At 27.9% G+C, this 103,755-nt stretch overlaps 2 protein-coding genes across 2 annotated transcripts; both read right to left on the bottom strand.

The window, feature by feature from the left end:
- Positions 1-305: 305 nt before the first annotated feature.
- On the bottom strand, positions 306-64,972 carry jus (EB domain-containing julius seizure protein). The gene is made up of 9 exons (XM_088197004.1): positions 64,952-64,972; positions 64,636-64,758; positions 64,378-64,594; positions 51,159-51,296; positions 29,753-29,902; positions 18,149-18,289; positions 12,629-12,743; positions 4,887-5,062; positions 306-826 (listed from the first exon to the last, which is right to left on the bottom strand). Exons 1-9 carry the CDS (start codon positions 64,970-64,972, stop codon positions 687-689), a joined length of 1,221 nt encoding a protein of 406 aa, XP_088053130.1. The 3' UTR covers positions 306-686.
- An 8,720-nt stretch (positions 64,973-73,692) lies between these two features.
- Positions 73,693-83,288, bottom strand: LOC148230139 (putative defense protein 3). The gene is made up of 3 exons (XM_088197398.1): positions 83,074-83,288; positions 76,970-77,183; positions 73,693-74,287 (listed from the first exon to the last, which is right to left on the bottom strand). Exons 1-3 carry the CDS (start codon positions 83,270-83,272, stop codon positions 74,203-74,205), a joined length of 498 nt encoding a protein of 165 aa, XP_088053524.1. The 5' UTR covers positions 83,273-83,288; the 3' UTR covers positions 73,693-74,202.
- Between the last annotated feature and the right edge of the window lie 20,467 nt (positions 83,289-103,755).

Here is a 103,755-nt window from a genome sequence, read left to right as displayed (position 1 = left end):
ATTTTATCAGATGTGCGTAAATATGTGTAAATTCAATCTTGACACAATCAAACCCAAGTCATTATTTAGCGTTAAACCTAATTTTAATATAGTTTATATTTTTAAATATATTTTTTCCCGTTATGTTACAAGCTATAAGAATAAATACTTAAGTATGATACAATATTTATATATGTATATATATATATCTATTGTAAATATAGCTGACGGTGCAGACACGGCTTAGTTATTTCGTAGACAAAGCAAGCGTAGATTGGTGGTCCCTAATTTATAAATATCCATCACAAAGTAAGAGTTACATAGTGTTTTTATTTTTTTATACGATATAGTAAACTCTGATTAACACTCTTCGTAGACCATTTTACAGTGCTTTTTTTATTAGACAGAATACAAGATTTATATACTGTAACTCTATACATAATTTCACACTGACGTGTTAAAAATAATCTAAACGCCTAACGTTAATGTGAAAAATCAAAGAACGCTAATAGTCAAATTCGCAGATCGTTTTCAATCAATGTTAAAGCGATTCATTCTGTATTCATATATTGATAATATCTATATAATATAATCAAAGACGAAAACCTGTTTTTTAATGTAATAATAATATCTATATATATGAAACGATAACAATTCAGCTATTCTAAAATCTCTAAACGATATCTTTGTGGTCACAATTGAATGGTTTAAGGCTTTGGCTCTTGAACTTCGATGGTGATGCTTTCCATCATCGGAGACGTATGATTGTGATTGCCGTGCGGCGTCGTCGGACTCTTCATGGACGTTGCCGATGCGTTGCTGCTGGCGCGGGAATGACGCCGTCCTCCTAGAAACATACCAGATTTTAGTAAGACAATTTAGAGTTAGAAAAGGATCGTCACAACACTCAGAAGACTGTGTTTTGAAAAACTAGGTGAATAAAAGCGATAACAGATATATGTTGCTACACCATAATTTCACCTTATAAACCTCTAATGAAAATTAAAGAGACCAAAAAGTAATAATATTTTATAGAAATTGATAAAAAACCATTTGCTTAAAAAATAATATGGAATTTACTATGTTGTCTTAAGTAGTATAATAAGCATAATTTTAGTATGGTTGATAATAATCTCGACAACAACAAACTAATTCCGCCCCTCAGGGCGACCGACCAGTCACCGGGTCATCATTTAGAAGCACTGAGCTTTTTTGTGTACTGACTTTTAAAAACAAATTTTAATTGGAATGTGATTTGAATTGTATTTACTTAATGGACAAATAATAGAGAAATAAAGACAAAGTAATTTTTAATTTAGATCATGATCAGAAACATTTAAAAATAAATTAATAAGAAAAAAGATTTAAATAGAGATATTGTGAGATAATTGAACGTGGCGCCGACATTCTTAGCAAGTACAATTTTTTTTTCTAAAAACGATTCTATAAGTATTTTTACATAAAAATATCTTTAGAATGCATAATTTCTAAAAAAATTTGACATAAGAAATGGACAGTTTTTTGACAATACATATTCATAATGAATCGTTATTGCTATTATTAAATAATAATAATATATAAATAAATATATATATTTTTTTGCAGATATAGTTTATGGTTAATATTTAAAAAATATAAATTAAAAATCAAGAGAAATTTGCTTAACCTTTTTTAATAAAAGATGTTAAAATCAAAAGTCAGTTTTCAAAAACTACTATTTTTTATTAGCAAACTTGAGCTACTTTTTAAAAATAGGTCAGCACACAAATGGTTGGAAATATTATATTAAATATAGGTAGTAGTTGAAAATATTAAAGAGAAGTCTTCTAAAAATATAGTTTATATAAAAAGAGAGAATAGATACAAAATTAAAATATGAATACTAATAAGTTGCTAATTTTTAAAAAGTCATTAGAGGATAACTATAGAATATTCATGTATAGAGATTGTTAGCATATGTCTACTTATGAGTAAAAAAGGGCTACCAGCTAAATTATTAAGAAGAAGAAGAACATAGAAGACATTTTTCAATGAAAAATGTAGTACTTATCATTTTTTAAAAATAACATAAAGTATTTAACATTTTTTCGAAAATAATTATATTGTAGTCTATTCATACTTAATTTAATAATATCTTATATTTTTTTCTGAGCCCAAAATAAATAATTTCTGTTTTTATAGTTGTAAATTATATTTATAGAGTTTTTCATTTCTACTGTATCTGGGAGATCAGAATTAGTAATTTTTGTATAATTATAATTTCGAATGATTATCCACAGATTCAATTTTCCTAGATTTTCCTAATATTACTGATAGTAATTAAAATAAGACCGAACTAGGTCGAGCATAGTGTCATTTATTGATTGAAATCTGTAATATAACAATTATTTATGATTAATGTAATAGTTGTCACAAATTTTGTTCTTTCACTAATTAGTGGTTGTTGATTGTGTTTACATCATTGTAATAATGCATTGGACTAATTTCTACAATATTACATCAAACAATTTTAAAGTAAATAAAATAAAATATAATAGTATCTTTTAGGTCTCCTTTATTTTATATATAAAAATATCATTCTTTATAGATCTCAAGAGTCTAGATTTAGAGTAAAATTATTTAGAATTTTGAAAAAATATTTCAATAACTTTCGAAAAGAAGAAAGGCTATGTCTAAAATATTAAAAATTTAAAACTATAATCTAATAGAATCTCACTTAGATAAAGATATACATCATCGTACTCAATTATTCATACCAAGTAATAAACATTCGTCTTATATATTCAATAAATATATGGAAAACAACTATTTTTCTTAAACAATAACACATTTCAATTTTCACAAACATTAAATGAAAGCATATACAGAGTTTGTGAACTTGTCTAATATATGAAATGAAAATGTAACTTGAGTTTCTTACGATTATGGCATTATTAATTTTCATTTCACTTATTATAACATATTATTATTTCATCACATTAATAATATATAGTTTTGTTAGCTTTGTATTTATATAGATAAAATATTAGTGTGTTAAAAAGTGTGACATGCTTCGCATATAAATATATATATATTTGTGTGTAAGGAAGACGAAGAAAGAGCATAGAAGTGTGCATCGTTACATATAATATGTCGTACGTTTTCAAGCGTTACCTCGTGACAAAAACAATCCGATCGGAGGTTGTCTCTCCATTGAATTACATTGTAAATTGTGGAAAGGGTTACATCGTCCTTACATCAGAAGTTAACAAGCAGTCATCAGCGCTGAAGGGGTAAAAAAAGTGAAATTTGACTTAAGATGGTTTGTGTATTTTTTGCGTAAACCTTATCATGCATGAATGGTGTATAGTGTGTATATAAATATATTTATATTGTTGTTATATATAACAATTTCATATAGATTCAATTGATGTAATACTTTTATATTAATATGTAGATACTAGCTATGTACATAAACGTTTATATTTACATCATATACGTATATTTATATAAGAGTATTCCAACGAATTGATATACGTGAAGTTTAACTTAATATAATACAAGTTTTACCATATTGATGTTGACCGTTATACATATTTAGTAGTAATTTATAATATTTTTAGTATTGACTAGTATTGTTTTAAATATTAGATCAGTACTATAGTATCAGTTCAAAAATTATCGGAGAGTACAACAAAATAGTATAATTAATAATAAGTTTTTCATTGAAATTTATTTATTTTATAATATTAATTGTAATAATGTATTTTATAATATTTAATTGTTGAAAATCAGCTGAGAAGTATAATGTATTTTATAAAATCATACAAGTGATATATTTAGCCAAGTTTTAAACCATTTACGGAATATTATTTCTCTAACACATTAATTCCAATGAACAAAATTATTATTTTTATGAACTTTAATTAAAACAATAATAAAATTTAGATATTAGTAACGCAATCCGCTTAATATATTATATTATTTTTTGTGATATACATAATTTTGGTGATCCAACTGAAAGAACTCATCTGATATTTCAGTTAGTTGCTTCAAATATTTAATTAGCTTCGCAATAAAGTAAGAAAAAGAAAAATATAAAATAAGACTTACATGGATTATGATTTAAGATAAAAATATATACATTAATATATGTATGTGGACATTTCGAATAAATGTCATGTATTTCTCGGCTCATTTTAATAAGGAAGATAATAACCAGTGGTAATTTTAAGTAACGCACAACAAAATTTAGAATAAGATTTTAAAATATACTTTTATATATAGATCCATTTGCTCTAATGTTTTGTATAAACAGTAAATAAAATTTAAAAAAATACATATTGATATTGATTCAAGGCGTCTCATATACACTTATTGTGCACAATATTTATAGATACAAAGTAAAATAATATAATTGATAAATTGAATTTTTATAAGCGAGTAGAGAAAAATATATACGGAGATAAATGAGTACTTTTAATATGACGTAAACAATCGCTTTGTTATGGGTCTTGTTTCTCCCATCCCACTACTATTTGATACGTGCCAACCAGGTCAGGGTTGTTCAGAATCGTTGGGATGTGTAATATTAAATTTATAATTGAAAAAAGTCGTGGGCATTGATGAATATTTTTTTTTAAAAAGTATTCTCCTTCTTTATTTTGGTTTTGATCCTAAAATGGCGCAAGATCCGTAGCAGAGCCACTCTCCATAAAACTGCTGTAAAGTGATATGATGTGCTAATTGCAACAATGTAACGTAGGAGGTAGAATAGCACGGGGTGTGTAGTTTAATCAACGAATAGACATTTGCCAAAGGTAGCAGCGAGCGTTGCGGGTCGAGCGATCGATACGAACGAATCCCAGGGCATCTAGCGAAGAGAAGCTAAAGAGAAATCCACACTTGATGATTGAATGGCGTAGTACCTTGGTTGGCCGCGGGCGAATGGGGGCGCAGCGAGGCGAGGCTGGGGGCCCTGGACGGGGCTCGACTGCCTCGTCTTTCCTGGCCGTGCAGCAGTTTGCTGTCTCTCAGCAGCGACACGTTCATCAGCCGGGGGTTGGGCGTGTTGAAGATGGTCCGGTTCTCGCGCCAGCGTGCTCTGAAAACGATTCAATCATTATTTTTCTATTTAAATATCGGCTGCTACAATATATTTATTGGGAGCTTCCTTCCTGCAACCAAATCGAAACTTAATTTGTAAACGATGATTAACTATGGGTTTTGCAACTTTAAGTGGTTATTGTGCAATACTGTGTGCTCTGCACGATATTTAATACGCATTAAAAACCGAACAACTATTGTTTGCAAGATCTGTTTTGCTATTTTTTGTTGTTGTTTTACTGACTTGCCAATGTCCCCCCCCCCCCTTCTCCGTATAAAGCAAAAATGATATTTAATATATATAAATATTTAAAGAGAGTAATATGGATAATGGTATATATTTATTTATAAAATCCATATTTTTAGATTTTTGTACTGGTATAGATCGAGCTGATTTTTAGATATCTGGATAAATTCATTTTGTAATCAAATAGTTAAGAAAATTTTCAATACACGGATCTAAATTTTTCATTTTTTAAAAATATTTAAATGAAAGCTAACTACAGTTAGAGTAGAAGTGAAGTAGAAGACTTACAAACGTTCCCGATGGAAGTGTATTCAGAAAGGAAGTGTCGTGAGTACGCTAGAGATTGTGGAGGTGCTTTTGCACTTTTTTATTGACCCAAGAGCCGAAGCGATGATTGGGGCGGAAGCAAACTATTTTGTTTGTTACTTTTTTACAATAATGACCTTATGCGTAACGACCAAAATTTAAACAGCTGGATATTTGGCAACAGTGTCACTGGGCACTCATATGGGTAATGCATTCCTTTTTTATATGTATAGCATTCCTAATAGGAGATCATCACAAGCACTTGTAAAACATCTGTGCGAAGAATAAAACTTATTCTGCAAATCACAAGTACAAGCAAAATATTAAAAAAAAATTTACTGGCCAATTAAAAAAAAAATGTTTTTTTTTAAAAAATACTGAAATGACGTCCCTGCTGATTAGTAAATGGATCAGAATACTCCACAATATTGAATTAATCAAACCTATTAACATAAGCTTGAAAGTGCATAAAACATTTATGAGGAATGTCGGGAATGAATATGTGAGTTAATTAATTTCATAATTAATGTTACAGTGGTTAAAATAGTTCTGCAATGTCGTGTTAATTCAACCAATTGACAATGTTTAACCAAACCACTTAAAATGTCACAAAGTCCCACACGGCTTAAATATTTATGTGGAAATGGAACGTCGCCATTGATTATGTGCATAATTAAAGTGAGCCGAAATTCACTCGACGTGCTTTTTCAACGTCGCAAAATAACGGTTTTGTTACAGCAGTGTGAAAAATGTCACGAAGTGAAGTGAACATGGCGTCGTCGTGAAAAATTCTCACGTTGGTTCATAAATGTAAAACCCTCCTATGAATAAGCGAACATTGTAGGATGTGTCTCTCGCTCGACAGATCGAAAATGTCTCACGAGATCGCTGGAATTTATACGACGCTTTTATTATTCAACACTAATTCGTCCATGTTAGGTGCATCTATTCAACGCGTATACAGAGTGTCTTAAAATATGGTTATATTCAGCAAAATAAATGGCTGGCACAATTTATATATGTGTACATAGGTATGTAGATATCTAATCCGAACCGTATGCGAAATTGCGAGTAGGGTACGACGTGCAACCTAAGGAGATGGCTCATTTTATAGATCTCGACCCTAGCCGGGTTGAAAAAATACAAATTTTCTTCTGATATTTTGCAATGCTTGCCATTTTATTAAAATTAAAGTACGTAGCTTTTTTATATGTAAAGAGATGAATACAAATCCACACTGAATTGATTTTGTAAACTATTTTAAATCACGTACATTTTGTTCTTTTAGTTTTGTCAGCGTCACGTAGCCTTAAGTCGTTTCAGAATATAGTGTTGAACTTCGTATTTCGTTGCTTCATTTGATGTGAAGTGAAAAGCAACCGCTTCTTTAGTCTTATTATGATCGTTTTAGTTAGAGATTGTAATATAAGTATTTTTTATGATAGGGATGGCTGGCGAAATGAAAATAAAAGCAGGTATATTTGACTGAAAAAATAATCAGAGTACCGCTCGCGTGATTCACCATGTTTATTGATCAAAAATTAGTGTGTTTCGAAATATTTAATATTTTAATTAAAACACTTTCATTAATTATAAAATAAAATATTTTTAAAAATACGGGCACCAAATCTTTCTTTTTTTGGAACAATAAATCTAGGACAACATCGTCTTTGATCGGCTGCTTCTGGATGTCTCCTGAATTTTTATATCAGAGGTCAAATCACCACTTGCCAATTTATTCTAATAAAATATGTTCTCAGTTATGACTATCCAAAAGAATGAGAAAGAAGTGCGTGGAAAATTGTAAGTATGTTTGTTCAAACTGTGACATATTCTTTAAGAACAAATTTATATTGTGATATTTATGTGATTCAGGTGTGATTTATTTATTTTAATTTTTGCACATATTTAACATTAATTCAATTTGACTTTATATAATAATTTAGAATAAAAATAGGTAAATACTGTATAACCATTTTAGACCCAGACAATGTGGCTTAAAATATGCGATTTTTACATATTTTTAATTTAATAATCTTTACATAAACATTTATAACTTAAAATTGAATTATTGCTACTTTTAACATGAGCTGAAAAAATAAGTATAAAAGAGATAAATCTTTCTAGAAAGGCATAACGAAGCCGTGCACCTTTATCTTTTTTTTTGTAAACTTTTCTGATGTGCATACTAAATACGTCACTCCCAAGTCATCAATGGAAATATTTATACTCAAAAAACATTGCTTAAATTAATAGATATGCTCAATTATTCTACTGATTATGTTAATCAGTTCTCGTATATATGTATAGTAGGTAAATATAAATTAATGGTTTATTTTTTATAAATTATATTCAATAAGTAATTGCACATAAAAACATTTTATTTATCATTATAATGTCTGTAGCTTGTATAAAAAACAGTTTAAGGCCCAATAGGTATTTTTAAAAGCGCTACATAAATCACTGTTCTAGGGATTGTTTGAAAGATTTGTTTTGCACCTTTCTACTTTTATATATTTTACTAAAGATCGGTGAAATAAATATACATATATGTATATATTACCAAAGGTATGAATGTACGTTTGTTTATCATTTTGTGAGACAATGAATTCTGTTTCATATAAAATTAAACCTAACCTTATTGACAATTTTATTTAATCATTTGCTTTTCCGTAAAATTGTAAGAAATTAAATATTGAAAATTAATGACTGGTTATAGTGCTCTCTGTGCTGGCTAAATTACTTAAATTAATTTTTCACAGATATATTTATGATCATTGTAAGCAAACCTTAGTGGACCATCAAAATGAGTTTCACCCTATTCGATCTACAGCCACAAACTTCTTATTTTTCTCGACGATGGTAACTAAATCGCTTGATAAGATAAGGAGAGCTTAAATGGATGATATTTTGCTGCGATTTTAAAATTATTAAAGGATAAGTGGACAATCTTTTTATACACAAAACTTTTCAGCTTTGAGATTTGGAACATCATCATATTTAATTCGATAAATTTAAATATATATTTAATGGGTATCGTTTAGTAAAAAGTTTTACATAAAAACAACTTTAATTCGAATTATAAATTTAATGTAGTCCTATTGATGTTTGAAATTATATATAGTTAATTTGTAATAAAATAAATATTCCTAAGTCCAATTGTAACCATAGAGAAGCTTATGATCGACCTTTTGCTGTTTTGATCCTATCGTTCCTCCTTTATTTGAATTTATAAATACATATTTAAATTTGTAACTTTAGAAATAAGCCATGAATTTTGAGCGTACAAAATAGCACAGATTAGTGCATAATAAACAGGGATTGCATAATTAAACAAAAATTCACATCTTGATGAGAAGGACACCCCTTTTGGGTAAACAGAATGAATATTATGCAAAGGTACTAGAAATTGCTTGATTAAACTTGACCGAAATTAAGCATTGTTATAATAAGTACCCTAAAAATCCAGTGTGTGATATCAGCAGTATGTTTCTTTGATATACCCACGAGTATTTTTATTTATATAAATAATATTTCTATTTATTACTACATACTTTTTTTTAATAAAAAATCAATGGTTTAATTTTAAAGATATAGAAATATTTTATACTCTAAAATATAGCATAGAACTACATAATAATTTGAATATTATATACTTTAACTGGATTTAAAAAATTAAAAAGAATAAAATAATGTTTATAATCTGTCGAAAGTGTGGGGGGGGGGAGAGGGGACAAATTCTCGGGGCCCGACTCTAAAAAAATCATAGCAAGATATATTATATTTTCACCAGTAGATACATATTTCTACTAGCAAAAATATATTTTAACCGATAGGCGCTAATATGCTGCTCTAAAATGTATATGAAACTCAATTTGACAGTTGCGAAACGTCCATTTGCTGTTCAAACTCAAACCTAACCTAATGAAAGTTCTAAAACTAATTGTAGTTTTACAACTATTTTTAGGTTAAGTCCAAAAAACTAAGTCAACTCATCTCTCAGGGGAAAATAAATGAAAGAGTAAGTACAGACAGACATCGCATCTCACATATTGCACCATAGTTTGTCTGCATTTCTATATTACAATTTGTTTTAAAAATATGATACTGATATTACTATGGACTTTTAACATAAGAGGGCTGATTAAAGTATAATCAAACCGAATTTTGGTCAATAGGAGAGCGCAAAAAAACAATTATCACTTCTCAGAAGTCAAAAATTCACGTCAAAAGCAATAAAATCGTGTCGGCGCCGTCGCAGTGGGAACGCTCGGTAACGAGCGTTCCCACTGCGACGGCGACGGCATGATTTTATTGCTTTTGACGTGGATTTTTGACTTCTGAGAAGTGATAATTGTTTTTTGCGCTCTCCTATTGGGCGAAATTCGGTTTAGATGTAATTTATTTGATTTTTACTCGTAATATTGTTATAATAAAAACGCTTGATAATCTAGCGTTTTTACCGCGAAGGAACGATTTTAATGCTTTTGATCTGGACTGAAAATTCACTATATGGCAACACTGAGCAGCAACGAAAATACGATCAAGTAAATATTGTGAGTAGATATTTTTAATAATTTTAATGCCATAATAAAATATTTCGCATAAAATATGATTTCAGAAAATACATATATCGCAACGGTGGCTGATTTTTATATTTATTACTCGTACCTATTATTATTTATTTAAAAAAATAAATTACGGTGATAATCAATATATAAAATGCTCCTATGTCCCAAGGCCTAGAATCATTGTTTTCCCAGGACCCAGGTTCGTTCTCGGCGGCCCTGTTTATAATCCAAAAATATAAGGGTCCGGTATTCGTATACTCGCTAGCTGCGGTAGCTCACGGTAGTGAGAGTGCAATACTTTTATCATTTACAACACAAACTATAATTATTAATCGTTTTTGTATTATATTTTATATGCGATTATTAATCCTGAGTTATTTGAGTATAGTTGGATTGTTAATAAGCTTTAGTAGCGTAAAGAAATGCTTAGCAATATACAACTTTTTGCGAGAACTCAGCGAATCGTATCCTAACGCTCCTAAAAAAAGGCGTTGGGATACAAGAACGGATAATAACCAAATATCCTCTCATAAAGGTGTCGTAAGAACCTTTTCGAATATTTTTTGCTTATTCAGGGATTTTAAAGTATAGATCCCGATTCAAGAACGCTGCGAATTAAAGTGTCATAGAGGATATGAATAACTGATGGATCATCAAAGATAAACGCGTTCCTTTTAATGTACGGATTGCGATAATACTGGTAATAGCAGGAGAAAAAAATAGTTAATATAAATATTACCTGTATTGACATTATAATTATTATTTTAATTAATTACTAATAAAAAACGAAAAAATAATCCGAGTACAGCTCGCATGTTTATTGATTAGCAAACATTCAGGTACTTCTATAAATACTTAATACGCTGATCTGAGTACCAATAAAAAGCAATAAGAGGACTATGTACGAGAACCTCTTTGTTTAAATGATTTTTTTACTGTCATCCATTCATTACATCGTCAAAAAAAATTATAAACGCGGACGGCAATTTTTTCATCTTTTGAAACAATAATATAGAATAACATCATCTTCAACAAAATATTGTCTTTCATCCAGTGGCGTAGCTAGGGTATGTGCCGCCCAGGGCGATCCTTAAAACTGCCGCCCCCATACAATTTTTGCAGGGTCATAAAAACAGCATTTCTTAAAATAATAAATTGGTTATTATTAAGCTCTTGTTATTCGTGAATTTATATATGTTTTAGGGCATTCAGGGTTAAGAACCACACTAGACAATCCCATCGCGAATATGCCGCCCCCAAGCAAGTGCCGCCCGGGGCGGCCCGCCCCCTCCGCCCCACCATAGCTACGCCACTGCTTTCATCGATCGCTTCTAGATGCTTCCAGGGGCCAAAGAAACATTAGCCAATTTATTGCAACAAAATATATTCCTATATTATTCATATTTTTTTCTAAAGAACCTTATTAGAAAGGAGTGCGTAGAAAATGGTAAATCCGTTTCTTAAAAATGCGGCATATTTTTTTCTAAAAACAGATTTATGTGCCGTTTTTTCTCCGATATCGCTACTACCGGTATTCAAAACCCTAGTTCCTTATAATAAAGCTGAGAATCTTAGAATATTTTTTGCAGACGTCATTTACGTGTAGAGAGAATCACCACGTTCTCTTAAAATTATTTTGAGATCTTGAGTGGCAGTTTCCATAACGTGGCGAATGCATCTAAACTATTTTAAATCATCAGCATTTAAAATATGGCATTATGTCATTAATATAAAACATAACTAGAAAAGCAGAAAGCCTTGGTTTGATCATTGAGAAAACATTATTTAGACAATCAGTCAGACGTCGCTTAAATAACTCAGTTAGATCATCTAAATAACCGAGTTCCGACATCTTTCTTACTAATAATCCATGACAAACTTTCTTGAAAGCTATTTTAAAATCAGTGTATGCAACTTTAACGTCTTCTTGTATTCCAGCATCACTGTTTTAATGAAAGTAGGGAGGTTAGTGTAGCGAAACGATTGAAACGAACAGCATGGTGTTGATCCAATAAAAATATTGGCAATCTATAGAAAATATAAAAAAGAGTTTGCGAGGCATAAATTTAACACAACACTAAAGCCCCCATATCTCCCTTTCAACTCATCCCCAAGCGCTTATCAATTATTCCAACCGAATCGCTTGTAAATTGTATCAACCTTCAAATCTCATCCACTCCCGTATTCAAACGCAAAACACAAACATAAAATTCGATCAAACACATCCCCGAAGAGTTAGATTCGTAGTAAACGCTTCACAGCAAAGTTTAATTGTGCAATCAATCCACTTTATACCCTTGGTGTAGCTTTGCGGGAGACCCGCAGGGAGCGTCGGTGGTAGACGCCCTGTCGAATCCTCCGCTTCGGTCTGATTTATTATCTTCCCTCGAGGGCGTTCGCTGTTGGCCTAGTTTCTAAATAAACGGGATAATTGACATACCTGCTGAACAGCCTGAGCACGACGCATATGATGACAAACATGAGCGCCATGCCTACGAGGACGCCTATCATGGCTGGGTCGATGTATTTCAGGGGGGTCGGTTCTTCGTTACGGCCTGGGGGGTGAAGCGAAAAAAATTCAATTAAACTCGAGCCAAAGTTTTGGCGACAGTGTACGCAATGCAGATGGACGAGTGTGTGGGTATGAGTTTGTGTAATGTTTTGATGGACTTGCCAAAACTTGAGCATTAGCAAGTATAAGACGTAAATTAATTATTGTCGTTAACTTTGAATACATCTGTTGAACAATTAAATTTAATGCCCTGATTATACATACACAAAATAATACATTTATGAATATATACTATTGTTAAAATAAAAATTTAACGATACAAGCCGATGTAATCTAGGGAATGTGGAATACATACGGTAAATGGAATTATCATTAGCAATATAAAATAAAATTTGTTGGTAAGTAACTAGTGTGTAATGTTATAATAACCATGCCGATCAATTTAATATGTAAATAAATATATATAAAAAATACATTTTAATTAATTAAGTTTAAAATTGCTTAGATATAATATGGAAAACTATCAAAAATTACCGTACCGAATTTCTGATTGTGATTTGTTACTTCAACGCAATGAAAACACTTGCGAAAAAACACACGTACAAATCTTTGTCGGTTTTTCAAAATGGCATATACTTCAGAATACGAACACTACATGTGTGACTATCCTAAAATTTGTGAGCATCGATTTTAAATGATAATTCGTTATGATGTGACATTTATATAAACCGATTTAGAATAATATATAAGGATATTCGAAAAGATTTTTTTAACAAAATCCGAATCACTAATTATTTTTTAATTATTTAATTTTGTATGGAAGGAATTAAAATAATGACATCTGTTAGAAGAATATACTATCTAAAATATAATTAGTCTCTTTTTCTGCCCAAAAATATTCAAAACTGTCAGTAAGAGTTTTGAGTTTTATATAAGCGTGTCCTCAGAAAGCGTGTTAATCGTATTTCGGCACTTTAAGTGTTAAGATAAAAAGTGAATCAAGTACAATAAAGATAATATATATATATATATATATATATATATATATATATATATATATATATATATATATATATATATATATATATATATATATATATATATATATATATATACAATATATCATAGTCAGATTGACGTAAACCAGTATATTCTATAGCAAAGGCTGAATTGCACACAAAAAAGGTAATGGAATTAGAAGAGTATCATGTTCAATGAGCTGCTGTCACCAAACATAACCACCGATTCCACTAAGTACTGCTCGCAAACAGATAGAAGCACTCAAGTGATAACATATTAGAGTTAGGTAATATCAGAGGCATTTTGTTCCACCATAACAATGTTAGATTACACATTGTCTGAGATGTTCTAGTGCATTTACTATATAATCTGGACCTTTCACATATAGACTGAATCATCTATCAGGAGCTTTTAAAATTTTATTTAATAATGTAAATGTATAAAATTTTAACTCTTGATAAAATAAGGTGAAGGATTTGGAAAATATCAAAGGAGGTTACTAAAAATAAAAAAAAAGCCTTCTCCATTTTTTTGTTTGAGGAGGATAAATTGACGCAAAAAAATTGTTCGATGGGCAGAAAGAAAGACAGCGGAAGTTTAAGAATTATAGTTCATTTTAGAAATTTAAAATTTTTTTTCAAAGGCTATTTCCGATTTTTTTTAAGGAAATCAAAGGTAGAGAAATTACTATAGGAGCTCAAAAAAGAAGTAATTTTGAAAATTTTTGTTCAAGTAGGACAAAGGAGGCCAAAAGGAAATAACATTTTTGAGGAGAAAAATCTTCTTCAAAAGAGGACATCTGGTCGCTTTGGATAAAAACACTTTTTAGCTAGTACGATGTTTTTAAAAATTCTGTCGAATTCGAGTATGAGTTCAAATTGAAGCACAATGCGGCGCAGGCCTCAAGAAATATCAATTTAGGATTTGACGAGGGTACTGCTAGTCAGAGAACTGTGAGACATAAGTTTGAGAAACTTCTTATTGGCGATATTAATCTTAAAAAATGAGTTTTGTAGATAAAAAAGGATTGAGAAACACCATTTAAACTAATTTGCAAACATAAGTTTGGACACTACCTATTATACAACATCGAATAATATAAGATGGAGGGAAAAAATAAAGAAATAAATAGCGCACAATCTGATTAAAAGAAAAAAAAAGTTTTTGAATCTACTATTCTTCAAGAGAAACATAAAAATAGATTATTTACGATAACTAGAAAAGAACAGGACAATAAATAAACAGCAAGGTATCTCCAAAACATGTTTTGAAACCAAGTTTCTACCTGAAAAATTATAGTAATATAAGAAAACTATTTATTGATCGCTTTTTAAACCAGGTGAGACTATTACAGCAGAATCGTAATGAAATTGAGCTATTTGTATAAAATAAAAAAAAATCAATATTATTTCATGATAGTGTGAGAATTTATACAATTAGGATAAAAAATTTCTTATTCAAAGCGAATCTAATAAGAACCGCTTGTTCTTCAATAAGATAAAAATATTTCAAAAATCACGCAACAAAAAATATGAATTTTCTTTGGTTATATCATTATTAATCCATTAAGGACAGAATAGCATAGTCCGTATCGTCTTAGATTAGTAACATCGAGGTTGCGGGTTCGAGCCCCAGCAGCGGCACTCAAATTTTTATTTATAAAAATGCTCTATTATTAAAAAAAAACCGGCAAGAGTGCATTCTATTGATTATAAAATGTATAGCTCATAACAATTTATAATTAATAATATTGATATAACCGATTCCCATACTTTCAGTCTAGTGGTTAATATTTACTTGTAAGTATTCATTATGTCTGATTGACTTGCACAGTTGGTACAGATTTTCCCGTTGTAACGCATTGGGCTTATTCAGGTTATAACGGAAGATTTAATAAAAATAAAATTACCGTCTTACAAAATATTGTTTTTTCGGGTCAGCCTAAACTGTAACATATATTTGCTTTTCTTGGCATTAGCGTGCCGCCACCTATTGTTACAATTAGTTAAGATCATTTGGATTACGTTATATGGGTAACAAATATATATCAATCCACATTAATATTGTTTTTATTTCTCTACATAAATAAGTTTATGCGACAAAAATAATCCAGCTTTTTTGTATATAAAAATAAACCAGTAATGTAGTTTAAACCTTTAAAAATAGTACATTTTTGCGGATATATTTAACACACGCAAAAATATATTTTAACTAGGGTTGTTAAAAATATCACATAATAATTGCATTTAACAGCGTTTCTCCCGCATGTGATAAGTGCAGGTGCAACAAACTAAAAATAACAAGATATAGAGCGAAACATTATTGGGCGTTTTGCTTGGTAGTGCTTTCAACAATAAGAAACATATTTTTTATTTATAATAAATTAAATATTTTATCATAAATTGTTAACTGTGAGCATTCGGCGATTTCGAATATTGCAAATATAAGAATCAATCATTTATCGGTAAGAGCATGACATTGGATGCGAAGTTGCGATGGAGCGAACACGCGAAACTCAGTGTTAATAACTTTATTTTTAAAATATACTTGAAATTGTCAATTTATTTATTAAATAATTAATTTATTAAATCAAATCAGTATGATTGCTTCTTAAGGGTAGAAATCAAAAATTATATTATAAAATAATAAAATGAACGTTTTGAATTGGATCAGTTTCTTAATAGATCAATGTACGATGACAGCATATTAAGAAGCTGGATAGCTACACTAAATTATCGAAAACGGAACACTTGTCAATATTATTCTTTCGTTATTTAAATATATATTTGGACATGTATAGCTTTTTACAATAGCACAGAAAATCATAGCTCAAAACTCAAAAGATATTAAAATACAAAAAAGGATAAAAACTGAACTTTCGTATATAGAGTTATCTTAATTAAAAGATAATAAATGCCATGTAGGGTTTCAAAATCGTGGCTTATGTTTCAAAAATCGCATGATGTAGCAAAAAAAAATGCGGGAAAAACTTCCTTAAAGTTACAACATTTCCGTGTGTATTTTTATGCTATAACACATCAATCATGTGCGAATAATATAAAAATCAATGTATGTAGAAAGAATAGAAGCTACATTTTTATGAAGTATATTAAAAAATAAAAATAGTTATTATTTCAATAGAAAAAAAATAAAAATACATAACTTTTATGAGGCGACAGTTAAATTTTTGCTTACGTGTTTTCACTTAGCTCATAAATATACATTTTTTATATCTTTAATAAATGTGTAAAAGTGTAAGTGTGTTGAGCTGATTTTCACTCAAAGTCTAACCTTACACTCATAATGGAAATTCGCAAAGTTGTGTGCTCAGTATAGCTTAAACATCCGATAGTAATTTGTTTCAATACAACGTAGCGTAACTTACACAAAGATTTTACTATTATAAACTTTAAATATGTATGTAACTTTCTAAGTTTATGTTTTAATTATACAAGGTTTATTTAAAGTTACTATCTAATATGTTGAGATTAAAGTTTAATAATAAATAATATGTTAATAATATGATATTATATTGTGCTTCCCTTAATTTAAGTTTAATTCATATTATTTTAAAAAATAGGATGTATATAAAATTCCATTGTTCAGCTAGGGCTGTTAAAACTTAATCCTACGTCTTCAGAGATGAAACAAAACAAAGGTACAGTTTTTCTTTGAAAGACGATGTAACTGGGTGCTATTGTTACTTTTGCTTTGAGTGAAAATGAAGATTATGAAAGGGAAAGAATCTTTGGTATGTTTTTGCCTCCGTTGCTATTTTTATTTTATATTGTTACAAATAAATGAAAATTTTATTCATAAAAAAATTATTACTCAACTTTTTCTTAGCTATTTATACAAAAAATGAAGAGCAACAATAATTATTACCCTCTAAAAAATAATACATTTTTATTAAATCTTCCATTGTAACCTAATAGGCGTAAGCCCAATGCGTTACAAAGGGCAAATCTGTACCAACTAAATAATGTCAATCAGACACAATGAATATTAGTTTTAACCATCAGACTGAAAGTCGGGGAATCGGTGATATATATATTATTAAATATAAATTATTATGTGCTATACAATTTATAATCAATAGATGTTACTGCATCATCTGGGGCCGGTTTTTTAATAATAGAGCATTTTTATAAATAAAATTTCGAGTACCGCTGCCGGGGCTCGAACCCGCAACATCTGAGACGTTACGGACTACGCTATTCCGTCCCTAAATATAAACATGTAGTGTTTATGTATACGTATTATAATTATATATTATGTAGAATATATACTATATCTATAAATAATACCATAGTTTTAAAATATTTTTCTGCACTAAGATTTTGAATTAAGGTTATTGTGTCAATTGTGTTATTTTTGTGGCCTGAACATAATACACAATAAATAAAAAAAGTTCTTAAAACTACTTACCAATACATTCAGCGGTTCCATCCTGCTTGAATATTGCAGTCATTTCAAATCGACATGTACAACGATTATCTCGACATTCAGTCTGGACATTGCTTGCTTCGCATTGTTCGTTGAAGAAGCATGTTTCGTTAACTGCGGAAACTGTAAAAAAAGAGATGATTTATATCATTAAAAGAGTCAAGAAAAACACAGCGAATTTTCATATTAATATATTCAATTATCATAATGTGTGATAAAAAATACGTTCTTAATTATGTTTGCACTATTCACACTTCACCACTAATTCGTGAATTTTTGGACAAAAGCGACATCGTCGTGATGCCGCAGAAACTGTTTTTACAAAATATTTTCTGTTCCTGTTTATAAAAAATATATTTAAATCAGTATATTTTGCGTGCATTTTAAAAATGTTTTATAGATATAGGTGTTTTAAATTGTACTATTTTTATTAACCAACTTTGTATGGAATACATTCACGTTAATTTTTAATTTATGTATATTTTAATGAAAGTTGATAAAAACATAGTTTAAATACAGAATCACGTATGCAACTGTCACGTCGCTACTTATTTGTGAGGAGTTCTTGCAACATACAGAGAGACACATGTATTTTTGTTTTATAGTATAGATATAAACTACTCTTAAGGCTACAATATCAACGTTAAAGATTAAATCTTATTGATAAAAATTAAAATAAAATTTATCATACCTCTATTTCTGTACTAAAAAAAAGACAAAGAAATCTAAAATGGGGTTTTACTCACACAATGTTGCTAGTGCGATTAAATCAGTTAAAAAACTTTCAAGTACCGCTTTAATAAATATTAACTAGATAATATACCCAAGTTTTTCTTAGAAAGTAAACGCGTGCTTCATAGCACATTATAATATACTTTTTCGACAGTTTTCCTCTGGCGTCGCGAATTTTCGCACGAAAGCCGTAAAGTTCTGCTTTCTTTGCGGAACATAATCAGATTTTATATTATACATCCATGTGTAATGCTAAACACGACTTTTGTGTATAATAATAATAACGACTAAAGCGTCGAACACGTCACATGAAAGGCATAATTACTTATAGATTAAAATCTCATAGAATATATGAAAAATATTACACAGACGCAAATATAAATATATAATATTATACAATAATAAATTAATCAATTCTCTAATTTAACGTAATATAGCTACATTTTCTCTAAAATTGCGTGAACATGAGATGCGACTTGATGACTTGCTTTAGTTTAAATTTTGTTCTTATCAGACATTGAAATTTTAAATTTGCTTATTTTCATGTTTTGCAGAACTTGAATTATTTTAAGTATATGCCTAAAGATAAAGAGTGCCGCCATAATAAAACTTAAATATAAATGGACCCCAACAAATGTTTTTAAAATATGATAGCTATTCATACCGATATTACTATTGATTTCTGATATAAAAGGGTTGATCAAAATATGTTCAAACCGAATTTTGGTCAATAGGAGGGCGCAAAAAGCAATTATCACTTCTCAGAAGTCAAAAATTCACGTCAAAAGCAATAAAATCGTGTCGGCGCCGTCGCAGTGGGAACGCTCGGTAACGAGCGTTCCCACTGCGACGGCGCCGACACGATTTTATTGCTTTTGACGTGGATTTTTGACTTCTGAGAAGTGATAATTGTTTTTTGCGCTCTCCTATTGGGCAAAATTTGGTTTAGATGTAACATTTTTAGCATTAGATGGCTGTGCTTGATTCTATGTCTTTATTCGAATTTTTAATATTTGATACCTGTGCTTAATTTATTTTTACAATTAATTTCTGTTTAAGCCTTTTAAGTACTGAATAAATTTTTATAAAAATAAATATAAATATTTAATTACAATTTTTTTATGTTTTTATTTATACTATGCTGCAACTACATATATTCATCTTCAGAATTAAATCTTAAATTTAATTATTTTGTATGAATATTAATTCAGCACCTTAAAAAAAACAATTGTTTATTATTGAACGTGAACTAAACCCGAATTCCGCTCTAATAATAATAATAAGGAAATATAATAATCAATTTTTATTTCCGGAGAACCACCTAACAATGACTTGAATTGATGCATTGATACATTTATAGCATGTTTAAAAAAATTCAACGAAATATTCTGAATGTATCAAAAGATACATATATTTAAATAAAAAAGGTAAAATTCGCAAAAATTTGCAAAAAACTGCCAGTATTTACCATAAGTCTGGTATTGAAACTGCCGGTCGATAAAGTGCTAAGAGCCATACACGGATTTATTCACACTTAGCACATAAAGGGTTAATAATAATATAATTCATATTTCTACATAATTTTACACATAAATTATTTATTTAATGCACACATTCTTTTAACCCTTACGTTGCTACAGACGTCAATTGACGTCAATATAATATATTCCACCGGTGCTATTGATGTCTACTGACGTCAACCATTTTTATGAGACTTGGGAGGGGGGGGGGTTATATTTTAAAAAATAATTGAAAAAAAATATACTGCCATCCCTAGAGAAACTTTTAAATATAAGATTAGGTTTTATTTTCGTCATGACGCTCGCATACAATCTTTGCGAATCAGTGTTGCCACACGAAAAAAAAACCGAACCTTTTATCACTTAACCTCAATATACAAGCTTATTTTTAATCACATACAATAAACTTTAAGTAATTTAATGAAAAAAATAATAGAATCAGCACGTATGCTTTTTTCCTTTGTCGTTATTTTTGTGTGAAGTGATTTGTACCAAAGTTATTTTAATTGTGTTAATTTATAATTATATATATATATTAGTAGTGGTGACTTTTAATATTATTGAAATTATTTTTTCTATAAATGGAAGGCAGTTTTGAAAATTGGACAGATTTATATTTATTTTTATTTTTTAGATTAAATTAAGACCATCGTGGCCTAACAGGTTACCCCAATGCGCCACGATGGTCGAAAACAAATTTTAAATTTATAAAACATAAAAAAACGCATATATACATAAATATAACAATACTTAAACATAACAAAAAATTATAAAATATTAAAATTAAATGATACAAACTGGATCAGATCCTCGTAGCTAACATAAGTCAATATGTAATGCCAGCGTATTAAGGAGCCGGATGGCCACAGCTATAGACGAGTTTGCAAGTGCGGATGTCCTAGCCCTAACGGTCATCAAAAGAGGTTTCGATCGTGATTCTCAAAAATGTTCCGGAACCCAAAACTGGAATTCCTCGAAAATAGCTGGATTGTCGACAGCACCTTTTAGTAATTTGAAAAAATGCTTAGCGTCATACAGCTTTCTGCGAGAATATCCCAACGCTCCTAAAAGAAAGGCGCTGGAATATAAGTACGGATAATAACCAAATGTCCTTTTGTAAAGGTATCTTAAATACCTTTTTTGAATGTTTTCCACTAAAAGGGAATATTTGGCTATTCGGGGATTCCAAATTATAGATCCCGATTCAAGAATGCTACGAACTAAGGTGTCATAAAGGAAGCGAATAACTGACGGATCGTCAAAGTGAAAGGCATTCCTCATAACAAAGCCGAGCATCTTGGAAGATTTATCACAGACGTCGTGTATGTGTAGAGAGAACCTCCATTTGCTCTCGAAAGTGATTCCGAGATCTTTAGTGGAAGTTTCTCTAGTCAAAATGTTACCACCGAGATATTAGAAATAAGCTGATGGCGAACGGGATCGAGAAAATGACACAGTATGGCACTTTTCCTACACTAAAGGGCAGATGGTTAATGGAAGCCCATCTCCACAGAGAGTCTTAATCACTTTGTAGAGAGAAGGAGTCCACAACAGATCGAATGCATTTATATAATTTTAAATCATCTGCGTACAGAAGAAAACTTGAATTTGTAATTGCTGTATTTATGTCATTAATAAATAACACAAAAAGCAGAGGTCCCAGATTGGATCCTTGGGGAACCCCCGTAGGGGTAAAATATTCTTTTGACAATCGTCCACCATAGGTTACAAACTGTCTACGATTGCTTAAATAACTCGAGAATAACCGAGTTAAATTATCTGAGCAACCGAGGTTCGACAATTTTTTTAATAATAACCTATGACAAACTTTGTCAAAGGCTTTCTCAAAATCTGTATACACGACGTCTACTTGAATTCCCGCATCGAGAGAAGTTGTCACCGTTTTGGTGAACGACAGAAGGTTAGTAACAGTGGATAAAGAGATAAGTTCTCTAAGAATGCACTTACAATATCACTTATTTTAAACTTAGAACGCCAAATATAGTGAGATGATTATTTTAAAACCAAATATTGCACAAAAGGATAACAACGCCTGTGAAATATATTTTTTTAAAATTATTTTTAATGTTTAAATTTAGTCGCCTACCATATATATTAAGTGATTATATTACGATTTTAAAAAATACATAAAATGCCATTTTTGTCATGAGGCCTGGAAGCAGTGGCGTAGCTATGGGGGGGGGGGGGGGGGGGGGCGGGCCGCCCCGGGCGGCATTTGCTTGGGTGCGGCATATTCGCGATGGGATCGTCTATTGTGGTTCTTAACCCTGAATGCACTAAAACATATAAATCCACGAATAACAAAAGCTTAATAATAACCAATTTATTATTTTAATAAATGCTGATTTTATGACCCTGCAAAAAATGTATGGAAAGGGTAGTAGCTATGCCACTGCCTGGAAGCATTATTCGCTCTCGGCGGCCCTGCTTATAAACCAGTAACATGTATAGTTTATATAATTAGTGTATTTGTAAATTATTTTGTTAAAAAAATAAACGTATTTCAGGAATATTTTAAGCATGTGGCTCATCATTCTGGGCACTTCTTAAGCAAATTAATGAATATATATTACACCGTTAACCTTTAATAAACTATTTAAATGCACTGTCTTCCTTATTTCCATAGCATTAACCCGCCAAGAAACGACCGACCCAAATTAACCCCATAGACCTCAAATGTGGATTCGCTTCGCCACACCTGAAACCGCAAAAAAACTCGCCATATTTTCACCTGCTGCTCTCTCACAGCTCACTTTCCATAAATATTTTATAAAGGCGCATTCTTGAATAATTTCCAGGCCCCGTGGGAAATATAAACGCGCGCGTTCGTTGATAAAATGACGTGAATTCGAGTCCCGCGCAGTGTGAACCCGCCCTAATCCCGCCTGCTGTGCACTGTGAAGCGGGCTTAATAAATAACGTCGAGCAACAGCAGCAACAGGCCGGCGATAAAATTATTAATTCAATCAAATTGGGACGTAGCGTAATGAAATTGGAGTAGTTTATCGGTCGGCCGTGCGCATGCGTGATAGTGTGAATTTTTAAGTGCGTGTACAATAGCGCAAGATTTGCATGGTTTAGGTTATAAATGATGATTGAATTGAACATTTAATCTCAAAATCAGTTACAAATGTAATGTATATTTTATAATACACTTATTCATGAGTTAATTATAAGCACGTTGTACAACTCAACAAAAAGTTTGTGTAACACAAAAGGTCAAAAGTCACCATATCATTTAAAAATTAGATAACTTTTTTATGGTTGTATATTTATTATTTTCTTGAAATTATAAATAATAAAGTTTTGGAAATATATGATTAAAAAGTTTACAAAGAAACAATGAAAAAATCTTACTTTAGATTGTTCTTACTATATAATCATAATTATTCCTATAGTACTTTTCCTTATCTCACGGTTTCAGATTTATTTGTGGGACTGTTTAAGTAAGAGAGTGCTTATCAATAAGTCACGCTCTCTTCTTGAGCTTATTAATAATATTTGCAGAGAAATCTAAGCGAAAAGTATTATATTTATAGCCTTCAGACTTTATGTAAAATAATATCATGTTATTTAGAATATTATGTAAAACATTAATGCAAATATTAATACAAATAGTTGCTAAATTTTTAAAAGTGACTTTTAGCTAATCCTGTATCCATTAATAAATAATCTTCTTTTCAGAACTTATTAAGTACATTTAGGATTAATGATAGAATGTCTTAGAATTATTCAGCAAACCAAAAACACTCCATGCGTCTTAAAAGCTTATCGACGTTACTTTCATATGTGCAATACGCTCTTTTAATATAATATTTACCGCTAAGTTACACATTTTTAATAGCAATAAACAGTATTCAGGTAAATATTGAGGATACAGACATTTCCAATTATACTACAAAACCTTTATTTGATAATAGTTTAATACTACAGAAATTATCTTTAAATGATTTGCAGCCACTGAATTTAGTTGCATTCAAAGCAGGTAGTAAAAATAGGAACAGAAATTTGTAATAAATATTAAATAATGTGATTATATGATTATTCATTTTTAAATAATAAATAATATGATAAAATAATAAATAATATAATAATATTAAAGTTTTATGATCGACTCTAGGAATGGAGATTAACCAATATTTCTTTTCAATTTTCTAAAAATATCATGCTATGAATAGTGTCCATTAATAAAACATTCATTAAATATTTAAGTATGAGTTATAATAATGGTACATTATTATACATATATATATTTTTAATATTGAGAAAATGGAAAAATGAGAAAAACTACTTGGTAATAATGTTTTAAAATAAACGGTATCTTAAAGAATCATTGAATATCTAAAAAAAATAATATTTGAGCCAAGATAGAACATGACAATCAGATATTCTGACCAGTGTCATGTAAAACGTACTACAAAAAGACTTTGTGGGACTTAAAAAGTGTATGGTAAGACCGAGTTCTTGTGAACAATTTTAGTTTTAAGTTTTTTGTGACTAGCTTTGACTAATAGTGAACGAGTTTATTTTGAACGCGTGTGTTTCAAAATAGGGTGAAAATCCATATATTTTAGTCTATATTCTGGTAGTTTAACAAAACTTATATGTTAATTAAAAGATTAAAAATTAAAGTGTATTTTAATAAGAATAATTATATGATTTGGACACCAAGGGGATTTAAACATAGACTACATTGTTTTAAAATAAGTTTTTATAGAGGATCTAGAAAATGTAGCTTATTTCATTTTTTAACAATCTGTGGCGATTTCTACTTCTGGGGGTTCTTATATTGCGTTTTATTTAATTATAAACATTTTAAGTAGAGAATGATTTATAACACGTCTTTTCAAAAAATCATATGAATAAAAACTTTTATTATTTTGAAAAAGTAAATCAGAAACAGAATAAAACTTTAGCGCTTATTTTAGTATTGTGATTTATTATGGACATTTTATTGTCATAAAATCATTAAAAATGTAAATGTATTAAAGTTTTAAGGACACTCTCTCTATTTTGACTATTTAGTAAAGTTATATAGTTAGTTTATCGGTTTTAACCAATTCAAAATCAGAAGCCATGATCTCTACATTTTTTTACGAAGTTCAAAGTCCGAACAAATACATTTATCTCGGTTTAAGTTCTATTGGAAAATAAATTAATAACGTAGTTTTATTTGTGGTATTCATACTACACTAGAGCTAGTAAGTTAAAATATAACATTTCTATGTTTTATATGCTTTTTGTGTTGCCAAAGTCAGAGATAATAAGATTGATTAGCCTCAGCCCCAGATGATGACCCCAACACTGCGAGTCGAAACGTCGAGGAAAGAAATGGGGAGAAAAAATACGATAAGTGATAAATCCCATCTTTCAAAGTTAAGTACTCGCAAAGAGCTTTTTATGTTAATACAAAAATATAGGGGAAAAGTTATTTTCCTATATAAATACAAGTAAAGTATGTATATCTATTTTTATAATTGTAAACTAAGGTTGAGTACCTTATACTATTAAAATGACTATCTATTGTAAAAACTATAAGTATTGTAATGCACTAGATTTTTGTAAATAGTAAATACAAACATTAATGACATTTCTTACTTATTTATATTAAAGCGAATTTTATTTTTTAAATTGTTGTTATTCTTTTTTGCAAAAGGAAGTAAAACAATAAGTTATTTAAAAAAAAAACATTAGCAAAAGTAATTATTATATAAAATATTAAATTATTGATATAAATAATTTATATTATTTAATAATAATTAGTTTCAGCTGCTTGTGTGTTGTATTAATCACACCTACCCTTATATTTCTGGTTGTTGTATATTTAGTATGAGTGCAAAATACATCAAAGAATAAAAAACTTCATATATTTTCTAGACGTTTTTACATTATTTTTGAGTAAATATTTAATATATACTAATATGGTACATAAAATTGCATACCTATGTTTCGCTTAAATATTATTTAATTTACATAAAAATTATAAATAATTATGTAGCTCCCGGCCACTTAATACGATAGCCTAGCTGGACTAAATCTGATGATCGAAGTGGAAAGGCTATTTAACTACAGAAATACAGGGTTGTCATATTACAAAATAAAATAATTTAGACATAATATGAAATATATATATATATAAAAAATATAAGTATATTGAATACAGATGTAAAAAAACAATTATAGCTATTAAAAATAATAATAATATTAAAATTTCGTAAGAAAAATATTTCCATATTTAAAAAATAGTAAAATATAAAATAACGTCAAATACATGCCAAGCGTGAGTTAAAACTTTAATTAATTACTCTCGTTAGTATTTTTTTTTATTATCTTGAAAGTACTATGTGTTAAAATATTTTACGTCACACAAAACACTTGTGCAAAGTGCACAATAAGTGCAAAGTGAAGTGCGTAAACGCGTTCATTTTGTATGGCTAGCCTCTTGCGCCCCGACATATAGAGCGCGTTAACACGCTTAAGGCACAGAAAGGGTTAATTATAAATTATTATGTGTAATATAATTTTTAATTATATGAAGCTCAAATCCGCCACTAGTCTAAAACGTGACAGACTGTGATATTTCGTTCTTGTGTGTATGTACAATATATAAATATATACACAGGTCAAAATTGTTTTTTTTTTCTAGAAAAATGGTTCAGGTGCAAATTTACATTATTTGCCAGTGGAAAAACGGTTTAATTCGCGGCGGTCATTTCTCAGGGGAGATAAATGCTAATGCCGAATGTACTTTGTCTGCGATAGGGCTTAGTGTGAATATACTATACTGAATTATGTACACAAATGTGTGTCGTAGTTATATTTCGTGTATAGTGCGAGCAACACAATAGCGCGTTTTCGGCATTGCGGTGTATAAAAATGTGATGCGGCTTTTGTATATTATTATTTTTCAGTGGGTAAAAACCAAATGTTTATCTTGGGTTAAGAAATGCGACCTTTTAGCATCAGTTTGCGCACATGTGACTTGGAGTTTTAAAATTAAAATTAAATTGTTCGGTGTAAGCGTTTTTGTAATTTTTTACTGCATAGTAATGAAAAAATAAGTTGATAACGAATTACTAGGAGAGATATGAGAAAATTATTTAACCTTACTTTAAATATGTTATATTTTTAGTATTATTTTATTTATATGTATAGATAGTGCTTGATGATAACGTTTATATACGAAACCATTGTGGTCAATTTTTGATGACGCCAAACATTTCTTAGAAGATAAACTATGATTGGTGCTTAGTGGTTATATAACTGCCAAGAGTTTTGATTATGGCTTTTGAAAGTGTCGCTGTCATAATTTACGTCTGGTTCTTGACAATTAAATGACTCAAATTAGGGCTTCTTAAAAAAATTCGCTCTTAGAAAAAAAATGATAGCTCGCTTGTAAAGAAGTCTTAAATTTCTCTATTGAAAATAACTCTTGCAGTTCATTTTTCAGAAGTTTAGATTAAAATTGAACATGTTACATATTGAAATGACGTTCAAAAGTATTGCAACAGAAATGCCACATATCAATCAGAAACATTTCTATTTAACAATGACGAAAAAATAGGCTAATTTCTATTCCGCATGAAAATTACACGGTTGTGAAAGGATGTGCGGTAGACCTTCATACTCTTCACATAATATTATTGTTATTTTACCATTTGGTTATCGATCGCTGTGTGTTCATGCCTTAAACGATGCAATTGGCTCACAAATATCCAGTATTATAATATATATATGTATGTATGACACTTTGTAACACAGAGAAGAGACTCTACTGAGTAACAGCAGCTCAAATCGGCGCGAGATACATCAGCGGATCGATCAGAGAGCATCACGAAAAACATCAGCTGCTCTGCCGACAATAATACAACTCGATACGCCAGCAAAAAACTCCTACTTTTAATTCATCGCCTGATTTATTGTAATTTATAATATATGTATAATTTTTGCGGCGTCTATTTTACTGCAAAGTCACAATCGACTGTGAATATGTCGATACATTGTGTCACGTTCAACCGGGTTATAGCCAGCGATCGATTGTTGGCCAGACCTGTTTTATACGACATCTCTCAAGTGTTTTTGTATAGCACATTTGTTCAATCAAAGCTTTTACTTGGCTATTATGTAAGATTCCCTACAATGAATTTGTATGAATTTACACATTTAATGTTTGATGCATACATTTTCTTGTTAATATAAAGGGGTTTCATTTTTATTATATCTCTATTTTATGCTAACAAAATACCTGGAATCTAATATTTCTCGCATATAGTGAGACGTAATAGTAAATGGTTTTACAGCCACAATAAAATTTCGATCAGTAACAAAAGCTCGCGGGTGATTTGCAATGAAGAATGTGCAATAAAAAATGTTTCAATATGGCTTTGCTCATTTTTATAGTGGGATTACATTTTGAGAAAGAAAAATTTGAGAATTTTACGGCGGAAAGCCGAAGAATTTCGTTGTGAATAAATTATATTTATATTCGGTTGGTTTGACGTTAGCTTTTGACTCTCAAGAGACTTCCATAATTACGAATGGTTCTCGTGGTTTTTTGTTTGATGTATTATACTTTTATTATTTACTCGTTTCAGTATATTAATTAATTGACGAAAAGTTTTAAGTAAAATTTGAATTAATTATGAAAATACAAATATGCAGTGAAACCTTGGATTACGAGCATAACTCGTTTCAGAAATATGCTCTATTTCAAAGCAAATTTTCCTATAAGAAATATTTGAAACTTAAATTGATTTCAGCTCCAAAAATATTGATATAAAAATAATTAATACAATAACTCTATATTTGACAACTTTACATGAAAAACAAAATATTAAATAGACAACTTGAAAATCGGAAAATTAAACAATATCTCAAGTTTGTAGTGTTGAATGAAAATTTTTGAGCATGTGAATTTTGATTAAAGGTACAAGATGACATTGTTAAGAAATTTTTACCCAAAAGTGGAGTTAGCAAATTTACACTGCCATTGATATGTCATTTTGTGTCTAATTATTGACTTGATATCAGTAAAAATAAACTATGTATTGTACTGTTATTATTTTTTTTATAAATAATGTATGATACATATAATATTATTGTCAATAAATTTAAATACATAGTGAGGATTTTATAGAGTAAATATAAATGCGAAATACATGGTAAAATGAAATATTTTACTAGCTATAAAACTAAGAAAGTTGGAAAAATATGGAAGCGAAATTTCCGTATTTCAATTTAATAGAATGTAATGTACATTAACCGGTGTCTTTTAAAATAGTATTTATAATGAAAAATGGCAGGGGCTACAAACCTTTTCCACATTTGTCCAGATGATTGGTCACAGGCAAATCTGATGTACACTGACATGTTCTCTTGTTGGGATCGCACACGGATCCGTCGAATCCGCATTGTGACGAGATGTCGCAGCGATCGCCAAACTTTTTCACTCCACGTTTCGGACCTGCAATATAAAATCACTGTTCTATTAACCAACATATTTTCTTGAAACATTTATTATTATTATTATTTTAATAATTGTTTAAACAGTAAAAAAAAATAATCAAAACATACATATAAAATATAACATCAACATAAACAGATTATGATTGATTTAAAATGTTTTTATAACCACCATTTTAAGCTAATATGGCTGTTAAGCTTTGCGAAGATATTTAAAATAATTGTCAGGTACTAAATTATTATAGTTATTTATAAATTCGTAACTATTCTCACGCAAAATTTAAATGACTGAAATAAACTATACCTAAAATAATAATAATATTAAACTGATTTTTAAAACTTATAGCGTAGAGATTGGGACTTTGTTATAAGAATACTACGTTATAAGGGACTAGGCACCCGTACAAAATTTGAGGTTAGGTTATTTTCTTACTGTATTGGGATATATATGTATGGAATGTTACAATTCGGCGGCGTTTCGCCTATCACAGAATATGTCTAGTGAAGTCAAGGGACAAACAATAGCAAAACTACGTTATATGGGGGACTGTCATATACGCTATAGGAGGGCTTACTGTATACAACTGTACCTTTCTAATTATATTAAACAACACGTGGTTTTACGAGTCCATAATATGATGTGCTTCGCGCAGTTGATCTTATTATGTGCTTAGCGTGGAAAGGGTTAGTTTAATTTATTAAAAAAAATAGACATATATAGAATAATATTTTTTGCTATTATTAATGTATTATTTATATATTACGTACATTTTATATGGACTCACAGTGTGATTCAGTTTAACGAGCGTGTTAAAGTTAACCTGGTATTTAAATCGATTAGTCAGGTCAATAACCTCGACTGGGTAATGCAAGTGGTATTGCATTAGAAAAAAGAGTACTTTATATACTAATTTGCAAATGGACACGCATGTGCTAAAAAATGCTTTTATATTTCGTAAATGTATTCTCTTGAGGGAAATGTGTCCATTTAAGGGTTAAAACAAGGCATTAAAAATCGTGTAATCGAGATGGTTCCCTGGATACTATGTGTGTTGTATCACAATGGAGGCATTTTGTTTGAGTTATTATCTGTCACTGGGTGGGCCATAAAAATTGAATTATTGCAAATGACTTCCATGCCGCTAAGTCTTTAAAGTGTTTCGAATTAAAATTGTATGATAAAAATAATGACATTATAGAAAAAATATAGGTTAATTTAAATTTTACTATTTAAAGTACTAAGAAATTGTTTATATCAAACTTCTTGTAGTTTTAATAAAAGTAGGTTTATGTAGAATATAGCGTTTTTTAAGGAGGGCATTTGCTCATCCTTTTTTCACTACTGTACCTAATGACGAAATAATATAATAAGGAACCGGCACTAACCATGTTTAAAATAAATATACATCGGGCTTCTTCTTTCGTATATATTTACTATATAAAAGCAAGAGAGATAATATCGGATGTAAGGTACTCTTTTACGGCCTGTGATTATTCTTTCATAATAAGCTGGCTGTAGGCTATTACTGTTGTCAGAATAAAATTAATGTCTTTAAAATACTGTGTATAAAAGTAAACATTTAAATACACAGTGACAATGTTAACATTTACAGCCATTGTGTGTATTAAATATTATAGAAAGAAAACATTAAGAATGACGATTCAGAAGCGAATTAAAAATTATTTATATGTCAATTGCTGGTTTTTCTTTATTTATTTTTTATTATTTGGTTATATCTTGATTACTAATATTCAAGTATAATACTTGTCCCTATATTATTTATCTAGTTTATGTATTTTCACCTAAAATTGTCCGTTAATTTATAATCTAATTGCAGTAAATGTTTTGACTAGTTGACGCTCTCTCACTATCGTGAGGTACCGCAGCTAGCTAGAGTGTGTAAGTACCGGACACTCAACTTTAGCGATTTAAATTATATTTTTAATTCGGTCCAATATATTTTCAGTATTTAAACTATTTTAAGCTGTTTTAAATATGTTAAATGAACAATAATAAAAAATACATTTCTACATATTTTTATTAATTTTCACTGAAAAATTCAGCTAATAATTTGATTTAAAATCACAAAAAAAATTATTTCCTTTTTAACATTAAATGTTTTTTTAAGACATATGCAACGCATTATAGTTTTACGCTAATGCACATTGTACAGAAAAAAATATAATATTAACAAAATACAATACAATAATGGCTAGACAACTTCCTGTATCAGAACAAAGCAATACTATCCGACAAATGGTTAAGAAGTAGGATAGCTGTGTATATTAAAAAGTTGTCCATTACTCCTGTTTATTCATATGGTACTTCAAAAAACAATCGGGAATTAGGTGGCACACAAAAACGAAGTTATTCCAGAATCATACCAGTAGCTTAAAAAAGTGCTTTTCCAAGTGTGAACCAAGAAAATCATATTTCAGTATACTCTGTAGGAAGTTTGTATTAAATAAAAATTGATAATATTTATTTTGCCTCATGTATCTGAAAAACCTTTTTGTACATTTTTTATTCAAAGTTACATTACTTGGCAATCAGACCAGAGAAGCATGCTTGAAAATACTATGCATTAGTTGATAATAAAAGGCACACAATGCCCTTGAGGTCCTCAATTGAACGCGTATCGCATAATAAATCGCAACATCTTTATTTTTTAAATCCAAACAGAATTACCACTTCTGTGCGAATCAAAATGTTAATATCAGGCGCATACGGTGAGTTACTTGAGTGAGAGATAAAGGCGTGAGAAACGCTCTTATCTCACACTCACTCCCATCATTTAACACGCGAGTGAGCGAAAGGGAAAGTATCGCACCGTACGCGCCTGGTTTTTATCCATTTTATGGTCAAATTAAAGTGGTCTTTTTTCTACAAAATATTAATATATTTTTTAGGCTATAAGTGATTTCCCATGCATTAAATTGAATTAATTAGCAATCATTAATAAAATCTATTTTAAGCAATACTTTAAGATCATCAGCGAAAAGTAAGAATTTTTTTTTTTTTATTTAAGAAAAAATAAACATTAATGGATCGAGATTAAAACCTTGTGTTGCCCATATTAAACAATCGTTAATTTTAAAAGTATAATTAATTAATAATAATTTTATGGAAAAACCCAAATCTATCTATTTTTGAGAATTCAGGCATGCCAAACTCTTTGAGGAGTATCGCCGTACATGTACGGTGGTTGATATTTCACTGTTTTGAGCTACCCCAGATAGTTTATATTTACATATAATATAATTTAAATATATTTACATATATTACTAAATAAAAAACATTATTTTTATATAATATTTTCTTAATTTAAATTTCTGTTAATGATTTCTATACAAAATAATACCAAAAATATTTTATATTAATTTTATGAAATATATTGAGAGCCTCTGTATTGATATAAAAAAATCCACAGAAGCCGATTAATATATTTATAATAAATATGTAAAATAAATTATTAAAACATACTAATATTAAAACGTAGTTAAATAAATCAAAGCAATAAAACTAATTGAATCACTGAACTTTTTATTATTATTTACTATAAATGCAATAATAAATAATAATAAATAAATACCAACAATATTAATTATGGAAATATACGTAAAATTAACTCACTCCTATATTTATACTAACAAATTAACAAATGCTTATACATTAGCTCGCTACTCAGAGGGTTAAAAGCCTCTTCTATATGACATCTACAAGATTGCCTGTATCAAGATTTAAAAGATAAAAATAGTGCAGATTCTTTGCTACTGATCTCAATACACGAAAACCATGCGGTTGATCGATCAATATTGTTCGATATACTTTGAAGCATACGTATGAAGAATAATATCAAATACTTCACGGACTTTTGATTATCTATGTCATTGTTTTGAGTCACTTTTGTAATATTTCATACATTAATTTGTTTATGACATACAATCACGTACGTCAGCGTGACGAATACACTTGTTTGGTTAGTCAAAAATAATGATAATAATTTGATTTATTACGTTTTGGTGAAAGACAAGAAATTAAGACGGGACGAAATGCTGTTAGTTCAACAAAACTTTCGGAAAGTTATTGACGTTAATGTTACGAGAGATCGGCGTACGAAGCACCGCCGGTTGTCGTCTTACCGTCGAAGTCCACCAAAGAATGTTTTGCCCTACGCCGCCGTTAGTTCAGTATTACCAAAGTGACACCTAGTTTTGGCTATTGTAACAATAGGTTACTATAGTTAATAAATAGGCCCTCCACAAAAATAATTATCTTTGCCGGAAAGGATATTTTAGCGTCATATCGCTATTATGTTAATCACAAAATTTTTTTTAGCGCTTGTTATAAGTTTTTATGTCGCAATTAGTACAATTTAATTATCGCCACATTTATAATGAATAAATTATTGGTTTACTGTTTCATAAACATGAAAAAAAATATGCTATCATATGATAAAGTGACTAATTATTGTATATATGTATATACTAAATTGACATTATGCGCTTTTATTATATAACTTTTAACGATTAAAACTTAGTTTAAAAAATAATTATTAAAAAAAACTAATTGAAAAATATTCCTTAAAAAAGTTTATTTTTTGATTAAATTTTTTAAAAATTATTTAGGAACTATATCAATATTAAAGTTATTATTTTTATTTATTACGCTTAAAACACGTATTTTAAAAATAGTTTTTTTAATTTTAATATTATAACTATTATATAAATATATAGTGTATGTAGAAAATAAAGGCGTAAAATTATATTCTGAATTTTCACATATTCTATATAAATGTATTTTTAAATCATCATATTTCATGCGTGAAATATCTAAAAGCCATCTGCAAAATCCATTAGTTGATCGCTGAAATTTCTCCACACATGCAGGATATTTTAATGCTGAAAAGCATTACATATTGATCATCGCACTTAATGCAAATGGGTCAATACTGGTACGCTTCACTCAGCCAATGATCGTTTAGGCTTAAAAGCGTATTCCATTCAAGAGCATTACCTATCCAATTTACCCCACTTTTATACCTGCAATATGCTCGAGTGCGATTTTCAATTACGTCACCTAATTCTCCCCTGTCTCCGACGACTTCGACAAATTGCTTGGAAAGCCAGGAATTAATTTCGGTCTGCTTGTTTTGTAAATTTTGCACATCACAGAGAAGGTTTACTTTTGACAATGGATATTGTTAGATACATAATAAGGTGTATTGAATGAAATGTTATGATGTTGGCTTAGTTGAGTTTGATTGATATCTGAAATGAACTATTGTTTGCAGCATGCTAACAAATTTATATCTAAAGCGAAATAATTTAATGGATTCATAAGTAAAATTGATAATATATTCTGTAAGGATATGATCAATATTTATATAATATATTTTATATTCCACAATTTTTCAGTAAAATATAAGAAAATATATTACTTGTCAATTCACATATTATATTGTAATTTTTTGAGCTTTCTATTATTTAAAAAAAAAATATTTCTTTCGCAACATTTCTATAACATCCCATCAAAATTAAATGGCAAATGGACCTATTATTTCGTGACTTAGAATGAGTCATTTTATAATCATTTGCGCATTTTCTATCCATTTATATAAACTTGCTTGCTTTTATTGTAATATTGATTTGTTTAATACATTTCCTTCGATGGGGAAGTTTATACAGACGACAGATGGCGCCTGAAAGGCGCCCAATGGGGTTCCACACTAGCGTCGAATTGGCCATTGTGAGTCACTCAAGTGGTTAACATTGCTTTTCTAAAAGACTGGAGAGTTTTAAAAAAAGTTGTTGTGTAAACAAGCAAATAAAATGTATTACTTAGCATATATTTTAAAGCACTGAAAAGTTCTTTGTGATTTAGGCAAGTGTTTAATGGTCCATGCCTATGTATCATCCGAATAAAATAAAGTAAATATAAAGCAATCGATGGTAAGGTAATAAAATATTTTATAATATTTTTGTAAGAGAGAAACTATTCAAAATAATAAAAAACGATTGGATTCCTACAGTGGGTAATTATGGTATAGTGTTTATCATTTTTCGATCTTTTACATTTCTCGAGAAATGAGAAATCGATCCAAATTTTTGAGAGTAATTAAGAAATTTGGACATATAAAAATATACATAATCTTTTTACTGATATTAAATACAACAATTTAGGGAAATATTTATGCATGCTTATTATTTTATAGTTATTAAATAAAATATATACGAACGCATAGATTGCTAAAATATTTATTAATACGTACAAGTAGATAATTATCATGTGGCGACCACACACATATGCCTAGGTTTGCAAGGATTTTATTCTCAAAACGCATGTTAATTTACTGTGACCAAAATAATCATCAATCAACAATGAAACAAGATAATAGCGCAAAGGATTGGGATCACACACAAAAGCCCTCGTTACGACCAGAAAAAAGTAAGTGTTTTTACTGTAAATATTCTCTAGAGAATATGTCTTTATTGCGAAACAGTCACGGATACAATAAATCACCGGATCCACAAGATTTCCGTTGCAGTATAGGACCTTGGACAATACCCATCAAGCAGAAAATAATTCAAAAGCACTTTTTATAGTCATATCATTATTACTGCTTTTAACTAAATTTACATACAGTTTCAAAAACTGCTTTGTCTTACTTTTAAAACTAACGGAACGAATAAAACGTCAAGTGTATATAATCTAGATTAAAAAAATAAACTATGCTTTTGAAACGACTGCTAGTGATAGCAGCATAAGAAAGATAGCTTAATTTAAAACAAAAATCGTATAATCTCAATGTAGCTATTTTATATCACACCTGGTATGAAAAAGGATAAAATAGTATATGTGACATAATATTTTATTTCCAAAATTCATCTTAAATCCCTTTTAAAGTGATTTAAAAAAATATATTTTAGATTCAAAACTGCGTTTCCTATTCGATTAAAAATATTTTTATATATAAGAACACCCAGAAGTATAAACCACCATAAATTTTCCTAAACTTAACCACTCAAAAATACTTGTGTAAAATATTTTTAAGACCATTTGTAACGCCGAAATAATATAATTGTCCTCGTTCAAAAACGCATTTAATGAATTGCATGCCATGACACAAAAATTGAAGAATGATTAACCATTTAAACGCCAGCGGCTTATAGCGAGTCACCTGTTATTTATCTTCTAGTGAAATAACATTTATTAATTATTAAAAAATATTTTTTTAAATAATTCGTAAACTTGTTAAAAAAATAATTTGTATAAAAAAATAATCATCAAATGTCACATTGGTGAGTCGCTGGCGTTTAAGTGGTTAATAAAGTCAATGAATATTATTTTTAATATTTTGCTTAAAAGAAACTGTGAAGCCATTAAATAAAAGAAATAAACGTTTTTTAGAAGGCGAGAATAGCAAACACGTTCCATATTTACTTGAGTATAATATCTTGGACTAGACCTACACCACCACGATTCAATTTTGCATTCAACATTGACGCCCGACACTGACACATGATACATATTCATTTATTGAGTAATAAAAAAATAAGCCAGACAGATTCACTAAGCGTCTTGCTAGTTGACAAACTTCATCTTAAGACCTGAAATTAATATTAGAGAGACCTTATTAATTATTCTTCTTGGCTAAAGGTAATTATCAAATCTAAGGTACTTCTAGCCTTCAACACGCTAAAACCTACATTTATATGTACATTAATAATTGCCTAAATCAACCTCACCCAAACGACTGGTTATAATGGGTCCAGAGCCCCAAGGGGGTACAAAGAGGGATTAGGGAATATGTGAACCATCGGCTAATATATATTATAATGTTACAAGAAAAATATTTTATTTTATTAAATTTGTTACTAGATAATTTGATCGTTCTACTTTTGTTTAGAGAATGATCTGTTCAGTGTCAACTATGTATTTATTTCGATTTTTTTTTAATTTTTTAAAATAAATACGTTACTTTTATTTAATATCAATATGATGCATTGGGTATAACCTGTAAGGTTCCAAAAGTCATATTTTAAATATTAAATAAGAATATATAAATAAATATATATAAACATGGCCCCGCCTCTGAATTGTCTAGAAGCTTTGCTACCGATTTGTACTTGACGTGAAGTGGGAAGCGGCCGTATTATCGGTCTTATAAGTTTCAGTTGATAATTGACGTAGCTTTGCTTAGTACGAGTTTAAAAGAACGCTCGTGTTTCCCAAGTAAAAAGTAGCAGAAAAGTTCTAACTTATAAATATTCTAGATCAGAGTTTCTCAACTGGTGGTCCACAAATATTTTTACCCTAATATCCATATATTCTAAATATATTAAAAATATTTTAAAAAGCTCAAGCTAAATATGCTAATAAAATCTTTAAAACCTGCATTATATTTTTATTATTTTTTGTCATAGGAAGAAATTTGTCTCATTGTCATGTCTGAAAAAATCGGATCATAATATATAAATATTTTTTTATCTAAGTTAGCGGTCTGCAAAATGTGTAACATTTTGTAACCCACAGATGTAAAAATGTTGAGAAACACTGTTCTATATGAAAGAATTATGTGAATGCTATGTTTGCGATTATATACTTTTTTGATCATTTAAGTGTTTGTCACTATGCGTCGATTTCGGGTGAAAACGACGCAATACATATTTGTAAGTGAAACTCCGATCGTCACGTGCGTTAGCGTAACGCGAATAAAATTTATTACGGACAATTTCAGTCTTACGCTAAGCTGGTAGCTTACTTGAGTAAAAATAGCAGCATTTATCTTAGGGGTATGTGCCACACAACCTATAGCAGTGAAGTCAGTTTTATATATATTAAGCATTAATCAGATTCAACGGTTAATTTTTGATCTAATGCTTAGCTTTTATTAATAATTGACAGCAACACTAAAGGAATAAAAAAATATTTTTGAGACAGTCGCGACTTATCTGATTGAATTGTATATTTTAGTCATTATTAAATATTATTTGGAACAGATGCTCATTGGTTTTTTTAGGTTAACGAATTGGTTTCTGAAACAAAGATACATTTTTTCATCAAATTATTTAAACCGTGATGAAAGAAGACTGAAAAAATATCTACAAAATAATTTGAGATATTTTGATTAAAAAGAATTAATAAAACGCTTAACTTAAAAGCTTTTATTGTATATTTAACAACATAAATAAATATATAATTAACTAGAAAATATATTTGTGTTTCAGTATGAGCTTTAATTCATACTTAAACACAAAGACACTGACATCACACAAACGAAGCTCTAGAAAGCACTGGAAAGCTCTTTACATTTGATACTTATTGTGTCTTAGTCACTCTAGTGGTTAATGGGTCTATACAATGTAATATTCAAGAGGTTAGTTAATAATACATGTATTTGTAATGTACGTTTATGTTATCTTCACTACCCAGGAGCAAAAGTGGCTAACCAATATATTTTCTATTTAATACTTTTAATGAAAGATGTAAAAGTTATATTGTTGTATATATTATATATAAATAAACGCATCATTATTATTCAGTAAAAGAAACTGAAGAAGTCTCATAAATATATATTATTTATTATGACTAGACAATGAAGTGTTTAATAGACATACATAAAATAATATGTAACATTTCTTCTAATACATATTTACTATTAAGTGCAGGGGTGCCAAACTAATATTTAATATTTCATAGTTGGTTGCTCGATTAATCATAAAAATAGCTACTACTAATAGTATAATAAATTTTGGCGATTCATATTCCAGATTATATATATGTATTAACCTTGAAAATGTTAAAAAATCGTTAAGCTTTAAATAAAAAATGTAATACAAAAGGAACTTAAATGTCCAGTAAATGATTAATGGTACAATTTTTTACTTTGTAAACTATAAATATTATATTAATTACACTTTTTTTGTTGTTGAAGTTCGTCCTGTAAATAATTATAAAATATGTACGTAGTAAATAAATATAGAATGATATGTACACAATTGCTACAAAGTAACATGATATATGGATCGTTTCCCAAGATTAGTTTTGATGCTTTTAATAGTGTTAGTTCACTCGTAAACCGTTCTTCGTATATAAAACCAGTTTTATTACGGTTGATATTACACACTAAAGTACTACAATACAATTACTAATAAATTAATTAATTTTTAATATATAATATATACCTAAAATATATTTTAAAGCGTAAAATCAAAATTTATTATAAAAAAAAATGTTTTATAAAGCAATTGAAATTTAAAGTAATTTAATATATCAGTTTCGCAACTTAATTAAACTCCACACCACTTTTCGACTTTTTCGTACAATTAATTAATTAAATTAATCGACTTTCCTGCCGTCGACGCCTCGATTACTTCGGAAGCTTCCGAAAAACGAAACTTTCGCTTGATTGACGTTAATCTTTCAATTTATTAAACGGCCGACGAAAGAAAATTGATTTCGAGAGATTATTAATAGTACAGCTTGATAAATATTGTACACAAGGTCTATGAACCTGATTAATAAAGTAAATTTACCGTAAGTCAAGCTTCTAAAAATGTTAATATTTCAATTCGATATAATATTTCATTATATTATTAAATATTTATTTATATGTATATAATGTATAAATATACGATGATAATATTTATTACATTCACACCAATAGCTAAACGCGAAACTTATATCGAATTTTCGGCTAATTTCAAAACAGCAATATTCGTGAATCAAAGTTTAACGTTTATTACACAACTTGTATTAATTTGGGTATTTAATGCTGTAATTTTCAAGCGGGTAATCTGTGGTAAAATTTGTCGATAAAATATATATATCTAGATTGGGTATATTTAATACGAGACATCTGCAAGTATGCAAAAGATAAATGGGTTTTGCCACTAAAGTTTTATTATACTTTGTACTTTGAGCTAAGATATTTTACCACTAAGCTTTAAGCAAAACTTCCTAGAAATCTCTGTCTCTTTATACGACATTAAGACTACAAAATATAAAAACATTTATATTAAAAAAACATAGTTATCTTATTTATTTGACTAAAAAATATGTAAAAATATTCGGGAGATAAAACTTTCTAATGTCGTATCTTTTTTAAATTCTAATTTATTAAATTAAAGTAAAAATAATTGTTTAATGAGATTGCTATACAGTAAACCCTCCTATAGCATTCCCCCGTATAGCGTAGTATTTGTTACTGTTTGTCCTTTGAGTTCGCTAGACATATTCTGTGACGGGCGAAACGCCGCCACGCAATAACATTCCAGGGATATTCATCACAATGCAGTAAGAAAATTTTTATTTTTGTATAGCTATGAAAAAAATTATGATATATTTGAATACATTATGCATAAACTTTTCAGAGAGTTTCAAATATAATTTAAAAAAATGGTGCGCTTGACTACCCAGGAACTCAAAAAAATCAAGGACAAAATTGTTTACAAAATAAAAACAAGGTCATTTTTTACATAAAAATAAGAAAAAAGTTTGATTTGCTGATTTCGTTAAATTCACAAAATTTAAAAGAACATATCCTCAAATTATGTATGGGTGCCTAGTCCCCCCTATAACGTAGTATTCCTTTAATGAAGTTCCAATCTCTACGCTATAAGGGGTCGACTGTATAGATACGATATACGATATTCATACAATGTAACAAACACAATACGATACGATATAATTTGTTTTAATTTAAATTATTAAAATATATTATTTCGAAAATAAGATTGTACACCTGTTTTTTGATTTGTAAACCACTAAATTATTAGATAAATATGACAATAATTGCTTATTAATACTTGAAGTATAACATTAAATAGCTTGAAATATATAAAAAATAATTCGGAAAATAAAATCGATTAATCCTTCTAAAAATTCTGTTCTGCTAAAATATTTTTTCAGATAAAGGCGAAATTAATTATGTATTAAAACCGCGTATTATCTTAACTTTTTTTAATTTGAAGATAAAAATACGTTACTTAAAGTATATAAAAAAATAATATGATAGAAAACTTTTCAATTTCGTACCTTTTTAAATTATAATACACTAAAATATTTTCTCAGGTAAAGGCGATAATAAATATGTATCAAAATTGCTAAATTTCTTGACTTTTTTAATTTGAAATATGTTTTTCTTTTATTTTTTAGATTAAATTAAGACCATCGTGGCCTAACAGGTTACCCCAATGCGCCACGATGGTCGAAAACAATCTATATCTATATATAACTCAGGAGATAAGACTTTTAAATATAGTATTATTATTAAATACAGATTTGTTGAAATATTTTAATAGATGTACAAAAACAATTGTCTAATAGAGTCGAAATTTCTCTAATTTTGTACTAAAATTATAAAAATAAATAATTTTAAATATATAAAAATGTATTAATTTCTGATCTAGTCAAATATTACATTAAAAAATGTGATATTATTTTATTAAATTTTAATTAGGTATCAAAAAATTGCTTAAAACAAATAAAAAATATGAATATTTAAAGTGACTAGATTATAAAAATATCACAAGAGAACACTAATTATAAAAATATCACAAGAGAACACAATCTTTTTTGCAATCACGCATTTTTTTGGGGGAGGACTATAAAAGACAGATTGCTGCTGGTGTTAAAAAAAGTTTTTTGTACCTTTCATATCTTGTATCATTTTTAATTTCTGAACTAAAAAACTATTATATTATATAATATTAAATAAGGGTAAAAATAATTGTATATAAAAATCCCAAAATTTCAATATTTTCAAGTTAGTAATGATTAGGTATTTTGTAAAATACAGACTATAATTACATATTGTATTATTTTTCGTAAATAATTATTTATCAATTTAAAAATAAATATCTGTTTTTCAGACCTTTGAATTCTGGTTAAAATTTAAGTCATTTAAAAAGCGTATATCTTATGAAGCTTCTATAGAATATTCTATAGAATACATACAAAAACCATAGTAAGCCTCAATTCAATACGTTTCTTTTCATATGTATTTCAATGCGGCGTTTGAAATATTTTATTTTCGGGATATCTCATGAAAATAAATATATTGCTAATTTGCTTTTTTACAAAATAATTTATATATAAGAATCTATTTATATGCAAAAATGAATTTAAAACAATATAATATATTAAACTCTTATTAAAGAAAATATATATTTTCAATGAAGTGTTATTATTTTTTATACACTATAATCTAAAATGCAAAATATTTAATATAAGTCACAACTGACTAAAAAAATATATATCTTGATTATTTGCAAATATAAAATAACACGTTTTAATTTAATTATTTTAAAAACCAAATTCTAAGTTATATGGTATTGGTAAAAAATATTATAAGAGTACATTAAATTAAATTAAAAATATTTTTAAAATATTAATTTTTTTAATAGCACGCATACTGTAAAACACAATATAGCAAAGCCCATGTATTTCTTTTGTATATCATATCGTATTGTGTTTGTTACATTGTACGAATATTTTAATATATTTTTTTATACAATTCCCCAAAAAAATACGACACGCTTGAGGATACAATTTCGTCACGTACATCTCTTAAAAAAAAATCAATTAATGCTTTTTTCACCGACACACTCGATTCGGTTCACGTGTAATATTCACGCTCGATTACTGAAAGCTTTCGGAAAATTCACAACTCCAGAAAACACGACTTTCCAGACCGTAAAGTTCTCAGAACATCAACGCGAATATCTGTAAAAGTTGCTCTTGGGTACCTTTTCGCCTCACGTGTATTACGTTTTTTGATTTAACGTGTTTTCCAGGAAAGAACATTGTAAAAACAATAATATATGTATTCTGAAAAGTAGGTTTGTGTATTTTACATATTTTATTGCGTGTGTAATTTTGTTTTGCACGTTAACAGGAGGTAAGGCATTTTTATTTTTATATATATATTATATTTCAGTCTGTTTAATTTTATTCGAAGAATTCGTACAAATTCTTGTTTACGTTTGTTTTTTGTATATATATAAATATATATAATTAATAAAATAAAAATATATTAACAAAACTATATGTTAGGATATTAAGAATAAAATATCAGATTAGTGAGTACTAAGTTTAAGAGTCGATATTTCTGATATTAAGCTTTGATAGTTCTAGTTTTTTTCCTGAATTTAAGTGACGAATAAAATAGCTGCCAATTATCGAATATTTTTCATATTCATATTTTATAATAGAGTAACCGGCTTTCATAATCTAACCATAAAATTTACATTGTTCGTGACAATATTTTACTGTCCGATTAAAAATGAAAGAAAGTCATAAAATATATACAAGTTTTCATTTGAAATACAATAAACATCGCGCTTGGTTTTTTAATGAGTTTATTAATCTTTAAACAGTGAAATAAAAATTTGTGAATATATAAATAAATTATTATTCTAAAAGAGCTTGATTATTTAATACAGTAATCTCTAAAATGATACTTTAATTTGCATGAAAACAGTAGTTAAAAACATATGTCTCTATTTCTGCGATTATTTAGAGAACGGATTTTTTATATTGCACGAGAGCTTTTATATTAAACAAGAGCTTTTAATACTAGTATATTAATTTAATAATAGTTAAGGGCTTCTTTATTCATGTCTAAATTTGGGTTTAAATAGAATATTTTTAGAAAGAGCTAATCCATATTTTTAGTAAGTGAAATGTAAAAAAAGTTCATTTATTAAAAAAATTGTACATTCTAAACACTAATACACTATGTACTTTTTTGCTAAGGATATGCCATGTTTTGCAAGTTTTTATTTAATAATACATTTTGCTGCTTAAATAATATACGTTTAGCTATAATAATCGTAAATGTACAAATGCAATATATATATAAAATAATTTACTAATGCATATTTATTTTGCATCCTCCGTTCTTAGAATACAATATAAGGACATTCTGGATAAAAATGTATATACATACATATATATAAAAAAAACAACCTAATCGCACAAGATTAACGATGGGTTATAAATTATTTTTATGTGTTAAAAAATATAGCATAGAAAAATAATATTTCAAAAGAAATCGGTTGAAATATTACTATTTTCAAGAAAAAAAAATACTTGATATAAAATACGCAAATATCAGTAAAGAAAGTTTGTATATTTGTAATGTTACAGTAAAATAATTAATATTGCAAAAGAAAAAGGTGCAAAATATTACTACTGTAATACTATTTGTTCTATTGAAAAAGTACTCAAATACCGTTTTTAAAAGACTATATTTAAAAAAAATATTTTGTAAAACTAATGTTTTAACAAAACCATTGATATTGCAAAATAAATTAGTTGAAATAATAATAGTAAAATTTTAACATTTTTAAAAAAAATTGGTTTTTAAATATGGATTTTTACAGACTTTGTACTTGAACTATTTTGTAAAACTTATGTTTTAATACAAACAATTATATCGCAATGAAAATAAGTAGTTAATACAAGTATTTTATTCAATATAATTAGTAATGCAAAATAAACAGATTAAAATATAACTAGTAAGATTTTTTTATTTTATTTTTTAGATTAAATTAAGACCATCGTGGCCTAACAGGTTACCCCAATGCGCCACGATGGTCGAAAACTACTTTTTAAATTAAAAATACTGAAATGCTAATATTGAAATTATTTATTATTTATTTTATTTTATTAATTTATTTAGCTTAATAGCTAATCTTTACATCTAACAATTTTAGTAAACATATATAAACATATATATTTATGGTTTTAAATATTTATATTTTGCAAAAACATTGATATTGAAAAAAATATATTTAAACTATTGCAGTTGTATTTTAGATTTTTTTTAGAAATTACGCAAATTTGTGTTTTGAAATTTCTTATAATTTAAAAATTTTAGAAAAATATTTTTTATCACAAAATAAATAGTTTGAAATAATACTATTCAAATAACGTTTTTTCTCTTACAAAAATACTTAAATACCGATTTTAAAAAACTTTATTTCGTAATACTTGTTCAACAAAACATTTATATTAAAAAGTAAATTGCTTAACCTATTGATGGCTAGTACCGGTATTTTTTTGGAAATGTTACAATTATCAGTATTGAGTCGTGCTGTTTTAGCAAAATAATTAATATTACCAAAAAAATAGGTTTAATTATAACTACTAAAATACCAGCATTGCCACTAAAAAAATACTAGAATGTTGCTATTATTTTTTTATAATTAAACTCGTTAATTTAATACTAATAATGCTTTAGCGAAAACATTGTTATCGCAAAATAAAAATAGATAAACTATTGATAGTTGAATCTTTTATAAAAATGAAATTCCTTATAATTTTGATATTTTAGAAAAATATTTTTTATTGCAAGATAAATAGATTTAAATATTACTATTGTATACGGTTCTTTTTACAAAAGTACTGAAATACCGATTTCAAAAAACTTTATACTTTAACTTATTTATTTTGAAAACACTTATATTTAAAAATAATTTGGTTAGACTATTGATAGTTAATACCGGTACTTTATATAACAAAAAAAGTTTAAATATAACTACTTAAATACCGGTTTTTCCATTGAAAAATACTAGAATACTGATATTATTTTTTTTTATAAATAATCTCATTAATTTTTTACTATAAATGTTTCAACAAAAATATTGTTATCGCAAAATAAAAATAGTTAAACTATTGGTAGTTTAATTCATTTTCCCTATAATTGTATTATTTCATCAACATAATTAATATTTCAAAACAAATAAGTTACAATATAATTACTAAAAAATCAGTATTTTAATCAAAAATATTCGAATATCGATATTGAAAGTCTTAATAGCTCAATTTATGAATTTTGTAATACTAATGTTTCATAGAAAATATTTAAATCGAAAAATAAATTAGTTCAACTATTTGTAAATAAATACCGGTATGTATTAAAAAAATATTAAATATCGGTATTGACAGTATATGTATTATATATAGTATTTTTTTTCTGCAATATTATTTTTTTAGCAAAACATTGAAACTAACACATCGCAGATTTAATTAAAAATGCTTCACTACCGGTATAACGAGCCCCAATTATACAGTAGTAAATGTGCTGGTGGCTGTTTTGCACTGTGGGCTCATTAATTTACGATTTGCGCTTAAAACCTAGCTATTTTTTAAATTTTAGGCATTTTAGAATATTTTGGGATAAATATTTATTAAATAAGAATTTATGTCGGTCATCGTGTTTCGTACATTATAGAATATTATTAATATATTTTTCTAAAAATATATAGCGTGTTTTAAAAGTTTTTAATTTATTAAAAAAAATACAAAATCAAATATTGATTTTGAAACATATTTAATATTAGGTGTTCTAAGCCGGATGATATGATATTACATAATACGATAATATCAAAAAAGGATGTTTTGGGTCAACTTTCATAAACCTTACGATCGGATGTTACCCTAATTCTAAAACATATCATTCTTTATCGCCAACCTCATTGATGTTTTGCCCCGAAAACGATTGAGATTCATGAATAAATACAAATTCGGGTACTTTAATATTTCACAAAAAAAATTATAGTACGTTGCGTGTATTTTGTTACCTCTATAAAAATATACATCACAAAACGGCACCGCATAAAAAAAAGTACCACGGTCAATAAACGACAAAGACACTTTATGGCGGTGGCGGTGCATTGCACCCATGGGAAAGGCGGAAAAACGTTACGAGGGAAAAGGCGCCGGGGTTTTCCACACCCCACGGCAGCAATTATGACAGTTCCGTGTCCGGCGGTCATTTTGACAAAATACTCCACGACGGAAACAAGTGTCAAGACACGCTAACGGTCGTGGAAAATAAAGTCCGAAAATGTAAAGTTACTAAAGAGACACGTGCTGGGGATTTTTTTAGTGTTTTGTATTGGAAATCGTAAAATGGAGGGCTTAGAATATTCTAGCTTTGTATACTATGTACATATTTGGATTGTGCACGTAAATAGCATTGTATATGTATGTTGGAATTGAAAGGCAGAGAGCCAAGAATTTATTGTATTCCAAAACTGCACATATGTTTACGAATCTCTCATAGTTATGGTACGTGAAAAATAAAATGTTAATCCAGGCAGTGCTTTTGTTTGTATCAATCACTAAAAGATTGTTTGAACATAATTTGAGAAACTACAGATCAATGTATTTTAAAGGATTGAAAAGTGGCTAAGGTGGTCCAAGAAGTTTGATGACCAAAAGTGCCGAAACTGTATTTGTTTTGAACAAAACTCTTATTGGGTTAATATTTAGATTCATTTGAGAAAACTTGGGTTCACATTTACTTGAAGAAATGGGAATAGAATTTTTTTGAATATATCAAACGCATTAATTTTCATTCACAAAATTTTCGTTTAGTTTTTTTTAATATAGATTCAAGAATGTTACTAATTAAAGTGTCATAAAAGACATTAATAACTGATGAATCGTCAAAGTAAAATGCCTTATAATAAATCCCAGCTCCTTGTAAGATTTTTTACAGACGTCATTTACGTATAGAAAGAATATCCCTGCCCCTAAAAATAATTATGAAATCTCAAGTGAACTTTTTTCTATAACCACAATGTTCCCACAATGATCGTAGCAATATTTTGGTGGTGAGTGAAATCGCGGAAATGACATGAGAAAGCATTTCTATACTTCTAATCTACACACAAAATTATAATCACCCTGTAGAGAGAAAAAGAAGTCTGCAACTAGTGAAAGTGAAAGATAAACACTTAAAAGTGAAAGATAAACACTTAAATAATGCTTTAAAAAATACACTATATCGTATTTTGTATAAACTTTTATACAGTAAGATTTGTAAGCATGATTATCTGAAAATATGCACATTGGGATAACCTCACATTACAAGTGACACTACCTAGACACCTTGTTAAACTATGAAAATTAAATACACGTGTTTAACTAAAAGATAAGTCATCTGACTGACATGTTTAAAATTTATAGCTCTCCAAATCTCAACTGAACATCAATATCTTCAGGCCAATATTTTTGGTCAAAATGCAAAATCAAAATTTTTGCAATAAAGCATCCTTTTTTTAATTGACTCTTTAAACGTCGTATTAAATGTTTACGAGTCAATTGGAGAATCATTTTATGTACAATTTTCATTGTGTGAAATGTACAGCAGTTGCAGCACATTTATAATAGGGTCCAAAATCAGGGATAAGTAAGGGCAATTGCTTTTCCTTGAATTTGTCCAGAAAAATGCATGTCATTTAATGAAATATTTACTATGAATTTTTAAGAAATCAAAATATTAAAAAAAATACGATAGCTTCTGCTCCCCTCTCCCTGGAAAAAGCAGAAATGACGTCACTGATTATAAACCGGAAATTCTCGGATTTTCCCTGAAGGAAAATCTAAGAAAACTATTCTTGAATCTAATTCGAAAATATTTTTAAAAACATGTCATTTCAACACGTATTAATATATACACTTATATAAATACTTATCATTATTTATTTATATAAGATGTGTTCAGTGAAGTTATATTTTCACTAGCAAAGTCAAAATACATTTTCACCAGTAGCTATATATTTCTACTAGTAAAAATATAATTTAACTGATAAGCACTAGTGAAATTATATTCTGTTCTAAAATGTTGACAGTTGCGAAACGTAAATTTTCTGTTCAAACCCAAATCTAACCTACACGAATTAATCAAACGCAACTTGACTCAATGAAATTTCTAAAACTAATAACTAATATTAAATCTTATGTTGTAACCTAACATGCGTAAGCCCAATGCGTTACAACGGGGTAAATCTGTACCAACTAAGTAAGTCAATTAGATATAATGAATACCTACAAATAAGTATTAACCACCAGACTAAAAATCTGTGAATCGGTGACATCTATAATAATAATAATTATAAATGATTATATGTAATATTATTTATAACTAATAGATCAGCAGCTAGGACCAGTTTTTTTTGTAAATTAACGCATTTTTTATAATGAAAATTTGAGAGCCGCTGCCGGGGCTCGAACCCGCAGCCTCAGAATTGCTAGTCTGAGACGTCCTTAATAATGAGATTATTCATCTCATATAAAATATATATATATGTGTGCTTTATTTACTAAGAATCAGACATTTGGCAGTGTAACAATTATATTAATATGTATCCATTAACAGTTTCAAAGCAGTCTGCGTACATGTTGTAGCCAACTTTGATCCAACGAGTAAGTACAGTATCCATGAATACATGACAACATTGCTAATAGTAACGATTTTAAATTAAACGTTACAAGACTTGTAATAGACAAAAAAGAGTCTAGTTCCACCCAAAATCATAATTATAAACCAAAAAATTGATAAGCTATATAAGCTAAAACAATGTTGCATTACAAATATTTCGTAAAAAACTACTGCTTCACTTTCGACTTGAAATCATAAGATTTTGCAGAACTCGCACCAAGCGGAGCTACGCCGAATCAACCGATACGAAACATCAGAAGCATCTTCGATACGAAAAATTAATTTCGATTGTATGAACATTTTTAGTTACATGAGATTTTTGATGACATACTTCACACACTTATTTATAATAGTTTACAATATTATCAAATGACTGAATGCATAATACCATAAAATGAAACCGATCATAGAATAGATTACTTCACACAAAACAAATCGAATAGAGGTCGTTCTACGTCCGTTCTCGAAATTGCATGCAACGCGAAAGCTCCTATAAGCTTTACCAAAGCTTTCCGCATAATATATTATATTACACACACAAACACGAATACATGCGGTGTAATTTATTATATATTATATAAATAAAGGTAGCTTAATATAAGAAATATTGTTAATATATAAATATAATTAAACCTGTATATATTAGCAGTATTTGATACACAAAAACTTAATTTTTAACCATGAAATAGAAAATTGAATAATATATGATTTATACAAATCAAGGATCACAGAATCGCATCCCAGGAAAGCCACTTAATCCCAAACAACAATACCTGGAACGCAAATTCACATGGATATCCTTTGCTTGGTAGGTGTATGGGTGTTTTTATATACACTTACATGTACACATTTTGAAGGTTTTACACGAAACGCTACAAATCTAAATGTACGGATTATGCGAAAGTTCGGCGCCGACAAATAATCGCGTGCTGCGCAACAAATATTGACAAAACAATCCTTGGTTGCTTTCGGCTCGGTTTAGTAGGTAATTAAATATATTATGTGAGAAGTCGTTACCATGCTCTGTGGCGGTGTCCTCCTCTGCGCTGGCGAGCGCCACTAGCGCCATGGCCAGCGCCACGCGCGGTAACCACACGAACCACATCTTCTGCTTTTTTTTCACTGCCGTTTTTAGATCACATGTCTGATACTGCCCTGAAATTAATAAAAAAGTTTAAAATTCTGGTTGTTTTAAGAATGTATCATGAGATTAAACATGCATTAATATGCCTGGTCAGTCATTCTAAGATTAAAAAAATGTGGGCAATTGAGAAACAATCGCATTAGAGTAGCTCCACCTTCAAATCATCCCTTTTGTAAATGTTGTTTTCAAAGCTCCGTATTAGGCGACCGTTCAATAATTACAAATAATATTATAAGAGACTTTTAGTGTTTTTAATCAAGTTTCAGAGCTTGTTTAAATAAATATGTAATGAATTTTAGTGGTAATTAATTGTTTTAGATAAAAGTATGTGTGGCTATTATGCAGTTCTGGGTCTTCTGCCCATTAATAATGTTAATTGTTTGATGATTTTTTAATGCCATTGTTGCCATTTCAACAAAATCAAATGAAAACCACATTTTATTAAAAATAACTAGCGATTTTTTTATAAAAAAAAAACAACAAGCATAATATAACCTCGAATATTATAAGGATATCCTATATAGTAATAAATTCATTGTAACTAACTAATGCAAATATCACAAGATATGTTAGCAGTAAATGATATGATATGATTTTAATTATACACTTAATATTTTCTTGCCACTGGGTTTTCATAAGACTGTTTTTTAAAAAATACCGTTGATCTATTTAAGAAAAAAAATCGGCAAAACATTTTTTTGCTTAGCGCAAAATATTAAAAAAATATTATTAGACGCAATTGTATTTTTATATTTTAAAAATAGACAGTTTTATTTTTATGTTTAAAAAAACACATAATCATGCGTAAAGATTTGTTGAAATAGTCTGAAAACTGATTGATATGTGTCCTTTGAATTAGCGTCAAATCATAGGTATGATCATTTGCACAGATGTTTATTAATTATTAGTTTTAAAAAAAGTGTACACAACCATTGGATCTTACATAACATATATCTCTATCGAAAAAATACAAACACAAAAACCGTGAGTTGAACATTACACCGTCACATACGTTTTACAATCTGATATGTAATAGGCAAAAACAAAGAGTCTGGTTCCGCCCCGAATCATCATCATTGGTCAAAGAGTCAAGATCTAAAAGGGACGATGGACTTGCCTTTATTTCTAAAGGATGTATAAACGAGAAAACTACCGTATTAGATCGTTTCCATAAATAACTTCAGTCAGGACTCTCCACACAAAAATATCACTTCGCTTCTCACTTGGAATATTAATAGTTTAGTTGAATTCGCGCTTAGCTGAGATACGCTAAAAATATTTGAGCCTCTAATTTCGTCACCAATGAGGTAGCGAGTATCATGATAAGGTTTTACTATTGTTTCCAGACTTACACAGTTTCAAAAAAACCTATTCCAATGGGGTAAAAAGTCTAACAAGATATATATTAGATAAACAAATTTGTTCCGTCACGTTTCATATGCATTAGTCAGAGATTAGAAAGGACGTTGTTAGTAAAAATTAAATTTATTTGCTGTAAGCCAAAAGTCACTTTAATTTTTAAAATTCAATTAAAATATTTAGTATTAAATGTTATTAAAATTTTCACATAATTTATTGTATAAAAAATAAACTTAGGTTACATACATTTTATCAATATCACTTCGTTGAGGATCTCCGAAGGGGTGAAAGACTGCTTTAAGGATCGTATCCAAAAAATATGGTATATACAGGAAAAGATAGCGGTAATTAAAAATAAGAAAAATCGATATAATTGACGCTTTATCTTTATGATATTAAAATTATATGTATTATAATGTTTTTGTCACAGAAAAAATAAAAACAAATGAAAAACTACAATATGTTTCTATTGTAATAACAATTCATTAGATACTAGTGCTTTCTGTTGTAAATAATAATATACATTTAATGTAGTGACGGTTTAATAATTCTAAGAGAAGCAAATTTAAAAAATCAACTAAAATTTGGTATGAATATCTTTATATAATCTTGAGGTAAATAATTATATTTGTTGAGTTTTATAATAAAATAGCTAACATTTTTAGAAATAGAAGTCATTTACAATATATTATTTTTAATCTCCATGTAAGGTAAAAAAAATATTAAAAATATAAATAAAATATTTATATCATTATTAAATAGTTATACAATTATTAAGTAATTAAGTGACATTTGCCCTATGCTATATAGTATTATTATAGTGATTATAATTGGATAGATAAAAACAGTCGTATTGTTTACAAAATAAATCAATATTTAAATTTATTTTTAGTACCTTATAAATATTATTATTTTATGAGGTATAAATATATTTATTATACTATCCATTTATTTTTCAAAGGTTGATGGATTATGATATATTATGATGTATGGTACATAATGCATCGATTTAAAGCTTAGCTTTGCACACTAAAGCAAAAATAGCAAATATTTTTCTAAAACATATAGCAAATTTAAAAAAATATTATGAAAATAAATTAAAAATGATACACAATAAATTTTAATTTTTAACAACAAAAAAAAAAAATTTTTATTTAATAAATTTTTGTTGTTTAACTAATGTAAAATTAATCATTAAGCGATTTAAAGAAAATATTTGACCATATCTTTTTAAAATATAATTAAATGGTTTTGTGAGAGTTACAATAACGGCGTTTGTAAAATAGCCAAGGACAATGGTTTGGCTTAACAATAAATATTAGTAATCGGCTGAAGACCCAGAATTGCATAATAGCCACGCATATTCTCGAAAGCTAGTTATTACTAAAAAAACTTTATAAACAAGCTTTTAAATTCTAATGGCCTCGCATCGAATAAGTATTATTTAAAATATGCTTTGTAAACAACATTCATAAATGTGATAATTTTAGAGAACTCTAATGCGATATGTTATACAAAATCACCAATCGAATCATCGACGATTACAATGCAGACTCCCATTTTTTTTTACACATTTTTGTTAAATTATGCACTATGTACAATAAAATATTTAATAATAAAAATTGCTGAATATGTCTTAAGTCTAATATAATAATATTTACAAAATTTAGCTTAAGTTATGTTTCATTGGCAAGTAATTTAATATTATATATTTTAGTATAATTTTTAAATTGAGGTATACTTCGATATCAAAATGACAACAACTTGCTTCATAATTATAAAGTTAATTTATGTTTTTGTTAACGCTGAATGATAACGTCGTCAGCAATAAATTAGGTAATTTATCTTGCGTTTAAGTTGTGGCTTCTTCCTTAAACTTTTTAAAAGTTTGGTTAAAGTTAAATAACACAGCTTTTATGTTTTAAAACAAAGGAGATTAAAAAACTTTTTGATCGAGATTGCTATGGTCGAAATAATATTACTCGCATAATCCATTAGCCATTTATTTATCAAAATTATAAAATTATTCATTTTTTTTTAAGTAATAATAATATTTAAGCTAAACTTTTATATAATAAATATTTTGTGTTCAGAATCACTTCATAACTAATGTCAATGTATTATAAAATATATTTTATTTTAATTACTGAAATATTTTTTTTTCTGAACACAAAAAATATTATGTATATTTTTTAACTGTAATTTTTTTCAGATAATGAGTGATGAATGTAAGAAAAAATGTTGATAATATTCTATCGATTACCTTGCTCATGAATTTATTCCATCATAAATAGATAATAAAAAGCCTATGAGTTTATATTGTATGTCTATATTAACAAACGATAGCATGTCACTATGTCTACATTTGGAAACCATATTAAAAACAAACCAGTTGCATACCAAAAAAGCTTCAAGATGATTTCGAGCAAGAAAAACTGTATTAAAAGCAACGAAAATGAACAATGGCTTGATTTCACAATCAATTGCAAAAGTCGGAAGAGGATATACTATTGCGTAATCTTTAATTTTTCTAGCAGTGAATATTGTTATTTCATGGGTCATGAATCAGAGTGCAAATGCAATTACTTAAGTAATTTATTTGAGTAATTCTTCATTATCAAGACGTATCGATGGAATGGCAATGTTTGAGTTTAAGAAGTTTGCTTTGTTAATATATGTATGAATATGTTAGATTACGATATAACGACAAGCCTATTGAAAAAATGCTATTTGCCAGAAAACTTAAGACTGACTAAAAAAAATATGAGGAAAATATTCCTTTTGAAAATATATTAGCTTGAAAAATATCGATGATTTATCGCATATCTGCAAAATTATGTGCCAAATATTTTTTGCATACACTGCGCAATCCATCAACAACATTTGCTTGCAAAAAGGTTCAGAGGGCGTTCTTAATATTGTAATAAAAACAATAAACTTTATTAAATCGATTTCTGACAACTCTGAGAGGAAAACAAGGAAGATTTTAAGCGTCTTCTAATAAACACAAATTCGTTGGATATCAAAAGGTAATTGTTTTAATCATGTTGTTGTACTTCGGAATAGCTTAGTATTATTTACAGGCGCGTAACGTGAGATACTTTCCTTTTCACTCGCTCGCGTATCAAGTGACGAAAGTGAGCGAAAGGGAAACTTGTCACTTAACACGCGAAAATACGCGCCTGATCATTTATGAGTAACAAACAATTTTTGGAAGAAGTGGTTGGTGCAAAATGTTATATATTTTAATTATCCGATAGCCTTGAGAACTACTAACGCGTAAAAAGTCAATATTGCTTTTCTTGGAAAGCTCAAGCTTTTTATAATTGAGTTAAAAATATTTTGTTGAATAAAATACAAAATTGTACAGCTTCATGAGGTTATGCTAGTTAAACTTATATTTCATTGAATTTCCCACATTTTATTCTATTGAATCTGGATTTAGTCGAGTTATGAATCTTATCATAAAAGCTCGTAACTGTATTGATGTTGTGAATAAAAGGGATCTTCGTTTATCGCCGACACCATTGCAACAAGATAGCAATCAACTTGCTAGTTTGCATCAGGCACACTCAAGTGAGCTTTCAATATATTATTTTGTTTTTAAAAAATAGTATATTTTATATAAGTTCATAAGAAATATATTTTGTAATTTTAAAATAAATGGAATAATTTTTAATATGTACTTTTTCATTTGCTTTTCTAAAAAAACTATTGTTGGGGGCAAAGAAAAATATTAAACACAAAAGAGAGCCACAGGCGATAAAAGCTTGAGAAACGCTTATTTAAAGTTTTTTATAAATAGATTTATTCAGTAGGCTTTTAAATAGTGTTTTTATTATATACTCTTAATCATCTTATATTTTGTGTGTTAAAATAAATGTTTTACATTTCATTGTTAATTATTGTAATTTTAAAATAATTCTGGGCTAAAATAATCTTTGCATTTTTTCCTAAAAATAAAAATATCTAAATTTACTCTAGATTTATGCTACACTCATCCCTTGATTTGCGCGGTAGATACGTTCCAGAAAATAACGCGTGAGTCATAATTTACAATAAAATGATCGAATAGTATTCACTTATTTAAATTATAAAATAAATACGTAAATATTCAGTAACACGCGTGCACTCCAAAAAGCAACTCAGAACACATTTCACGGGCAGTGGAAGAAGTTCCATATGTAGGTCAAGTTGAAGTAGAACATTCACTCATGTTTTTTACATCGCGGCGTTACGCGTATGAAAGCAAATACGTTTGATTTGCAGTATATTATATCAAAATATTTTTTAAACGCGTAAAATGAGTACCGTGTAAATCGAGGGATAAGTATACTCGTCTAAAAATTAACAAAAACAAAACAAAATACATAATACCTTTAGTAAAGTTTTAATTAGATACTAATAATCATCTTATTTTTGTGTTAAAATCAATGTATTATATTTCATTGTTAATTATTGTCATTTTAAAGCAATTCCAATATTTTTTACGATTTAATTTTATTTTTGCTAATAAAAGAAAATGATCTGAATTTACACTAGATTTATGCTACACTCATCCCTTTATTCGCGCGGTAGATACGTTCCAGAAAATACCGCGAATCATAATTTACAACAAAACGATCGAATAGTATTCACTTATTTAAATTATAAAATAAATAAGAAAATATTCAGTGACACGCGTGCATTCCAAAAAGTAACTCAGAACACATTTCATGGGCAGCGGGAGAGGTTCCATATGTAGGTCAAGTGCAAAAAGTGTGAGTTAACTTACGTATAGAACCAAATATGTTTGATTTTCAGTATATTTTATTAAAATGTTTTTTGTAACGCATGTACATCGAGAGATAAGTGTACAAAGTGATTTTTGCCATGTAACGCGGTAGATTTTCCGGTATTTTTATTTTTAAAAAGCGATTAACAATTTACGAATTTTTTTTTGTTTATTTTTATATAAATATGACGTCATTATTTTTATTTTATTTATATTTAACCTTAAGTTTGGAATTAAAGAAAATTTCAGTTACTACAAAAACAATAACAGAAACGACGAGGAAAAATATGGAAAAGTTGGTATTTAAGAAACTATGTGAAGTATGGATAAAAAATAAGAAGCTACAATTTAATTTGTGATTTTTTCACAATATTACGATTTTCAATGAATGATAATCAAATGAAGAACATCTAAACCTAATTTTGACCAATAAGAAAGCGCAAAAACAAATAACACTTTCTCAGGAGTCAATCATCAACGTCAAAAGCAATAAAATCGTGCCGATGCCGTAGCAGTGAGAAAGCTCGGTAACGAGCGATTTATTAATATTATACGATTTTTAATAATATTTCATATTTAATGAGGAACATATATCTTATACTAATACTTCAAATTAAAAGAGGAACATATAAACCAAATTTTGACCATAAGGAGAGCGCAAAAAATAAGTATTCCTTCTCAGAAGTCAAAAATTCACGTCAAAAGCAATAAAATCGTGCCGACGCCGTCACAGTGGGAACGCTCGTTACCAAGTTTTTTTGTTTAAATAACTCAAATATGTTTTTTTTATAAAAAAATACGGTAAATAATATATAATTATTGCGTACTAATAATTTTAAATCAATTCAAACATGAACCATTAATTATCCAACAATACCTTAATACGGACTTGCCCCATTTTCAAAATCAACGGCACAAATATATTAAAAGATCAGTTATCATATATCAACGTAAAATTTGGAGTTTCTCCATGGTGTTTTAAAACGAAAAGTCTTAAAAAATATTTATTGAAGATACCATCATCAGATCTCCGAGACTATGATGGAGAAGTCAATATGAAAAGATGGACAAAAACCGTCACTAAAAAAAAAATTGCAGTGTCTAAAAGTCTAAGGAACAGATTGGATAGATTATGTTGCTGAACCAAGATGATACGAGCTAGCGATTTAAGGGCAAGAACAGAGCTAAATTGAAAGCTCTTGTAGATGAGGCTAAATTATATTATGGAACGTATCGCCAAGAATAATATAAAATAATCACGCCTTATACTTCATTGTCAACATAATTTTTTTATGTTAAATAAAATATTTTTCTTCTCCATTTCATTTCCAAAAATATACAATATGCATGAGTCATATAGAAGCGAGCTTTCTCGTTGTAATAAAACGAGTCTCTTGAACTTGTATCGTTACTAATGAACGCTAGCCGTACCGAATGGCCCGGAACGTCGTTCCGGTTCGCAATACCCACTACCGATAACGTCTCTCAGCTTCTCTGCAAACACGAATTCGATTTGCGACCAAGAAAAAAATTCTCCTCGTGCCAAATCGAACTTTTGCATAATTTTCCCCCAGTGAAAAAAGCTCTCATTATAGTGGTAGCAGTTTCGTGTCGAACGTTCCACCAGCTAACGGTGAAAAAAATATTTAATGGTATAATAACGTGGTGTAAGTCCATGTCCATGGCGAATGACTGCCGTTTTGAAAATTGCTAATTCCGTATCGCGAGTTTATGAAAAAATGATGTGTAATGCAATAATAAGTGGCGCTTGCATCGATACACTGTAATAACAGTTCAGTCATTGATGTCAAAGGCTCTCAAATCATCATTTAGATAAGTATGTTATTATCTATATAAATTTTTAGTTAGACATATAATTTTTATTTTTATTTTAAAACAGAGGATTCCAATAATAAAATATATTATAATATACATATATACATTGTGCTTGCGAACACAAAACTCATATTTTATTGCTACAATGAGTCAATATCCTAATCAATTTTTTCAATAATAAAAATAGCGATTTAATTTTCAGCTATTGCGTTTTCAAGTCAAGTATTGACAACTCATTTTGTCACGCTCGGTAAATACGGAATTTTTATTTTAATATAAGAAAGTGCAGTGAATGAGTGCAAATATTCTATAAGGCTTGTGGCAAAGATGCTTTGTCCAAACTAAAAGTTTATAAATGGTACAATCGTTTTCATGAAGAGCATGAAGGCGTACATTGATATAAAAATATGAAAACGTTAAGAAAATTGTACTTAGTGGTTGTTGAGATATTGTTTAAGATGCAGTATCTTGTCCAAATCATGCAAAGTATTTTTTACTGATATTTAGACTGTTGCAAAAACATAATCTTAAAGAAACTGCTCAACAATTAGTAAACAAAGTCATTGAAGACTTGGAATTATGTCAAAACAATCGTTAATTTATGTTTTTTAACATTAAAACGTTTTAATAGAAGCACCCTGAAGATCTAAGAAAAAAAATCACGGTAAGTTTGATCGAATGTCAAGGTTCTTCTAACTGTTTTATATGATTATAACGGTACAATTAGATCGCTTGATCAATAAGGAATATTACAATAAAGTTAAATAATAATTATATATCAAATAATACTGCGATAAAAAAATAATATCATGATAAATTTATAAAAAAAATATTTATATTTTGTGTATCATAAAAAAAAATAGCAATTAGTTCGAAAGTTTTTTGGCATTTGAATCTGAATTGTAGGCAAATAATTCCTAGATTTTGATCTACTGTATTCGCCAGATAAAATCTCCTGAAACATTTTATTGTTCTCGCAGATAAAGAGGACGTTTTGTGACGATAAATAAAATAAAAGTCAAAGTCCAGATAGTGTATTACACAAATGTTTTTCGAATTGCAAGAAATGCTAGCATAATTATAAGGACTATTTTAGAATAAATCTAAATCAATACTGAATAATAAATAAATTTCTTTGATAAAAATAATAATTTATTTATTTGTCTTATTATCACACCTTATACATATTTTAAAATGTATTTAGATAGTTAATGAAAGCTCACTATAATTATTTATTTGATACTCAAATAAAAGCTAATTAATTACTAATTAAAAACATTTTTCTAGTCTTAAATTATTGATAAAATGCTCTTTCTAAATTATTATTCCTTCTTTAAAAATATTATTTTATTATTGACATATAACCCTTTTATTACGTAATGCTAAATCCTTTTCAACCTAAATTTAGATATACATTTATGCATTATTGACATAACCATAAAACATATTTACTGCCTCCATAGTACAATATATTTAAAAATAGATAAAAAATATAAATAGACTTAGCGAAAATGTATAAATAAGAACGGATCAATGTATCTGATAATAAAATTTACTTAATTGCTTAATTATTTTTTATACTATATCATCAAAAATATTTTTCAGTAAATGACTAACAAATTAAAATTGTATTTTTTTTTATAAATGAGCCTTTTAAATGTATTGATAGATTAAGTTGATACACATAGACATTGTTTGATTATAAATATAAAATAATGCAGTTCTATAAAGCTAAAAATATATACAATAGTTTTAAAAATATGTATGAAGCATTAAAACCATTAAGATTATATCCAGTATTATTATAATATTAAATAATAAAATTTGTCACATTTCTGCATTTTAAAAATGTATATATTACAGTTGATCATTAGATCAAACCGTACTAAAAAATTATAGTTCATAAAATGAATTTTGCGATAAGTGTAATGATGAAAAAAATTAAATCTTGTTCTCAAATGTTGGGTTAAGAGTCAAATTAAACTGTACAACGTTTATATGTCAAGCACCATAAACTTTTAGTGTTCGGATTTAATTTTATTAAGAGAAGTGATGCATTTTTACTTTAAAGATGTAATTATTTGATGACTGCTAATCATAATATACTTATATTATATTGTGTTAAACAATATTTCACAATATATCAATTAGAATAGACATAATACAAATTCACTGATTGTAACAGTAGGCTATTCATAAAAATAATATTTTGTAATTGAAAATAATTAAAAAAATATATACACACATTTATAAAAAAAAGGAGATTTATGTACATTTATTTAATACAATAAATATTCTTTTATATAAAAATGTTTGTCAAAAATAATAAGTAAGAAAAAAAAATATCTGGTTTTCTAATTGGATGAAAAAGATTCTTCTGTTCAATAAGAATAAAATTTAAATTATATATATTATTTATATGCATTTGTTTCGTGATTCAATAACGATTCACCGTATCTTTTAAATGTTCATAAATTATGCAGACCGATTGTAAAGCTTTTCAATTATTAAATTAAAACTCGATTAATAAGCATCGCATGACTTAAAATAGTACATATATTAAATAGTCAGACATGCGTGTGTACACAACAAACGACAACAAAGGCACACGGCAGCGAACAGGTTAAATAATCGATTTCGAAAAATAAACACAAAGAGACACACATATACGTACAGTTTTTACGTCACAGCAAGATACAGTTTATATTTGTAAATATATAAACAATATTTAGAGATAAGCAAAATGTGCGAAATTATCTCGATACGACTGTCAGTGGTACGGTAAAGATTCGCAATGCGCCTCTGAAATGTTTTGACGCAACGCAAACGAGCGTTTGTAAACATAGGGAGTTAGAGGAGCGTTCGATAAATTACTGAAATATATAAATAATAAATTAATTGAATAATTTAAATATCTGATAAGATATTACGTTTATATTTTTGCTTTGTAAGCACATTTTATCGATTGGACACAACTTAATATTATCTATTTAGATTTGATTCTGTACACTTAAAATTATTTATGAAAAATCTAAGATTATATTAAAGATAAGAAATTATTTAAATTAAAAAAATATTAGGCATAATTATTTCTATGTATGTATTTAATTTATATACTTATAAGCTTATCTGGATTTAATGCTAATTAGTTATTAGCAATACATTCTTTAAACGTCTTTTAGGAACACTTTTTAGAGTCTAAAATAAAAATTATTATATATGACAAAAAAATATGTTTTAAATTTAAAAATATTTTAAAATTACGCATAATTTTATATATTATCTAAAAAAGTTGCACATACATAAATTTATTTTTATATGATTTATTAAATATTTTTATGTCTTATGGCATAAAAAATATTTATTTCGAAAGAACTGATTTATTTTTTTAAAAACGCACCGGTTCTATTTATTTGTTGGGAAGATAAAAAAAGTTAATTTACTTAGGTTGCCGAAGGACATTTTTGGCGAAACATCGAGAGGAATAAAAATAATAAATTAATTATTTAAGGTTGCATTAAAAAAACTTTTATAAGAGCAATATATGCAAAATCGTCTTATATTTTTAACAACAAATAAAATAAATATGCGTTTTAATTATAAATCGGTCAAACAATTTTAATGCATATTTAACTGAAAAGCAGATTAGCTCTAAAAAACGTGTTTTTTTGATAAAAGAAATCAGTTCTTTCGTAATGTGATATTTACATTTATTTTATGCGAAAAAAATGTGTTCTCATAATGATTAGAAATTACTTTCTTAGTGATTTTGAAAGACATTTTCAGTAAAATATTGAGAGAGTAAAAGCAAACTGAACGCAGAGAAAAATTCCAAAAAATATATTTTAATTAAATCAATACCCTTTACTTATATATTTTTAATATAATAAAAGATAGTTTAGAAAAAATTTAAGGTGCTAAAAATAATTAATAAAAAAAATATTTGCGAAAAATATTTTTAATAATATACATTTTATGTATTATATATATACACATATATAAATTTTTGTTATGTTTGCAAAATAATTATCATAAATATTTAAAATAAAAAAGTATATTTTATAAGTATCGCTACAAAAAGATATAAGTTTAGGTACTTCTTAGTTTTTTGTTTAATACGTATATAGTTCAAACCGTTTTGTCATATAAGTTTGACACTTTTGAATGAAAGCTTACAGTTTAAAACATAGATTTAAATGCAATAATGTCCTATGTAGCATTGTAAATTTAAATTAATCCAAAAAATATTTTGCTAAGTTCAATTAAAAATCAAATTAATAAAATTTTGAAATATTGTAGAAAATAAAAAAATGCTGTTCAATGTTATTCTTTAGTTTTTTTATTTGATAATTTTGTAAAACTATTCTATTCATTAGAACAAACTTTGCTCTAGATACCAAATATACTCATTAGTTGTGTTTTAAGCTTGATCGATATTACTCTACTTTAAGGTGCTGTATTTCATTGTACCTGATACAATACTTTTTAAATTATCCATAAAAGAAACACAGAGATTTATATTATAAGATTTGATTCGAAATACTTATGTAACTTTCTTATTTAAACTCAAAAATATAAGGGTGCTATTTAACAGGAATTTTAAGAGATGTGTGCAGTTAAATAAATACATTGTTCCATAAAACGAATTGTTTGTGTTATTATGTATGGTAAATCGTTGATTTTATACATTGGAAAATGATTCGTTGCAGAGATTTATTCATGGGGTGTTCACTGTTCTGAGCAATGCTCGCTCGAATCGAATCTATTCAACAGTAATGCATAAACAATTCGTTTTATGAAACAATTATTTTTTAAATTGTTCATTTAAGATGTTCTTAAAATATAACACAACGTTAAATTGTCTTACTAAAAGTTGAAATTCTGATGTATTTTTTTTATAAATGACTTCAAAAGCTTAACAGATACATACACCATGAAATCTGATCATCAACAACTTCCGGAAATGTCTTAAACGACCACAAAAACAAAGAAGTGTCACAAATTAGTGTGTACGTGACAGTATCCTATCGAACGTTTCTTAGACTAAGGATTGATTTAAATTTTAGCTCTACGTTTCGGCACACAGTCTGTGGCCATCTTCGCGGTTTTTTGGTTAAACGCACCGTGAGTCATGCGGTCAGCGCCGGCGTAGTCCGGGGCGGGGGCGGCGGTCCATGGCGAGGACCTGCTCGGCGGCCCACCCCGCCGCCACTGCCCACTGCCGTAGAATAACGCATTTCTACAATGCGAGTGCGCATGCGCCGACACTATACGGCATACGGCGCCGTGACGCGGCGTCGCCCCCGGGCGCCAGGGTAGCTCAAGTCCAAGTACGTAGTCCTGGATTTTCCTGGAAGTTTGTGAGTTGCATGCGATTTTACTTCGTGGGGCGTAATCCTAGTTGCGCGGAGATGGGGTGGTGGAAGGGGTTGGGTGAATTTGGGCGCAGTGGGGTATCGCGTGTCGCAGTGTGTTGTTGTTACGCACTGATAACCTTTTCCGGTCTAAAAATTTAAATAAAGAATTACGAGATGAAAATATATAAACTCCACATTCAGTTTCTTTGTGTTTGCGTCAATGAAACAGTGTTATGATTGAAAAAATTCCTACCCTCTATTATATTATATTTTTTTAATAAAAAAATGCGGCTACTCGTTAAAAAAATACGACTTTTGCAAAACCTGAAATTTTTCTTACTTGGACATACAGCAAAGTCATTAGTCATATTTTTTTTCAAAAATATATCTTGTGCTTTGATCTTACCCATACTTACTTTTGACTATTTCTCTACTTTGTAACTGGTACAAAATTTCATTTATGGTTCTTTTTTAATCTCTATTTATCATATATTTATATCACGCAATATTTTCACGCTAAATATTTTTTATATGTTTGCTTTATTAATTTTTTGAACATCTGCATATTTATAAAAAAAAATAGGATGAATCTTTCGTGTTGAGACTCAGTTTCCGTTCTAAAAGCAGCTAATAGTTTCGTCGTGGGGCGTTCGTGCGCTCTGCCGTCAGCCTAGGTTGGTGCTGGGGCTGCGTCTCTGGACTCTCGACGGCGTCTCACAGTGATGCGCTCTCGTGTGTGGCCACCGTGATGGTTTAGGTCGAGTTCAGAGGTGAAACACTTTGTTATCGCACAGTTCACTATTCAAAACCTACAGGATTGGCCATAAACAACATTTTTTACAGACTTTCATTACTTATTTAAAATAATTAATGCGTGCTTATCATTCACATATTTTCTTATAACCTGACTAGGAAAACTTTTATCTAATTGAAAATCTAAAAAAAAAGATAGTGATTCGATCAATAACCATCCTATGAGTCTATTACTTTGCTTAGAATTAAAAAAAAATGCTCTTATTGCGTCTTACAAATGACATTCATATTTTAAAAATAAATTATCGGTTTACGTTACGTTACGTTTACGGGTTTTCAATTAAATATTAAAATATTCGCTTATTTGAATTATTCGTCCGATTTTCAACTATACTTTATTTGCGTTAATACAGTCAGTTCGGGAGCTATCCGTTTCATTATTATTCATAATTACTTTTAGTATTATAGTTAGTTTTGTTTTTAATTACTTAAAATTATATTTCATAAAATTGTATTAGGTCAAGTCTTTTTATTTCTATGTTTTATTTTTAAATTATGTAAAAAGGAAATATAAAATTAATATAACATTAAAAAACTGATGTTTTTGGTCATTTAATTGATAAAAACCGATCAATGAATATTAGCATGATGGGCAAGCGCTGTATTTTTGTAAAATTATCAAATTAATATCAAAATTATTAGTAATTAATAAAAGATAACAAAAGTCTTTTTATGGTCTAAGCCACGTTTAAGCGAATTAATTAAGCACATTATTTGCCTATTATCTAATAACTTTTTGTTAAAGTAGGGTCTAACGGTTTTAATGCACTTGTTCGTAAATATCAATGTATACCGTTAATAGAGATCCGCTTGATAAGCAAAATTGTTTGCTTGTTACGTTTAATACAACTTAAATTCTTAGTGAATCTTATGTCACACAAATAAATTAAATTTATTATATTTTACCCTCTAAGGTCTAAGTAAACAACGATTATGGGTGGTCCCGACAGTTATTATTTGCTTATTATTCATTTTAGATTCAAAACACTTTTGTTCCTTATATAATCTTAGATGTCTTCGTAGACATCTTAGACATATGTCTTTCCTTTAAAAGATAAGGTTGATTGCAGATATACAAAATCTTAGATTAATGCTAAGCTTTGAAACCTATTGGTTTTTTACAAATAACCGTCACAATTGACAGTTTTTTTGACGTTTATTTATTTTTGTAGCAATGGGTTAGCACATTATTTATATGCTTGTTAAGATAATTAACATAGACGACTATTATGTATATAAAGGTTGAAATAGCGTAGTCCACTAGAGACTAAACTGATAACACAGAGACTACTGATTCAGGTCCATACAGCAGACTAAAAGCTGAGTGACATATATTGCTTGTAATTTATACCATAATAAAGCCTTTATTAAATTATTTGCAGACTTTTAGATTGGTGTTTTCATACTTTCTTCTAAGTTTTAAACACGTATTAATACTGATTTATTCTGTTGTAACATATAGGGCTGACGTGTCAGTTTATAACAAACGATTAAATAAATAACTATATAAATAATTATTATTTTTTTCGGCAATATATTTTTCAATCAAAATTTTTGATAATTGCTTAATATAGTTTGCCGACATTCGGAACATGCATTTAATAAGTAAACAGCGGCTCTTAGTGACTAAAAACAAAAGTTTTTTTAAAAGAAAATCATGATATTAATATCAATATTTTTTATTTAGTATATTAAGAGTATAAAATAAAAATCAAATTTATTACATTGCTGGCACGGCATACGTTGCCCTCTACATTTATTGAAATGAATAGTTTTTAGGGGCCCAACTAGCCAAGAAGGGCAACTGTGCTTCCCTATTTTTTTCTCTAGCTTGTCTCATCTAGCACAGGTCTGGGAAGAAAAATTCAGTTGAATAAATGATTAATTTGAATTTTACTTGACAAGTCAACCCTTAAACCACCACAGAAAGCATTTAAATTTCGTTGTGATTTTGTCTTTGTGACACGTGTCAGCCGCCATGTATCAAAATATTTTTAATTATTGGCTTCTGAAAAAAATGTCAAGTTAATAAATACAATTTCTTTAAATTTTTAAATACAGACGTATATTTTTTAATACTTTTGTGATCATTTTCTATATTAAATATTAATTTACTATTTTTATTTTCATTCAATCTTTAGTTGAAACGTGACAAGCTTAAGCCCAATGCGTTACAACGGGGTAAATCTGTACCAATTGATTAAGAATCAATCAGATCAGATAATGAATACATACAAGTAAATACTACCCACCAGACTGAAAGTCTGGAAATTCGTGCCATCTATATTAATAATTATAAATTGTTGTGTAGTATAATTTATAACCAATAGGTGTCACTACAGCTAGGATCGGATTTTTAATAATAGCGCATTTATAAAAAAATAAAAATTCTAGTGCCACTGCCTGGGCTCGAACCCGCAACTTCAGAGTTATTAGTCTGAGGCGCTACGGACTACGCTATTTCGTCCTTTATATATATATACAAAAAAATTGTTTTTATAAGACATGCTTAAAAATGTATCCTATTTTTTCTTTAGTGTTAACTTCGAAAATGGTGTTTTTCGCTCAAGTATTAAAATACGATTTATTATATTTCGGCAACTAAAGGGTTAAAAAATAAAAAAAAATAATATCCATGGTATATATTTTTGATTAATGAGGATGCTTAACCTTTTTACTCTTGATAAAACAGCCAGACCACACAACTTATTATTTTTTAAGTTCAAAGGATTTCAGATAAAAATATATTGAAAAATGGTAACATTTTTATAAATGTATTTTTCAAAATATATTTTTTTCTATATTTCATCCAATTAAATAGAATTTAATAATTAAGTAAATTCTGCAGTTGTCTTAAAAATATAAAATTAAATTACAATACGTACATAGATGTTTTTTATTTCTTGAGTAATGAGAAACTATTTTTTTACTTTTTAATTTTCTTGAAAATTCTCTAGAAAAATAATATATATAATATATGTAAATATATAAACACAGTATATTATTGTAAATATATTTATATTATACAGAGAACTAACTGATTGTTGAAGAGAGCAAATTTCATTAGGTATATTTATATTTGTTGTAATAGACGCGAATAATCAAAGCACAAAAATGAATTTATTTACTTTAATTGATTACAGAGCGTCGAGTTACAAAAGTATTTATATACGAATCGTAAAAATATATTTGCATTAACAGCTATTGCTTTTTTAATTTTTTTTGTAATTTAAACAAGATAAACTTAATAATAATGATTTTATTAGTACATTATTTTTTTTATTGATTTTACTACGTATTATTTTTATGTGTATATTTTTATGAATTTAAATAAAAATATGTATTGTTTTTGAACATTGGATAAATGAGGCATTATGGTAAAAATATTAGGTCAGGATGGTCTTAATTTAATTTAAATACATTAATAAAAAATCTCTTTTAATTATTGAAAAAAATTTGACACGCAAATTTTACAGCATAACTCTGTGGAAAGCTCCCATACATTTTTGAAATCTGCCGATTTCAATGAGGAGTTTCAAACATCGTATTTCCATATATTTTCAGATATTTTCAAACATCTGACACAGCTCTACCTTTTTTATGCAGTGATAAAAAATTAACGTTTATAACACATTAAAAAAAAATTGTAAAAATTTAATTTTTAACATAAAAGGTTCTGTGAGAAATCAGCATAAATCTCGAGAAATAAAAATTATTAATTTGCGATTTTTTTCTCGAGAAGATTCAATACAGTACTATTTTGATTATAAAATTTGAAAATATTTTATTTTTATATATATTAAAAATCAATTATATTGTAATATAATATTTAATTTTAATAATCCATAATATGCACAATCATAGAATTTTATATCTTACGGTTTTAAACCTCTGGCAAATTTCCATGCGACTTTTCTACGCATTTGGCTTGAAATACTCTTTAGCTTTATTTTATAGAACCATTGCTTAATATTAATAAATCAACTATTTATTTTTTAATTTTTATTTAAAAGCAAATGCTTTAGTAAAAGTATATGTTGATACATTATAATCCGCCAGAAATAATTTTTATATATTTTTTTTGATAAAGAGCCCTGTAGCAATAATGCAATTTTTTCGTCTTACTTGATTCAGTATAGTTTTTTATTTAAAAATTGGAAACCACTGGTGTCATTGGCTGAAAAAGCGCCTCCATTTTACCTGTAAAATGTTCACGATCGCGAGTGCGTACTTTGTTCTCACGAACGGAAGTTAATTCTCACAATAACCTTTTTCCTACACACGACCTCTGAATCCTAAGTCTGTCCTTCGTCTGTGTGTCAGTGATATATTTAACAACACACCTCAACTATGTATTATCCCTACCCTACCTCACTCTGATGTTTATCAACACAAAAGGGATAAGCACATAAACACTCAATGGACAACACAATGTAATGTGTATTAAAATATCTTTCAAGATAGAACTTTTACAAATTGTATAGTCTAATTTCAGAAATTCTTCCGAAAGGCAAAGGGGAAGATACAAATCCTCAATTCCATATCGATCGCGTCGGGGTCACCAATTTCGGTAGAACTGCTAGTTTGTGGTGTGGGCGACGAAGTTCATCACGTAGGTACGCATCATATTTTCTAAATTAAAAATACCACTTGTACGTGTGTGTTTGTATGTGTGTCATGGCTTGTGCGATGCAGTGGTCGTAAACCTTGTTTATGTACCTTTCATCGAATAGGAATTTTCCGTGCTAAGCGAATGGAAAGCGATACGCGCGATGCATACTAATGTTATGCGAAAAAGTGTATCACAAAAGGTGAATATAGGGAGTAAAAATGCGAATATGTAATATTATGTAGTAGGTATTATATCTACTTTTTATTTTATTCATACATATATATTATAGTATATAAAAAAAAACGTGGTTTGGCAATTCAGTTTTGAAACGTTTGTTAGTAGCACTGTTGTGTAAGCTACAACAGATGTGATGGTTAATTTAATACGATTTCAAAATAAGTGTATAGACTAGAGAAATATTAGGTTAAAGGAATACAGAGAAAATAAAATATAAAAAAAATGCAAGAATTTTAAATTTAATAGTAAGAAGAAGAAAGAGAGTTTAAGAAATATTTATAAGCAAATATATTTAAAAATAGCAACAAGTAAAGAATAAAAGACACATTTTAAAGTAAAATTCAGATATAATAGATACAAAATAAAGTTAATATTCTGTGAAAAAATATACATATTATTTAAAAAAAAATTTAAATGATACAAATTTTCTGATGTTTCGCTGAAAATCTTCTTCGGCATTTTCAAATAAATAATTTCGGTAAATTAATTATTTTTTGCACGAAATTGTATAATCTATGTCCTTTTATAATGGGTTCTTTTTATTAAAAAACATGTACAAATATTCTGCTCCGCAAATATCGTGCGACGATATTTGCTTAATCATATATATTATTTAAAAGTCAGGTTTCGTTGTTTTAAAACTTACTATTTGACATTTCGGCGTGAATGCTATGATCATGAACTTGAAGCAACTGAAGTTTTGGAGAACGAAAAACCGTTTTTTTTTTAAATTTTTAATTATGTTAGATGCATCACTGCTGAAATGTCAAATAGTCGGTTTTATTGTAATGAAAACGGACTTTTAAGTAATATAATACAATGAAACACATAAAAATTGGAAAAAAAGAAAGAATATTTAGGTAGAAAAATGGTTTAAAATAATGAAGCGGAAAAAGAAAAAAATAATTAAAGACAGACGATAAATTAAGTAAATCAAAAGGTTAGAAATTGAAAAAAATGTTAAAAAAAATATATAAGATAGTAGCAATAGAAGGAAAGTACAACTATAATAATATGAACACATATGTTTTGTGTTAGCTTAATATCAAGTTTATAAATATTAAAAAAAGGAAAGATTTAGGTATAAAATAGGTTCAAAAATAAAAATAACTAAAGATACAAATAATTATATTATGGCAGAGACAATTAAAAGACAGAAATTGATTAAATTAAAAGTTAATAAATGTGGAAAAATTATATTGAAAATAGTAGCAATATACGAAAAGAACAAATTACATTGATGGAAATACTGATGTTTTATGTTATAGTAACGAAAAAAGAAAGAAGAATTAGGTAAACAGGTTTGAGCAAAAATATCAGAAATAAAATTAAGCAAAGTAACTTAAGATATCAATAATTACAATATAGTTTAAAGGTAGACAATTTATTTAAAAAAATAAATGAAGTATTAATAAAAATGTAGAAAAAATACACAGAAGATAAATACAACAAACGGAAAGAATAACTATATTGATAGAAAAATAAATGTTATAATAATATAAATATACTTATATTTGGAAGGATAAAGAAGAGGTATTATAAAGGAAGAAAATATACAAAAAAAAGAAGCAGAAAATAGATTTTATAAAAAAAATCAACAGAAATAAATAGATGGAAGAGTAGCAAATAGAAAAAAACATTAGATATACATCGAAAAGAAAAGGATAATATATAGAAAAGAAGAACAATACAACGAAAAATTAATAGATAGATGATGCATATTAAAAAGCATCCGCAGAAAAAAGACATGCTAAAAAAATGTAAATTTACAACTAAATCAAATAGATAGAAAAGTACTAAATAGATATTTCGTAGAAAAAAAAGCTTCAAGAAATTCGATATTCATAAAAAAAGAAAAAAATTATAAAAGAGAAGAACTGTACAACGGAAGTAGAAGTTATTTTCACAGAAATAAGTACAGGCAATTTATATAAAAGAAACATAAAAATAACAGATTTTGTCAAAAGAAAAAAGAAAGATATCGGTTAGATATAAAAATAGATAATAAAAGAAATTTTAGAGAAATATGATTGATGATAGTAATATATATATACATATATAAAATCAGTATATACTACAAATTTTATTAGAAATACATTAAAATAATTAAATAGGAATAAAATAGAGTGTAAAATAAAATAATATAATTAAAAATTAGTGATGAAGAATAGAAGAAAATATAGCAAATTAACAACATTATAACAAGATAGAGATAATTTAAAGAAATACAAAAATTGTTTTGTGAAAAGAAAAAAAAATCAGTAAAGCGTAAAATAAAATAATAAAAAAGCAATTCCATTACAAATTTATAAGGAAGAATTTTTATGCATAGTTTAACAAAAACATACATAAGAAACAACATACATAAGAAATAAGCTTCAACAGATTTTAATTATTTAACAAAATTAAGAATGAGTGGTAAAATAATTATATAAAAAATTTAAAGCGTTTTGTAACTTAAATATAAATATTATACAATAAGTAATAAAGTAAACGTTTTCAAAATCTGATTGCCAAATTTTGTACAAGAAGACTAGAAAGGAGTATTAAGTAATAAGATTAGAAGTTAAAGTAAATATATAATAATATAAACAATTTAAAAAAAAAAAACATGTTAATACAAACATATATTTATTTATACTATTTTTACCCTGCCCAAATATTTTTTTTTTATATTCAATAAATAGATTATAAAATAATATTAAAGCGCCGTCCGTGACATTTTTTTATTAGATTCTGACACGTCATGTTTGACAGTTTTATTAAATATCCATTTTATTAAATACACTATAAAATCGATATTGTCGGTTCATATCTAAATCAGTTCATGCAATAATAATATTCATTATTCTGTTTCGTAGCTGTTTTATCGATTTTTTAATATGTTATAAATATATGATGTTTGGAAGGTATATGAAATGAAATATTTAAATTATGGAAGCATATAAATAGTAAGAATGAAAGAAGCAGAGAAAGATTTTTTAGAGATAGAAAAAATAATAGATGTACAGTCAGTATATTGTATAAGTTATTTTGAAACCAAAGTTGTGAAAGATTAAATAGATAAGGAAGAAATAAATATAAAATGTAAATAGAAATATACTACATAGAATATAGATTATACAAAATGACGTTTAAAGAATAAATAATACGCATTAAATTAAAAATCATTGATAAAACATTAAAATGCAGTAAAAATGTTATAGTTTATAAAATAAATAATGATAAATTTAATTTTGATTGCTTTTAAAATATATTTTAAGTTTTTTTTTATGTATCAAAATAAATAAAATCTTGTAAAATTGACTGTAGAGATTATTATTTAACGGTACAATTTATATATTTAGACAATAAGATATTTGATATAAATAAAATAATAGATAAAGTAATATGAATGAAAGACATAGCGGAAAGAAATATTTTAGAAAAATATAATATAATATATAAAAATAAAGTCAGTGAGTAAGAAAAATAGCAATAATAAGATAGAGATGAAATGTGATTAAATGATTATAAGAAAAGTTGTCAATTTAATAAAAGCTAAGAATATCACAGATAAAATAAAGATAGTTACGAAATGGTAGATATATGGCAGTATAGTTTTCTTAATAAATCTTGATTAGACATCGGAACCGGAGTAGCAAAACTATTGCATCATTTATATATTGTTTAAGAAGATTTTGTCTTTATCCTTCATAAGAATATTTTTATATTGTGTCATAGATGTTTTGCTACAATAATTCCAATCTCAAATCAATCAATATAACGTGCGGCGCCATCGAAAATTAATCTCGACGATGTTCATTAATATAAGATATATTTACACACGCACAACGCCATTTTGTACTTTGTCAATAATGTAGGTCACTCGGTGTTTACAAAAGCGCTTTCACGAACATGAAAAAGCTGTCAACTTATCCCCTTGTCGCCTAGGAAACGATGGAATTCTGATGCTGCGGCACTCCAGCCACCAAATTGGACCAGAACGTGCCGTAGTCCTTTAGAACTGTCCCCCTGTAAAATAATAAAATAAAAGAGAACATAAGTACTTGAAAATTCAATCTCGAATCTGAAAACCGAAATACAATTTCTCTCCGGTCAATTTTGAATCGAAATTGGTATGAAACACGAACCGTAAGAACTACTGCACGAAAAATACAATAACACGCTCGAAAAATTGGATAACAATCGTGAATGCATACGATACGTCATAAAATATATGTAAATAGTTCTCATATATAATATATCGTGAAACTATAGATATAAGTATTACAATTTGTGAAAAAGGTGGCATATGTTCGAGTTTCAGTCGCGAATGATGTTAAGGCAAATAGTAAAATAGCTATACATTTTTTTAGAAGTAACATAAAGTCCGTATAAAGCAGCTGTCAGATACATATTGAATGCATGTAGTCTGTCAGTTTATACAAAAAATATCTAGTTCAATTTATTTTATATTTGATTTTATAATACTTCAAGTATGATTGTCGGTTGTAATGCATTGATTTCAAACTGACAATTTAATACATCATATTTTTTTAAGATCATATTAAAAATATTTATATCCATATTAACATTATTTTAAATATATTAAAATTAATATATGATTGTATTTTATACATTAAAAAATTTAAAACATAATAAATAATATTAGTGAATGACTTATTGAAATGCTTTAATGATCATCAATCTTTCTAACTCAATGACACAACACATTTATTATCTGCTAATTAAATACAGTTAAATCTGATGAAAAATAAATCACCATAATTTAACACCGAAAACAATAAAGAGTATGAATTTACATGACTCAAGAATTAGCATAGTCAACTCTGAGCTTATTTACATTCGTAACTGCGACACACCGCAAAGCCACTCTGGCGTTCAATTTTAACTAAACTTCGGTTACACCTTTCACTTTTACTTAACCGAAGGTTGATTTATATAATATTTGTGAACGTAAATATGAAACACGGGTATAAACCTAAACTAACCGAACTGAACGATGATTTATGACACGGGAAAAGATACGAGTTTTGTAAATCAGCCAAATATGGAAGTTTAACCGCAGTCACGTGTCGTTAGTTATCAAACTCGTCCAAGTCATTTTTTATGGGTGAAACGAAATATTTATCAAATCGGATATAAGTAATCTTACTGTATATCTAATTTTATAAAATAATTTAAATCATCTTAATTTATAAAATATAATATAATACACATGGAGCTTTTTTAAAAAGTTTAGTTCAAATAAGTTCAATGGGAGATCGATCTATAAGTGGCGGTTTTTAATGAATCTGTGATTCTTTAGTGATTTGGCTGATTTTGATATCTAACGACACATTTATGTATGTTACACAAGCAGCCCTTTCACATATTTCGTATTTTATGACCCTTGGGTCGCAGGATACTTATGTACGCAGGTTTCGTTTGAAATGTCGCCATAAACGTTACCTTTGCGAACTCAATTCAGTGAGGTATAATTACTACTATTCTTTCCCCTTCAGTCCACATGCGTCGTAATAATACGCATATATCTACCAGCATTATACGGATCGACTTTCTGTCTCATAATTTATAGCAAAGGTATTAAGAATATATATTAAATAAAGTCATACATAAAAAAAATTGTGACACTGAATTTAAATTTTATAACAGAGTTATGTAATATATTTAGACATTACAATTATTGGTTCAATATTAGAATATTAAAAAAATATTTGATGAAGCATATATGTACATCAGTGGTTGCAGTCGGCTTTTGCCGCTCCCTCGGTGTGGTTGTGTAGCCGATTTTTTTAAGCGATTACGTTTCATAATTACGTAAATAAAGAAATGAAAAAAATGATAAAAATATTTCATTTTTAATTTTCAACGAAAATTGACTTGATAAAATCTAGGTAATTAGCTGGAATGTTTTATCTCATCCACCTTATTCTTGAGACCTTGCTTCTTCCAACTAGTATTGATTTCGATCGTTGCAACAATTTTTTTAGATAGCAAAAATGTTTTAAATCAAAGCTTTCAACATATTATAGTAATGGAATTAAAATTATGTACAAAAGGTGGAAGAAATTTAAATCTTTAAAAAGAAAATATAAATTGAACCATTAAAAAAATACTTAAGCAAACGTTTTTCTGTGTTTTTTTCGTTTCATTAAAAAACGAGATCTATTTTGCGATTAATTAATTATACAACAAATTAACTATCTACAAATGTACATACAAAAATCTATTTATAAAATAAATCATATATGTTTGGATGCAGAAACATTTTTTCTTATGTACATCTGACCTTACAAATATCATATCTCGATATTTTTAGAAACAATAAAATGAAATTAACAATTCACTACGCTGAAGAAAATAAAAACACAATTGCCTGCAAATGTAACTATCATATTTATAGTCATTACACAAATAGATTTGTACTAATCGAAAAAAAATTGCAAAAAATATTAAAAAAATATTTATAGTCCGCAAAATATTTATTTTTTTTGTTACATAATGATTGTTTTTAAATAAAATAATAAGACGTGACTCTCAATTGAAATAATAATATAGTAAATTTTAAAACAAAAGAGTGCTGCTCAAGCTTTCATATGTTTTTTTTAAATGTATTTTTATATATAATAATTAGTTTTGAGAGGTCAATTAGGGTGTGGTTGTTAATTGCTAATGCATTTTTATACTCACGTGAAATAGACTTGTCCCTGGTGTTTATCGCTGGGCGCTGTCCAGTATAAAAGTGCTGCTAATTTCTCCTTTGGATCTGCGTGTGTTATGGCAGAGCATTCTGGATGCTGAGTGGTGTTTGGTGCTTGGGACCAAGTGCCCAGCCAATTGCCTGAAGCTACGTCACGAGCTTGGATGAAGAAGCCCTTGAATGGTACACCACCTTCTATCCTCACTAAAATTTAAAAAATCACGTTTTATCATGTAAATAAATAATATCTTAGAGTAACATTTGAATACTAATATTCAAAGATTTTTATTTATACATAGATTTGATTTGATTCATTAAATTCCAATGCACGTATGAATACCATAAAAAATTTGAGTAACGAAATATGTTTCTTTCTCGACGAAGAGTGCTTTTGTTTTGAGCAAATCTTTAAGAGTAATGTTTTGATTTGTACAAATTTGGTACAAGCGTAATGAAAAATATTAATTGTGAATTTTCCGGTGCGATTTTTTATATTTGCAATATTTATAAGCAACAATTCTAAAATTAAAAATATATAATTGTGTATATCTAACAATATTTACTTTATTAAAAAATAGTAAGAAATATAATTAAATATTTTATTCAACAACAGAAATTTATGTAGTTATGAGTTTAACTGTGTTTTTAATTACCAATATTTTTAATAATTACTTGTAGTGAATGGATATGTTATTTTTTATGATGAAATAATTATATGCAATTAGAGGTAGGCAAAAATTAATTTCCCAGGATATCAGTCTCGAAATAGGAAATGGGCTTGTGACATAATTGTACAAAACACAGTGCCTACGAAACGTATTTTTATAATAAACCTTTGACCTATTTAGTCAGAGTTAGTTAGGCTGCGGTTACTAATGACTAACAACGTCACACTAGTGCTAATGTTAGTGTTAAACTTGCAAATTAGTTGATAGTGGATCGGAATAATTTATGCTATGTGTTAACGCACATTACCTGACATTAATCTCTGACCTTCCTCAAAGGATACACCAGGGTAGTTAACTTATTTATTTTATTAAAAATATAATTATATACACATTTACATCTACATTCTAAAATTAAAAAAAGGTAGTACAGTCTCGTTAAAATCTTATTTTATTGCACTCAAAATAAAAGGACAATCGTTACTACTTTTTAGTTAATAGAAAACATTGTACAATGCTTGTAAAATGTAAAAATTAGTATTTAAACCATAATGAAAATAACATATACTTTAAAAATAAATACACAATATATTTATATATTTTAATTATTAAAATGAGGCTTTTTTTATTATTTAACACGGTGGAACGGCGTTCCGGTGCCTTTTTTACAGTACCTTTGATGTTTAAAAATCGATTGACAATCTGCGTAATATTTTTTCGTAAATATGACTCATTATTTTTAGTATAAAAGCTTAACCTTAAGTTTAAATTTATCAAGAAAACTTCGTTTTTTTGAGTTAAGTATTGACATTTGTAGTTAGGGTAGTTTCAACTGTGTGGGCTCCAACCACCTTCATAATTAATTTAGAGTTCATTAAAACGACTATTTCGAAAAAATATTAATTGCATTATTAATTGATAATATTTCAACGACCTCATATTTGCACATCCGCCCCGAGACTAGGAAAAACTACTCTTTGTTAGGAAAGGATGCGTTCTACCCTGCTCAACAGGACCATTGTTATGTTAACTATTTTGTTAACAATCGTTGAAAGTAGCTGAATGGTTGTTTCACTTTTTAGGCGTATAAATGTGAAACTTAGTCACAGGGAAAAGACGGGGAAAGACGCTTCTAAGACATTTTCATGTACATATATGTATGTGATATTTTATATATGATTAATAAAAATTAAGTTTAGCTGCTAAGTAACACCTCTTTAGCCTCAAAACCCGAAACAACTATTAATTAGGGGATCACGGAAACAATAATTGCTTTTTAACAAGATATATTAATAGCGTAGTTTTCACAATGCATATATTATAAATGGCTTAAAATAGAGATTAAGCAATAAAACATAAAGGCAGCGAAATCATACAGGATACCCAGTATTGCACAATAGCCACAAATAAGTAAAATGCATTAATTATTTTATAAAAATAAAGTCACCCATTGTTTTATCGACTGCCTCAATAATCACATCTGGCAGCTTTATCTGATAAGCGTTAGTTGTTAAAACTTTCTCGAATGATCGATATGAAAGTTATGACACAAAGTCATATCAGCAGAAAAGAGAACATGCTATTTGAATTCCACTGTCTGATTCAGAAATCTAAATCAAAATTTATCTGTATAAATGTTTAATTTTGCAAAAATCGTGGTCCAAAAAGTCCAACTTCTCGGCCTCAATACTTTTTCTAAAGTGGATAATCCATAATCGATGAAACAAAATTGGTCGCTAAGGATGTGCTAAAAGGGTAAAAAACAAAGTTTTTTCTCATCAGCATAAGCAGCAATATTATTAGGCGTTCTGGTTTCTCGGTGTTTTTCTTTTCTTGATTTTCTCGTGAATTCTCAAGAAATTTTAGTAAAAAAAAATAAAGGTTTTAATATTAATTATAATAAAATAGTATATTTTTGTAGCTAGCTTTATAGTATTGATGTATAGAATATTAGATAATCGTTGAAGAGAACCAAATTTAATAGGATCGTATTTATTATTAATTTACGCAAATAATTTAATGAACTTCGGATCGATCTACTTTGATTGATTACAGGTGTCGAGTTACGAATTAACTTAGGCTTCCGTATTTATACACGAATCGAAAAGAAAATATAAAAAAGCTACTTCGAATAAAATAAAAATACGATATATATTTAAGGACGGAATAGCGTAGTCCGTAACGTCTCAGACTAGCAACTCTGCAGTTACGGGTTCGAGTCCCAGCAGCGGCACTCGAATTTTTATTTATAAAAATGCGCTATTATAAAATAAAAACCCGGCCACATCTGCAGTGACATCTATTGGCTATAAATTAAATTACACATAATAGTTTATAATTAATAATATAGATGTGACCGATTCCGTTAGTTAATATAATACTTTCTTGTAGGTATTCATTAGAATTATCTGATTGATTTACTCAGTTGTTACAGATTTACCCCGTTGTAACGCATTGGACTTACGCCTGTGAGGTTACAACGGAAGATTTAATAAAAATAAAGTTTATATTTATTGTAGAAATTGATCGCAAAAGGATTAAAAAAATATATGTCTGTATTTTAAAATTTAAAAAATTGTGTTTTTTAATTTGACATATTTTTTTAAAGCCAATAGTCATACTCAATCACTTTTTTTTATTCAGGAACACTTCGCTTCTGATTTGAGAAAATAGTAGTATAGCCAAACTTGCACAAAGCCGAGCTACGCCAAATCGACTGAGACGACCCTTCGAAGTCCGAAGAATCAGCTGCTTCTTTCCACTCCAATAAACTGATAAATAACACAAGTATGAGGTACGTGTCCTTTTTTCTTTTTGTTAAGTTATGGCCTTGTAGAGAGTCTGTATATATTTTAATATATATATATACCGATAAATTAAAAATATTTTATGAGGTGAAACTGCGATTGTGTCATCAAAAATCATTTGCGATGTATACGGGTTAGATGCTAATAAAATTCGATTAACACAGATGTGATTTAAAAAATTCCGATCCAGAATTTTTGCATTAGTTGATAGCTAACTTAGCAGATGGTATTTGAAGCATTTTATTGTTGATACAGATCAACATCAATTGTGGTTAGATATTTGTATTTCATGGGAATAGTTTTGTAGTACAACGTTTGGACTACTAATTAGTTTTCAGCCGCCTTGTTGCTTTGAATGCGAGACAAAAATCACATGATTTTTTGTATCGATAATTGGAAATCTATTATGGATTGTTTACAATAATGTGCCATAAAACATACATTGGGTTATTGATCAGTAGACACTCCTAAAGATGAAATCCTATACGTTGCGGTTGCAACTAAATATATACTTTTAAAATGCAGCGAAACAATTACAACCAATTCTTATTGCGATCAATTCATGAATTTAAACATTGCTCTTAAAAATATTAAGATGAAAAGAATAGCTTTTCACCATGACAATGCGCGACTTCATGTGTTGATATTTGAATTGGGATGTTATTAAGCAACCACTGTATTCTCCAGGCCTTGCTCTTTCTGAATATTATTTGCTTATAGAATTACTTTTTTATAATAAAAAAATAATAAAGAGGGCACGTAAAAAATGTTCTCAATTAATTTGTAGCATCAGTCACAGGACAAAATATGAGATAAATTATTTTTGGATTGGGACAAAATTAATAACTATGACAGTAAAATATATATGTGCTTTCTCCAAGTTGTCGAAATTATAGTTAAATTTATAAATTCTATTTATTTTTTATAGTTAATTTTAAAATTAAGTATAATATCATTAAAAAATATATTTTCCTGTTAAAGGTTATGATATTTTTTGCAAGTTATATTATCAGTAAGACAGACTTTATTTATAGTTCAATTATCATATATATGCGAATATGAACATTCAGATTTGCAGCATGATATTTTTATAAATGATTCTTAATAATTAAAATAAAATTGCAAAAATAACACAATTTATTGAGCCAATAAAAATTACACATTTTTCTCAAGACTGATTTATTGTTACATGTGAAGACGCGTAGTGAGAAGTTTTATGATTTTATTTTAAAATTTGTATTCACATTTTAACCACGATGAATATTATATTATATTATAGTAGTTATCACCGAAATACTTTTACTACGCAATAACGAAACTTACTATATTGCCTTAGAAAGTCGATATATGTATAATACGTCTGAGCAAAAAAGCCACACCGAGGATTGTGTAAACGTCAATCACGTCTTTATTGGCCCAGCCTAATCAGATCTCTCACAAAAGTTCCAAAATCGTGCAAATGGAATGGTTTATTCCACAATAAACCCCTTTTACGTGTTTCGATCGGCGCGAAACAAAGTGCAAACTATAGCCCATAAACCCTTTACTACCTTCTGACGCATCTTTTGAGGCCATGAATAATATATTAGAATATTTTAATACAACATGGCTGCCAATGGGTTATAACATAGCCCATTTACAATGTCCCACTTTTGCGAAAGTTAAGCAATTTTGATGGCAAATATATATATATACATACAAAGATATATAAAATAATAAAACATTTCTCAAAAGAGAAACTTCAACAAAGTTCTTGACATTTCGTTCAATGATTCAATTTTGAATAAATATACTATTGAAATAAAATAAACTTTAAATACTAAATGTCTATGTTTATATAAAACTGACTTTTATATTTGAACGTATAATATATCTTTTGACTCAATTTCAATGTACTTGGATTATATGAATATGGTAATCAACTTGAAATCAGACACCCAAATCGGTTATGAAATCTGTGTAATGAACCATGTAGCTATTCATATCATAATCAAATCGAAATTGTGTTCTTGACCTGAGGTATGACACAGAATTATTTTTTTTCACACTGTATGGTAATCGATTGAATAATATATTATAAAAAAAAACATCTATTTTTTATATATTTAATTTATACACCAAATACTTCTAAACATATTATTTTTTTCGTATATATATATATATACATATATATAAAGTTAGTTTATTTTTAAGAGTCATGAGACAATATTTTAATACTAAAAATTCTATCAGTATATAGAAAACACATTTCAAACTAGATACGCACTTTTGTAAGCTCAAAAAAAAAGCACAAATCTCAGCTTTTCTTGGTTTATATTGGCTATGTTATTCTTAACACAGTTCTATGTTTGTTTTTTAAAAATAGCTGTTCCATAGATTTATTTAGTGACATAAAATACGTTAGACCTGAAGGTTCAGACACACAACTTCGAATTATTTCATTTTTGTTAATAAAGTTCAAAAGTGCACTGCAATGAAAACTCCATAAAAAAATATGGCATTCAATGGGTTAATAACCTCCGCGTGCACAAGGCGCCAGTCGTTCTGGCGTCAGCTGAACTCCCTATGGAACAGTTCCATTCGCCATATGATTATAAATTAGGTGACTCAACCGTTGCATACCTAATATTTGCGATCCGGGCTCGTAGTAAGAGTCCGAAGCCACTACTTGGTAGGGAAGCGTGTCGAAGGGTTGGGGCTTGGCCTGTCCATGGTAGGGCTGGTTGGGCTTGGGTTTCACGCAGGCGTCTACTGGAGCTCCGTCCGGAAAACCCTTGGCCAAGCCTAGAAAGAGGCACACAGTCGCAGCCAACTGCCACATTGTCCTAGCTGATCATTTGACACTCTGGAACAATAAAAAAGATTAACCCTTTAGATGGCATAGATTCATAAAAATATTTAGTGGTTTATCTGTTATAAAGTTGGCCGTCCGATAATTACAAAGGATGCTGCAAATAATCTGTGAAACAACACTGTTTATTTTTTATTTTCTTATATATATTATATTATTATAACACAGTTATAGAATACTAATGTATTGCTAATAATACTAATTATTATATTTTGCAATAGTTTATTCAAGCCGGATTCTGATGGCAATAAAGTTATGATAAATATATGATTTATCAGGCGGTCAGAAAAAATGTGTCGATTCTGACTGCGCGCTCATTGGCCGTTGGCTTTTTTTTGTTCTAAATATCATTGTGCAATTTAGCTTAATAGCTATTTTTTTAAACAACATAAATAAAAATATTGGCTTTGTTAAAATAAGTTTTGTGTAATTTATGAATTTAGATAAATTAATACAAACACAATATATGTTACTTTAATATTGCTTCAAGTGCAAATAATTTAATGAACAATATTAAATTTATTATTTTAGTTGCTAGTGTTTTATAAGCATTCAATACCAGTATTGAATTTAAGAAATATCAGTATTGAAAATATACATCGGTATTTATATCCCTAGTTTTTATGCAATGTCTTGTATTTGATTGATATAATTTTTATGGCAAAAATAAAAATAATATATTTAAAGTTGTGAAGCTGGTATGTGTTTTTTATTCACAGCAATTTTATTAAATTAAAAAAGTAGTTTTAATATTAAAATCGGATATATTAAAAAAAACACATTATTTTTTTCCGGTATTGAAAATACTTAAAGCCCAAGTTTTTATGCAATATTTTGCACTTAATTTTTTTTTGCTATTAAATATGATTTAATTTATGTGTACATAATTAATTTTTTATTAGTTATGTTTATAAATATTTCATTTAATTAAATAGTTTAAGTAAGAAAATCGAATTTAAAAAAAATTTATCGAAAATACTAAAAGCCCTACTTTTTATGCAATATGTTGAACTTGATTTCATTATTTACCATAAATAGTATAAATTCTAATTTATATATAAAATTATTTCACTGATATGTTATTACTATTTTTTGTAACTATTTCATGATTTTAAGTAATTTTAGTAATAAAATAAATTATATTATTATTTTTTCTACTAGAGAAAATACTGAAATTCCTTGTTCTTATGAAATATTTTGTTGTTGATATTTATTCATATTTTATTTGCCATAATGAATTAATAATCTTATTTTTACATAAACAAATACGCTAATATAATATTCTTTTGTTTATAACGTTTTTAATTGATTAAGCAGTTTCAGTTAAAAGTCGAAAAATTTTTTAGTGATAAAATCGTATATTAAAAAAAAAATTTTTTACAGTATCAAAAACAAAAAGCCCTAGTTTTTATGCAATATTTTGCAACTGATATCATTTGTTTTTTGACCATCGTGACGCATTGGGGTCAGGTCATGATGGTCTTAATTTAATTTGATATTTTTTGGCCATAACAGTTCTTAATCTAATTTATATGTAAACTTATTTCGCTGATATGTCATAAATTATTAATAAATTAAATAGCTTTAGTAAAAAAATCGAATTTAATATATAAAAAATATTACTTTTTTCCAGTATTGAAAAAAATTAAACTTCTAATTTATATACAATATTATGAGTTATTATGTTAAGTAAAATTATTCTGCTGATATGTTATTAGTTATGTTTTTACCAATTTTATTAAATGAAGTAGTGATAGTAATGAAAGCAAATATAATAAAAAAATTCTAATTTTATCTAGTATTGAAAATATTATTAGCCTTAGTTTTTATGCACTTGATTATTTTTTGCCTTTAAGAATAAATAATTATTTTTATATATTCTAGTAATATTCTATTAGTTTTGTAGATAACAATTTTATTAAATCAATAAAAAAAATATATAACCTTTTTCGGTATAAAAATATTAATAGCTCTATTTTTATGTAATATTTTGCACTTAATGTATTTTTTCCATAAAGAATTATTAATTTAATTAATACGTATAATTATTTCGCTTATATGTTATTATTTATGTTTCAAACTATTTTATTAAATTAAGTAGATTTGGTAATAAAATAAAATGTATTATTAAAAACACATTTTTTTTAGCCAGAAGAAGTTAATAATTTAATTTGTATGTAAAACTATTTCACTGATATGTTTATAACGATTTTATTGAATTAAGTGGTTTTAGTAATAAAATCTAATATAACAAAAAACATATTAATTGATTTCGATATTGTAAATAATAAAAACCCTAGTTTCATGCAATATATGCCATTTGATATAATTTATGTCATGAAGAGATCTTAATCTAATTAACATGTAAAATTATTTCTTTATGTCATTAGTTATGTTTATTTATTCCTATAATATGTCATGAGCTCAGTAAATTAATTGGCTTTAGTAATAAAAACGAATATATTAAAAAATTATTACCTTTTTCTAGTATTAAAATTACTAAAACCCGTATTTTTATGCAATATTTTTTGCTGTAAACTTATTCTGCTGATATTCATTATAGCGATATTCATCAAGTATTCTTATTTTATAATAAATATAATAACATTATATTTGTAGTAGTTTTTAAACCAATTATGGTACTTTCCTCTTATTTTTCTAATGTATGTTATAAAAAAATCTTACAAAATCTTACAAAAAAATCTTACAAAAAAAGCATTGAAAAATTTGTATATTTACTATTTTATTAGCATTCTTTTTAGAACATAAAGTATACTTATATAACATAAGAATTTAGTCTATAAAAAATAACATACATGTTTGGTACACTCTTAAAAATTACATTTATATAAGAATGAACAAACTTAACTCAAATATATAAAAAATAAAACATAGTTTCATCTCAAATTAATATGAGAAAAGTAATAATATTTTCTCATAGCCGTAATTTGGTTTTTAAACTTTCTTCTAATTAGATGATTTTGATTTATATTATATGCAGTTTAGAAATATATACTGAAAAAATATTTTTTAGTTTTTAATACATGAATACAAAATTGAGGCTTATTTCATATCACTCACTAATGAAAAAAAACGATTTATGATAAAAATTAAATTATTTTATTCCTCTATCAACAATCCATGTTTTAATTAAATACTATCTTTAATCACTTGTGATATTAAGTAAGGGTCGTTCACAAAATAGTTTAAAATTTCTGTACCTTGGAGCAATTTCGCCAAGCTGCCAGCAGTTCTGGTAGTATGGTACAACTGACTACCATCAAGAACGGTTCGACCATCAAGACTCGCCTGTGGCCAAAGTGAATGCCTCCTTGCGTAACCAACTTGCATAAAAAAACACAGTGTTTGTATTAGTCCTATTTAGGACTTTTATATAAACATGCATGCGGTGAATGGTTCTGCTCGAAGAAAGTTGCTCGAGTCGATGATCGATTTTTAGCACATATCATTTTATTTACGGCTATCAAACGTATTTTATGACTGTCGGGTATCTCTAAGAGATTAAACATTGAGACATTTCTAGGAGATTGAACATGACGTTTATACGAACGTGAATATTTAATGATGGTCATTGAGTGATTCGTAGAATATATAATACTACATAGATTTGCGTTAAAATCTATACATTTATAAAAATCGATCGACAGCGTCAATCGCTTTCTAAACATTATATATTAGATAATATCTATTGAGAAACGGTTAAAACATTAACCTTTAACTCACCTTTTGCACTCTTATTTTTTATGTGCACAATAGTATATTTACATGTGTAAACAAATGTGCTTATCATACAATGATTATGAATGTGATAAAACATTGCAATGAGCGTTTAATTCATGATAAAAGTTAATGTTAAATTATTATGATTATTTTGTTAAAGTCACTGATACATATATAAAGAGGAAATTGCTTAAAAACTGCGATTTCATAAATATCATTTTATAAAGAATGATTTGGAAAACCTGTTGCTTATATAAAGTGCGCATTGTAATCGACTGTTGTAGAATTTAAAACGCTTTCTTATTGTAAAAACTTTTTATATACGAGGTCAGTCGCTTAAACATTAAATACTAACAACAATCCATAATGTTTTTTTGCATAATGATATTTCAGAATTTATAATAATACATCTACGGAACAATAATTTCTCACTGTTGTGAGAAAATCGCTCTTTTTGGGTTAAGCGCAATGTCTACAATGAAATTTTTAAACTGCATTTAGAATACAGGTCACATGGTTATTTCTATGCATATATCTTCACATTTTTCACACATATCTGAAGTTTCAATGTGTGGAAGAATATATAAAGGATGACCTAAAATAATAACAATTGTTTTAATGTTGATATCTTTTGTATAATATTTTTTATTGTGCATTAGGTATTTGTGCATTGTAAAATACATCAATCAATATACAGTGTCTAATATTTTTTTTCCAGTTCCTGGCCAAAGCCATTTACTTTTATTTATTTATTTTTTAGGGCAAAAAAAAACAAAAAAAAAAGTAAGAAAAAATTTTTTTTTGTTTCTTATTAAATTAGCTAGCACTTTTTTTAAAAAAATATTTATGTTATCTTATTAAGGTTTTTAACTGATGGGTTCGAATGATTTTTATTTAAATAGCAATATATAATTTAAAAGTTCTATATAAAACATTCATAATTAATCCTTCAAATATGAAAGTGGTTCAAGTCAACATAAAAAAAAACTTGATAGTTTCAGTTACAAAGAAATGAGATATATTAATTTTAAAAGAATCATAGTCAAGATTTTTTTATAGAATATTGAATAAAAGATATACCAATTATTATCCTAACAAAATTTTAGAAAAATTAATTGACGTTCGAAAACAAATGTATATGTTTATAAATCGGCTCTAGAAATAAATTAAATAAATATGGTATGTTTATGGTAATTTTTTTATTTTTATTTACAACTTTTATCAGTAAATTATATTAAAACATTTTTTCAAATATTTTTATTATTTATATCTTATTGATATAAAATAAGAGTTACGACAAAGTAACAATTTTTTTAACACATTGAATACCGTGTGCCTAAATTTGTGCGTTTCGTCATTTTAATTTCATTAAAAAAAACACAGTAATATAAGTATGCTTTGTACCAAATTTATTTATCTTTTAACCTATTATGGCATACATTTTATATTAAATAAAATAATTCTGAGAAAACGATATTTAATTTGTATCTCAAAGTAATAAACACTTACATCCCATCACATTCACACATTCATCAATCCCTAACTTATAATAAAAAGTCATGCAAAGTTTTGCTGCTAATAATGGACCATAAAATATTTTTAATAGCCTGTTTAAAATGGATATTAAAAATGGCTCCCAAAATATTTTATTTTATTCGTACGCGATTCACAGTTTGACATTTACTGATTTAAACAATTAAAAATAGAAAATAAACAAGATTAAATTCTAAATTTCACTATAAAACATCGAGTAATAAAATATCTATGATTGAATATTTTTTTTCTTAATTATCTCAAGTAGACTGAAATGCAAGAATTTTAATATAAAAAAACAACAATTAATGGACTTTAACCACTTTCATTTATAACGGCTCAGTTCACTTTAAATACAGAAAAAATACAAGTAAATAATTGTTAAAAATGTTTAGTACAAGTAAAGAGCAACATAAATATATTAGCATTTATTAAATATTTAAAAAAAATACATATAGAAATAAAAAATTCACAATAAAATCGATTAAAAAAATCTGTATATATGTATATTAACTGAATATATAATTTCACATTTTTACTGCTTATTAGCAGACCATAACATATTTTAATATCTTGTTTAAAGTAAGTCAATGGCTTCCTAAAAATATTTTATTTTATTTGTATGCGATTCACAGTGTGACATTTACTGATTTTAATAATTTAAAACAGAAAATAATCGTAACAAAATTATATGTTAAATGTGACTATAAAACATTGAATAATAAAATAATTATGAATAAATAAATCTTAATTATCTCCAGTAGACTGAAATGTAAAAACTTTAATATCTTAAGGACTTTAACCACTTTCATTTAAAATGGCTCATTATACTTTAATCCAGTAAAAGTACAAATAAATTATTGTTAAAAATGTTTAGTATTTACAAGTAAAAATCAACATAAATATAACATATTAGCATTCATTAAATATTAAAAAAATTACATACAGGAATAATAAATTCACAATTAAATTGAAGAAATAGAAAAAATATTGAGCTCTCTCAAATATAAGTTAAATCCAATGATTCAAAGATATAATCGAAATTCTCTTGGCTCCTAAATTATGCTTGTAATATTCTAGTAAAGTAAGCAATTACAATCTATATAAAAATCATAGTAGTCTCAAAATTACATGAAATAAAAGACCATTATTTTTGCCATCCTATATACAAAAAAATTTAGTTTTCCTCTAGAAATTGTATTCGGAGACAATGTCTCTATATTTGCGTCCGGCGTTTCATACATAAATATATAATACAATGGATATTTATAGAAGTAGACAACATTTTTTCTCTGTGTCCTCGATATTTCGAAGTCAACCCTCGTACTGTTCGATTGCCTCGTATATTTTCATTCTCGTTCGAGATGTTCATTTGTAGTGGAGCTTTAATAAGATTTCGTATATAATAATTGGGCTTTAACGCACTAGCCTCCTCGTGCTTCGAGATATCTACTTTTAGATTTTTACTCTACGTCTCATACGTGACTTGTTTGTGGTCGTTCTAATTATTTGCTCTCATATATAAGTAATTCAAATAAATTATGCAATAAGCTGTGATGATTTTGATGCTGCATTATCATCAATAATGAAAGCATGAACTTACGGTTATTTTGTTGCTGCTCTTAAGTCAATTGATTTATTGATTGTCGCATTATCATTCAATGGTTTTACAAACGATTGCGTACTATTAGGTAGTTTTAGTGTATCCAAATTATTAAGCAGTTAGTTTGTTATTTTTTATAAATCACAAGTAGATTTTTCTTAGGTGTTATCTTGTCGATTGAATGTTGCAATCATATCTTGTCTTTTGTGAGTATTGAGATAATTATTCAAATTACGTGACCATCAAGATATTTTTGACTATCGACCTGATTATGTCTAGTTCACTCCGCGCAATATGTCAATAAGAATTTAAAATACGCCTTAAGCATAGTAAACAAATATGTTGAAATATTTAGCTTAATCAGTATAGACGCATTTCTTAACGGTTCATGAATCGGTTCTGCAGAAAATAGTTTTTAAAAGTCGATGTCATGATTTTATTTTCGAGTTTCACAAAGTAGTCCCACATAGATGTGACAATTTATTAAATTTAGGTAATTTAAGTGCTGCGTTATATCTGTAATGAAAGCTTTACTGACTTTCTTTTTATTTCTAAAAACTTTTAAATTTCATTTTAAGATTCCCAAAATAGAATCAAAATTATATAAGGTACGTTTAATAAATTAATCCTAATATTAAATTTCGATTTTTGAGAGTAATAAAGTTCATTGATTTGATTCTCGAAAACGTATAAAATTTATTCTCCTAATAAACTTAATCACTTATTTTATTTTTATGACTTTGAAATACAACCCTTCATGGGCAATACAGTAATTGGAATGAAATTTCCTTTTGGGGTAAATCTCATTCTGCTTAGCTAATAATTTAGCTATAAACCCTTTAATCTTTTAAACTAGTTTTGGAATTAATTTTTTTTTTAAAATCGTAGACATTTATAAAAAATATTTTTGCTTATGGTAGTATAATGAAGAAAAATAATAGTAATAAAGTTTTTCAGTCACAATAATATTTTCATCGCAAGCAGGAATTTGGGCTATTCTAGTAATATCTGTAAAAACATTTCTAAGTACGTTTATTTAAATAATATAATTACTTTTACAGACAAACTAATTATTTGTACTATACAATATATGTTACTGGTTTATATATACGTTTTTTCTGAAAATGTATTTTTGCAATTTTCAGCATACATTGTTGAAAAATTCACAATCACCAAGACATTTAAAAAGCTTATGCTTTTTTTGTTTTTGTTGTTTTTTTTTTACTATTAATTTTTGTTTCAAAAAAACCGATTTTAAATTTGTATATTTGACTTTTCCTAGTTTTTCTGTATATATGTTTTTAGATCGACGTATTTTCGTTTATTATCGTTTAAGTTACATTTAACTAGGACACTGAAATTATGTCATATCTTGGCTGAAAAAATATGTTATATATTTTTTTATTATTATTAATTTTTTAAGATAAAAAACTTTAAGGTACTTGAAATTTTTTTTTTAAATGTTTGCATCCATTTTTATATCCGTACTAATATTTCTATGGACTTTAGTATAAAAGTATTGATTAAAGTATATTCAAACCGAATTTTGGTCAATAGGAGGGCGCAAAAACAATTATCCCTTCTTAGAAGTCAAAAATTCACGTCAAAAGCAATAAAATCGTGTCGGCGCCGTCGCAGTGCGACGGTGCCGACACGATTTTATTGCTTTTGACGTGGATTTTTGACTTCTGAGAAGGGATAATTGTTTTTTGCGCTCACCTATTGGTCAAAATTTGATTTAGAAGTGCATCATTTGATTCTCACTTATTGAAAATCGCAATATTGTAAAAAAAAATGTCAATGTAATATGAATGCTATATATCCGAGCGTTTTCACTGCGACGGTCACGGCACGATTTATTGCTTTTGACGTGGATTTTTGACTTCTGAAAAGGGATAATTGTTTTTTGCGCTCTCTGAAATTCTTCTAGAATCAAAGTACTTCCGAGTCTATCAAAATATCAAAAAAAAAACATGCATATTTTCAAGCATCTGGAACAGACACACCATTTTTTATGCAGCGTAATAACAATAACAATGCAAGCGTTGTAAAACATTTGATTTTTTTTAAAGTTTGAAAGAAATTTGCTAATTTCTGATTTGGCTTGTTTTAGAGAAAATTTTGTGAAAAAATTAGTATTTAGAGCGTTCCCACTGTGACGGCACAATTTTATTGCTTTTGGCATGGATTTTTGACTTCTGAGAAGGGATAATTGTTTTTTTATGCTCGCCTAGTATACCATCTTATTGCTGGTTTATTTCAATTTTCGATACAACCTATTTCTGTCTATGAAATTTGTCATATCAAAGCACCGTGCACTATTTACGAAAATTGCTGCGTAAAGCTAGAATTTAAATGTCTGGCAAAAAAGTCGAAACCCACAAATTTCATTATTAATTCATTATTTAATTTGTAAATTATCAAATATAACATTTTTTTATTGTACGTTTGTTGTTAAAAATAGTATGCATCTATACAAAATATATTAATCAGGCGCTTACGGTAAGATACTTTCCCTTTCGCTCGCTCGCGTGTTAAGTGACGAGAGTGAGTGAGAGAAAAGGGCGTACGGAATGCACGGAACGCACGCCCACTCGCTATATCTCACTCGCTCTCATCACTTATAACGTGAGCGAGCGAAATAATAAATTTAATTTATAATTATATTTACATAAATATCAGGCGCATAACAATTTTTAAAATCACTGTTTTTGCTTCCTTCGAAAAAAATTATTGCGGCTCTCTAGTCTTTGAAATTTTTGTATGTGACTCGTACTGGGATTAAATTTGGCCATCCCTGATATATACTAATAACCGTATAAATAGTGCTCATTACATACTTCTATAATTTTCTGCAAAGTTTTAAAAATATATTATATATTAAATATTTATTGAATTATTAAAATATTACATATTTAAAAAAAATGTATTTAAATTAGTATGTTAACTTTAAGTTTTGAGAAACGAACCGCGTGTAAAAAATAGACATGCTTCTTTTTTAAAACTCTACCACTCTATTTATGATTTTTTTATCTCTAGATTCTTGAGATAAGAATCATACGTCAAAAATCTTAAATAGAGCGGTAGAGCTTTAAAAAACGAGCATGTTTAGTTTTTACACGCGGCTCGCGATCCGCATGCGGCTCGCTTCTCAAAGCTTACTGACTTACTAATTAAAATATTTTTTATTTAAATATGTTATAATTTAATTATTAATGAAATATTTAATATATATTTTAAAACTTCTAGATTCTAGATCTAGATGAATCTTATTAATATATGATAAAATTGATTCCGCTTAGTAATTAAGCCGTTTTTTCATTCTTAACATTTTATGACGTACCTTGTGAATGACTCGAAATTTTTTTTAATAAAATTCAAATAAATACCATTGTGGTAAATAGTTGTTTAGAACTGAAAGACGCAGCATAATGAATGGTATTATAGTATAGATTATTTCTTTAACATAGAGTTTCGCGGTTGAGCTTTCTCGAACATTGTGATTAAAAACATGCGATACTTCCAGAACGTTTAGAAGAAGCGTATTTATCTACACAGGAGATATAAATGTCTCATATATCTTCCTGCGATTTGTTATTTGATTCTATTTCTTATCACAAAAGCCAATTATGTATATATATAATAGTTGTTTTGATTAGAGTTCAAGGCTTGAACGTTGACATGCAAAATCATATTAATTTAGAAACAATATCAGAGTTAATGGTAGGTTAACCGCAACTAACTAATCACATAGAATTTCCGATACGATCTAATCTAATTTCACTTATGAACACTCGATTATCTCACATTCGCGTTTCCCACGTCCGACCGAAGCATATTAATTATCATATCAATCCCATTCCATACGATGATAATCCGTTATCGAACGTTTTGTAAAAATAAATTATATAGATATAATATTATCGTGATTTAGATCATAAATAATAAAATTAATGAGAAAATTAGTCTAGTACCTCCAGTAAAAATATAGTTAAATATAATATTTAAATTACTGATTAATTAACAATTACTTTTATCTTTTTTTAGTAGTGGTTATTTCATGTTACGCAATTTAAGCATTTAAATTTAATTAAGGCTATTTTAAGAGATATTACACATAATTACCAATTGTCTAACATTACATTGTATTCTTAATTTAATCATTAGTATTTTTGATATTTTAAATTCAACAAATTATATATACTATATACATATTTAAGTCAAATATTTCTCAGTTATTTTAGATCTGAATAACACAATATGTTTTACTTAAAAAATTAGTAGAAAAATAGGTTTATTATCTAGATTAAGAAATATATTAAGTATAAATACAAAAAAAAAAATTACAATAGTATAATATTGCCCCATTTTAATTATTGTGCAACACTGTTAAATATGTTAAATAAATTAGATAAACAAATGTTGCAAAAATTACAAAATAGGGCAATGAGAGTAATCTTAAATAAAAATAGATTAACTAATTGTAAAAGTATGATTGATAGATTAGAATGGTTGAATCTTCAAGAAATATTGAGTATGAATGTTTTAGTATTTATATATAAGTTAGAAAATAATATATTACCAGAATATTTTAATAAGTATTTAATAAGAAATAAAGATGTACATAAATATAATACTAGAAATACAGAAAATTTAAAGATAATTAAGTATAAGAAAACGAGTACGGCTAGGGGAATTATGTACGGAGGTTTTGATTTATATAATAGTCTTCCAAGAGAAATCCGAAACAGCAAAAATATAACGGGTTTCATAAATGGAATAAAAAACCACCTTCGTACATATAGAAATAAATTATAATATTAAGACTTTATTATTGTATATTTTTATTTTTTCTTTCTGTTATGTATTTTTTATATATTTTTATATATGTTTACTAAATTTGTTAGATGTAAAGATTAGCTATTAAGCTAAATAAATTAATAAAATAAAAATAAAATAAAAATAAATAAAATACGAAAACAAAAACATTATTATGTTAATATTAACGGACATATACATAGCTTTAAAATATTTAGACATTTTTAAACTGATGTATATGCTGCTCTACGATGTATATAAGGTTCAATTTGACAGTTGCGATACGTCTATTTGCTGTTTAAACCAAAACTAAACCTAATGAAAGTTGAAAAAACTATAGGGTAGCTGTCACAGTGAATATTTTCAGTAGTATAAATATTATTTCTTTAATCAATATAGTTGACACTGTATTTATTCACTGCAATCAGGTTCGTGTACCACTTAAACCTAAACCTAACCTAAGCGAATTAACTAAAACCAACTTGACCTTAAAAAGTTTAAGACTAACTATAGTTTTTGCACTTTCAATGGGTTAGTTCGTTCAGGTAGAATCTCTGATCATGCGGAAATTGATTGTGAATAAATACAGTTTTAAAATTAATTGTTTGATATGTTTTAACTGGTTGAGTTAGTAAAATCAAATTTATTTTGCTAAAAAAATTATTTAACATTCATATTAAAAAAATATATTTTGCAATACTTTTTTACAGCAAATGTTATATTTTTTAGCGTTAATATCTATTAACAAATTTTTGCTATATATTTTTTTTCTACTCGTGTTACGCGAAACTATTTTTATTTTATTTTTTAGTGCCAGTAATTAAGCTAGTTAATGCTTAAAAACATACCATATTTAACCTTTAGCAAACTTAAGTTCTTAAAAGTTCTTTCTGTGCGAATAAGAAGAAAAATTTAAGGCGTTTAAAATAGCCATATTTTTAATCTCCACAAACTTGTTGACCTCACGCAAAAATATAATTTAGTTATTTTATCGCTGGTGTAAACACATACCTTAGTTTAAATGCTTAGTTACTTTTAATCCTTTTATTTTGTTTTCTTATACATACATCACAATCGTAACATTTTCTCAACAGCTTTACATTTTTTTGCATTAAAATAATATTATTCGCTACTTAATACTTAAAGAGTAAAGATTTATAGCTCATTGTGATATTTTATTACAGAATTACTTGTTATATAATTTTATAAATATTATATACTATAAATATATAGCAAAATACATAAAAACATAGAGTACTAATTTCTCCCGTTTCGACAAATTTCTGTTTAGAAACAAATCATAATTATTTTATTATTATTAAAGCACATTAAGTTTAATAATATTATAGTAATAAATAAAAATAGTCAGATGTAAGAAACACTAACAAAAAATCACGAATTTATGAGCGAAAAATAAAACAAAACAATCGGTAAATCTAGATTTTAGTAAATTATCAAACTTTAAATAATATATAAAAATAATTGTAAATTGTAATAATAATTCAATAAGCATAAAAAACACTTTTAAAAAGACTGTTGAATCCTAAAAAGTAGTATAGTTAACCTAAAGTTTATAGTATGCATTACTTGTAAACAATATCTTTATAAACATTTATCAACTGCTTCAAAATATTGTTGTTTTCTCAATTAAAATTATCTTAAAAATCCACATTATTGATTATGACACGTGAGTGATAATATTGTTGTATTTTATAAAATCAGACAGTAGAGCTATACAAAGTATTTAAAGTTTAAATCGTATTTTTAGAAATTTTATTTTAACGTAATAAATTAATTCTTAGTAGAAATAAATTAAATATAAAACAGGTGGAAACTAGTGAGAATTTTATTGTATTATATTACTATGATGAGCGAGATGTTTTCTCCGAACAGTGGCGGAGAATCTGGCGCAGGGATGTTGTCCGTGAAAGATCCTTAAAGTTCTGGCTGGTGTGGTGGTGACGGTATTGCGGAGGTTTATCTCATTCTGGTGCTGGTGTTTATCTCATTCTATTTGAGTGTCTGCTGGAGTCTGCCAAGTGACTGCCCTCTTCTCATTGGAGTCCAGGCTTAACTATTCAGGTCTACAAAGCTTGCTCATCTAGCCAATCGTTGCACTCGCTTCTTAGAACAATGAAATAATGGGCGACATTTGTTGATGATTATCTCCGAGGTTGAATTGTGTAACGGAAATTTTGTGGCCTTACGGTGCTTTTTATCTTCCGATGATATATTGTTTCGTAGTAAAGAAATATTCATTCAATGCACCGGAGAATCTGATTTAATTTTTATGCTATTTAAAACGTATGTATAATATTGTACATGTATCTAAATTAAAACTTATTTATTCTTAAGAATCAGTAGAAAAAACTAATACTCGCAGAATTTAAGAACAGGGCTGTATTATAATACAATACAAGAAATAAAACATTTCTTTATAAATTATTAAGCAAACTAAAATAAAAAAACACGTAGAACAGACTGATCATTATAATAAATACAACATATATAATCATTGCAATAACGATTTACTAATGATTTATCGTGTATTTTTTAATTGAAAATCCCAGGAGAAAACTCATTATATATATACAAAAAAGTGGCGATTAGATAACAATCTTGAAAACTTTACCATAGGAACAACAAACCAATACTAATCCTGTGTCCTTACATGTACAGGTGTATCCCTCTCGGTGACTAACCGATAACAAGGCAGAAATTAACAATGTTATTTTTTATTATTTAATACACATAGTAAATATATATGTATGTATATGAACCGCACACAAAAAATCAGGTTAAAAAATAATTTAAATAACGAATTCTGGAGATGCAGCTGCACACAGTATAAATTATGTTTAGCAGGTAGATGAACCGTCAAGCATATTCCTTCAGCTAGCTAAAATATCACTAGAGCAGCTAAGATATCGTTATTCATTATTGCCGCAATCCATTTGTAAACATGTTTTTCGTAAATAGAATATATGTTTTTTTATAATGTCCCCAATGTTCCTGAGACTAGAGGAACTTTTTTTCTGAATCCATACAAGTTATGGAATTCTAAATGGATTTTAATATAGCACATAACGGCTTTTACAATATTATTTCAGGTTTTAACGAACAATAGTTTCGTCAAAATAAAAAAGTCAAGAGCCATGATTACATATTTTTATTTACTAGGGAAATTTATTTAATAAATTACCCAACTTACATGTTTTATTATTTAAGCATTTTTTAACATATTTTAAGATTATCACACCAATTAGCATATATTGTGAATTTTAGCATATATTTAACATTTATCGCAAAATACATGTCTACACAAGGATTGACAAATAAAATATAGTCCTTTGTTTTGATGCCAATGAATATTTCTTGGTTTGTAGATCTGTCCTCAGTACCAATGAAAATGAGTTGGTTGATAAACTTTTGATGCATTGAAAAACTTAAGTGCATTTATTTGTTCGGTTCCAGTTTTTATTGGTATTTGTTTAGTACAGCTCAACCTTTTTTAGCCGATTCGCTAAATAAAAGAAAGCGGAACGCCTCGAACGTCCAGTTTCTATTTCTGTTGTTTTTCGGTCGATTTGCGCCACATTTGCAATTATTATTAGCGCCGCCGAAATGAGCCAGCGGCGCTTTCGCAATACAACCATAGTACTACATTATTGCTATTGCCTTGGTGTAAAATCGATATTACAATCGGTCGACTTTGACGCACTCGGCTTGGCACAAATTGAGCTAACCACTACTAAGCTTTTGTCACGAACTTCAATTAATTCGCCGCTATGGATAATGAGTCGACGCTTTTTACATATTGCCGGTGGCGCGCGTGACATCAATCGAAGCGCGTGTAAACTTATATTGTACATCAGTGGTTTTCAAACATTTCCCAATCAAACTTAATTTTATTTAAATTGAATAAAAATATAAAAACGAAAATCGTCTTGCGTTCAAGTGTCTCATTATCCATCAAGAAAGCTTGTGCGAATGAAAATGTTTAACTCCACCTCCATCCACTTCTTAAGTGAAAGCTTAATTATATGTGGGGTGACCGTCTGATAATTACAAATAATACGCACAATTTTATTTATTCGATTCGAGGCCACCAGTATTTTTTTCTAGATGCGTCTCGAAGCTCTTGCTGTTATGTTATGTATTTAATGCGAATTTTACGCTTTTAAAAGTCTGCGTGACTTCTGTAAAATTCTTTGGTGTTCCAAAGTATTATTTTAAAATTAAAATCAAAATGATTTTATATTGAAATTAAATATTTACTATGTTATATTTCGTTGCAGGGTAGTTATTGGATTAAAATATAAGCATAAGTTATAAAATAATTACTCAAAATTATTTGCTGGTCTCATCTTGGAAGAAAAAGAAGATCACTAAAAAATAAGCTTTAAAGAAACAATAATCATTACTACATTTAAAAACACATAGGTAACAATTTCTGTTCTACCTGATTTACTGTCAGTAATATGTTATGTTATATAAGTTTATTATTTTTAACGCATATTATGCATATGCTTTGAAACTTTTATGCAACACAATAACCAGTTGTATAGTCGGTGACTAAAGTTCAAATCCAATATGAACCTTTGTATTTTTAATTTTATTCTTTGTGTCTGAAATATTGGAATTAAAGATTATTATATAATTATATTTCTCACGGATGAATGTCATGATAATTAATTTAATTAGAGTTAGATCGACTATATATGAAATAAATATTTTATACACATTTATAAAAAAATAATTATATAAATAAGTGCAAAAAATAAACAAGAGTAATGATTAGAATATTGAACGTATATCCGTATCGTGTGCTTTAGAGCTAATAATGGGGGCGTAAACCCAAACTTGCCGTCTCTTTCTAAATTATGAATAATAATGAAATGGATAGCTCTCGAACTCTCGATGTGTTATCGCAAATAGAGTATAGACTCTTTATTATTATTATCTAATACAGATTTAATTAGTATGTATAACATTAAAAATAGGTTTAAATTGTCAATGTTTTCACTTCATGAAATTTGCAATATAGGAATGCTGCTTTCAGTGGCTTTTATTAAACTATTTATGGGATTTCAGAATCATTACCTATTGCTAATAAATATTCATTCAATAGACGGCGGCACAATATAATTTAGTTTTTACGGGTGGATATTATAGTTCTTGTCGTTAAACATCGGAGGCCACTAAAGGTTTATTTTACCCGTCTTGTGGATTACCATCAGCAAACATAACGGGTAGAAACTAGCTGAACTGTCGGTTAAGTGTTAATTGCCGCATGTGCATAAAAAAATGCAGAAGACTCAGATTGGATATCTGTGGTATTTATTTTTTACTAACAAAAATGTATTATATATACAACTGTAAAATGTCAGGTGATGTATAATATAAGTTGGTAGTTATCAAAGGTTATGTATGGTATGAGTGTGTTGGTAAAATATATGTTTTTGGTATAAGGAGCGTTGATTAAGTTTCTATATTTATAAAAGTATTAAGCTTTCTCTCATCAGTTGTTTCATCCAACATCAGGTGGTCCATTCGCGTATCGCTCGTAGATCATCTCATTATATGAGCAATAATTCACGGGCCTATCATATAAGTCCTCGTTCGGCAATAAAGGGCGTAAAAATGCGCAATAATGGTCGGGCGCCCTAGTGCTCCACATATTACTCGATCACGTTGAGCAACAGCCGACCGAACCGAGAAGTGAAAGTGGTCCAGCGCTCGCACACATTCTCACGTTGGGTTATAATAATTATGGTTATGTAAGATATGGACCGGTATTTTGTCTATCTCGTGATAGAATCCACAGAGACATGGGGATGGGGAATGCTCGGGTTGCGAGTACAAAAGTATTCAGTTGGCATGTCTAGTGTTGAGTGATTCATGAACGGAATGTTTTTAATTGAGTGTTGGCGAAACTGGTAGAAGAGTGATCTAAATCTAAAGTAACATTTTTATCATTTAAATCTTAATGATTTAGCAATTTTTGTTTCCGTCTTGTGATCTTATGGTGAAATATTTCACTTAGTGTATGACAGCATTTCCCAAGCACTGTTTTAAAGTGGCTCGGTTATCTTTATACTTTTTCTTCGTGACTTGCTTAAAATTAAACTCGGTAAAATAAAATATATTTGATTTGATTTGATGTCGATTAGTGGCGGCCAGTTCATATGGGGTTGCAGGGCTGTAGAACTCTCAATATAAAATTAATGTTTTCGTTCCATAATCATTGTTCATAAATTTGTATTTTTGTACAAGTGCAATATATATATTGATTGTTGTGTATATTGATGACGTTGTTTATTGTCTAAATGTCGAGGCAAAGAACTGCAGCTATACATATGTATTAACACAGTGAACGTCACAGCTTCCAATTTTTATCCAAAACACACGTACACTGAACTAACGAACTTACATATATATTATTTTTTAATGATTTTGTGTGAAATGGGCCGAAATATTTATTTTTATAGCCGGGTGTGACGCAGACGAAAAACCTTGAAACGAGCATTACCGCTTCAACAAGAACAAGCGAGACAACGAGTATTCTTACGCGCGTGTATTGCTTCTCCCTCGCATATATCTGTATACGTAAACAATGCATTTACAAATGATGCACTATTGCAGTATGAATTTTTAATGTATCAGTTAAGAGCAAACTGTCTTTGGATTCGATACTCTCACAATTTTTCATAGTGACTTTTTAAAAATTTAAAATCAACTACCAATCTTCTTTTTCTACATCATTAAGAAGTGAGTATTATTCGAACGATACCAAAGGAGTATTTTTTTGACACTATGTAATTATAATTTGCTTGGATTATTTTCTTCTTATTAACTAAAATTTGTTTTTTTTATTAATTTTAAGATATAATTCCGCTTTTTTAAAATATGGACCCACTACTATCATACCTTCCCAAATGCGTCAATTGCCATCGAATGTTCTCAAACAATTCGATGAAACCTTTAATATTTAAAAAAAAAACATTTCATCCTGGATTGGGAAACAAAGATACCGAGTTCTTTAAACAACAGGAATCTATTTAAATTATATGATTAAACTATCACATATCCTTTCAAACAGAATTGCTAAATGCCAAGTAGCATACCGAATGGGATTAGATTTAGTAAAACCCTAAATTTTAGACGCTATCGATATAGGTTTTGGCGAACCTCCTTATACACAGCAATTTTCCTGTCTTGCCCTTTCGGCTTCTACAGTTTCAAGGGGCATTAAAACTCTTTCATTTGACATTGAAACTCAATTAATCGATTGATTAAAAGTAAGTCGATTTTTTGCCCTTCAAACTATGCCTAGGATTATGCTTAGGATTGACTAGTTATTAATATTAAAAAATGCAGCTGATGTATTAAGAGGATATTGATTGATTCTGAACAAAAGAAAATTAATTGTGTAGCGACCCCTATGCATCAGACACGAATCTAAGGTCCCGCTTTAATCCTTGATCCTGATATTTTTGGTGTTAATATTTTTTTTGATCTTTGATTATTGATGATTGGTAAATTAAAGTTGTGGTTGGACTGGATTTGAGTTAATGGGCGGAGATGTGATTGGTAGTTGGCCGGTTAGGATAGCTTGTAGGCGTTTGTGTTTGTGGGGTCTAGGTCCGCTAAGTGTTGTAAGTGAGGTCACCTTCGACCTCGGACTATCTCTTCTCTCCAAGAACATTTTTGCTGAACGGACTCCTTCGACCTCGGATCACCTCCAAGACACGCGCTTAAGGACAAGCACTGACGCCTCCAAGAAGGAGATATTCATTAGAGTCACTGTGTGCAGTTCGCTGTACAAACGTCCTCCACAAATCATCAACTAACGCAACCGAAAACATCGAAGCTACTACACAGGACCAGAACGTTTTAATTGTTTGCTTAATATTTTTTTGTAGATTTTCATAAGTGTGTGAATTAAAAAAATAGTTTTTTACTTCCAATTTCCTGTGATTTTATTTTAAATGTAATTAATGGCATTTTAAAATATGTATATTTTCTATGTATGTAAATTTTTATCTATTATATGTATGTAATTTGTATCACTATATCAAAAAAATATTTTAATAATTTTTGAAATGTTTTTAATTGCTTTTTTTAAATAATATATTATACGTGTAGCATTGTTATCAACCTCTGCAAAACTCGTAAAAGTATGCCAATACGCTGCAGTTTCTTGATAATAACTGTTATTGCAGCGCAGGTAGAAACAAAAACAGCACACAGTCGTATTTTCGTGCGACTTATATGACTTTCTTCTTGTGACTCGGCTCTAGCAATGTAAGCTCACGCGCGAATGTATGTGTGTAAAAATTGGAAGCTGTGGTGTACACTGTAAAAAAACTATCGTGCTAGCTTATATTATAATAAAATATAATTAACTCATAAATAATTCTATCGGTTTTACTGCTAGAATTAGGTACTCCTAACGGCAAAACAGACAAAAATTCATCAGTGGTAATCTGTCGAAGATGTTTTAAAGTGCTGTAACAAAACACAGTTCAACTAATTGACTCAGTGTCTAAATGCGGCAATTCTAGCTCAGATTCTACATTCACTGTAAAAGTATTTCTTATCCATTCATAGCTAGCGACTGGCCTACAAATGAGTTTTTTCGTTGCAACTTCCACATCTTCTTGCATTTTAAATACAGTTACATTGCTACCGTTTAATGTCAGATTTAATTATTTAAAACATTAAAAAAAGTGTTGCAAATGTTGACTATTTTTAA

This window comes from Plectrocnemia conspersa, unplaced genomic scaffold, assembly GCF_051122295.1.
Source record: "Plectrocnemia conspersa isolate PC_06_02 unplaced genomic scaffold, ASM5112229v1 ptg000011l, whole genome shotgun sequence".
In the NCBI taxonomy this organism is placed as follows: Eukaryota; Metazoa; Arthropoda; class Insecta; order Trichoptera; family Polycentropodidae; genus Plectrocnemia; species Plectrocnemia conspersa.
The sequence above is the reverse complement of the archived record's forward strand: the minus strand, read 5'-3'. Positions and strand labels throughout refer to the sequence as shown.

Bases quoted from the DNA above. Each gene is read 5' to 3' on its own strand.
- LOC148230139 (XM_088197398.1), bottom strand. From the start codon at position 83,272: ATGTGGCAGTTGGCTGCGACTGTGTGCCTCTTTCTAGGCTTGGCCAAG. The intron at 77,184-83,073 runs GTATGCAACGGT...TTTAAATTTTAG, and splicing joins GCCCGGATCGCAAATATTAG to TGAGGATAGAAGGTGGTGTA. The intron at 74,288-76,969 runs GTGAGTATAAAA...ATTATTTTACAG, and splicing joins CAGGGACAAGTCTATTTCAC to GGGGACAGTTCTAAAGGACT.
- jus (XM_088197004.1), bottom strand. From the start codon at position 64,972: ATGACTTTGCTGTATGTCCAA. The intron at 51,297-64,377 runs GTGCGTTTAACC...TATTAATTTCAG, and splicing joins CGCTGACCGCATGACTCACG to GGCAGTATCAGACATGTGAT. The intron at 827-4,886 runs GTACTACGCCAT...GTATGTTTCTAG, and splicing joins TTCGCCCGCGGCCAACCAAG to GAGGACGGCGTCATTCCCGC.